Source organism: Hyaena hyaena, unplaced genomic scaffold, assembly GCF_003009895.1.
Source record: "Hyaena hyaena isolate Hyena2069 unplaced genomic scaffold, ASM300989v1 scaffold_261, whole genome shotgun sequence".
In the NCBI taxonomy this organism is placed as follows: Eukaryota; Metazoa; Chordata; class Mammalia; order Carnivora; family Hyaenidae; genus Hyaena; species Hyaena hyaena.
Genome location: NW_024080893.1, coordinates 101623 through 245801, shown reverse-complemented (window position 1 = coordinate 245801; position 144179 = coordinate 101623). Strand labels below are relative to the sequence as shown.

The 144179-nt window shown below is 38.5% G+C and overlaps 1 protein-coding gene and 2 pseudogenes across 3 annotated transcripts; 2 read left to right on the top strand and 1 right to left on the bottom strand.

Moving 5' to 3' along the window:
- Positions 1-39067: 39067 nt before the first annotated feature.
- On the top strand, positions 39068-39988 carry LOC120240749 (annotated as a pseudogene).
- A 1886-nt stretch (positions 39989-41874) lies between these two features.
- Positions 41875-142071, top strand: UTP20 (UTP20 small subunit processome component). 3 transcript variants are annotated; one of them, XM_039245583.1, is made up of 62 exons: positions 41875-42053; positions 42998-43078; positions 46545-46611; positions 46737-46869; positions 47326-47514; positions 51037-51118; positions 51755-51892; positions 52596-52751; positions 53307-53453; positions 53537-53671; positions 54777-54854; positions 56914-57092; positions 62036-62191; positions 62334-62422; positions 64148-64253; positions 68295-68445; positions 69100-69162; positions 70394-70552; positions 71623-71699; positions 75763-75842; positions 76072-76312; positions 80620-80802; positions 84811-84901; positions 85938-86023; positions 86598-86723; positions 89949-90115; positions 92614-92822; positions 98159-98302; positions 99013-99092; positions 103233-103450; positions 103948-104092; positions 105293-105380; positions 106239-106382; positions 106580-106630; positions 106745-106897; positions 108981-109136; positions 109481-109621; positions 110270-110407; positions 113464-113603; positions 113857-113939; positions 115727-116013; positions 117583-117722; positions 118163-118319; positions 121501-121599; positions 122419-122586; positions 123878-124044; positions 125057-125198; positions 126637-126753; positions 128474-128644; positions 128878-129009; positions 129475-129585; positions 131483-131562; positions 131975-132044; positions 132168-132350; positions 133324-133455; positions 133906-134038; positions 136195-136382; positions 137360-137431; positions 139391-139690; positions 139890-140016; positions 141298-141443; positions 141731-142071. In XM_039245583.1, exons 1-62 carry the CDS (start codon positions 42009-42011, stop codon positions 141884-141886), a joined length of 8373 nt encoding a protein of 2790 aa, XP_039101514.1. In that variant the 5' UTR covers positions 41875-42008; the 3' UTR covers positions 141887-142071. The 3 variants fall into 3 exon arrangements, with proteins under 3 accessions (XP_039101514.1, XP_039101513.1, XP_039101515.1); XM_039245582.1 differs by having other exon boundaries at positions 115700-116013; XM_039245584.1 differs by lacking the exons at positions 41875-42053; positions 46545-46611 and having other exon boundaries at positions 43024-43078; positions 115700-116013.
- On the bottom strand, positions 55430-55636 carry LOC120240766 (annotated as a pseudogene).
- Positions 142072-144179: the final 2108 nt, after the last annotated feature.

Below are 144179 nucleotides of genomic sequence, written 5' to 3'. Positions count from 1 at the left end.
TAATCAAAAAAAGTCTAAGGTTTTAAAAAACACTTTCTATTGACAGAACAAGAAAAGATTTGTTATTATTGCCTTTCCTCCTTTCTGGCAAAATTCTTCTATTGATTTCCTTCTGTAGAAAAGGAACTTTTCACTTTAAAAAATAAAACTGGAAACTACCTGAAAGCACAAAGAAATATAATTCAAAGGAATCCATGTTGAGTACAGAAGGCATATTGTGTCAGGAAAACACTGACTATATAAAAGGCATTATTAAAATACTTAAAAGGATACAAAATACCTGAAGGTACGCCTCATACATCACAGCACCAGCCCTCTCATTTCTGTAAGTCTTTTGTGTGCTGGTGGTGTTTTTTTACTGCTTGGGTTATGTAATGACAAGTTGCTAATACTAGGTAATGGTTAAATAAACAAAGCATGAGGTACTAGGGTGCTCCCTTACAAATTCTTGTGCCTCTCCACCACTGAAATCAGAGGACACAAAGTTGAGACCAGGAACTAGTCAAAGTTAAAGTCAATCTTCAGTGGGGAATTCCCCATTTCATTTATTGTCGTACTAGTACAACTTTTCTATTTGTTTTATTCATTATTTCCTACAATATTCTGACAAAACCAGTTGAGTTGCCAAAATTCATTGCTTTGTATACAGTAAATATGTATAGCTTTATACATGTTAATCATACCTCAGTAAAGTGGTTTTTAAAAAAAAACAGTCAATCTGACTCATTAAATAAGCTTAGGTTGACTTCAGAGCAATTACAAGGAACTGTTTATTAATTTAAGAAACTGGTCAAGGTGTAATAAACAACATACACTAATGAAATACACATATTTTTTGTGATTTGTTACCTGCTACTTGCTTTTCTTGGCTATAATGTTATGAAGTCTGATAATAACAGGTGATCCCTTTTTTAAAAAAAAAATCTTATAATTTAGATGTATATTCTCATTCTGTAATGCCACTGTTGTATAAAACAGTTTTAAAAATCCTTTTCTTTGAATTATGTTCAACACCTGGGTAGGGAGAACAGATAAATTACAAGGTTCCCAGTTAAATATGAATTCAGTTTAGTATAAGCATGGAACATACTTACATTAAAAAGTATTTATTTATCTGAAATTCAAATTTAACCAGGCATCCTGTATTTTTACTTCCTAACTCTGACAAGCCTACATCAAGGGCACTGCTATGTAAACAACTGATGACAGTCTTCCATGAAAGGTAATCGTGATTTCAGACACGGTCTAAAGTCTTTCAAAGTGAAGTGATGCCAAGCAGGGTAATGCCACTTTTGGTTTAAAATAACATTAAAAAGTAAGCAGACAAGTTTTCTAATTAGGCCTTGTAAACTGCCTCTATGCTTAGAGTTTTCCAAAATGGCTTTAATCAATGGCAGTCTTTGAAAAAGTACTATGCCTTCCAAAATAATCAATGAGAAAGCCAGATTCTGAGCCGAAGCTAACAAAAGAGAGCCACATGTCTGTATAAGGTATCAAATGTTTATGCCAGATTAAAGATTTCCATTCAACTACTAAACCTCTTCTATATTTGGTTCTATATTTGGCTTAGTTTTATCATTTGCATATAACTCTATAAAGTCTTTTGCTGTTCTTTGGAAAGGAGTATATAAGAAAGATTTCTCTAGAGAGATACAAATGAGTTTACTCCCTGATAAATTAACTTTCTCCTTGAAAAACTGTGATCTTTTTCTTTTTTTTTTCCGAGAAAGCTCTGGGTTGGGGTGCCTGGGCTCAGGTCATGATATCATGGCTCCTAACTTTAAGCCCTACATTAGGCTATAGAATTCTCTGTCTCTCCCTCTCTCTGCCCCTTCCCTGCTCAAGTTTGCTCTCTCTCTCTCTCAAAATAAGTAAACTTAAAGAAAATTTTTTAAAGCCCACGGTTTATTGAAATAGGGAGATTTCAGCAGAAAGCTTCAGCTCAGCAGAATAATGAAGGCTGTTGGCAAGCAAAACAAAACAAAATCACTGACCCTGTTCTCTATATAGTCTTTTCCTGCTTTCTTTTTTTTCTGATATCTTTTTTACTATTGAAGCATAATTTACAATTTTATATTAGTTTTTTTTAATATATTTTTATTTATTTCTAGGGGAGAGAGAGAGAGAGAGCATGAGCAGGGGAGGGTAAGAGAGAGAGGGAGATACAGACTCTGAAACAGGCTCCAGGCTCTGAGCTGGCAGTCAGCACAGAGGCCGACGCGGGGCTCGAACCCACGAACCGCGAGATCATGACCTAAGCGAAAGTCGGATGCTTAACCGACTAAGCCACCCAGGCGCCCCCAATTTTATATTAGTTTCAAGTGTACAATATAATGACTCAACAATTGTATACACTCTGCTCTGTGCTCATCAAGATAGCGTACCCTTAGGAGTTCCAGGGTGGCTTAGTCAGTTAAGCATCTGGCTTCGGCTCAGGTCATGATCTTGTGGTTCATGGGTTCGAGCCCCGCGATGGGCTCTGTGTTGATAGCTAGCTCAGAGCCTGGAGCCTGTTTCAGATTCTGTATCTTTCTCTCTCTCTGACCCTCCCCTGCTCACGCTGTCTCTCTCTCTCTTTGTCTTTCAGAAATAAAACAGTTTAAAAAATTAAAAAAAAAAAAGATAGTGTACTCTTAATCCCCTTGATCTATTTCACCCACCCACCTCCTTTGTGGCAGCCACCAGTTTGTTTTCTGTATTTTAGAGCCTGGTTTTATTTATTTATTTTTTAATGTTTTATTTATTTCTAGGAGAGAGAGAGAGACAGCGTGAGCAGGGGAGGGTCAGAGAGAGAGGGAGTCACAGACTCTGAAACAGGCTCCAGGCTCTGAGCTGGCAGTCAGCACAGAACCCGACNACAGACTCTGAAACAGGCTCCAGGCTCTGAGCTGGCAGTCAGCACAGAACCCGACGCGGGGCTCGAACCCACGAACCGCGAGATCATGACCCAAGCGAAAGTCGGACGCTTAACTGACTAAGCCACCCAGGCGCCCCTAGAGCCTGGTTTTATATTTGTTTTTTTCTTTATTTCTTTTGCTTTTTATTTATTTTTATTTTTCTTAATTCAAAATGTGTGAAATAATATAGAATTTATTTTTCTCTGATTTATTTCACTTAGCATTATGCCCTCTAGATCTATCCATGTCGTTGCAAAGGGTTTCATGCCTTTCCCCCCTCCCCAAGATTTCATACTTTTTTATGGCTGAGTAATATTGCATTCTATATATATACATATATATATACACGTGTGTGTGTGTGTGTGTGCATATATATATATATATACCACATCTCCTTTTCTGTTCATCCACGGATGGACACTTGAGTTGCTTCCATATCTTGACTATTGTAAATGATGTTGAAATAAACATAAGGGTGCATAAATCTTTTCAAAATAGTGTTTTTTATTATCTTTGGGTTAATGTCCAGTATGGAATTACTGGATTGTATGATAATTCTACTTTTACTTTTTTGATGAACCTCCATACTGTTTTGCACAGTGGCTGCACCAATTTACATTCCCACCAATAGTGCATGACAGTTCCTTTTTTTCCACATCCTCACCAACACTTATTTCTTGATTTTTGATAGTAGTTATTCTGACAGGTGTAACGTGATATCTCATTGTGGTTTTGCATTTCCATAATGATTAGTGATGTTGAGTGTCTTTTCATGTGTCTGTTAGAATAGAGAAAGAAGACTTCTAGATCTACTGTTGAGTAGCTTAGAGCAAAGGAGTTTATTTCACCCAAACAGAAAGATAAAAAAGTAAAACCCTATTGGTTTATGACCAAAATAGCATGTCTAGACAGGCTAATGCTGGTACACATTTCCAAATTCACAGGCAATTTTCAGCTTATGAATAGGCAATGTTCCAAAAACTCATTTGTAAGCATTCATTAAATGACAACTGCTATTATTATCAGAGGCACACATGACCTATGATAAATGTGAAACAATCTGAAGATATAGTTAGTAGCAGTTTTCTCTGTCATAGAGAAAGCATGTGTATGTGCTGGAAGGTCTGAATTAACAGCCTAAAGACCTTGGCACTAGGTTCTATGCATTGGGACTCATTAATAGTGTGACTTACCTGAAGTCCCAGTATCTCTGTGGAAGCCTGTGCTTTGAGTCCTATCTCTCTTCCATCTATTGAAAATCTATTAAGACCAGGAGCTGGAGGGGCGCCTGGGTGGCTTAGCCGGTTAAGCGTCCGACTTTTGCTTAGGTCATGATCTCGCGGTTTGTGGGTTTGAGCCCTGCGTCGGGCTCTGTGCTGACTGCCAGCTCAGAGCCTGGAGCCTGTTTCAGAGTCTGTATCTCCCTCTCTCTCTGACCCTCCCCTGTTCACGCTGTCTCTCTTTATCCTAGAAATAAATAAAAATATTAAAAAAAAAAAAAAAAGACCAGGAGCTGGGGAAATAATGGTAGCAGGGAGAGAGGAAGAAGAGCAAAGCATTGCAAAAATCCAGCGTCTCCATTCCCATCATAGTCCGAGTGAATGTGGTCCCTGAGGAAGATGCTGAGTTCTCACACAGAAATATATGAAAACTGGTAGAGTGAGGTCACTCTTTGGAGAACTGTCATGAGCATCGGCTGTTGTGCCTGTTCAGCATCACCTTCTCACTCTTTGGGGAACAGTAGTTTGGTTTTCTTAGGTATCTTCTCTCCCACACTCTCAGTCCATGCAGTTCAGGTAAGCTGACCACAAGGCACCAGGGGTGAACAAATGAGTGACTCAGGCCTAACAAATAAGAGTGATTGTTTTATGACTAAAACAGTGATTGGTTCACGGACAGGCATGTGAGTACATGACCCAATTTGGATCAATGAGAATCAGCCCTGGGACTTTTGCCAGAACAATTACAAAAGAGACATTTATTTTAGGGCTTGTAAAATAGTAGGATGTAGAGCCAGGCTGAGAATTAAACTCTCCTGGGACAGGTTTGAAGCAACATTTGAATAGCAAATCCCAGTGTTGTACAAACTATTGCTAGGAATCAATGAATGCCCTAGGTACTTCAACTTTTTCCCACTTGGGGTAGTTTCCAGTGTCTTTTGGACTTCTGATAGGCTGAGGATAACCTTCCTCTCCCCTGTTGTTATAGAACTTGATTACTGTTCCTGTATCTACTCTCTACTACCCAACCTCCTCTTTAATATTTTTTTCCAGATGGCCACTGTGTCTTCATACTTTAGAATTCCTGACAACCTGCCTTGATATGCCAGTGTCCAAAGAATGTATGTACAGAACAAACTTAATGTAGCAAAGTGCCATTATTAAAGAAAGAACTTTCCCAGAAAACTCCCTAAAATGGAATGAGATGCTTCATAAAGTTCCATGTCACTGGAGATATTCTGTATCACTAAGACTCGTCAAGGTGAATAAAGACAAAGCAAAGCAAGGCAAAGTCAAACAACAACCTAATTGAAAAGCCCATGCTCCTTCCATCATGCAAGCTACGTTATTTTTCCAGTATCTCTGGTATAGGTAGAATTGCAATGGTGTTTTGGCTTTCCTATGTCTCTCACCCCCCTTCAATGATCAGGGGTGTGCATTTTCAAGATGAATACCTAGCATGTGATCACAGAACAATGTGGACTAAATTACACATACAAGGATTAATCTAACATCCTGCCTAATTCAAAACATAATATCATAGAATCACGGTTTCTCTATTGGTAAAATTGGTAATAAACAATCTGACTCCATTTTTTGAAGCTTGACTAATAGCTTTTAAGCCTCACCCCCTCTTCCCCTCTGCCCTACATCTGGGACAACTGGTAACAAAGGCGAGATACTCCCTCTTTTGATGTTGATGGGAAATTCAAAATTCCCTAAACCCTCACCTTGGTCCAACCCCCTAACCACCAAAACAAAAACAACAACAACAACAAAAACCCAAAACACCCAAGCCAGTCTCATTCTTCTGGTCTCTCTCAAGTCGTTTTTAAAATCTCCTTGGAAGCAGCCCTGATTTCCCCCCAGAAAGCCTCATTATGTGAGTAATAAACATTTTTCATATACTCTTGGTATATATGTGCCATCATTAGTCTTAACATGCAAACCTGATTTGGGGTGGAGGTCCCTCCTGTTTCTTAGGAGTGGTAACAACATTGGGAATAATACTAAGTATCTTCAAGGATTATTATGAGAATAAGAATGTAATAACGTATAGTCCTTACAATCACATAGTAAGTGCTCATAAGTTTGTGATAAATTTGAAATGAGTTATTATAAAGCAATTTAGAAAAGAGTCTAGGACATGTAAGTGCTTTCTAAGTGTTTGATAAAGAATTATTATTTCTGCTAGTGTGTAATCTATACCTTAATTTTTGCACATGAAAGGAAATCCATAATTGGTATCTAAAATTGCATCTAGAAAGCATTTAATTACAACATGGTATGTGCCAATGCACTTATAAGCCCATTTAAGAAAAACAAAATTTCTGATTCCTAGATGTCATATTTATGAGGTCAGATATAGATACATATTGATAAGAATGTGCATTTTATGTTCTTTCCTAGTAAGAAACTGGAGAATATGCAGGGTGGTTGGCAATGTCAGCACTGGAAGAGTTCTAGTCCATTCAGGAATGGAGACCTCCCCCAAGATTCTGATGATGATAAACCAATGAAGTTGGAATAAGGTTCAACTAACCCTACTGGAGGAAGAATTCAGTGACAGAGATTCACACACACACACACACACACACACACACACACACACCCCTAACAAACTCTCTATGAAACTTAAGAGGAGAAGGGATCTAATTTATTTATTTTAAAGCTCCCAAAATTTCCAGAGGTAACAGAACTGAGGGCAGCCTCAGAAGAAGACTTGCTAGAGACCAACCATGGCAATTTGGGCATGATTCCAATTTGTACTTTCTTTCAAGCAAGTTAAATATGCATTTAATGCAATTTCACTATTAGCACATAGTTTCTGCTAATCTATAATCCTTTATCAAATGAATTTCTGCATCCCTTCACTCAAAGCATCTGTGAACTGAAGGGAGAGATGAGAGACATGTGTTGTATCAAGAAAAACTACCAAAACCTGTCTGGAGAATGCATTGACAGCTACAGATAATACCTTGGAATACCTCTAGGAAGAAGAACGCTTAAGTCCAGAAATATCATCAGGATTGTGAGCCAATGTTTGGAACAGGTCCGTCAAACCATTCCAATTAGATCATCTCAATTCTGAATCCTGACCCGAAATAGTTAAGACATGTAGAGACAGGTAAAACCTGAGATGCCAATTCACTTTCCTAATGTTGTTATGCCTGGATCGCGATCTCCCCAAAATCCCAAGACCACCAAGGAGTCTGAGTCACGTATGCAAAAGCGAAGGGTTTTATTACGGGCTTAAGCTCAGACTCCCAGACTTCACCAGCGTATGGATCTGTGCTGAGAGCCTCAAACAAGGGCAGAGTAGGGTTTTTATGGGGTTTGAGACGGGGGAGTTACAGAAGTTGTGACATGGGAACAGTGATCCAGTCATAATTATTCAACATCATTGACAGCGGGTTTGACCATACACATTGTCTAAAGTATTCGTTACTTTTGGCGGGATCCAATTACAACATTTAGAGTACCTTTAAATTCAACTAATCACAGAGCGAGCCTAGGGTCTTGTTCGCGACTAACAGGTTAACTTTAACATATCTCCAGGCCTCTCCCTTAACAATGTGGAGGGTGGTCGCTGGCCTTTCTGGATTGGGTGTTGCAAGGGTGGTTACTCCTGCCTTGGGCAATGTGTAACTACCTGGTAGTTTCGGGAAAGCCGAAACTCAGGCCTTCTAGTTTAGAGGGGAAACTTAAAGCCTGTCATGGAGTCAGTTTGGTTTAGATGTTTAGACTTGTGGCCTTACAATGTGACCCCACTTTATCTCTCTACCCATTCAACTTTCCAGTATGTATGCTTCATCTCCAACTGCTCTTCAATGCCCAAATTTTATCATAAGAAGACAGGGGAGTTCTGTTTTACAGATAATGAAAATAAGTTCAATGTTACCATTTTAATTAAAAAGTTATTTTCATCAAACCCACAGATGAATTCAATCTACACTACTGAAGACATCTTCATGTTCAAAGGACTATAATAACAAATTAATTAGCCCTGCAGTTACCACACGGTAGTTAAGTATAAAATCAATTACTTGACCTGGAAATTATGGGATGGTCTTTTACTGAGACCAAGGTAATTACGATTTTAAATGACATGAGCTTTAGTGAAGATTAGGTAAATAGATAGACATGTGCATATGACATGTGTACATGTTCATATCATTCAGCACATGGAGCACCTACTATAGACAAGACAGTGTGTTAGTTGCTGTGGTACATGTATAGATAGGTAAAGATGTGGCCTTGGCCTCACAGACCTTAGTCTAGTCTGAGTTCCTCCAAAGACAACATATATAAACTTTCAGACATAGAGAAAGTACTAAATAAATGTCAGTTCTTTTGCCTCCTCTTCCCCTTCCACATTCTCCTCCTCAATGCAAAGTGAAAAAGCCCTCATCAATTCCTTTTACATAAAATGAAAAGGAAAAAAAATACATAAAAATAAAAATAAAATGAAAAGGAATACACCGCAGGAGCCCCTTGGCCCTTCTAATAATGCAAATGACTTAACAACATACACAAAAGATTTAACTAGGGGGAGGGGCACTGGGTGGCTCAGTTGGTTATGCATCCAACTTCAGCTCAGGTCATGATCTCACAGTTTGTGAGTTCTGGCCCCACATCTAGCTCCACATTGACGGTGTGGGGCCTGCTGAGGAGTCTTTCTCTCTCCGTCTCTCTATCTCTCTCTGCCCCTCCCCCACTTGTGCACACACACACTCTCTCTCTCAAAATAAATAAACTTAAAAAACAAGTTTATTTAGCTGGAGTAGAGTCAGAATTTTCAAAGCAAATAATTGTAGCCTCATGACTCTGGCTTCAGACTAGCTGGAGGAAGATGTTTGGAAAACAGGACAGCAGCCACCCAACGGGAGGCCATCAGGGCAAATTCCAGGAACTATATGTTCCCACACCGAGCCTCATCCTGGTATCACCATACGCTGACAGTGCTGGCAGCTCTGACAGCTGCACATTCAGGAAGAGCTGACACTGGGGAACCTCAGTACACTCCCCGTATTATTTATTCTTTCGAAGTGACAGAGTTCTTGGCAGGTGAGGCACAGAGCATGGTCATGCTCCCAGGATTCCTGCTTTACATAAAGGGATCTCTACAACCCCAGGCACAAAGGTTTTTTAGAAGATGTTTATTTTTGGGTTGTCTTTTTGCTTAAGGAAATGGAAAATGGGCATTTTGGTTTGTTGTTTCCCAGAAGCTAGCATAGTACCTGATATATCCAGGCATCCAGGATTCCATGTGTTGTTTGAGTAATGAGTGAGCTAAACATGGTACTTAGGAAACTGCCAGTCCTGTTTGGAATCTAATAGAATGATAATATTATATGCCAGACCCTGTTCTAAATGCTCTAAGTTATTACATTTAAAAAAATTTTTCTTAACCCTTGCAACAACCCTATGAGGTAGGTAAACTATTAATAGGAACTATTATTATATCCACTCTACAGATGGAACAATAGAGTCTAGTAACAATGAACTAACTTGCCCAAGATTGCTAGTTTACAGTTGGTATAGCTGACTGAGTTAAGCCCAGACAGTCTGGGGCTGGAGTCAGTGCTCCTAACCAGTAAGCAATACTGCCTCACAAGCGTAGCAGAAGCAATGGTCCCACTTATACTGGACTCTTCTTACAAAGAGATGCTTGAACATATTAATAGTCATGTGTGTTTTAGTAAATACACACCTACATCCTATGAAAGTAGCACAATCTGAAATCCTGAACTCTCTTCTATCTAGTGGGGATCCAGAACTTAAATATATATGGTTCCTTTCAATTGGATTAGAAAGAGAAACCTCACAGTTCAAATTAAGCAATAGTTTGCAAATACATGCCTTTATATAATAACCCAGACTTAAAAATTCATGAGCCAGATTTGGTTTGAGACCTTGAAGAATAATCATATTTAAGTTACGGAAGACCCAAAACTGCTTTCCTAAATGCAATCACTGATTCAAACAGATCAGGTATGATGCAGAAACACATAGAAAGAAGTCCAGGCAATCGTTATTTCTGAAAGCTCCCAACTCTATAAGAAAGTAAAGAAATGCAAACACATGGTTACTTGATGTGTAAGTTTTCTTAAATATTTATAAGTTAGTAATTTAACAAGTTAATTTTTAAACAAAGCATAATACGGAGCATAAATTGTACTATTTAAAAAGCAGTTGGGGCGCCTGGGTGGCTTAGTCGGTTGAGCATCCAACTTTCGCTTAGGTCATGATCTCACGGTTCGTGGGTTCGGGCCCCGCGTCGGGCTCTGTGCTGACTGCCAGCTCAGAGCCTGGAGCCTGTTTCAGTCTGTGACTCCCTCTCTCTCTGACCCTCCCCTGTTCGCGCTGTCTCTCTCTCTCCTAGAAATAAATAAAAAACATTTAAAAAATAAAAATTAAAAGCAGTTGAAGCATTTGCAAAAATTTTAATTCAAAATATACTTGATAGGGACACAGGTTTAAAGTTTCTGAGAGATGTAATCTTGGTGAATGTAGGTAAAATTTCACTTGGAGATGTGATCTGAAGACGCTTCCTGAATGTCCTGGGACAAATGGCCTTTTTAATCCCTGTTGTAGACCCTGGTAGAATCTAAACTTGTTCCTTCCCTCTTCCTTCCTTCCTTCCTTTCTTCAATTTATTTAACATTTCAAATAGATTATATATCAGTATAAGTTCACCTAATCAAAGATTCTAAGAGTTTAAAAATGATTACTGTCCAGGGGCACCTGGGCGGCTCAACTGGTTAAGTGACCAACTCTTGCCTCCCTCCCTCCTTCTCTGCCCCCCACCCCGCCCCGTGCTGTCTCTGTCTCTCTCTAAATAAACTCAAAAAACTGATTACAGTCCAAATTCTCTGTCCCACCTCACCCCCCTCATCTAGCCAGTCCCTACCTTCCCCCTCCTAATAAATGGCCACTTTTGCTAGCTCCTTGTAGAGCAATCCAGAGATTGTTTTCCTTTAAATATAAGTGAATGCCAATATGTATCTCCCCTCCTTTATACCTAAATTCACAACAAACTACAGATGCCCCTCTATACTTTTCTTTCTTCATTTAAAAATATGTCTTTGAGGTTCCTCTTTATCAGTACATAGAAGCTTCCTTATTCTTTGCACAGCTGCATAGTATTTCATTGTATGCTTGTTGTAAAATGTTTGTCCAATGCCTTATTTTTTTAATTTTTATTTGTTTTTGAGAGAGAGAGACAGAGCATGAGCAGAGAGAGAAAGAAGGAGACAAAGAACCTGAAGCAGTCTCCAGGCTCTGAGCTGTCAGCACAGAGCCGGACCCGAGGCTTGAACTCACAAGCTATGAGATCATGACCGAAGCCAAAGTTCGACGCTTAACAGACTGAGCCACCCAGGTGCCCCTGGCCAATGCCCTATTAATAAATATTTAGGTTCTATCCCGCGATTTTCTTGTTTCATACAATGTTACAGTACACAAACATCTCTACCCATCTTCTTACTTGGGTAACTCATCTACTTCCTAACCATGTCTGTTTTCTTGCTGGATTTTTTCCACTGTTCATTAAGTATCGGTCTTTCAGGGGATTTTCTTTCCTTCTAACACTATAATTTCTCTTTAGGAAGTCCCAACTACTTTCATATCTCAATTTTCACATCTCAATACATACTTATGGCTCTAAATTTGTATCTTCAGTCCCTGACTCCTTCCTGAGCATTCCACATCCAACCACCAAAGGACACCCCACACCCAACATAACTAAGTACAAAGATATCACCTTACCCCAAACCTAATTTCCTCCTGTATTTATATCTCCATTTGCTGGAGGCGCCGGCTCCGGCAGTTCCAGGGGTCCCTGAAGGATGGACGGTGTCGGCGAGAGAGAGAGTGAGAGAGCCGTGAGATTCTTTCTGATCACCAGGCAGCCATCTCTGTCCTGTCGGTTTTTGTGTCTTTATTTAAAAGTTCAGCAACAAGATGAAGTCAGAGAAAGGAGTTTCTTAAAATGGGAGGCCTTTTGTGATATCAATTGCAGAATTATTCCGACCAAGGAAATAACAGAATGTTCTTAGTGAAAAACAGGATAATATATAGGTCAAATTGTATATAGATAAACTAGGAGTATTTTGTCTGGCTCTCAAGAGGATGAATGTTGCTGAATTGGTTTGTTTGTGGAAACTATCATGGGGGCCCTGAATGGGTCAGTCTTTTGCCCCTGGGTTATGTTTTAGCTACTCTTATCTATCCTCATCCCAGCTGCCAGTGTAAGGGAGGTGTTTGTGGAATGTAGGCCTTGAGGAAGGGACTATTATGTTTCACCAATTAGCAAAGATATATGTAGTAACTATGTTTTGCTCTTAACCCCAATATAGCCCCATAGTCTCAGGGCCAGGCTCAATTGTAATTCTTGTGTTCTTAACCCCCTAAGTCTCGGAACTGCAAGGTCCATAGGAAGAGCCTTTTGACAATTGCCCATAGAGCTTTCATCTGAAATCTCTTTTGTAAAGGCAGGAATATGCTTTTCCTTATGAGGTATCTGTATTCAGAATATGGGTCTGATATGGAATATTGTGAGGCCTGGTCAATACCAGCAGGCTTATATCCAACATGAGCCAGTAGTAGCAGAAGGAGATACCAGTTTTCGTTTCTCATGGCAGGAGTTGCAAACACTGCCATTTCCTTGCTGTGACTGCCATCCAGGGAGGCCGGTGCGGCTCCCGGCATCCATTAACTAACTTTATTTGGTAGCCCACTTGATGAAACCAGAGTCATTCAAAAAGACACCAAATACTATCTTCTGCATCCTAACGGTTCTCAAATCCACCCCTCTCCTCTTCATCTCTATATTTTTGCCTTAGTTCTTTCTCTGGTTATGTTCCACCTGACTTTTGCCGTCTAACTCCAAACTAGGGACTCCAAACTGAAAAGCCAACAGGCAACAGGTAACTTAACTAAATAGAACAAGTCAGGTATAGATATTTTGGTGTGGTGGCATCCTAGAGAACACATGCTTTATCCAGAACACTTACAGTTCTTTAAGTGCAGTACTTGGGTTGTGAGATTTAGCAAATAAAAAGTCAAGACTTCATGCAATACGTGGGACATACTTATACCAAATAATTAGCCATTGTTTAGCTGAAATTCAAATTTAATTGTGTATCCTCTCTTTTATCCAATAACCCTATCTAGACTCTTCTTCAGAAATAAGAGGGAGGACAAAAGAGATGACTCATGAGGTAGCTAACAGACAGTGGGGTTGCAAAGTTAGGCTGTTGGTACAAGAAGGTCTAGTTAGTCCCAGGAGATAGAAAAGTGAAAAAAGGCAGAAACTACTCAAAATGTTAGAAATCTGTGCATTGGATAATGATTGGATCACTCATCTGTTGTAGGATGAATTGCGTTTCCCCCCGTAATATGTTCGAGTCCTAAGCCCCAGTACTTGTGAATGAGACCTTATCTGCAACTAGGGTCTTTGCAAATGTAATTGAGTTAAAATGAGGTTATACTGGATTAGGGTGAGCCCTAATGCAATGACTGGTATCCTTATAAGAGGAAAATTTGAACACAGAGACAGAGGAGAGACCCCCATGGAAAAACGTAGTCAGAGATTGGAGTGATGCTGCTACAAATCAAACAATTCTAAGAATTGCTGGTCATCACCAGCAATTACTCTTCCCTAGGGCCTTCAGAGAGAGCATGGCCCTGCTGACACCTTGATCGATCTTCGACTTCCAGCCTTCAGAACTGTGAGGGAGTAAATTTCTGTTGTAGTAGATTTCTTCCATGTAGTTTGTGGTAATTTGTTACAGCCACCCTAAGAAATGAATCGGCCTACCATTTTCCCTTCATAACCCACACGGTTACAGAGGAAACTTTTGGCAGCAATGTTGGTATGGGACTAGTCTAAAGCAGGGACAACAGGAGTAAAACCAGTGACTACAGTTGAGCTAGTGTCCTTCTCCCTGGTTTGGTACTACGAGATTTTGGTCATTCTATGGTAACTGGACCTCAACTATGTAAACTTGGGAACCTATCTGTCTGTCCTACTACAAAGTCTGGAGACTCAAAGCCAGTCCCTCTGCAGAGATAGAACCAGTCCTGATAATAAGTGAGACACGGGTTCTAGTTTGTCCCCGTGGCCCATACCATAGTTTTGCACTTGGGTTTCTAAGAAGACCATCTGCCCTTATAAAAAATTCCCACTTCTCACTTAAACTAGTTTGAGCTAGCTTCACTGAAGTTCTCTTTGTTACCTGCTACCAGAAGACCTGTCCCATACGGTTTATGATTCTCTGTGAGGAATGGGAAAGAGTCCATTCAGGTACTAGTTTGTTAGGGCTTCTATAACAAAATGTAACAAAATGCCACAAACTGGGAGAGGCTAGAAGTCCAAAATCAAGATGCTGGCAAGGATGATTCCTTCTGAGGGCCCTGAGGGAAGGATCTATTCTAGGCCTTTCTTCTTGGCCTGTAGATGACCACTTTCATGTTCATTTGGCATTCTCTCCACGTGTCTCTCTCCAAATTTCCAAGTTTTTTAATAAGGACATCAGCCATACTGGATTAGAGTCTCCCCTAATGATCCCATTTTAGCTTGCTTGATCACCTCAATTTGACCAGCAATGCAGCAGGAAGCCCATCTGAGACTAGAAGCCCTAAGACATTTGCAAAAACGTATTAAGTTACTATATACCCAGTGGCCAAAGAACAGGTTATTCTTGGCAGTGGCCCCACCTTGTTTTCAGAATATGGCTCAGATTCAGAGTCAAAGAAAACTGTGCCAATTCCAATTTCACTAAAGACTTGTGCACAGAAACTTGGTTTAATCCTCTTTGCTTCTCTCACCAGCCACTGAAACTTCAGTGTTCTCAAACTACCCCTACAGACCTAAGAGGGTGCATTTCCAAATTCACAGTTTCACTTTGCTTTGGTCACCATATTTAATATTTGAGCTTTATCATTCAAATAGAGATATCAATAAAGGAGAATCCAACATGCTGTTCAGGTAGGACTTTGCAAATTACTTTCAGGACCAAGGGTACAAGAGGTTCCCTACTCCAGGATCTATTTTGCATGGGTTGAAACAACAAAATTTACAGTCCCAAGTTTTTTTGTGTGTATTTATTTTAAATGTTCTCACAGATTACTACATTTCTAAGAAATTTCTATTATGTAAGAAATGCCATATTTATAGAACTATAGCTAAATGAAAAGTCTTACAAATGCCTTCAAATGGCTTCCAAATATCTTGGCAGGCTAAGATTCAAAATCTAGTTCTCAAAACTTAGGTCCAGAACCCTACCTAGACAAAACTCATGCTCACTAGCTGATAAAATATTGATGTATAAACCAGAATGTCAAATACTTACCCATGCTGGGGCATAAACGTTTTAGGGAAGAGTGTACACATATTTGCTATTAAAGAAAGGCCCTTTATTGGAAACAGGAGGATTCAAGCAGCACCAGACATGGACTATGACGGACATAGAGTGTATCGTCCCATCGCCCCTCCCCTCACAATCCCTCAGCTGCAGAGGCTATAATGGCTAATAGCCACACTACACTCTAGCTATTAGCTAGAGACTAATAGCTCACACTATCCTCAGCTGAAGACAGCCTCTGCATTTAAGATCATGCCCCTTCTCAGGGAAGCCTGCACATTTTGACTGAAAAGGCTTGGTGAAAAAGCTTGGTCTCTTACTCCAATTTATGACAACTCAGGACAACTCTGCAGGGCCATTTCTGCTCCAAAGGGATTAGCTTAGGCCTTTGTTGTGGCAGCTTTATTTCCCAACTTCTTCTGAAACATTCTTGCTTCATCCATTACTCCATATGTATTGATCTTGACAGTTGTCCCCAATTAATTTCCTCCACATAAAACTCCATTTCAGAGTGTGCTTCCCATTGAACTTGATCTGCAAATATGCATAACTGGAGATGCCTGTACTATCCTTTTTTACCAAATATAAGAAACACAATAAATAAAATAGTCATACAGCAGCTATTTATTTGGCAGGACCTAGACTAGATCCTTGAGATAAAAAGATGAATGAACAAAAGACCCAATGGTAATACCATACTCAATGGGGAAAAACTGAGAGTTTTCCCGCTAAGGTCAAGAACAAGATAGGGATGTCCACACTTGCCATTGTTATTCAACACAGTATTGGCAGTCTTAGCCTGAGCAATCAGACAACACAAAGAAATAAAAGGCATCCAAATCGGCCAGGAGGGGGTCACACTTTCACTGTTCGCAGATGACATGATACTCTCTATGGAAAACCCAAAACATTGCACCAAAATACTGCTAGAACTGATCCACGAATTCAGCAAAGGGGCAGGATATCAAAACAATGCACAGAAATCAGTTGCATTCCAAACACCAGCAATAAGTCAACAGAAAGAGAAATCAAGGAATTGATTTCATTTACAATTGCACCTAAAACCATAAAATACCTAGGAATGAATCTAACCAAAGAGGTGAAAAATCTATACACTGAAAACTATAGAAAGCTTACAAGAGAAATTGAAGAAGACACACACAAAGAAGAAAAAATATTCCATGCTCCTGGATAGGAAGAAGAAATATTGTTAAAATGTCAGTACTACCCAAAGCATTGTACTCAATGCAATCCCAATCAAAATAATGCCAGAATTCTTCACAGAGCTAGAACATACAGCCTTAAAATTTGTATGGAACCAGAAAAGACCCCAAATAGCCAAAGCAATCTTGAAAAAGAAAACCAAAGCTGGAGGCATCACAATCCCATACTTCGAGCTGTATTACAAACCTATAATCATCAAGACAGTATGGTGCTGGCACAAGAACAGACACTAAGATCAGTAGAACAGAATAGAGAACCCAGAAATGGACCCACAAACGTATGGTCAACTAATCTTTGACAAAGCAGGAAAGAATATTCAATGGAATAAAGACAGTCTCTTCAGCAAGTGGTCCTGGGAAAACTGGACAGCAACATGCGGAAAATGAACCTGGACTACTTTACTACACCATACACAAAAATAAACTCAAAATGGATGAAAGACCTAAATGTAAGACAGGAAGTCATCAAAATCCTCAAGAAGAAAGCAGGCAAAAACGTCTTTGATCTTGGCCACAGCAACTTCTTATTCAACATGTCTCCAGAGGCAAGGGAAACAAAAGCAAAAATGAACTACTGGGACCTCATCAAAATAAAAAGCTTCTGCACAGCGAAGAAAACAATCAGCAAAACTAAAAGGCAACTGACGGAATGGGAGAAGATATTTGCAAATGACAGATAAAGGGTTGGTATCCAAAATCTATAAAGAACTTATCAAACTCAACAGGCAAAAAACAAATAATCCAGAGATGAAATGGGCAAAAGACATGAATAGACCCGTCTCCAAAGAAGACATCCAGATGCCCAACCAACACCAAATGCTAAAATGCTCAACATCACTCATCACTGTAAAGTGGAAATCTTAAAGTCATCAGTACTAAGTTTGTCTTACCATGGTTTATGTGAGCAAATAGCAGGATGTAAGTTGCATGAGAAGAGAAACATTGCCTATCTTGTTTACCACAGTATCCCCAGCACATAAAGCAATACTTGGAACATAGTAGGGGTTCAAACAGTACTAGTTGGAATGACAGTAGGAGGTAATCACTGGAATGTAGGCTTTTTATAAATAGGAGGATCATTCTCTTAATCCTCATTTTCATTAGGAACTGAAGAACAATCTTTACAACTGCATACTGTGCAAACATACGTATTGGATGGGAAGGTAAGAGTTGTGTACAACTTTCCCACATTAGGGAAATAACTCCTCTTATAACAGGATTTTATTTTGATTCTTTTTTATTGCCTTCAGTGAGAAGGCATGAGGGCACAAAAGATAACAGAGGAACCGATAGATAATACTCTACCTTGGACATCCAGATGGCCAACAGACACATGAAACGATGCTCAGCATCCCTCCTCATCAGGGAAATACAAATCAAAACCACACTGAGATACCACCTCACGCCAGTCAGAGTGGCTAAAATGAGCAAATCAGAGAACTCTAGATGCTGGCGAGGATGTGGAGAAACGGGCACCCTCCTACACTGTTGGTGGGAATGTAAACTGGTACAGCCCCTCTGGAAAACAGTGTGGAGGTTCCTCAGGAAACTAACAATAGAACTCCCCTATGACCCAGCAATAGCACTGCTAGGAATTTACCCAAGGGATACAGAAATGCTGAGGCATAGGAGCACATGTACCCCAATGTTCATAGCAGCACTCTCCACAATAGCTAAAACATGGAAAGAGCCTAAGTGTCCATCAACAGATGAATGGATCAAGAAGATGTGGTTTATCTATACCATGGAATACTACATGGCAATGAGAAAGAATGAAATCTGGCCATGTGTAGCAACATGGATGGACCCTGAGGGTGTTATGCTGAGCGAAATAAGTCAGGCAGAGAAGGACAAATATCATATGTTTGCACGTATAGGTGGATTAGGAGGAACTTAACGGAGGACCATGGGAGAGAAGAAGGGGGGAAATGGTGGGGGAAAGGGAGAGGCAAACCATGAGAGACTCTTGAATGCTGAGAAACAAACTGAGGACTGATGGATGTGGGGGGGAGGGGAGAGTTGGGCATGGAGGAGGGCACTTGTGGGGATGAGCACTGGGTGTTATATGGAAACCAATTTGACAATAAACTATTTGTTAAAAAAAAAAAAAGATAATACTCTACCGTGGTTCCAAATGAAATGCTTCAATAAGTAATATACCAATGTTACCTGTACTGGTTCCATCTCTCAGTCAGGGATAAGATTCCTCAACCATCCGAACAGTAAACTGGCTGCTTGTTTGTGTCAGTTCAGTAATTTTTTTCTAACAAGATAGATCATAGAGGTATTTTGACTCCCTTTTATTATCTTCTCTATGGCAGAAGTTATGGGTCTATATCATCTGTTATGATCTAAATATTTGTATCCTCCCCCCATTTATATATTGAAATCCTAACCCCCAATAGAGTGGCATTAGAAGGTGAGCCTTTGAAGGTAATTAGGTTGAGCTAAGGTCATGAATATAGAGCCTCCATGGTGGGATTAATGTATTTATAAGAAGAAGAAGAAGAAACCAGAACTCCCTCTTGTTACCATGTAAGAACACATCTAGAAGCTGGCCATGTACAAACAGGAACAGAGTTCTTATCAGGAGCCATATCGGTTAGCATGCCGATCTCAGACTCCAACTCTTCAAATGTGTGAGAAAATAAGTGTCTTGTTTAAGCTACCCAGGCTATGAGATTTTGTTACAGAAGCCCAAGATAAGACAACCTCCAATCATAAATCTCTTTTGCCTTGTTTTAAATACAAAGGGATAGGTTCCTTTCTAGTTTTTATAAAACTGCTGAAAGAAAACAAGCATGATTTCTAGATAAAGGGGCTTCAATATAGGATTTGTAGATGTTACTTGTTTTCTTCCCTTATATTAGCTACACAGCCTTTTTCTGGCAAAGGGGCACCAAAATTTTGGTATAACTTACTTAATAACAATAGACAATTGTCGTAGTGTTAATCTCAACTTCTTCCCCTGACAAAGAAAAACTGTTACCTGGCCTTGTCACAAAAAAAATTTTCCTCAAGGATTTCCCATAATAATGATCTTTTGTATTGAGAAAAGCAGGTTATGAAGTTATATGTATTATATAATTATATTTTTAATAATATATATTTATAAGCATAAAAATGTTCTGGATGGATATATCCAAGCATGTTAATAGAAGTTATAACTACATATTGGAATTGTGTGCAATTTTTAATTTTTGCTTACCTATTATAATTCTTGCTTTGATGTATTGCTTTTGTAATAAGAAAAAAATGTGTCAACTACTAAAATAATACAAGATTCAGAAGAGCTATATAAATAGCTTTGGAGAGTATCAAAATTGCACTCAGATTCTATGGCTTTCAGAAGGAGGTAAGAAAATTAACATTTATTGGGTACTTGCTATGTGTCAGCAATCCTGCAAGGTGAGTGGTATCATTCCCATTTTATAGATGAGAAAACTTGAGGTTCAAGAGGGTTACATAAATAGTTTAAATCACATATTGATACAAAGCAAAGCCAGAATTAAGCCAGATTCATCTAGGGGCACCTGGGTGTCTCAGTCAGTTGAGCGTCCCACGTCGGCTCAGGTCATGATCTCACGGTCTGTGAGTTCAAACCCCGCATCAGGCTCTGTGCTGACAGCTCAGAGCCTGGAGCCAGCTTAGAATTCTGTGTCTCTTTCTCTCTCTCCGACCCTGTCCCACTCCTGCTCTGTCCCTCTCTGTCTCTCAAAACTAAATAAACATTAAAAAAACAGATTCATCTAATCCCAATGGCCACGCTCTCTCCCCTTGACCAAACGGCTTTCAGCACTGCATGGTAGAATTCCCCAGAGACCTGATTGTACTCTTCACCATTCAGGCACCTTGTATAATAGGCTGTAAATAATGGTTGCCCCTAAACTGCACCTGAGTCGTTCCTTTGCTACAGCTCAGGGCAAGAGTGCAATGTGAGCCTCACAGGCATCCACTCACCCCTTTACTCACCCTGAGTAAAGACGAATATCTGTAAGAATCTTGTTACAGCTGCTGTGCAAAGTCCTGCATCTTTTAAGACTAAATGTGGCTTTCATTCTCTCTGCTTGTGGTAAAAGCCCCTTATTAGGGTGACTTACAGCTCTTTGATAATTCTGAGATACACGTGCTCTTAAGGGAAGCGTCTCTACATCATGCTTGACTGACAATTGGCCTCTTAGTTTAACAACTGGCAAAACATCACAGCATTGCCTCAATTGCTCTTTGTTTCCTTGTCCTGTTGGATGTTTTGTTAAGCATTAATATGACTTTGATTCCTCATCACACCAATGAGCTTTGGGCAATTTATTTACTATCTCTCCTTGCCATCACATCACTTCTGTGAAGGCCATAATTGCTAAACATTGTTTTCCCATCATTAAAATGAACATAGTGCCACAGTGAACACTGCATTTCATGGAATAAGTTTGGTAAAGTGACAAACGATTGGAAAAACCAATGTTACAGGTGGAAGAAAGGCAAAGTATGAACAGAATGCAGTTGACTGATGACACTTTAGGAGTGGAGGAAAATCATGTGGGATATGTGGTAATGGAGGGAAAGTTCCTGTCTTATAATAAGGACTATTTATATCTAGTTATGAAGCTCTCATAATGGGCCAGGCCCTGAGCTAAGTGATTTGCATGTGTTATGTGATTTATTTCTTCAAGCGGAAGCTGTGATGTGGTACTCTGAAGATTACACACTCGGGGGGGGGGGGGGCGGTGGATCTTTTAGATTATAAAATTAAAAATACAACATGCCTAAGAGTCCCTATGAGGGGCCCATACAAGTGAAGTACCTCAATGCTTAAACTTTCTTAGCTTCCTGGTAAACCCATAAACCCTCTCAAGCATGTACTGCCCATTCTACATACAAAGAAGCTCAGTACAGTTAAACATAACCCTGTCACAGAGCTCCCAAGTGGCACAGTGAGTATTCTAATCAAGTTTCTGAAATCCTTAAAAAAAAATTATCCAAAGCCATCAGATAAGCAATCACAAGGACAAACTCCCTTGAAACAGCAGCACAACACCTTTGTGGGGTTCTGAGAGTTTCCTGGCAGGGCCAGCCCCTGTCTGAGCCTGCAAAGGCTTGGAGTTGTGGAAACTTGCCTCAACTCTGCAAGAATTTGCATCTTTTAGATTCATAGAATCTGTAAGGAAACCCACTGTTGAGGAGATCGAAAGACAGGTTTTAATGGCTCTGCTCATTGTGTCTACAATCCAAAAAGCAAGAGAGAAAAAAAAATTTTAAGCCACACATATTTAATTCAGCCTGATAAGAAGCTGTCCTAGAGAAGAAGCTGCCAGTGTATTTAGTTAGCATATGTGCTGGTTAACAGCCTGTGGGGTAGAGGGAGCCCCAGTTTGTAGTGTTTTCCAATTTCTACAGTGTCAACATTCCTATCATGGATGGTTTCAAGTTATCCATAGTTGTTTGGCTTGCAAACTTCCTGAATATTCAGCAATCAGCTCCTGCAAATAGGTATTAGCCATTGCAGCACATCACTGGCTGGATGTTTGACTTGGCTGTGACGGTCATGGCCTCAAGTCCTTTATTATAAAGATTTTTTTCAAAATTCAGAAGCGAATATTCTTGGCCCTGAAATCTTGTCCAGTTGGCAATATGGGCAAAGGACTTGAGACTGTTAAATCTCAAGAATGTTAGAGAAATGAGTTAGGGGTTCTGCAAAATCCACAAACTCTTTCCGCATCATGTACTGAACTACTGATATGGGTATGAACTCTCAGCCCTTGTCCCTCCCTTCCACTAGCATTGTTGATCCACCCCCCCCCCCAGCTTCTGCCCTTCCTCCCCACCATGAGTAAGTGCAACAGCCAAGGAGAGGACAACTGGTAAAAGCAAAAAGGATTAGTCCAACCTTCTCATTTTACAGATAGGAAACTTAGGCCCAAGGAGAAGAAAAGTGATGAGTCACACAGGATTTTAATATTCCAAATGGGACTAAAAGCTAAGTCTTCTGTCTGGAGTTCTTTCTAACACGTTGGTGTTGAAGCAATTAAACCTTATAATAAACATTTCACGATAATATCTTCGAGCCACACCATATTTTCCAGATTAATTTTGTAGCAACATCAGGAAAGTGATAATTTGGCTGTTTTGGGCACTGACTCATTTCCTTTGTCTCTGCCTTTTATGTTTTCTAAAGCTGGAAACACCCATCACTGCACAGGTAAGTTCAGGGCTACCCAATTCAAAGGCCAACAGAAAGCAGAGCCTGAGATGGGGCTTTGTAATCTGGGGGATCAGGGAGAATTGAGAAAGGTGTTTAATCAAGCTCCTGCAACCCCAGGAGGAGTTTTAAACAATACCTTTCAGAATTAGGGTGTTCATACGACATGGAACTTTCAGTGCAGAAAACTAGGAAAGTCCTGGGACTATTAGGATGAGATGGCCACCCTCAGAAATCATCTGCCCAAAGCCAGAAGAGGGGAATTTATTCACTAGGTACAGTCCTTCATTGGTTAATTTGCCCTGTGAGACAGATGCCAACTCCCTTGAATGTTTGCATATGTGGAAGTCAAAACATTTCTGCAGGTGCTCAAAGAAGAGGAGTAAGAGCAGCCCCAAGGCAGAAGGAGCTGCAGTGCATCTGAGGTGAGGGACTACAGGCTCACACCTCTGGTGAACGGGTGCTGCAGCAATGGCTGGAGTCAAGCTAGGCTGACAGGATGCCAGGCAGTGTGCAAGGGGCATCAGATGCAAGGCATGAAGGTGATGCAAACGGCCTTGGTCCTGAGCTGGCAGAAGTATTAAGTGACTTTCTGGGGCCTGGGATATGGTGACTGCTAAAGTTGCTCTGCACCTTACCAGGATGACCTCTCATGACTACCCCATGACAAGATGTTGATCTTTACATGGTTTTCCTCCTTTCCTCTCTCTCTTTATTCCTTCATCCCTCCCTCCCCCCACTTTCTTCATTACTTCCTCTTTTCCTCTCCAATAAATATTTAGTGAGTATCCTAGAACAAACAATCCTAAAATTTGCATGGAACCAGAAAACACCCCAAATAGCCAAAGCAATTTTGAAAAAGAAAACTAAAGCAAGGAGGCATCACAATCCTGGACTTCAAGCTCTGTTACAAACCTGTAACCATCAGGACAGTATGGTACTGGTACAAGAACAGACACCCAGATCAATGGAACAGAACAGAGAACCCAGATGGACCCACAAATGTATGGCCAACTAATCCTTGACAAAGCAGGAAAGAACATTCAATGGAATAAAGACAGTCTTTTCTGTAGGTGGTGCTGGGAAAACTGGACATGACATGCAGAAAAATGAACTTGGATCACTTTCTTATACAATACACAATAATAAACTCAAAATGGATGAAAGACCTAAATGTAAAACACGAAGTCATCAAAATCCTCAAGAAGAAAGCAGGCAAAAACCTCTTCGACCTTGGCCGCAGTAATTTCTTACTCAACACGTCTCCAGAGGCAAGGGAAACAAAAGCAAAAATGAACTATTGGGACCTCATCAAAATAAAAACCTTCTGCACAGCGAAGAAAGCAATCAGCAAAACTAAAAGGCAACCGACAGAATGGGAGAAGATATTTGCAAATGACATAAGAGAAAAGGTTAGTATCCAAAATCTATAAAGAACTTATCAAACTCAACAGCCAAAAAACAACTAATCCAGTGAAGAAATGGGCAAAACACATGAATAGACCCATCTCCAAAGAAGACATCCAGATGCCCAACCAACACATGAAAAAATGCTCAAATCAGGGAAATACAAATCAAAACCACAATGAGATACCACCTCACACCTATCAGAATGGCTAACATTAACAACTCAGGCAACAACAGATGTTGGCGAGGATGTGGATGAAGAGGACCTCTTTTGCACTGCTGGTGGGAATGCAAACTGGTGCAGCGACTCTGGAAAACAGTATGGAGGTTCCCCAAAAAATTAAAAATAGAACTACCTTACAACCCAGCGATTGCACTACTAGGTATTTATCCAAGGGATACAGGTATGCTGTTTCAAAGGGACACCTGCACCCTGTTATAGCAGCGCTATCAACAATAGCCAAAGTATGGAAGGAGCCCATATGTCCATCGATGGATGAATGCATAAAAAAGATGTGGTATATATAAACAATGGAATATTACTTGGCAATCAAAAAGAAAGAAATCTTGCCATTTGCAACTACGTGGATGGAACTAAGTATTATGGTAAATGAAATTAGTCAGAGAAAGCCAAGTATCATATGACTTCACTTCTATGAGGAGTTTAAGATATAAAACAGATGAACTTAAGGGAAGGGAAGCAAAAATAATATAAAAACAGGGAGGAGGACAAAAACATAAGAGATTTAAAAAAAAATCTTTAATGTTTTTATTTATTTCTGAGAGAGAGAGAGAGACAGTGTGAGCAGGGGAGGGTCAGTGAGAGAGGGAAACACAGAATCTAAAACAGCCTCTAGGCTCTGAGCTAGTTGTCAGCACAGAGCCTGATGTGGGGCTCAAACCCATGAACTGTGAGATCATGACCTGAGCCGAAGTCGGACTCTCAACCGACTGAGCCACTTAGGTGCCCCAAGAGATTCTTAAATATGGAGAACAAACAGAGAGTTACAAGAGGGGTTGTTGGGGGGGGATGGCCTAAATGGGTAAGGGGCATTAAGGAATCTACTCCTGAAACCATTGTTGCACTATACGCTAAATAACTTGTATGTGAATTTAAAAAATAAATAAAATTAATTAAAAAATAAAAATAAATATTTAGTGAGTACCTATAATATTCCAGGGACTATTAGATACTTGAGATATAAAAAATTAACTAAACACAGCCCTTGCCCTTAGAAGCACATAGAGGAAGAACCACCCATCATAAAACAGATAGTCAGAATAAAATGCAACTCTGGTAGAGAAATGGGCAAAACCAAAATGGGAGAAGAAAAGTTTGACCCAGGAAGTAACATCAATGGTTTATAATAATAGCAGATCATTTTGATGGGATGCTATGTGCCAAACAATGTTATAAAGTCTTTCTAGTACCAACACATTTCACACTTACAACAACGCGAGGAAGGAGGTGCAATCATTACCCTAATTTAGAATGAGAAAACTGAACTATTGAAAAATTAAGTAAGTTTTCCCAGGTTTAAGACACATGGCACAAACTGAGAGCTAGTCATCAAAACGCATTTTCTCTTCTTCCAGGGCACTCAGATCATACTGCTCAACCTCCTTTGCAGTGAGCTGTAGCCATGTGACTGAATTCTAACTAAAAGACATGTACTATTTCCAGGATTGACCCATAAAAACCTTCCATGTATATCCTCCATATGCTTTTCCCCTTCTGGATGTCTAGAAAGGATGACCTTGGAAAGCACATATTGAAAATGGTTGAGTCTCCATCAGTCTGGGTCCCTAAATAGACCTGGGCTTGTCCCACTGATTATTCACCTGCTCAGCACTGTTACCTAAACAAGAAATAAATTCTATTGTGTTTGAGCCATTATAGATCTTTGGGTCTTTTTGTTAACAGCATCAACTCCATCCATTTTTAAGTCTCTTTATTAATGCAGTTAACCTACTGTAATTAATATAAATATATATGAGAAAGTAGCAGAAAATTAGGTTGAAAAGATAAATGAAGGGTATCATGTAACATGTAAAAAAGTCTTACCCTTTTTTTTCTCTCAGAAGTACAGAAGAATTCTCTTAAGACAGAGCAGAAGAAAATAAAAGGGTAGATATAGTTCCAGTTGGGAAGAGAGGATAGTTGATGGAGGTCATGTCTAAAGTGGTCTTTTTTTTGAGCAATAAGAAGCATAGTCATCTTCCTGAGGGCATGCTAGCTATGCTGGCGTGGAGGTGAGTTGTGAGGGAAGAGGATGGGAGCTTGAGAAAAGTGGTGAAGGTTAATAAGGTGAGATGCAGCAGTTAAAGGAGCAGACTCTAGAGCTTGTATCCATCATGATCCTGTACAGAATATAGACATCACTCCAGGTAGGTATTTCAAGTAGAAGAGTACTTAATACAGGAAATTAGGGGCTTGCAGAACTGACAGAAAGACTTGAGGAGCTAAATTCAGGGAGATCTCCACTAGCTTTCAGCTTTCCTGCCTCAGCCAGAGAGCTACTTCATGCAACTCAGAAGTCTGCATGAAACCACTGAAAACTTCATATACCTCCACAGAGCCAGGCACGTGAAATGGTAGAGAAATGTAGCAACTGAAAAAAACCTCACATTTGGGGTGTCCATTTTGGTGTTTTATAAATATAACTGCAAATTCTTTAAACCCTTTTTCACCAAGACATGTGATATATGTCCCTTCCCCAAGAAATAGGGTAGGCTTATGACTGCTTAAACCAGCAGAATAGGGTGGAAATGAAGCTATATGACTTCTAAGATTAGTTTATAAAAGGTCTTGAGGACTTCTGTCTTGCTTCCTGAGAAGAGTCATTCTAGGAGCCCTGAGCTGCCATGTAAGAAGTCTGACTACTCCAGGCCACTCTGCTATATGGAAGCACAAGCCACATAGAGAGGTTTGTGAAAGGAGGCAGGAGGGTCAGAGAAGGCAGTGAGACCATGGAAGCAGAGGGAGAGAAGGAGATGTTATGATAAAAGTAAAGGTTGGAGTGAAATGGGTCATGAGCCAAGGAATGCTGGCAGCCTCAAAAGCTGGAAAAAAGACAAAGAAGTAGGTTGTCCCCTGAAGTCTCCAGAGAGAACACAGCCTGGCTGACCGTTTTAGACTTCTGTCCTCCAAAACATACATTGCTTTAAGGTATTACGTTTAAGGTAATATGTTGCACCAATAGCAAACTAATAATATGCTTGACTCTGAAGACACTCTTAGTAAATATTTCTTAGAAAATAAACAGATGAACGAGGCTATAAGCATCTCGTCTCATAAAACACATGGAATTTTACTCCAACATGATTTTAAAAGAATGATTTACTGTCTGACATCTAAATATTAGGAGGTAGGATATTTTCAATTCCCCTAACTCCTTAACCCAGACTAAATGTAGGCAGAAAAGTGGTGTGTTTTTCAAAAAGAACATTTATTGAACTCTTATTATGTGCTTTATTTACCTTCTTTCACTTAATCCTCACAAGAACCCTATGAGGTATGCACTACTAGGTCATCCACAGGAGCTGAATAATTTGTTCACTTATAGCTCACAAGTGATAAGGCAAGGATTAGAACCAGGCTGACTAACTCCAAAGTTCAGGTATGCAGACTGTATTATATATTGCCATGGTGTGGGAAAAGAATAGCACAAGATGATGGAAAGCCTAGTGTACTGGGAGTCACCAGATTAGGGTCTAGGCTTGCCTTTGTGTGACCCTGGGTGAGAAGGTGAGGTGATGATCGAAACAAAGTTTGGAGTGATGGCGCTAATTCAGGGTCTGGTTTCTTCTTCTGAAAAATGTGGAGGTTGGATCCGATTACCTTTAAAGTCTCTTTTATAACAGGGTTTCTGTATGCATTTCCAAGTTAAAGAAAAATCTCACATGCCAAGTGATATCAGCACAGAGTAGCAGCAGACTCTGCCTGATGGGCTGAAGGAATCTGCTTCCCTTGGTGAGCATCTGGTTAAGACGCGGTATCCATCTGTTTATGTTATCTCCTCACCACCATGGTTTTATAAAGGGAACAAAGATGAGTGTGGTAGACTGATTACAAAAATGGCTCTAATTCTTCACTCCTCCCTGTAGCTATGCCCCTTGCAATGGAAATTTGAATTTTTCCCATCAAGAAGTGGAAACCATTTCCCCATCCCTTGAAGGTGGTCTGCTTCTGTGACTCACTTTGCCCAGCAGAATACAGTGGAAGTGGTGTGACAGCTCTGAGCCTAGGCTTTGCACTCTTCCAGGCTCTCTCAGGCCACCAGCAGCTTCCAGCTTATACTCTGTTGTATTCATTGTTAAGTAGAAAGAGGATTTCTGTTTCCTAATAATTCATGTAAAAGTCTTAGGGACAACTTTCACTGGACTGACTAGATTCACATACCTACCCCTGTTTTTTCAAGGAAATATACTGGGCCTTGGCTTGGGTCATGTATCCAACCTCAGGGAAAGAGGATGGCTGGTATTGAAATCACACAGACCGAGAGGCGGTTCCCTAAAGGAAAACTGAAGTAGTGCTATCAAAAGAATGGGCAGTAAATTAAAATAATACACAATTTCTATACGCTTCAATATTACTAATGAATTAAAGAGAGTGATGACTTCTTAGCATTGATTCTTCTGCAGAACAGTAAGTGGTTCACTCCTACCCAGAAAAACATTTCAACATTAATGTCAAAGTAGTTATTACTGTATGCAGTTCTTCCTCCACCCCAAATTTTTGTCAAAGTTAAAAAAAATCAGATTTTGATCACACCTATCATGTAAGTAGATAATAAGTTCATATGGCCATACACATGAAAGGAAGGTTTTGTGACAGTCCTAGGAGCTATGAAGTATCTGAACTTGATGTCAAAGACTCTTGAAGTGTGTCCATAATCTACCTGAATCATAAAATTGGTTCCAAGTCCTAATTAGGGAGCATAGTGCAGTGCAGTGGCTAAGAGCACAGACTCTGGATATGTTTGGGTCCGTGCTCTTATTGCTTTATGACACTATGTGACTTCAGGGAAGTTCCCTAGTCTTTCTGTTCCTGTTTTCCCAGAAGTATGTGGAGATTATAGAATTTACCTTGTAGGAAGAGTACATGAGTCATTTATACAAAGCACTTGGAACAGTATCTCGTATGTGGTAAGAATTGTAACGTGTCAGTTAATCATCTGGGAGGATGCATGTGGCAACAAGTCCTTTGAACCTGGGGTAAGAAAGTGTGGCACCATAAATCAAAGATGTGTGACCTTAGCTGAGTCACTTATTGTCTCTGGGATTATTTTACTTCTTCACTTATAATATGATGGAAATTATATTTATCCTGTTTACCTCACAGGGCTACCATAGGATCAGAAGGGATGATGAGTTCTAACTACTTTGAAAGCTCCAAGTCCTTTATTAATACTAATCACCCCCATCCAGATTATCTGATTTGTGTGTTAGCAGAGTAGTTTTTCATCTGATGCTGCTTTGAATAAGGAATCATAGGAAAGAAAATGTGTTGTTGAAATAAAATAATGGACTCCTCAACTAAACCCAGTCTAAAAGTCAACAGAATTATTTTTTTATTTGAAACATTCACCACCATCTTGATGCTTAATGTGAAGTAAAGGTGATTGTAATGGAAAGCATATTAAATTGAGGGTAAGGACATCTGGATTTTAGTTCCTGGTTCTGCCGTTAACTTACTGTGTCCTCTTGAGTGAGTTGTTTTGTTTCTTTGAGGTTTCCTAGCCTGTAAAATGAGGCGTGTTTGCTATGCTGTGACTGCATGGTTCTTTTGACTGAGAAGTTCCTGGGCATTAGGGTTCTGATTGCTTGTAGGTGGAAGATTACTCATAATTTGGGTTGAATCCCCACTGAATCTCTGGAAAATACATCTTCCTAGATAGCATTTTATCATAAATATAATATTTGATTAAGAGAATGCATCCAAGAGTATATGTTGAAACCACAGTGTCTTTGTCTCTGGAATTCCATGAATACAAGCACAGACCAAGTTATTAATGCTCCAGAAGAGGACAGCAGTCTTTCTTTCTTCAGTCCTACAAGGCATCTTGGCTCCTGCAATCTGTCCTTCTACCTGAAATTATCTTCACCCAAGTAGCCCCAGGGCTCCTTCCCTCACTTCCTTCCTTCGGGTTTCTGCTTCCCTAACCACCTCATGTAATACGGCAAACCTTTCCCACTTTGCTCTGATGCTCCTTAAATTAGGTACCAGCTAAGATGTGATAGCCAAAAGATCAAAAAATGATGTAGCTCATATTTCCTTTTCATGCAAAGTGAAGAACTGAACAGTCTATGGCTGGGGGCTCTACTATCTTCCACACTTGGCTTACAAGGATGGTTCAGTTAATGCCATTTCTTAGCCAGTGGGGAAAAGAAAGAGAGGTTCCAAGGCAAGTGGCTTTGCCCTTCAGCAAATGACCTGCAAGTTACATGAAACACTTCCACTCATAAGCCACTGGACTGAGCTTGGTCACAAAGCTATACCTAGGTGCAAAATGGGGAGGAAACATATGGCAACATCACTAGCTAAAACTTGAGGCAGATGTCCTTCTAAAAGATGAAAAAGAAAAACTTCCATGAAACAACTGAAAGGTTTCTGCCACACTCCCTATCCACTTACTATATTTATCTCTATACCAGTTATTGCAATCTAATGGTTTATAGATTTGCATGTTTATTTTTCATCTCCCCACACTAGAATATGAGCCCCATAAAGTTAGGGAGTTTTTTTACTGCTGTATCTTCAACCCTTAGATAAGTGCCTAACAGTAGGCACTCAATAAAGACTTACCTAGTGAGTAAATAACTTTTTCTTCTGGTGTTATTAGGCACTCATTTCTCTTTCTGATTTACTTTGGATCTCACAGATCCAAATTTTCCTGGTTTCTGGTATTGACATTCTGGTCCTACTTCCTCTTGCCACTGCTAGCATTTAAGAGTAGGGTGTCATCCTTCTAGACTCCGTATTAGGTAACCATAATGTTTACCAGGGAACTTTTGGTTTAGAAGGAGGAAGAATTAAGATGAAGTGCAATTTTTAAAAATTGGCTTTATTCTTTTTCAAAAAAATTTTTTTAATGTTTGTTTATTACTGAAAGACAGCGAGAGACAGAGCATGAGCATGGGAGGGGCAGAGAGAGGGAGAGACACAGAATCCAAAGCAGGCTCCAGGCTCTGAGCTGTCAGCACAGAGCCCAATCTCCCACATATCCACTTTCTGTCCTCTTACATTTTTTCCCATTATAAGTGCCTTGCATTAGTATGATAAATTTGTTATGATGAATGTCCCAATGGTGATACATCATTATTAACTAAAGTCTGAGTTTACTTTAGGGTTCACTCTTTGAGTTGCATAGTTCTATGGGTATAATGCCATGTATTCACCATTACAGCATCATACAAATAATTTCATTGCCTTAAAAATCCCCTGCACTCCATCCATTTCTTTTCTCCCTATCTTTTCACCCTACCCCCAAGTTCTTGGCAACCACTGATCTTTTTACTGCTTTTATAATTTTGCTTTTTTCCAGAACAGCACACACTTGGAGTCATATAGGATGCTGCCTTTTCAAATAGGTTTCTTTCATTTAGCAATATGCATTTATGCTTCTTCCATGTTTTTTCATAACCTGATAGCTCATTTCTTTTATTGATGAATAATATTGTATTATGTGGATGTACCATGGTTTGTGCATCCATTCACTTATTTAAGGACATTTTAATTCTTCTGAGTTTTGGCAGGTAAGAATAAAGCTGCTATAAACATCCATGTGTTGATTTTTGTGTGGACATGTTTTCAATTCATTAACTTAACTAAGAGAGTGATTACCAGGCCATATGATAAGCCTTAGTTTAGCTTTGTAAGAAATAGGTAACTGTCTTCCAAAATGGCTGTCCCAGGGCACCTGCCTGGCTGAATCCATACACCATGGGACTCCTGATCTCAGGATTGTAGGTTCAAGCCCCATGTTGGGTATAGAGATTACTTTTAAATAAATAAATAAGTAAATAATTAAATTAATAAAATGTTCAAAATAGTTGTCCTATTTTGCATTCCCACAAGCAATGAATGAGAGTTACTGTTCCTTCAGACCCTCTCCAGCATTTGGTGTTGTCACTATTTTGGAACTTAGCCATTCAATAGGTGTGTAGTGGTATGTCACTATTATTTTGATTTGCAATTTTTTAATGACTTATAAGGTTGAACATCTTTTCATATGTTTATTTGCCATCTGTGATTCTTCTTTGGTAAGGTGTCCATTCAATGCTTTTGCTCATTTTTTAATTGGGTTTTTTTAACTGTTGAATTTTAAAAGTTCTTCGCATATTTTGGATACAAGTTTTTATTCAGATATGTGTTTTGCAAATATTTTCCCCCATTCTTTGGCATATCTTTTCATCCTCTTCAGATACATTTTTAAGTGTATCTTTTAAAAGTATTCTATCATAAGGACATGTGGGTGGCTCAGTAGGCTGAACATCCAACTCTTGATTTTGGCTCAGGTCATGATCTCACAGTTCATGGGACCGAGCCCTACATTGAGCTCTGTGCTGATGGATTGGAGCCTACTTGGCATTCTCTCTCTCCCTCTCCCTCTGCCCCTCCCCTGCTTGCACGCACACACTCTCTCTCAAAAATAAATAATCTTTTAAAAAAACTAAGTATTCTATCTTCTAGATCAAAGAGTGGCATATGAAAAACCAAGAAGTGTCTCTTCCTCTGCCTCCCCTTACTAATATTGAAAACTTACCATTATATATGTAAGGAATTCTGGAAGCAACTCTATTAATTCTTCGACTTCACATGATACAACACTTAAATCATGAATATGTACATTACTTCTTTTGACATAGGGTTAATTTTACAATGTCACACAGTGGAGGGAACCTCCCAAGATTAGAACTCAGGTTTTCCGACCCCTGGCCTGATATTCTTTCCAATCTATTACACTGACTCTTGTCATCCAGATTTTTAAAATTTTTATTCCTCATATAAGTATTTGTTTTGAGAGGAAAGCTTAAGTTTCCAGCCTTGTTTATCAGCAAAACAAAAATTTTACATTAGTTGTGCAAGTATTATTTTGATTTCCAGTGACAGAACCCAACTGAAATGGCCTTAGGCATAAAAGGGCAAAATAATCAAGTAAGGTAACTGAAAAATCCAAGGACTGGATGGATCCAGTGGTTCAAAGTAGTTAATCTCTTGATCTCTCTCTCTCCCTCTCCTCTTAACACCCCTCCTTCCCTATTTTTCTCTCATCTCTATTTTCCTTTGCATAAACTTCATTTTCAGGCCAACTTCCCCTAGCAGTGACAATGGCCACCAACAGCTTCAGTCTTCTATTACCTTGACACATCAAAGATAAAGAAGCTCCTCTTTCCCTATAACTCTAGCCAAAGTTCCAGATAGGGCTCTTAGCCCAGCTTGGGACACATGCTCAATTCTGAACCAGTTACTTGGCCAAAGAAATACAGCCTAGGGATACAGGCCCTCCTTGTTACCTAACCTGAAGCCTAGGCACCAAGAATAAGGTATGTGCTAAGGTTCTAGGTGCTTTAAAATACATTAAGTCATGTGATTCCCAAATTTGGGCCTACATCAGAATCATCTGGCAGGCTTGTGATCACAGGAACCACACCTCCAGAGTTTCTAATTCAGAAGTTTTGTGGTGGAGCCTGAGAATTTGCATTTCTAACAAGTTTCCACTGCGTGCTGATGCTCCTGGTAGGGGGACCACACTTTGAAAACCAGATTACTAAGTCACTGAGTCTTCATAACAACCCTATGAGGGACTCAGTAAAGTGAGGCCCACACAGTAGTAGCAGACCAAGAAAGCCTGAAGTCCTGACAGCAGAGTCCAAGCTCATCTCGCCTCTCATTCAAAGATGCAACTATGATGTAAAACAACCAAGACAAAAACCAATTTGATGCAAAGACATAACCCAAAGAGAGAGTGGGCAATGGAAAAGGAGAAATACATCCAAATTATAAGACTCCTGATCCTTCCTAAAGAAGACATCAGTGGTCTAGTTAAGGATAGAAATATAAAGTAGAAATCACGGGGATGCCTGTATGGCTCAGTTGGTTAAATGTCTGGCTCTCGATTTAGGCTCGGGGCATGATCTCACAGTTCGTGAGTTTAAGCCCCATGTCAGCTTTGTGCTGACTATGCAGAGCCTGCTTGGAACTCTCTCTCTCTCTCTCTCTCTCTCTCTGCCCACCCCCCCTGTTCACATACTCTCTCTCAAAATAAATAAGTAAACATTTAAAACTAAAGAGTAGAAATCATGAAAATATGTAAAAATATGCAGATGTTTAAATTGTTCAAAAGGCAGGTTAATTAGGTTATCCTCTGGTATCTTCAAAAAGAAAATAAGGAAATTAACATTGATGACAGAAATGCAAATGGTGAGTGGAAATGAGGAAGGAAAACAAGCTGAACATAGACAGCAATGGTGTGTACACACACATGCGTATGTGCATGTGTATGCGTGTGTGTGTTGTTTCCACGGATGGTGAAGGGTGTCACCCATATTCTAACAGGAAATGAGAACTATTCCAACTCCCCTGTAAAAAGCTGAGTAACTCACTGTATTCAACAAGAAAAGCAGCAGTAGCAGCAACAACCTATCTGCTGCAAGAGGTATGTTTAAAACTGAAGATAATAGCCTTACACTCAGAAGAGTCTAATGCAGGGGCTGCGAACTGAAATGCCCATGGGGTCAGGTGGACACAAAGCAGTTTTGGGCCAGGGGAGGAGGCAAAGGGGCTGCCACTATTCAGTTCCAGTTCACTGTTGCTTTTCTGAATGTGGGTGAGCTTGTGGATTTTTTAAAGAGAAGCTGGAAATCTGGATTTTCACCTAAAATCTCTAGATTTTTGACAAATTAAAATATTTTAAGAATACTGTAAACAAAACATACTTGTGGGCTATGCTGGGCTTGTGAAACCCACTAATCTGTAATTTCTGGTCTGATGTCTCTGATACCTGAGCTTTAAACAAGGGAAAGAGGAATAGACACTCAGGGGTCCCAGTGCCAAAGAGTGGTCACATAATTGAAAAAGAAACAATAACAATAATAATAACTAACGTTTGCATAGCTCTGTATGGGCTACAGGACACTTTGACCTGCTTTACATCAAGGATCTCCTTACCAACCAGGCAGTAAAAAAGCAGATTGGGTTATTATGCTTATTTATTTAATTTTTAGAGAGAGGGGCAAAGAGAGCAAGGGGGAGAGAGAGAGAATTCCTTGGAGCCTGAAGCAGGACTCAAGCTCACTGGATGTGGGACTTGTGCTCATCCAATGGGAAGCCTGAACTCATGAACCATGAGATTATGACCTGAGCTGCAGTCAAATGCTAAACTGAAGGAGCCACCCAGGTGCTCCTATTAAAGATTCACCCAGGTGCTTATTTTAAAGATGAGGAAACTGAAGTTGAGTGATGAAGTCACTAGTCCAATTATCAGCTAATACATGGAAAATCCCACACCTGGGACCCAGCTGTTCCTCTGGGTCCAGCTTCCATGCTCTGGATGCAGCCTGATTGCCACACAACTGTAAACAGTACATAGTCTCTCAAGAATGGAATAATCTTTGACTTTTTTTTTTTTGAGGGAGATGTTGGGGGAGAGGGGCAGAGAAAGAGAAAGAGATAGAGAGAGAATCTCAAGCAGGCTCCACACTCAGTGCAGAGACCTAGGTAGGGCTCGATCCCACAACCCTGGGATCATGACCTGAGCTGAAATCAAGAGTGTGATACTCAACCAACTGAGTCACCCAAGCACCCCTAGAATGGAATGATCTTTGGATTAGCTTATCCTATGGCTTACAAGTCACTAAAAGATCCTCCTTGGTCCAATCCTTCTTCTCTTTCACTTCACTCCTCTTTGTTCATTTGCAATCTCACTTCCTTCGTCCCTTGTTGAGTGAGGATCATCTCTGGTTTGATTTCAGCCATTGAGCCCCCAGGCAGACCCACCCCTTCCAGACCATCACATATAATACCTTATCTAATCTTTCAGCAGCCTATATGACTATTGTCCCTACTTTATAAATCAGGAAGCTGTTATTGGCCCAAGCATGATAGGGATGATGTCAAATGCCCAGTGCTAACTTGACAGGGTGTGGCTTAGGATGAGCAATTAAAAATAAGCAAATTTTACTCAATCATTTTGAATCATTTCATATACTGTTCCCTCCGTTTTATACTGTTCCTCTTACCTACATAACACCATTCATGTCCACACTCCTCCTCTGCCTGGCTAACTTCTATTCATCTTCTGAGTCTCAGCTTAGATGTCACCTCTACCCAGAAACCTTCTCTGGACTCCACTTCCATGTCTAGGCTGGGTGAACTCCTCATGGGATCATATAGTCCCCTGGGCTGGAAACTGCAGTGTGCTAGGCAATAAGGAAACAAAGATTAGAAAGGGAAAGTCCCAAGAGCCCCTGATCAAGCTTAAGAAGGAAGGAATGAAGGAATTATACATTTCCTGCCAGGGATAAATGGATGAAGCAGAACAATAGTAGGAGGGAAAAGAGGATGGCATGGGGTATTCAAGGCCTTAACACAGAGGGGAAAAGCCAGAGGCAAGGAGGTACTCATAAAAACAGAGTTGTTTTGGGGCGCCTGGCTGGCTCAGTCGGTTAAGTGTCTGACTTCAGCTCAGGTCATGATCTCATGGTTCAGACTCCGTGCTGATGGCTAAGAGCCTGGAGCCCGCTTCAGATTCTTTGTCTCTCTCTCTGCCCCTCCCCTGCTCTCACTCTGTCTCTCTCAAAAATAAACATTTTTTTAAAAAGGTGGGTTTTTTTTTTTTGTGTGGCTACTTCAGATATTCCACAGAGCCTAAGAAACTTAGCCTTGGAACTATATTTCTTATTACTTATATATTATATTACTTAGCAGGAGTTATATTACTCCTAAGTTTTCAGGGTTAAATAAAGTGTTGTATGTTTTGTTAATTCAACAGACATTCATTAAACAACTCTTAAGTTCAAGAGACATGCTGGCAATGCAAAGTTGAAAAAGTGCATGGTTTCTGCCCTGAAAAACTTGGTAGGTAGCTACATACTAGAGAATAAATGGTTATTTATTTATCCATTCAGCAAATATTTATTCCATTTCTGTATGCCAATACAGTAGCTTGAAAGACTGGGACTATTGTCATCTCCATTTAATAAATCAGAAAGTTGGGTCTCGAATAGGTTAAGTAATTTATCAAAGGTTGCACATTTATGGTATCTGGCACCATCCTAAGTGCCTCTCATCCATTAGTTTATTTATTCTGCACAACAGCCCCCTATGAAATAAGTGCTTTTGTTAGTTTCATTTCACATTTAAGGAAATTATGCTCAGAGAGGCTAATAGCTCCCCCAAAGTCACACCCCTAATAAACGGCAGAGCTAGGACTCAAGCTCAAGACAATCTGGTTCCAGCATCCATGCTCTTTAACCATCATATTATATACATAAGTTGTCCAATGAGAGGTGTCAATACAGGCACACCTCAGAGATATTGCAGGTTCAGTTTCAGATCACAATAATACAAATATTGCAATAAAGTGAGTCAAATGAGTGAGAAAACGAATCTTGTCATTTGCAACATGGATGGAGCTACAGAGTATTATGCTAAGTGAAATAAGTCAGTCAAAGAAAGACAAATACCATAAGATTTCACTCATATGTGGAAGATATAAAACAAATGAGCTAAGGGAAAAATAATAGAGGTAAACCAAAAAACAAACTCTTAACTCTACGGAGCAAACTGATGGTTACAGAGGGGAGGTGGGAGGAGGGATGAGTTAAATAGGTGATGGGGATTAGGAGTGCACTTGTGATGAGCAGGGGTGATGTAAGGAATTGCTGAATCACCATATTGTACACTTGAAACTAATATAACACTGTATGTTAACTAACTTGAATTGAAATAAAAACTTAAAAAAATTATTGATACAAAATGCTAACCAGCATTTGAAGTTTCAGCAAGTCATAATCTCTGATCACAGATAACTATAAAAATATAAAAGTAATTAAACAGTTTGAAAAATTGCCAGAATTACCCAAATATGGCTCAGAGACATAAAGTGAGTAAATGCTTTTGGGAAAATGGTACTGATAGATTAGCTCTATGTAAGGTTGCCACAAACCTTCAATTGGTAAAAACAAACAAAAAACAATGCAATATTTGTGAAACACAATAAAAAGTGAAGCATGATAAAATAAGGTATGCCAGTACATGAAGATCATATAATGAGTAACAATGCATATGTAACTTGCAAGTGTCCGTTCTTTTAGTGTCCTTGAGTTTTCATTTTTCTCTCCATTCCCTATTGTCTCATTAACTCCAACATCAAATATAAATAACAGAGAAAGAAAAGGGGACATAATTACCTGGGGGTGATTTTAGCAAAATAGATTGGGAATATTGCTTAGAGTGGGGGCTCTTACGTTCAGGTGACTGAAGACTTCTAATTTTCTGAAATCATCTACATACTTGAGTGTGAATGAGTGTATTTGTTTTTTTTTTTTAAGAAGAAAGTCTACAGGTTTCGCAGAATTCCTTAAGAGACATGCGATGCATTAAGGCAAAGGACCACCTAAAGAAAAAAAGTCAGTTAGCTTACTGGAAGCCAGCCAAATATTGGGCACTTCTATGCTTTATTATTTAAAAAATCCAGAAGCCAGGAGTGAGCCCTGAACAGTAGTTTCTAGGTCCATCAGCACTACAGGAATGGCAGATTATGGGATCTCAGCTGGCCAGTTTGTGGCAGTGGCCTGGGATTAGTCATCATCAGTGGAGGCTCTAAAAGATCTGATGGACAAGCTTCAAACATTAACCAGCAATGAGGGCCGAGTGTTGGTGGAAAACGTCAACTAGCTGTTGCAATCTGCCCACAAAGAATCTAGCTTTGACATTATTTTGTTGGGTGTAATTCCTGGAAACACTACTCAGCACAGTGCTGAGATTTTGGCTGAGATGGCCGATCCTTCGGCCTGGTGGATGTCTTTTTCTGAAAGAGCTGGTACAGACAGCTGTAGTTAACAATAGCAAAGGGAGGACAACATCTAAACTGTGTTTGGTCCTGACTCTTTCTGGTCTTGTGGAAGTGAAAGAGCTGTGGCAGGAGCCCTTAAACCCTGAAGAGATACAGTCTGTCCAAGAACACCTGTTACCAAAGTGAAAGCTTGCTTTCTTTACGGATTGTTGGCAAAAACCCAACTTTGAAGTGGATTCTTCTAGTCAGCTGAAGCTTTCTATTGCCAAGAAGTCTTCTCCTCTGATGAAGCCTGCTGTGGACCCTCTCAGCTAATGACACAGAGGATGAGAGCATGGATCTGACTCAGATGAGCAGCTGGATCCAGAAGATTTTATGAAGTCAGATGCAGCTTCCCTGTGGGCTCCTTTGTGTGGAGAAGGGGAAAAAGATGAAGAATTCTACCTGTGGCCTCAGTTACAAGAGAAGTCAAGGGAACAGATGAGCTCCCAACCCAGATTGGCTTATAGAAATTTCTACCTGGGTAAAATGCTTTCTGCTGTGCCAGCTGCCTTTACCTTGGGATGCCAGCCTTCAAACCTAGGGAGCAGGTGCTCCTGAGCAATAGCAATCTCATTGACGCATGGGAAGGAGCTAACATGGTGCACACCTGTTAGGTGTGCTAACTCCTGTTCCTCTAGCTAACTCCTGTCCCTCAAATCCCACCATTGTATTTCCTCCCATCTCCTCTGGATTTGCTCACTCTCTGCTTCAAATCAATCCATCTTTAGGAAGGGCGCTTGGTAAACAGAGTAAAGCTGGCTATAGGGTACAGTGGTGTGTAGGGCTGGTATACATCAAAAGGCCAAGGAATAATGGAGCCTGGTTACTCTGAGTGGAGGGACCTGTTTCTCCATCTAGTGTTAGGAAATAGGAGAGTGTCCTGAAGAGGACAATCTCCTGATGAAACAATGTTGACCTAACACTCAGAGCCCAGACATCCTTAAGTATTAACACCTTGTAACAAAGAGGGCCCCTGCCTCTATCCTAAGCTCAGCATTACTGCCACTACTTATCTTCCAGACTTGGTGGTTTACTAAACTTGCAGTTGTTGTTGACATGAGTCAAGTGTCTCATGACCTCCTTAGGGCACCAAAGGAATCACCCATTAGGAGTTGTGATCATATTCAGTGTCCTTCTGTCCCATCCATCTCTACTCCACCTGTGTTTTGCTGTATTGTACCTTATTATTTCTGTTAATCTATAGTTATTAAAGTTGTGTACCTCTGCAAAAAAAGTCCACAAATGCTATGGAGCTATTAAAAATATTTACAACCCCATGATGACATAGAAAATATTGATGTTGTAATGCCAATAATATGAAAGTGTTAGATCTACTTCACTTGATTCCTTCCACAGTCTATGCATATTTTGCTTCTTTTCTTCAACACTGGACCATACTTGTCAAGGTCACCAGTGACCTTCACCTTGTCAGATTCGACAGCTACTTCCCTAGCCTTAGCTTTCAGTATAGTTCTTCTTCCATGCCAAGACTAGTCCATATCTACCTCACTGGCTCTCTATCCCATCTTCCTTCCAGGCCACTGCTAAATGTTGGAGCACTCCACGGATGAACTGGGTCCTCTTCTTCACCCTCCTTTTCATAGCTCTCTCCCTAAATTATCTCATCCAGTTCCATGGCTGTGTAAATACTCCACATGGTTCAGTAGTTAAAGAGTATTTAAAGTATTTAAGTCACACCTCCAGTCTTGACCTCTACACCAAGCTCTGGGCAGGAATAAACTCAACTGTCTACTTAACATCTTTCCTTGTCTAAGATGTAAGCACCTCAGACTAAATACTTCCAAACAGGATTATTATTATTATTGGTTATTACTATTATTATTGTCTGTTTTGTTCGGCTCACACAACAGTACTTGGCCCAAGTAGATGCTCAAGAAATACTTGTTGAATAAGTGAAAAAAAATACACACACAGCTGCTTGTACAATTATGTTTAAAAACATAGGAGTGGTAAGAAAAAACGCCAAAATTTTAACTGGTTGTGTATGAAATTAAGATTTTTCTTTAAAACTCCTGTTATATTTTTCAATTTTATTCAGACAGTAATGGTTAAGAATATGACTTTGGCGCTCAGAGACTTCTGCTAGACTTCCACTTACCAACTGCATATCCTTGCTTTCTTCGTATGCCAAAGGGTCTTAAAACTATGCACTTCAATTATGTCCATGTAGCGTGCACAATGCACTTTACTGTGAAATTCTACATGTAAGGAGCTTTGCGTGGCATAAGGCGCATAGTAAAGGGTGGTGACTGTTTACCGATAATGCTGACAGGGAGGTTTTCTTTTATAATAAAAATACATATTTTTCTTACAAGTCTTCCCTGAAAGGAGAAAAAGAACTCCACGCCCACTCTGACATCAACTCTCCGCGTCGCAGCCTGCTTCCCAGGAGAGACTGCGACTGCTCAGTCGGCTTTTTCCGCCCACGTGATCCGCCCAGGCTCCTCCCTCCTCCAATATGGCGACGCCCAGGGGCACAAGCCGCACGTGATGGAGTCTGAGCACCTTGGGAATCGGAGCGTACAAGTGTGTGAGCAAGCTTACCTCCGTATCGTCGGTTCTATCCTTTCGACCCTTAACTAGGTCCTCGCGGGCCCCTACGTCTCTGCAGCCATGAAGACAAAGCCCGTCTCCCACAAGACCGAGAACACGCACAGGGTGAGCGAAGGAACTTGGGCCAGGAACTGTGGGTACCTACTGCCTCAGCTTTGGAACTCGGTCTGAGCGGGACCCCGGGTGGCTGAGGTGTTCTGGGCGGAGCGTGAGTCTCTTGCCTAGCAATGGAGAGGGATTTTGCGGGTGTAGTAAACATGGGGTGGTTAAAGACGTCTGAACACCACATTTCGCCCGTGGTTTGTGGGGTCTGGCCTGCCTGGGATTCCCTTTAGTCCAGAGTGAAATTCATTATCACAGACTAATTGCTTAGGAGATGTTCTCCATTGCTCTGGCCAAATTGCAGGGCGGGGGGCGAGCCGGCGGGAGGAGGTGAGTGATTTCCAGCTAATGGCTATGACACCACTTTCAGTTTGTCGTCTGTTTCTTTGTTTTTGTATCAACCGTATGTGTGTATGTGTTTAAAAACACTATTGTTGCATCGACTTAGCCAGATCCCTGTGCTTGTACCGGATTATGAAACCGACAGTAGATCTAGGGAAGCCACATCACCAACTTTCACCTGGATCCACCACAATTTAGCATGAAAATTTTATTTGAAAATTTTATTTTTTTAACTCAAGTTTTGCAAATACATTCATGGAAGTATTTAATTATTTTCATATAGTAGTACATGGCGTTTAAGACTATGTCTTTGAGTTTGTTTTTACATTTATCTTTTATGACTCATCAGTGAAGGCTACTTCTAGTTATAAAACACAATTATATGTTTTATGATTGATTGAAAATACAGGTATGAAATTGCAAAAGAAACATACTGTTATTTGTAATGATAGTACGTGAAAAGTTTAAAGTTATGGAAACTTTAAACTTTACATTTTCACAAGGCAAGTGGAGACATGTAATTATTCTGCAGCACTCAAAACAGATATTCAAGATGTGATAAGTATTGAATGATGACTGTATATTAAATATCTCCCTTTCCGTAGTTTCTTACATTTGCTGAACGATTGGGGAATGTGAATATTGATATTATTCACCGGATTGATAGAACTGCAAGCTATGATGAGGTAAGAGAATGTTTATTATCTGATCTTCAAGTATTCAGTTGGTTTTTTAGTCTCTTCTCTTAGTAGAAGTAAATTGTTTTTCAAGCCATTCCATAATGAACATGAAATGTGTTATACCTGTGTGATTTTTTACAGTAGCTACAGAAGCTACATATGGCAAATTAGATGTCAGTTAAAGCAAGTTAGAAGTTCAAGGGTTCAGTAGCCATATGTGCTACAATATTAGACAAGTTCAGGTATGGAACATTTCCATCATTGTAGAAAGTTCTATCTGGTGATACTGTGTTAGACAGTGGGCTTGATACTTAGGCTTCTGTGGTTCCAGCCTCTCCCTTTTCCATGTACATTCTGATGGCTCGTGCAGATTCACATTCCTGAAGCTACAGTTTTTAAGAGATTTTGAGAACATCACTTTTCTGGGGCTTAGTTTCCTCCTTTATAAGATGAAAGGAGTTAGACTACATAACTTTTCCCAATTCTAATCATGCTGTAACTCAGTCACACCTCTACCTAAAAATCTTGCTTTTGCTGCATCAAGTCATTACTTCTCTTTTATGCTGTTAAGGTCCTCTATAACATGCCTTTAACTTAGGGGTTCAACTTTAGTTCTTACATTGTTCTTGATTTGGCTCTAGTCAGACTTTGCCCACTGCCTCTTTGGATGCCTTATTGCAATGTGTGAATTCAGTGTGTTAAATGATGTGATTTGGGTAAGCACATAATGCTTTGGCAACTTATACTGAAAAAGCCTAACCTAAATTCCATTGGCTGTAGAGTGGGGTGTCGAAAAAGTAATATAGACAATATGATAGCTGAATTGAGTCTCATTGTATGTATAGGTTTTAGCATGGCAAAAAGAATAGGAAATACTGTTTCATGTTGAGAGAGAAACCTATATAAAGGAACAGAGACTAGAAAATTCATGTGACATTTAAAAAACTGCAAAACATTTCTGTGTGGTTATAATTGTATGTATAGTGTTTGTGTGTGTTGATAGTGACTGGAATAGGGGAAGGAGATAGCTGGTGAGAGATAAAGCTGAAGAAATAGTCAAGGAGCATAAAGAACTTTATATGTCAAGCTAAGTTTGGATTTTATCCTAAAGCTACGGGCTGTCATTCTAGGAGTAAGGCAGAGGAGTGAGTGACATGATCAGGTCTCAGTTCTAGATGTCTTTGACTTTAATGTGAAAGTAAGAGCAGGACTGGAGTCAGGATAACCAGTTGTGATTTGGTAGTCATCTAAGTAAAAAATTATTACAGTAGCAGTAGTCAAGATGGAGAGAAGGGAAGGATTCCAGAGATATTAAAGAAGTAGAATGGAGAGGACTTGTGACCTGCTGGTTATGGAGGGAAGGGGGTTAAAGTTTTTGGATCTAACAACTGGGTGGTTGAGGACATCACTTAATTAAGATAGACTTGTAGGAAGAGAAGCATGGGGTTGATTCCATTTGGGGCTACTTGAATTTGATGTACCTGTGGCCATCCAAATGATGTGTACCTGTGGCCATCCAAATGATGGTGTCCAAAAGCTATGGATCTGGAGGAGTACGGGTGACTTTGGAGGTGAATTATAGACTTAGAATTCAGTATATGGTTTATAGTTTAAGCCACAGGAGAGGTAGATGGTTTAAGAGGTAGAATGTCAGAGAAGACGTTAGTAATAGTAAGAGAAGAGAGCCTAGGATCTGATCATGGGCTGGATGGTCCAGAATGGTCTTAATCACATTTTGACTAGGGCTTGTTAGTCTTAGTTATCTTCATGGCCTTTTACTCTCTGATAAGCTAGACTAGGCTTCTTTTCATGATCGCAGAATTTTTTCAAGAGAGAAAAAGCAGAAGCTATATAGAGCCTCTTAAAGCCTAACTTTGGCAGTTGCAAGATTACTTCTGTTGCACATTATGGGTCAAAGCAGTTCAGAAAACCAGGCCAGATTCAAGGAGTGAGGAAATAGGCTCCTTGTGGTAGGGGCTGTGAGTCACATTGCAAAGGGACAGGACATAGTCTACCGCAAAATGGCTGACATGTGCCAGCTGCTATGTTATACTAGGAGTGCCTTCTTCATTTAGGTTTAAACTGCTAGTTGTATTTATTTCTCTTCTGCCTCAAGGGACACAGAACAAAATGTAATGAGATCCTTTTTCTTTCCCTCTCTTCTGCCTATTGATTTTTCTTCATATTTATTTTTTAAAGATTGGTTTGTTCTTTTTTTGGGATTGTAGAAGATTTGGCATGCTGTTTGTGTGTGTACTAATTTGTACTCTCTCATTCCACTCTCACACACACATACACACACACATGGTAATTTATTGATTTTACCTTTCAAAGTACAAAGTAATGTAAACTGGGATAATAAGCTAAACAGTATGACAATGTACTAGTGAACTTAGAAAAACTTGTTATCTCACCCCTCCTCCCCCTTATTGTCAAGGAAACTAATATAGACGATTTGTATATATGTATTCTGTACTTTTCTCTCTTACAAATATATGCAAATGTGTGTATTTAAAGAGGTCTTTTTAAAAAAATAATTGATTCCGGGGCGCCTGGGTGGCTCAATCGGTTAAGCGTCCGGCTTCAGCACAGGTCATGATCTCACAGTTCATGGGTTTAAGCCCCGCATTGGATTCTGTGCTGACAGCTAGCTCAGAGCCTGGAGCCTGCTTCAGATTCTGTGTCTCCCTCTCTCTCTGACCCTCCCCTGCTCATGCTGTCTGTCTGTCTGTCTCTTTCTCTCTCAGAAATAAATAAAACATTAAAAAGAAATCAAAATAATTGATTCCTACTGTATACTTTACTATGTAACTTGCTTTTATCATTTTGGGAGTGTATCCTCAACATCCTTCTAATTCAATATAGATACAACTATTCTTAGTAGCCATATAATATACCTTAGTATTTATGGACCATAAGTTACAGCAAGCACTTTCCTATTGTTGGATATTTATGCTATTTTATGTTTTCCACCCACTACAATAAAGTTGAATCTTTATACTGGTATGTTTGTAATTTTATAAAAGTCATCTCCAAAGTGGGAATTCAGAGGTCAGAGGGCATACCTGTTTTGTTTTGTTTTTCATTTTAATGATTGCTGGAGTACTTCCCCAAAAGGTTGTAACTCATATTTCCAAAAGCAGAATGAAAGAATTGTAAGAGTCAGCACATTTTTCTGGGCCTAAAATTGTAGAAAACAGGAAAAAAAATTTTTTCTTAGTGTGACTATTACGTAGGTTTTAAAGAACCATTTGTTGCAACCAAATCAACAAAATAACTGTTTTTATAAATTCTATGCCTGTATTGTACACCTGATTGCTTTTTGAGTATGTTAGTTAACACTTTTAAAAAAAAAAAACTGCTTTTAAACTCCTGACTGTTATCATTGTCTCAAGGTATCATTATTCTTATTTATTTTGATCATAGTTTTTCTTTGAGTTGCCTCATTAATGGATTGCTTTAATCTTGGCAGGAAGTTGAAACCTACTTTTTTGAGGGTCTGCTGAAATGGAGGGAATTGAACCTTACAGAACACTTTGGTATTTTCTCTTTTGCTTCTATTTTATTCTCCTATCATTTGTACTTTATGTGTTTAAAATAACTGAATAGTGGTATGGTAGAAAAGTAGAACATATTTTCTCTCTCTCTCTTATTTTTCACCCAGGCAAATTTTACAAAGAAGTTATTGACAAGTGCCAGTCCTTCAATCAGTTGGTCTATCATCAAAATGAGATAGTTCAGAGTTTGAAGACTCACCTGCAAATCAAGAACAGTTTTGCTTATCAGCCACTTTTGGAGTAAGTAGCGTGTTGAGAGAAAGCCCAATGACATTTATCTGAATTATAAGAAAGGTTGTGTTTTATACTACATTTGTCTTAGATCTGGTGTTTGTAATTTGGAGACAAGAATTTACTTTTTCTGTTAGATCAGGATATTAGTGCATTGCCAGAAAGCAGAATCTTCGAGTTACCCTCCTTTTGCTTTATACATTTAAGAAAATTCATTTTTCCTTCATGCTACAGGAATGAGCATAACTTGTGAGGGAAAAAAAATGCACCTTTTTGCTCCAGCTGAATTTCTTTGCTGAACTCTTAAAATGTAAAAAATTTTATGCCTTTTTCAAGAAAGTTTGGCAGTTTTAATTAATCCTGTCATCACAGGCAGTCTGCTATCATTTGTGGAATAGATTTGCAGTCTTTTGTCTTTTGCCCTGTATGTCTCAGAATCAGTTACTTTACTTATCTTTAATCCAGTTTGGTTGTACAGTTGGCACGAGATCTGCAGATGGACTTCTATCCACATTTTCAGGATTTTTTTGTGACCATCACTTCAATCCTGGAGACTCAGGACACAGAATTACTAGAATGGGCTTTCACCTCGCTGTCATATCTTTACAAGTACCTATGGAGACTGATGGTGAAGGACATGTCCAATATATACAGGTAACCCTTTTCACTTTCTTATTTGGGTTTGGTTTGATTTTTGTCACTTCTAAATTTTATCTTATGTACAATACAGTGCTTTTTCGTAAATTTATAAAATTATGCAAATATCACCATAATCTAGTTTAGAAACATTTCCATCGTCCCCAAAAGATTTCTTATGTCTGTCTACAAGTCATTCCTGCTTCCCATCTGCATCAGTTTTGAGAGCAAAAGCAATATAAATACGTATTAAATTTTCATGATTGTCTCTTTGAAAACAAGTGTGTACTTGAGGCTCCTAAATAGAACAGTCCTCCTCAGTAAAGAAACATTTTAACATCTGAATTTTGCAAGTTTTTATTTTTGTTCAAGCAGTCTTTATCAGTACTGGAAACCAGGATTGCTCACTCTCACCCTGTATTCAGTTAAAACATGCACACTGCCAATCACGCGTACCTGCTGACATGGCCGCCTGACTCTGGGAGTATTTTTTTGATTGTTTTTTCCTTAAGTTCTGTCTGACTCCAGACTGGCTTTCCAGCTCAGTCTCTAATACGAAGTTGGTTCAACAGCCAAAGTGGTCCACAGTCTATTCTACCAGTCTGCATTGACCTGATCTTGTCTTACTTCCAGCCATTGAAATCCTGCCTCTCGCCATCAAAGTCAGGCTTGGTTTCCATAACCTCCACAGATATTCTTAGCTGAAAGTGAATGCTTTGTACTCTGAATCCCTCTGGTTTTTTATACATTTAATATTACACAACGTCTGTTATAATTGTTTGTTCATGGTAATGATGTCCTTTACAAACGTCTGAACTCTTCAAGAGTCCAGTCTTAAATGTCTGCATTTACCCAGCCCCTAACATATTTAGTAAGCCCAAAGAGACACTTAGGGAGCATTGTAAGCAAATGTGGATAGGGAAAGAGGATGAATTCCATCGTTACTTTTTGTGTAAGAAAAAGATTGTTTATAATCAATTTCAGTCTGGAACTTGATGGAACTTTCCGTTTGGTGTACTATTTCTGCGTACTTTAATTGCCTCAGGGGTATGTAAGATGACTGCCCTTCTCCCAAATATAGGTGTGGCTTTGGGATAGGGCTATAGATTTTGTTTTTGTACCACCCCCCTTCACCCTACCCTTTGTTAAACCACCCTTCCCTCTATCCTGCTTTGAATAATGAATGAGAAAGAAATATTTTTCAAGCCTCCCCTAGTTCTCTGTGGAGCTTTTGGTAAAATGTATTAGAAACCAAGATTACTTCATCAAAACCAGCAAAGTCTTGGGGCAGTATTCAGTAGTGCCCCCGTTATGTGTGGGGTTTGTGTTCTGAGACCCCCCAGTAGACACCCAAAAGCACAGATAGTACTGAACTCTGTGGTTTGTGCTACTTTTTTCCCTATGCCTACATACCTGTGATAAAGTGTAATTTATAAACTCATGGGGATTAATAGCAATAACTAATAATAGAATAACAGCATACTGTAACAGAAGTTGAAAGTACCTTATTGTACTGTACTCACACTTCTTGTGATGATCTGAGATGATAAAAGGCTTATGTGATGAGATGAAGTGAGATGAATGACAAGGTAGACGTCGTGACATTAGTGCTATGCTTTTAGTGAGCTGACAGTGGTCAGTAGGAGGAGCACCTGATCTCAGGCCACAGTTGACCGCGGGTAACTGAGACCATTGAGTGAAACACAAGATAAGGCAGAACCACTGGATAGCTTATTTAGTTTCATGACTTTTCTTTGTTACTTTTATATCTCCTAAGCCAGGATTTCCACTTCTAAATTTATTTGCTGTTGGTATGACATCTTCAACAGCTTGGATATTGTCACATAAGTATTACTAAAATCAAAGTCAGCACATTCCCACTCAAACTATCTCTTCGTTCATTCATATGTTCAGTAAATATGTACTCTGTGTCAGGCCCTATTTGGTTGCCCATTTTCCAACAATGATATTGTATTGTTGGGTATTTCCAAGAAATACCATATTTCTTCTCGTCAACTGAGGTTTGGTGTCTTAGAGTCATTTTTGACGCAGTTGTCTTCAGGGACTCCAAATCCTCTTGATTCTGTTATTCATGTACTAGAATAAGTGAGTATTTATTGAACACTATGTGTTGATACACTTGAAATACAATTGCAAGTAAAACAGTAAAAACCTCTCTTCTTGCAAAGTTTACAGTTTATCAGGGGAACATCTTGGGTGCATTCCTGGCTTGTGTGAGGAACAGCAAGGAATCCTGGGTGGCGGGGCTATGTGTATAAGCAGAGACTCATTAGACAGTGCCACACGGTGTTAATAGGGTCCAGGCCTTGTGGGCACTACAGTGCCCTTACAAGTTCTTTGCTTCCACTGCAGGGACTCTTGAAATGTCTCTTGGGTCCAACTTTTGCCATTTCACTCTATCATCAGCCTCTTTCATGCCCTCGTTTGCCCAAGCTTGCATGACTTGAGCAGATTTCTAGCTGGATGGCCAGCCTCTTCTTTCTTCATTTATTTCATCCTGTATCCTGCTACTAAGTTGGTCTTCCTGAAATATTCATTTCTTATTCAGCCAGTATTTATGAGCACCTGCTATGGGCAAGGAAGTGCTAGTTACTGAGGGTACAGCAAAAATAGAGATAAATTCCATGATTTCTTGTCATTAGGGAGACCAGTTATTCAGTGTGATTATTCAGATAATTATTTAGTTATAGCTACATGGCTGTATGACCTTGAGCAGGTTGCTTGACCTTTCTGTCTCAGTTTCATTATCTGTGGAACCGGGATAACAGTACCCATCCCGTAGAGTTGTGTTGTTTAGAGGAAGTAACAGAGAAAGTGCTTACAGAGATGAAAGCTGAAGTCTAGACTCCTCTGTTTGGTGTTCACAGTGACCAGTTTACCTGAGCAGCTTTGTCTGCAGCAGCCCACCCCAGCCACATCGCCCTTTTTCTTTCACACAGACCACCCTCCTTGTTCCTTGCCTGTGATCATTTCTGCTCGCTCCATCTTTGCTCTTGCTTTTATCTCTAGTCATACACACTACAGCCCCACCTTAATTCTTCCCATCATTCAGGATTCAGCTCTTCGTGGAGTCTTCTCTGTAAGACCTGTACCACCTCTCCTAGGATTTTTCTTGTCTGTGACCTTCTTCTGTCTTGGTAATTGAACAAAGTTTTAAAGCTCCTTCTTTATACTTGAAATGTATTCCTAGGGTGCCTAGGTGGCTCTGTCAGTTAAGCGTCCAACTTCAGCTCAGGTCATGATTTCACAGCTTGTGAGTTCAAGTCCTGCATCGGGCTCTGTGCTAATAGCTCAGATCGTGGAGCCCCACTTTAGATTCTGTGTCTTCCTCTCTCTGTGCCCCTCCTCAGCTCACACTCTGTCTGTCTGTCTCCTTCAAAAATAAATAAATGTTAAAAAAAAAAAAAAAAAAAAGTAAAGCAGTGTCTTCCTTGTATACCTAGCACAGTGTTGGACATAGAGTTGACATGGAGTGTATATTAAAATGTGATTAAACATCTCTTATTTTCTCGTTTGTAGCATGTATAGTACACTCCTGGCTCATAAAAAGCTACATATAAGAAATTTTGCTGCTGAAAGTTTTACTTTTTTGATGAGAAAGGTCAGTCTGATATCTTATATGTTTATTGCTTATTAAGCCTCAGAAATCTGATGAACAGAAATAGGTATCTTTATAATGTGGTTTTTATACATATGTAAGAAGAAACCTTTTACCATTTTGAGTGTATCATAAGATTGTCTGCTCACTAATGTGAAATAATTTGAGTAACTTGTTTATTGTTACTTAGGTTTTTTCTGTGTGTGTATATCAGAAGTGCCTTATAATTCAAGTCAGTAAATATATGAATGGTGAGAGTAATAGAAACTTTAATAATAATTTCCTGGAAAGAACTGATCGCATAGTGTCACTTGTGTGTTTTCATAGTAAGTTTTAAAGGGTTACACTGGTATTAATTTCTCTTATAAGTATATGATTTGCTTTCAAAAACAGAATGTTGCCTTATGTAGTTTTTCTTGGCATAGACCTTCATCTTATTTCACCGAATCACTGTTTGTATGTGAAATGAGAAGTGGTATACTATTATTATAGTAGTTTGAAATCATTACAAGTGCCTCTTCCTGATAGAATTTTATCCTAATTACACTTAACTGAACCTGTGGAACAGTAAATAATATGTATTCATTTGGATTTGTTTATTTTGTAAATACAGCTTTCCATTTGCATTTTGTGTTTTAGGTTTCTGATAAAAACTCACTTTTCAATTTAATGTTTCTTGATCTTGACGAACATCCAGAAAAGGCAGAAGGAGTTGGACAGTTGCTCTTTGAAATGTGCAAAGGAGTTAGAAATATGTTTCATTCCTGTACAGGGAAGGTAAATAACTGGAAGATACTTTGTGTGAAAGAGATTGAAAAGAAAATAGATAATGTTTATGTAAATGGTGTGGAGAGAAGATAGCCTAGAATAAATGAAAAGCACTAAATGGAATGGGGCGCCTGGGTGGCTCAGTCGGTTGAACGCCTGCTTCAGCTCAGGTCATGATTTCATGGTTTGTGAGTTCGAGCCCCACGTCGGGCTCTATGCTGACAGCTTAAAGCCTGGAGACTGCTTTGCATCCTCTTTCTCCTTCTCTCTCTGCTCCTCCTCCTCTGATGCTCTCTCTCTCTCTCTCTCAAAAATATAAAAATAAAAATAAAAAACATTAATAAAAAGTACTAAATGGGCAGCATTAGGTCTTTAATAACAGTGCTTACCTAACCTAGACTCTAGGTGATTAGGTATAGTATTTACTTACAAAATCATTGCTATCTTCTCCATCTGTATCCTAGAAGGTAATGTAAACTGATTAATGAATGAGGAGTGGGCAGTTGGATGACAAAATTATTTCCCTAGTTTGGAAATTCCTTTTGGGATGTGTAATTAACTTAACCACCAAAGCTACCCTATCTTTGATTATTCCAGATCAGATTTTAAGATAGTTTAATCAGAGTGGGGAATAATCAGACTGGGAAATAAAAGTGTAATACTTAAACTTAAGAGTGTACTTGTTTATATTAATATTATTGGATTCCCATAGGCAGTGAAGCTAATTTTGCAAAAGCTAGGACCAGTTACTGAAACAGAAACTCGGCTACCATGGATTTTAGTTGGAGAAACACTGAAAAGCATGGTCAAATCCACTGTGTCCTACATCTACAAGGAACATTTTGGGACACTTTTTGAATGTTTGCAAGTAAGTTTCTAAATTTTAAGGATTTGTTTGTAATAAGCCCAAGAGTTGATTGTTCTTGCTGTTTACCAAACCACTCCTGGAGATTGCATTTTTGTAGCTGTTGTCTTTATACCCTTGTTTACATACTAGGATATTTTCCCCCTCTATCCCCTGGTCTTTGTTTGTTTGTTTTGTGTTATGGATATTTTGACACCTTTAGAGCCAGACTGCCCCTTTTCAAATCTTGGCTTTGTCACTTACTGCTAGCATGACTTGGGAAAGTTACTTAAATCTCTGTTCCAGTGTTTTCACCCGGTGGGACCATGGGACACTAATATTCTCTACCTGATGGTTGCTATCAGGATTGTGAGTAAATACTTATAAAGCACTTTATGACCACGCACTCAAAAAAAGTTAGCTGTTCTTATCCTTAGTGACTTTTGGTAGATGTGTCTTTCTTTCCAAACAAAGGAATGTGAAAATTTGAATTGCTTCAACGAATATTTTCATTATTGGATTAACAGATGAGTTTCATATGTGATAGTTCTTCCTTTCTGTTAAATTCTTTTTTGGCAGGAATCACTCCTGGATCTACATAGTAAAGTAACCACAACTAACTGTGGGGAAAGTTCTGAACAGATAAGAAGGTTGTTAGAAACATATCTGATACTTGTGAAATACGGGAATGGATCAAAGATAACCAAACCTGTCAATGTTTGTGAGGTGAGTTCCCAACTTCATTTGTTTAGAGTCTGTTCATTAAAAGCTATTGCTGAGTGTACATTGTTTTTTCTTTTATTTTACAGGTGTTGTGTCAAACAATACAAATAGCCAATCTTTCCACAACTTGCCGGGAGACCCTCTTGGCTGTAATTTCTGCTTTGATCTTGGGTGAAAATGTTTGCTTGCCAGAGACCTTTATCAAAGAAACCATACAAAAAGTAATTTATTTAAACAAATACTAATTGAGTACTTAATAAGACGTTTAGCATTGAGTAAGCCTCCTGGGGAATACAAATGAAGCATGGCAAAGGCTCTGCCTTCAGGGAATTTATGATCTTATTAAGGAGATGTCAGTTGCATGCTGTAATAGAGACAAAACAAAATGAGATAAAATAAGTGTTTGGCAAATATTCAGCAGACACATAAAGCTTACCATGTGCTGAGTACGGACTAGATATTCCAGGGCTGACAGTATGGTGCCTGCAGTTTTTGATTGTTCAGGAAGTGGGGCCCTGGGAATGAGTTATTATAATCTGTTGAATTAATCTATTGATGTCATATTGAAACATAATTATTAATTCTGCCTAGGGTTGAGGGACAGAGAATGCTTTTCAAAGAATTTTTATTTGGGATAGTCCTTGAAGGTTAAATTGCATCTGCCAGTCAGAGAAGGTTTTAAAATGCCAGGGAACAACACAAGATATATTCAGGAAGTACAAAAATGTGTGCCGACTGGGCACATGTACTCAGGAAGTGTGATGTATGTCAGCGAGGCTCTGCTTGGCTTTGAAAAGTTAGGTTTGGTTTTACCCTGCATATAGAGGAAGACCCTGGAAAATTTTTAAGCAGAGTCATGATCTGATGATTTGAGATTTGCATTTTAATGAGTTTAGAAGAGGTTTTGTAGGAAATGGGATTGAAAATAGAAAGAACAGTTAGGTTCCTCCTAGCTTCATGCAGTACAGCAGTAAAAAGTATGGAGAAAGATGTAAAACAGTGCTGTTTGCCCTTTCTTGATTCTCTGTAGCAAAGAATTGAGCAGCTCTTATGCAGAGCACTGTGTTATCACTGGAAACCCCAGCAGTGCCTGCTGCCTTCCCAAGGAAAAGGGCTCAGTGCCTGTGTCTCACAGCTAGGGAGGTCCCCGACTCAGCAATCAAGTTCCTTTTGCCTCTGTGACTCTGTTAACTTGTATCAGGCACCCCACCACTTCCTGCTTGCAAGTTGGAGGACCTTGAAAATTTGGGGTGTTCTTTATTTTCAGAAATGGGGAAAGTACTCTCGTATATTTAATGTTTTTGTTTTTTTACCTGTGGTCCACAGATTTTTGAGAGTGGATTTGAAAGACGTCTAATTTTGGATTTTTCTGAAGTTATGTTTGTTATGAAGCAGTTTGAGCAGGTGAGCAACTAATGTTTTGGATTTGTTTTGTTATGGATCTGTCATGATGAAATAATCAAACTTAAGATTCTGTGATTTTTGTTTGAGAGGAATAAAATAAATACTTGATATTAGTCCATATTTTTAAATGCAATTATATTCCAATTTTAGTTTACAAGTAAAACTTTATTCCATATACCAAGGATTTTAAAATGGCATTAGATAACCAACTTCTTTTTAATAATCCTTGAGGAAGTTATAGAAGCATGTGGTAAAATTGAAAAAAGAGTTTAAGGAACTTTTATGTGAATTTGGAGCAATAGAAAAAATAGTTTCTGAAACATTTTGGGGTGCAGGAAGGTTACAAATACACTTTATTGCTACAAAGTAAATACAATACCTGATTTAATGATGTAGAAATCTTTCCTATTAAATCCTGAGTTTATTTTATCCCTTTCCCCCTCCCTTCCATCAAACATTTGCCGCCCCTTATAACCGGTCATCCATAGCATGCTTCACGGAAGCCTGTCTTTGTGTTTGTTTCCTGATTTCCCCTTTAGTCATTAATATATTATCATTTGCCTCCAAAATAATAATAATAATAATAATAATAATAATAATAAAAATAATAAAACCTTTGTACATTTCCTAGCTCCGTTCCTTCCTGTCCCGTGAGAGCCCTTTACCTTGCTCTGGTTTTTGTAGCAACCACATTGTTTCCTTCTCCCTTGTGCCCTTTGGTCTTTTTAAACTGATAAGAACAGATACTACACTGGATCCTACCCAAAAGGCCGAGAAGCCATATCTTTGGTCTTTTTATAAACACCTTATTTTTATCAGAGGACTCCTTGTGTATAGTTCAAAAAGTCAAGCAAGGCTAAAAGACAGTCATTTGATTCCACTCACATTTCCCTCACCAGGAGCTGTCACATCTTTTGGGTTTTATCTGTCTTTTGCTGTTACTTCATATTTTCTAATCATTTGAATACACTGCTTTTCCTTAATTCATTAGTTTTAGTCCTCAGCTGTAGACTTTTCTTCTTATGGTGGATGGATTCTGGTTCTTTTATGCCTCTCATTTTCTCAGTAGAGTTACAGCACTAATTTTGATTGGATTCCTATTCACCATATAATTAATCCTTCCAAACAGGGAGTGTTTTATAATTACGTTTCTTTTTTTTTTTTTGTATACCTTTTCATTTTTCCTAAAGTTATAGATTACCTAATTCTAGAAAAACTGGAAATTATTTTCCTTGAATTGCTGGTCAGGGAGTCTGTTTTCCAATGGCATTCTAAAATGCCTTTCAGAGGCAGTTGGGTGGCTCAGTCAGTTAAGCGTCCAGCTTTGGCTCAGGTCATGATCTTGTAGTTTGTGGGTTCGAGCCCCACGTCGGGTTCTGTGCTGATAGCTAGCTCAGAGCTTGGAGCCTGTCTTTGGATTCTGTGTCTCCCTCTCTTTCTGTCCATCTCCTGCTCACACTGTCTCTCTCTCTCTCTCAAAAATAAATAAAACATAAAAATAAATAAATAAATAAATAAAATGACTTTCACTGGTACTGTCAGAAAACTTAGCAGTTTGAGGTTTGTTTGTTTTTCCTTTCCTGGACACACTCCTCCTGGAGCAGTGCAAGTCTGAATGGGTTGCTTTCTCAGCCCTCTGCACAGATGTCATACTAGAACTTCCTTTTGCTTTTCTTCTGTTTCCTGGGTCCCACATCTTTCTCTTGTTACACTTTACTCTCTTATTTTGATGGTACACGTTTTCCAGAGGTTCTTGAGAAAGGGCGAGTAGAAGTAAAATTTTGAGATTTAGTATACTGGAGAATGTCTTTATTCATATTGCTAGTGGGCTTCCTGTAGAATTCTAGATTTTGCCATTTTCCCTCAGTTTTTCAGGCTTTGCTCAAGGTCTTCTAGCTTTCATTGTTTCTGTGAAGAGGTCTGATGCCATTATGATATGTGATCCTATGTTTATGATCTGTTTTTTTTTTTTTTCTGTGTAAGTGTGAGAATCCTCTCTTCCTTAGGTGTTCTGAAATGTCTATCTGTTAATAAATGTGATTTCCTTTCTTATTTTTAGCTTTTTCTACCGAGCTTTCTCTTATACATTGAAAACTCCTTCTTGATTGATGATGCTGCTGTCAAAGATGAAGCCCTGGCCATTTTGGCCAAGCTCATTCTGAACAAAGCAGCGCCTCCTACTGCTGGCTCGATGGCAATTGAGAAGTACCCTCTGGTTTTCTCACAGCAGACAATGGGGTGAGTTCTATGTCTTTATTCTTTGTAATGTTAGTAGGATTATTCATTTTATAATGCATCAAGAATACTGTAAAAATTAAGATCTCTGTATTTTAACTGGAAGATCTCCATGATACATTGTTCTGTGAAAAAAAAAAACAGATGTAGAACAGTTGTTTAGTATGGTCCCATTTTGCAGAGTTAAAACAGAAAGTATATATAAGCATCAGAAAAGACATGGAAGGATACACAAACAGGTTAAATTGGTTAACTACAGGAAGATGGAATGTGAAAGAAAGAAATGACTATTGATTTTTTTTAACCTTTTATTTTTTATTTTATTATTTAAAAAAAATTTTTTTAACCTTTATTTATTATTGACAGACAGTGAGAGACAGAGCACGAGCAGGGAAGGGGCAGAGAGAGAGGGAGACACAGAAATTGAAGCAGGCTCCAGGCTCTGAGCTGTCAGCACAGAGCCCAGTGCGGGGCTCAAACTCATAAACCGCGAGATCATGACCTGAACCGAAGTGGGACGCTTAACTGACTGAGACACCCAGGCGCTAACCTTTTATTTTTTAAAATAAGTGTACATTCATGTGCAGTTGAAAGAAATAGCATGGGGCACCTGGGTGGCAAAGTTGGTTAAGTTGGCTAAGTTGATCTTAGCTCAAGTGTTCATCTCAGAATTCTGAGTTCAAGCCCCATGATGGCCTCCATGTTGGGTGTGGAGCCTACTTTAAAAAACAGAAAAGAAAAGAAATAGTACAGAGAGGTTCTCTGTATTCTTCCCTCAGCTTCCTCCAGTGGTAACATCTTGCATAAGTTAACTGAGATGTCACAGCTATACAATTGACATTTTTCAGATTATATCAGTTTTACAGGCAGTCATCTCTGGGTATGTGTGTATGTGGCCGTATGGTTCAGTTCTGTCACACGTAGATTCATAACCTCTGCCAGAGTCCAGATGCAGAGCTCTTCCATCAGACCACAAGGTTCTCTTGCCTGACCTTTCAACAGCCCCACTCACCCTGACTCTGCTCTCCATTCCTAACCCCTGGCAACCATCAATCTGTTCCCCATTTTTAGGATTGTGTCATTTCAAGAATATTACAGAAATGGAGTTAAAGAGTACAGCTTTTGAGATTGTGTTTTGGTCATGCAGTTCCCGTGAGGCTCGTCTAAGTTGTGTGTGTCAGTAGCCCATCCCTTTGTTAAACTTCTTGTCATGTGCTTACTGCTGAGTAGCAGCCCGTGGTGTGGATGGATGTGGCATACTCCATTCAGTGATTCACTTGTTGAAAGACATTTAGGTCACTTCTAGTTTGGGGCCGTTATGAATAAAACTGTTAACGAAAATTCACGTACGTAACTTTTTGTTGCTCTGAGATAAATGACCAAAAGTGGAATTGTTGAGTTACATCATAAGTACACATCTCATTTAATGAGAAACTGTCAGTAGTTGTCCAGTGTGATCGTGCCATGTTACATTCCCACCAGCAGTCTGAGTGATCTGGTTTCTTTGCATCGTCTCCAGCATTTGGTATCATCACTGTTTTTTATTTTTTGCCAGTCTAGTAGGATATGGTGAAATCTCATTATGATTTTAAATTGCATTTCCTTAATGGTTTATGATGTTGACCATCTTTTCATGGGTTTATTTTCTATCTATATATCCTCTTTAGTGGAAGATCTGTTACTTTTCTTGGCTCATTTTCTTTTTTGTTTTTTTAAGTTTGTTTATTTTTAGCGAGAGCAAGTGCAGGAGCAGGGGAGGGGCAGAGAGAGAGGGTGAGAGAGAACCCCAAGCAGACACTACACTGTCAGTACAGAGCCCAGCACAGGGGTTGATCTCACAAACCTTGAGATCATGACCTGAACTGAAATCAAGAGTCAGACACTTAACCAACTGAGCCACCCAGGTGCCCGTCTTTGGCCCATTTTCTAACTGGATTGTTTGTTTCCTTACTGTTGAGTTTTGAGAATATATTCTAGTTAAAGGTTTTATTGTCAGATGAATGGTTTGTACATATATTCTAGTCTGTAGCCTGTCTTTGTTCCCTTAAGATTTTTCGCGGAGCACAGTTTTAGATTTTGATGAGGTTCAATTGACCAGCATTCCTTTTATGGGTAATGCTTTTGATGTCAAGTCCAAGAATTCTTTGCCTAGCTCCAAGTCCTAGATATTTTCTCCTACTTCTCTAAAAGTTTCATAGTTTTGTTTTACATTTAAGTTCCTGATCCATTTTGAGTTAATTTTTATATAAGGTATGAGGTTTAGGTCAAGTTTCTTTTTTTGCTTGTGGATGCCCACTATTCTGGCAACATTTGTTGAAAAGGCTATTCTTCCTCATTGAACTGCTTTGCACCTTTGTCAGATCAGTTGGGCATATATGTGTGGCTCTATTTCTGGGTTCTTTATTCTCTTCCATCAACCCATGAATCTCTCCTCTAATACCACACTGTCTTATTGCACTAGCTCTAAAATAAGTCTTTTTAAAAAAATTTTTGTTTTATGTTTTATTTATTTCTGAGAGAGAGAGAGAGAGAGAGAGAGTGTGAGCAGGGGAGGGTCAGAGAGGAAGATACAGAATCTGAAGCAGGCTCCAGGCTCTGAGCTAGCTGTCAGCACAGAGCCCGACGTGGGGCTCGATTCCATGAACCGTGAGATCATGACCTGAGCCAAAGTCGGACACTTAACTCACTGAGCCATCCAGGCGCCCCAAAAATAACTCTTAATCTTAAAAAAAAAGTACTCCCATTCTATTCTTTTACAGATTGTTTCAGCTATTCCTTGTCCTTTGCTGTTCTATATAAATTTTAGAAGAATCTTGTCTATGTCTACAAAAAAACTTTGCTGGGATATTGTTTGGAATTGCCTTAAATCTATAGATCAATTTGGGGAGAATCAACATTTCCCTAAGGGTACATAAAACTGTTAACCTTGTTTATGTCAGGAGGACAGTAATAGGAGGAAAGAAGTGACTGTTAACTTTTAGATTATATAACTTTGAATCTTTTGACTTGTTAAAAGAGCCTCAAAAGATTATTTTCATAATTTCATTAAAAATAATGCATACCTTTTAGAAGCATAAAAGGAGATTTATATAAATACGTGAGAGGATTTTGCTTATATTTTTCAAGTAGTTGTGGGTGTGGTGTATTTTTAGATTAGGGAGCCAGTTCCCTTATCATTCCTATGTGTTTATACTTAAATTTCTTATATCTCTGGAATTCATGAGACTTGCTGCATTTATGTTTTGCTTTGGGACAGTAGAAATAGATGAACATTTCTTGAGTTTTTGTGAGTACTCAGCTTTGGAGCATCACAGAATCCCTGGAGATGGGTGTCATTGTCCCCATGGTCACACAGCAGAGTGAGTTGATTCTGGATCAGTTTGAGCTTCTGGAGGAACTCTTCTTCTTCACATGTTGCTCTTCTGCTGATCTTAAAAGTATCTTCTCTCTAGCAAAACATGCTAACAGAATCTTGTTGGTTTTTCAACATACTGGGCTGATTCCTGTCCAGGATCCTCTGCAATAAGTCTTCCCTCTGCCTAGTATGGGTACAGAGCATCAGGCAAGGAGGAAGGCAGAATGGGGGGACTTGAGAGGCAGGCCAGGGTGGGGCCTTGTAGGATGAAGTAGGGAGTATGGATTTTATTGAGGAGCTCATCGGCAGGTGTGACCAAGCGGGAGAATGACTTGGCAAGGAATGACCCACCTTTTCCTCAAGTAGTTCAATGTTTTCTTGTAAGATTTTTGCAGATCGTTGATTCATGGTTACTACTAGAAAAGACTGTATGTCAAGATGCAGTGACTTTCAGCAGTTGCCAATGAAATTAAATTATCTATTATAATTTCCAAATATTCAATATCCTGGTAAAAGTGAAACAAAAAAGAGTACAACTTTTCAGTTAATTTTAATAATAACAGGGCACAGGAATAAAAACCTGATATTTCGCTTCTGTTGTGTAACAAGCTAATCCAAACTGGACATGGAGGCTAAATTATCAAAACAAATCTATTTACTTACTGTTTCTATGACTTTTCTTTCAATTAGATTTCTGTTTTTCAAATAGGACTGAGGTATAGTTCATTGGCAACAAGGAAAAGAGGCAAACAAGAATAGTGCCAAAGCAGCAGACACCTAAATCTCAATGTCATGTCAGAAAACATCATCAAGGAAGAATTTATCAGATTAAAGAAGCAGAGCAAGTTACTTGTAAATCATAATCACTTCAGTGCCATTTGCCAAATTCACCACTATGTGCAACATCATTCTACATTTATAAAGTCAGAAAATTCGTGTCAGAAAGGAAGGGGGGAATAGAGGAAGTCCGTTCATTGTAATTAATTATCTCTCTCGTTTTTAAAAGCATATCCATTAGCAGAATGTACAGAAAAGAATGAATCAGAATGATTCAGAAAATTCAGAAATAATACCTAGAACTAGAAGAGACTTGCTTTAAGTTATGAAGTAAATTAAAATAGAGAATAGAAGGGGCACCTGGGTGGCTCAGTTGGTTATGTGTCCAACTCCTGATATTGGTTCAGGTATTAATCTTGTAGTTCGTGAGATCGAGCCCTACATTGGCCGATGTGCTGACAGTGCAGAGCCTACTTGAGATTCTCTCCTTCTCCCTCTGTTCCTTCTCCATACTTTGGCACCCGTGTGCCTGTGCTTGCTCTCTCTCCTTCTCTCTCAAAAAAAAAAAAAAAGCTTTAAAAAAGGTAGAGAGTAGAAGAAAGTAGAACCAAAGGAGTTGAAAAAGCCTCTCCCTGAAAGCCCGGAAACATCTCATATTTGTTTACTTACTTACATTCAACCTCTGCCACCATTGTGCGCTTCCCCACAAATGTTCTGCGCATGGAGAAGAGCCAGTTTTATTTCAGACTTCAGAGGGCAAGAGCAATTATATTCCCTCCTCTTTTCAACATTTGTTTTTCTTCTCTTCCTTCAGATCCTGTGTAAGGCAGAGGAAGACTAGATCCAAGGGAGGAAAAGAACAGATCCCAGTGCTGGACCACCTCTTATCTCTAATTCAGTTACCCACAAACAAAGAGTCTGTTTACCTTTCACATTCCTGGGCATCCCTTGTCGTGTTACCTCATGTTAGGTGAGAAAATAAACTGTGGGTAATTTTGAAAGAGATGCTTAGTATGTTGATTTAAACACATATTAGCCATTCCTTCCTATTCCCTGAAAAAGCCATTGACTGAGTTTGAACCTTACCCTTTTTCTCCCTACTTTTTGGATAGACCTCTTGAGAAAGAGATGGTGATACCACTCGTCACATGCTTCATAGAATCACTCTTCATGACTGTTGACACAGGGAGCTCTGCAAAAGGTCAGTTACAATCCCCATTTGTTCTCTTCTTTCTTTTCTGGCACACCCAAAGTAACTATAAACACACAGAATACCTGAGAATAGTGCTGGCATTGTGCTCTGACATAACCCCCTATGTGGTAAATATAGAAAAAAGAAGATAAGATGGATGCGTTGTGCTTATATCTCAGAAGGTGGTGACTGGCTCAGGAAGGCTTGAACACAAGCTGAATCTGAAGAGGAAGGGTGCCATGGTATATGGCTCCTCATTTTCAAGCCCCAGCTTCTATCTTGTTCTCTGTCTCCCATGTGTACTCTATTCCTGGCATACACCTTATACTCCATTTGCTTCCATTTGCTCACTCTGAGCAAGATACTATGTTTTACAGTTCTCTGGCTACCCTTGTACATGTATTCCTTCTACAGAATCCTTTCTAGCCTTTGTCGCTTGGTGAACTCTTTTTAATTTTTTTCAAAACTCAGTTCAAGTACAGCACCTCCAGGAATGCCTACATGACTTCCTGGCAGAGTTAGGCTGCCCTGCGCAGAACAGCCTTTCCTGTTGTATACTTGAACATCTCCTCCCACTAGTATGAGGACGGCAGTTTGAAAGTAGACGTTTTATTTTATTTTAGTACAGTATTTTCTAATATAATGTATAGTAGTTCACTCAGTTACATATTAATTTGTTAGGTTCTCTGTTTGATACCAAGCAGACAGCTTATAGAGGAAGGTAGATTCACCACACTTGAAGGGCTCAGTAGCCGCTTGTGGCTAGTGGCTGCCATATTGGATTGCAGCCCAAGTATAGAACATTTCTGTCATTGCAGAAAGTTTTATCGGACAGCATCGTTTTAGTATCTAGAGAAGGGGTTGGCAAAATTTTTATGTAAAGGACCAGATAGTAAATATTTTAGGTTTTGTAAATCATATTCAGTCTTTGTGATGTATTCCTTATTGTTTGCTTGTTTGTTGTTTTAAACAACTCTTTAAAAATATAAAAAACATTCATACCCAACAGGCCATATAAAAACAGGCTACCTACAAATCTGACTTATGGGCCAAAATTTGCCAACCTCTAATCTAAGATTACATGAATGCCTAATTAAAAAAATAATAAATTAGCTTTTGAAAAGTACAAGTGTATCTCCTCAAAAATTCTGATTTCGCTAATGCCAGTGAGTAGAACCATTGAACTTTCTCCTATCTTAATTAATGGAACATACTTTTTGATTCTCTATTTTTGAATATATTTTTTTCTTAAGAAAGCTACAAGATAAGACTTGGAAACCTTTTCTTTTCAGTTTCTGCCTGCTATATTTTGACATTTGATAGATGATTCTTTAGGAAGTACAACTTCACTTTTTTTTTATTATTTATTTATTTTTTAATATATATATTTTTTAATTTATTTCTAGGAGAGAGAGAGAGAGAGAGAGAGACAGCGAGACAGCGTGAGCAGGGGAGGGTCAGAGAGAGAGGGAGACACAGACTCATTTTGAAATAGGCTCCAGGCTCTGAGCTGGCAGTCAGCACAGAGCCCGACGCGGGCCTCGAACCCACAAACCGCGAGATCATGACCTAAACGAAAGTCGGACGCTTAACCGACTAAGCCACCCAGGCGCCCCTACAACTTCACTTTCATTTAGGAACTCCTAGAAATAGCAAGTGTTCGATAAATGAGATGCCTGGTAGTTATTATGTCAGAGGATAAGTTATGTGGCTCTCCTGTTTTTCTGCCCTTAGGAAACTTATTTGTTCTTTGTCAAGCTGTAAATACTCTGCTAAGTTTGGAAGAATCTTCTGAAATTTTGCGTTTGGTTCCTGTGGAACGTGTGAAGAATTTAGTATTGTAAGTAAACATATCTCCCATTTATCTTAATCACGAATAAAATATAAAAGCTTCTGTTTTTGTGAAATCTTGAGCATAATAAAAGTCCTTATTTTGATCTATTTTATACCCAAGCTGTATTCATATTAGAAATTTATTATTGATTGAAATCCTTAAAATGAGTACATTTTTTACACAGTCTTTAAATGCAGATTCATCTTTGTAGAAAGAGATTTTACCCTGTGGGTAAACTAGCATTATAGAGTGTAAGGGCATATAATGCTCATTATTCCCAACCATAACTTGCACAGTGTTGACCTTTTGTGACTCCTTGAGTGGTTCCAGCACACACAGTTCCACTACACTCATTCTGTTTCATCCTGATACGATCACCATTTCAGAAAGCTTTCCTGTGGTCCTTTTACTACATACCAAAGCAACCCAGATTTTTTGTTTTTGTAAGTTTATGTCAGTCAGCTCTTGAATTTGGTAGTAGTATAAGGCTGTTCTTAGAAGAGCCATGTTCTTATCACCTTAGTACCCTTTCTAAAGATCATGCCTTTTGAAAACCTGGTAAAGTTGACTTCTTTTTCTAGAGTGTAATCCATTTTAGTCCCATGCCTTTTTTTTTTTTTTTTTTAAAGCTAGAGAGTGTGTGCAAGCCAGAGAGAGAGGGGAGGAACTAAGGGAGAAAGAGAATCTTAAGCAGGCTCCACAGCATGGAGCCTGATGTGGGGCTCAAAATAGATTTATTCATTTACTTCATTCAGTAAATATTTGTTGTTTTGGGTACCAGGCCCTATTCTAGGCAGTGGGAGACATAGTGAATGAAACACAACACCCTGCCTTCATGGAACTACCATTCTAGCAAGAAGAAACACTGAGCACGATAAATAAGAGATTTATAGCACGTTAGACAGTGGCAAAAAAAACTGAAGGAGAGTCAGGATAGGGAGAGTTTAGAGGTCGGAGATAACAACAGTTTTAAGTAGAGAAGGCCTCACCAAGAAGGAGACCTCTGAGCAGAAACCCAGAAGCAGAAGGGAGTAAATCACAAGGGTATCTGGGATCCGGGGCCCTCTGCATTCCTGAGCTGGGAGACTTGAGTGCCACTGCTGTACCGGGAAGGGGGGTGGGTGCCCTGCAAGAAGCCATTGGCAACTATGCAGAGGGAGGGAGTAGGAGAAGATGAAAACAAGGTGGTGGCCATGACCGACCGTGTGTGACATGTGGCCGTTGTGGAGCCTTGGCTTCTACTCTGAAAGGGAAGGAAGCCACAGGAGGAATTTCGGCAGGAGAATGACTAGGTCTAAGCAGGACCACCCTGGCTGCTCCTGAGAACAAAGTTAGGAGACTTACTGCAATAATCCAGAGTCTTTCCATTTCCAAATCTGGACAAAGCTGGCAATTCTCCATGGTTCCTTGAATTGGTTTACATTCCTTTAAGGATTTTTTCTTTGATATTTTCTTATATTTCACATAATATGTTCCCTTTTTCACATTATCTGTTTAAACTTCTCATGCTATATTCTTTGGTATAAACAATTTAAGGTGTCTGTAGAGGTTTTGAAATAAAAAGGTACACATAACACAGGGATTAGTATGTCCCCTGCAGAAGGCCAGCCAGCCTCCCAACCAGGTGGCATTTAGCCTTGGAGGCCTGGAAACCTCTAACAGGAGTAGATCCAGCTTTGAAAGTGGAGGTGTAAACTTGCAGTCGTGAAAGCTTTAGACGCAAGCCTGTGGGCTTTGTGCCGTGCTAGCTACTGGTTAAGCACATAGGTTTCACAGCCAAGACAACTTGGATTAGAATCTTGTCTCTACCACCTACTAGTCCTGCAGCCTTGGATGGGTTTATTAACCTCAACTTCATTTTCTCTCGAAAGGGAATAGCAAGCACTTCCCTTGTGGACATTAAATTGAATACCACATCCTGTCATGGTGTCATACAAATTGCATTTATTGTGTCCTTACGTGCCAGTCTCTGTTCTGAGTACTTTATTTAATCCTCACAGCAGCTCCATGAGGTGTAGGGACTGCTGTCATTACAGATGGGAGCACTAAAGTTCTAAAATAACTTCAGAATATTCACTGCTCAGCACCCACCCCCACCCTAGTCTAAACCACCATCTCTTTCCTGGCTTATTGCATTAGCCTCCGAACAAGCCCCCTTGTGTCTATCCTTGTCCCGCTGCTCTGTTTTGTGTCTCCCAACCGTACGATACTATTAAATGAAGGACCCATGCTTTTGCCGACAGTGATTGTCAACTGGCGGTGATTCTGGAGACAGTTTTGGTTGTCACAAAGGGGGCTGCTACTGGAGTCTAGTATGTGGAGGCCCTGGATGTTGCTCAGCACCTTACAAAGCACAGGATGGCTTCCACAGAGAAAAGTCATCTGGCCCAAGATGTCAGTCGTGCCGCCATGAGAAATCCATCTTACTCAGCATAAAGTCTGGTCCTTATCCTGTTCCTCGGGGCTCTGTGAGATCCAGCCCCTGGCTACTTCTGACCTTGCCCCTAGCCTCTCTTCCTTGTTAGCTCCCTTCCAGCTGGGCTGGTCTGCTTGGTGCTCCTCTTTCAGATAAGCACACCTATCTGGGACTTGGCATTGCTATTCCCTCTGCCTAAATTGCTTTTCTTCCAGGTAATCCAGTGGCTCACTCATTCATCTCCTTCAGGCCCGCCTCCCATGACCACCCCTGTATCAAGTATATTCCCTTTCAACCCTTCTCCCGCCCTGCACAACCAGTCTCTCAGTCCTGACTTTCCAGGTTTACTTTTCTCCACTTCAGTCATCACTGTCATACATACTTTATTAGTTTATTTATTATGTTGGCTACCTTCTCTTGTTAGAATATAAGCTCCAGGAGAATAGGGACTTTGTTTTTTGTTTACTGCTCTATCCATTGTCTAGAAAGGTCACTGGCATATACTAGATACTCACTAATATTTGTTGAAGGAGGATGACAGAAGTTAAGCAGCCTTGTCCAGGGGGACATTGCTGATGGATTGCAGAGCTGGCTTCAAACTTGGGCTTCTCTACCCCAGAGTCTGTGCTGGACCCTCCTCCTCTGTACCATGTCCCTCATTAGTTCAGTGCCTGGTACATGGAAAACACATAGTAAATATTCTCTATCTCCTTTTATGTCCTTGTCATTTATAACTGTGGAATGAAAAAACACCCATTATGGGCACCTGGGAGGCTCAGCTGGATAAGTGTCTGACCTCAGCTCAGGTCATGCTCTCAACGTTTGGGAGTTTGAGCCCTATATCAGGCTCTGTGCTGACAGCTTGGAGCCTGGAGCCTGCTTCAGATTCTGTGTCTCCCCCTCTTGGCCCCTCCTCCACTCATGCTCTGTTTCTCTCTCTCTCAAAAATAAATTAACATTAAAAAAAAAACCAACATTGGATTTTAGTTAGAATAGCTTATTCTATGAAAGCTTGCCATTTGCAACAACGTAGATGGAACTAGAGTGTATTATGCTAAGGAAAATAAGTCAGAGAAAGACAAATATATGATTTCATTCATGTGGAATTTAAGCAACAAAACAGATGAACATAGGGGAACGGAAGGAAAAATAAGGTAAAAACACAGAGGAAGGCAAACCACAAGAGACTCTTCTATTCAGAAAACAAACTGAGGATTGCTGATGGGGTGCTGGGTGGGAGAATGGGCTAAATGGGCAATGTGCATTAAGGAGGACACTTGTTGGGATGAACACTGGGTGTTCTATGTAAATGATAAGTCACTAAATTCTACTCCTGAAACCATTATTACATTGTATGATAACTAACTTGGATTTAAATTAAAAAAATTTATAAAAATCTAAAAAATAGCATATGCAAATCCCATCTCTGCCTCCATCTCACTGTGTCCTTGAGCTCATTACTCACTGTTGCAAGGCCTCAGATTCTTTATCTCTAAAATGGTGCCCAATGTCTGTATAAAACTTTCACCTCGGTCTCTTCTACAATTCCTTCACCAGTGATAATTTTCTGTAGTTTCTGTTACATCCAGCTGTATGGTGCGATTTGGTTCTAATAAATAATCTTGTTGCAGAACATTTCCCATGGAGCCATCTGTGTTGCTGTTAGCTGATCTCTATTATCAGAGATTATCTTTATGTGGCTGCAGAGAACCACTTTCTGAGGAAGCTTTAATGGAATTATTTCCCAAGTTACAAGCAAACATTTCAACTGGCATATCCAAGGTAATGGTGATTTGTGGTGTGTTCTCAGTCTCTCATCTTTTGATTCTGTATGTATTGCCAGTGGTTGTCAGAATTCCTTGATCAGAAAATGCTGCTAGGGGGTGATTTCTGTTTGAAGCAGTGATTCCTAAATTGATCTACTAACTGATTGCAGCAGGATTACTCAGGGAGCTTAATGAAAATACAAATTCTAGGTCCTTGCAGGCCGGAGTTCTGATAAGAAGGGCTGAAACTGAAAAAAAGTCTGCATAGTTTTTAAAGCCCTCTAGGTGATTCTGCTTCATGCTCAGGTGTATAGAAATACTTGAATACGTTTATTACATAGGGATAACAATCACTAATTGCAACAGGATTGTAAATTTAATCAGTTCCTTTGCCCTTATTTACAGAGATACTTATGGCGTCATAGTTGAAGTAAAAACACGGTTCAGTGGGCAACCTTATCTTCTCCGCCTACTCTGGTCATTACTTGTTCCATGTACTCTTTGAACAAGGTCTTGTTTGGTATCTAATATAAAATAATGTATAGCATAACATGTATCTGACAAGTTTTACATACTTCCTTACTGCTATAAAACTTAGATCTCACTGGCTTTTAATTAGTTTCTTCTGTGTAAACTTTGAAGTTTGAAACATGACTTTTACTTTCTCTAGATTCGGCTTTTGACAATAAGGATCCTAAACCATTTTGAGGTTCGACTTCCAGAACTGATGGAGGTACTTTAACTGTTCAATTTGGATAACTTTTTAAAAGCGTAACTCATTTTTTAATTTCCAAAATGATACTTTTGCAGAAAACTCAAACACTGTTATGAAAATAATCTATCCTAAAAACTGAAATTATTGTTGTAATTCTTACACCTGCCCACACTGAAAATTCACAGGTAATTGGTGAATATTCTTGCAGACCTTTTGTATCCACATGTATAATTTATTTATTTATTTTTTTTTGTTTTGTTTTTTTGTTTTTTTTTTTTTTTACAAATAGTTTATTGTCAAATTAGTTTCTACATAACACTCAGTGCTCATCCCCAAAGTGCCCTCCTCCATGCCCANTTTTTGTCAGCATTCAAGAGTCTCTCATGGTTTGCCTCTCTCCCTTTCCCCCACCATTTCCGCCCTTCTTCTCCCCCTCGTTCCTCCATCAAGTTCCTCCTAATCCTCCTATACGTGCAAACATATGATATTTGTCCTTCTCTGCCTGACTTATTTCGCTCAGCATAACCCCCTCAAGGTCCATCCATGTTGCTACACATGGCCAGATTTCATTGTTTCTCATTGCCATGTAGTATTCCATGGTATAGATAAACTACATCTTCTTGATCCATTCATCTGTTGATGGACACTTAGGCTCCTTCCATCCACATGTATAATTTAAACGGCATCAGGGAGGTTTTACCATATCAATACCTGTAGGCTTTCCTCATTCTTCTGTGTTTAAAAAGATATGACAGTTTAAAATATCTTGTATAACCGTTCTTTGTTGATGGATTCTTAGGTGGGTTGTTTGAAGTTTTGCAGCATTTTCAGTAAAATAGTAGTGAATATCCTTATGCTGATATATTTGAACAGGGAAATATTCCCATAATGCACGTTACTATTTCTAGAAGTAGAAATTATAGAAGTTGAATTGGATAGTGGAAGTGTATATATACATTTTTATTTCAACAAATGTTGCCAATCGATTTAAGTCATTCTGGAAATGAGTTTCCTATTTTTTCTTGTCATTTCTGTGCTAGACATTATTCTTAAATTAGATTCTAACAAAAAGTAACTCGCATGAGGAAAAATGAATCATTTACCAAAAAAAAAAAAATGTTGCTTATTTAAGTTACAACATGATCATATTCCAGTTTTTCTTTTTTTAGAACTTTGGCCACATTTTGTGGGGTTTTTTTTGGGAAATCAAAGTACTGACCTGCCTCCTTGGTTTTCTCCATTCACTCAGGATGATGGGCTCTCAGAGCGTCAGTCTGCCTTTGCTATACTGCGCCAGGCAGAACTTGTTCCAGCAACTGTGAGCGATTACAGAGAGAAGCTTCTTCATTTGAGAAAACTAAGACATGATGTGGTACAGGCTGCAGTCCCTGGCGGGCCGTTACAAGAGGTATAGAACTGTGGCCATGGTTTTTAAACCTAATTTATGCTTTTTGATCTATGTAGCTCTTTTGGAAAGAGAAGCATACCAAGTTGTAAAAAAACAAATGTTTTTTATTTAAACTAGATAAATCTCCATTTTCTTAGCTACTTTGAATTAAATGGCTCTGCCAGCCTTTCCCACAGTGGAAATAACTTACTGTCCTCCCTCTGAATACGTGCAGAATATGTGAAGTTAGGTGCAACAGGAGTGCTCAGCAGCAAGTTTAAGGCCTGACAGTCTTCTCCAGGTGTGTTCACTGCTGTGGGAAGTCAGGCGTCTAACTTTTGTATTGGGGATTTCTCGGGCATGCCCCTTGAGGATGGATCACAGATCCTTTGGGAGTAAGGCCAGGTGGAGGTGCTCCCTTTAGATCAGAGCAGTTCTGCTCTTTACCTGTCTTATATATTAGTGTCCTGTGTTAATGTTTTGTTTGGAAAAAGGGCTCTGCTGCTAAAATAGTAATAAACACCTCACCCCCAAATGATGTTAAAACTACCATTCTATACGATGCTTCCCCAGCACGTGGAGATGTGAGTGATGACAGTCATTCTCAAAGGTGACTGAGAAAACTTTAGACCCTCTGAACTGAATGCCTCTAATGGATAGTTTTGAAAACTCAGCCATGTGCTCGTAGAGTTGCAGCTGCCATTCACAGTGTATACCGTCTTGGGCTCTTTGGTATCTGTATTTTACTGCCTGCTGTTCAAGTTTTGTCTTACAAAGTGATGGTAATAGCAGTATCTGTTAGGTGGGAATTTAACTATGAAGTCAGATCTGTTTATTCAAATGCTGTATCCTTGGTGAACATCTGGAGTGAGTTTGAGTACTTTTGCATTAGTGATTCTCCTCTGTTAAATAGTGAGTGACATATTGGGGAGAATTGGAAAATTATTCTCCGTCTAATTTTGGATTGGTACCTATAACTTGTTCCTTAAAGCACAAGCTTCTTTCCAACCTCTGATTGTCTAAGTTGGGATATTTATATTTCATGTTCTGTAGTTTATAACCCATTTACTAAACTAGTGTCATAATCGTAGGTGCCGCTTCGTTATTTATTAGGCATGTTATATGTTAACTTCAGTGCCCTCTGGGATCCTGTTATTGAACTCATAAGGTAAGAATGGGTTAAATGGGTGAAGCTGTTATGTATTAACTACTGTGGAGTGGTATTATACTCCTAGTAGTTGTGATTTAAATGAATGGGTGTGTATAGTATTTGTAGCTGTCTTAAATCCTTTGTGGGACAAGGTGAAGAAACAATACACATCAGTTATTCTCTCTAATACCAAGTTTTTCCATAGTTCAAATGTTATATGTATGTATCTTTGTGCATTGAAATACCTTTGGAGGATTTCCTCTGTTTACTTGGTATGATGTATCTGTATTGTTAATTTTTTTTTTTTTTTTACCGTGACAAGATATTGTATAATAATTGCAAAATTTTATTTATATATATTGAGTCAGTGAGCCAAGCTTTAATTTAAAAATAATGACTTTTTAATACTCTAGATGTCTAGTATCCAAAATTCCCTTAGTTCTAAAAAGGACCTTAGTAATCATATAGAAAATACATATGTGGTGCTTCATATGTAGTCTGTCCTTTTTCAGGCCTTTGTCTTCAGATGGTCAGATTAGAAATATATCATGTGTGACCTCTCAAAACCATAACCATCAGTTCTTATTTGACAGAAGTAGAATAAACAAATCTCTTTCCAATTTGGAACCAATTTGCCTTTTACTGTCCTTCAGAACCATTGAACCATTCTGAAAACAAGGCCTTCTAACATCAACTTCATAATTTCATTTATTGCACTTAAGGAAAAATCTGATATATGTGTTACTAATAGTCCACTATCAAAAACGTTGACTTCTCAATTGGTACATGCCTTTCATGGTTCTGCATGGCTGGTTAAGCCATCTTCCTGTTGGATACATATGTCTGTCTGAAAACTGATTTATTTTTCATGGATAGTCAGCAGCATATACAGGTCATGTTTTGTGTAATGGTTATCCACCTTTGCCTAGCAGTCTGTACTTTGCCCAGCACCATCCCTATAGACAGAGGGGCGGTGATGACTAAGAACTAGAGACTGAACTTTGCTAAGAAGCCCTTTAATCTGGGCTGGCAGGCACGGGCCTCACACATGCCCTTGGAATGCTGAAAAGTGGCCCAGGAGAAAGGGAGGCAGAAGTCCAGCCTGTGTCACTGCCTTCTGCTCAGTAGAGCCGTTGGCTGAGACCTGCTTAAGAGTTTCTACTGGCCCCCTATCTGTTTAGGAACACACACACACACACACACACACACACACTCAGTCACAACCTGCTGTGGCAGCAAAATGGGTTGGGCTGTGGCATTAGTAAAGATGATATCCAGTCTCCAAATGTAAGAGAAAAAAAAAAGGGTCTTGGCCCTCACCAGTGCCTCTGGTTGGCCACCCCGTGCTGATCAGGAAGGACCAAACCTGCTCCTTCAAACTTCATAGTCTATGACCACAGAGAGCTAGGCCAGGCCTCCTCATGTTCCCAGCAGGATGCTGGTGAATGTTTACCCCCTCCCTGCAGCCCACCTGGTCAGGCACAGGTGAAAGTAAAGTGTTGGGAGCAGGAAAAAAACATTATATTCTTAGAAAAATAATGACAGAAAAAAACAAAGATTTTGAGACTTTTGTTGCTAAGATTTTATATAAACGTGATTCGTCTAATTTCTCCTCAGATTCTGAAAGGTATGTTTCATGTATTTATTTACTTTGCCTTTATGTTAATGATATGCATATTTTAATTTGGTGGAGGAAAATCGAAACTAAAAAGAATTTTTTTTAACCTTTTATTTTTGAGAGACAGAGCACAATGAGAGGAGGGGTAGAGAGAGAGGAGACATAGAATCCAAAGCAAGCTCCAGGCTCTGAGCTGTCAGCACATTCTCTGATGTGGGGCTTGAACCCACAAATGCGAGATTATGACCAGAGCCAAAGTCAGACATTTAACTGACTGAACCACCCAGGTGCCCCTGAAAACTAACACTTTAAAGTTAGCCAAGTTACTTTCCAGAGTCCTCTACTTTCTTTCACGTGCCATACCTCATACCTGATGCCCCATTCCCATTATAGTGCCTTTAAATATAGTCTTCTTGGGGCTCCTGGGTGGCTCAGTCGGTTAAGCGTCCAACTTCAGCTCAGGTCATGATCTCACAGTTCATGGGTTTGAGCCCCACATCAGTCTCTGTGCTGACAGCTAGCTCAGAGTGTGGAGCCTGCTCCAGATTCGGTATCTCCCTCTTTCTCTGACCCTCCCTTGCTCATGCTGTCTCTCTCTCTCTCTCTCTCTCTCTCAGAAATAAATAAAACCTTAAAAAAAATAGTCTTCTTAGGGCACCTGGGTGGTTCCGTCATTTAAGCATTTGATTCTTGATTTTGGCTCAGATCATGATGTCACAGTTTAGTGAGTTTGAGCCCCACATCAGGCTCTGCACTAACAGCACAGAGCCTGGTTGAGATCCTCTATCCCTCTCTCTGCTCCTTCCCTACTTGTGCTGTTTCTGTCTCTCTTGAAATAAATATACTTAAAAAAAAAAAAAAGGCCTTATAGGGGTCTACTTAGGTTTTAATTAATATTCTCTAGTACTTTCTGACTATAAAACCAATTCCTTCTCAAAAAATTAAAACTGAAAATACCATAGGATTCAATAATTCCACTACTGGGAGCACCTGGGTAGCTCAGTTAAGTGTCCAACTCTTTTTTTTTTTTTTTTTTTTTTTTTTTTTAATTTTTTTTTTTTTTTAATATTTTTATTTCTAGGAGAGAGAGAGAGAGAGAGAGACAGCGTGAGCTGGGGAGGGTCAGAGAGAGAGGGTGTCACAGACTGAAACAGGCTCCAGGTTCTGAGCTGGCAGTCAGCACAGAGCCCGACGCGGGGCTCGAACCCACAAACCGCGAGATCATGACCTAAGCGAAAGTCGGACGCTTAACCGACTAAGCCACCCAGGCGCCCCCTTTTTTTTTTTTTTTTTATGTTTATTTTTGAGAGAGAGAGAGAGAGAGAATAAGCAGGGGAGTGACAGAGAGACAGGTAGACACAGAAGCTGAAGCAGGCTCCAGGTTCTGAGCTGTCAGCACAGAGCCCGATGCAGGGCTTGAACTCGTGATCCATGAGATCATAACCTGAGCCGAAGTCAACTGCTTAACAAACTGAGCCACCCCAGGTGCCCCAAGTGTCCGACTCTTGATTTTAGCTCAAGTCATGATCTCACGGTTCTTGAGATTGAGCTGCATGTTGGGCTCTGCATTAACAACATGGAGCCTGCTTGGGATTCTCTCTCCCTCTTTCTCTGCCCCTACCTCTCTCTCTTTCAAAATAAATAAATATTTAAAGAGTAATAATCCCACTACTGGATGTTTACCCAAAGACAACATAAACATTATTTCAAAAAGATTGATGTTCATTGCAGCGTTATTTACAATAGCCAAGATATGGAGGCAACCTAAGTGTCCATCAGTAGGTGAGTGGATAAGGAAAATGTAGTATATGTACACAGTGGAATATTACACAGCCATAAAAAGGATGAGATCGTGCCATTTGAGACAACATGGGTGGACCTAGAGGGTATTATGCTAAGTGAAATCAGTCAGACTGAGAAAAACAAATATATGATTCCACTTATAAGTGGAATCTTTTTTAAAAATGAATAAACAAACAAAAAGCAGAATCAGACCTACAGTACAAAGAAAAAACTGGTGGTTATCAGAGGGGAGGGGATGGGGGGACGGATGGGCAACATGGGTGAAGGGGAATGAGAGATACAGGTTTCCAGTTATGGAATCAATAAGTTACGTGAATGAAAGGCAGAGCTTAAGGAATACAGTCAATGGTAATAATAACGATGTAATGGGGCAGGTGGTAGCTACACTTAGGAGCACAGCACAGTGTATAAACTTGTTAAATCACTAAGTTATACACCTGAAACTAATGTAACATTGTGTGTCAACTACATTGGAATTAATAAAAATTCCTGCTCAGTGCAGACATTTTGAAAAACATAAAAAAGGTACAAAAGCTGTTTAAGCCCTATATTCAAGGATAACCTAATTAAATTTTAGTCATAGCCTTTCACTTTTTTTCTTTCTATGAGAGAGCTTTAAAAGAAGATTATTACCATTTATTTTATGATCTTTTCTCTTAGTTCTCATGCACAGGAAATGGACAATAAGCAATTTTGGAAAGTCTACTATGAACATCTAGAGAAAGCAGCTTTTCATGCTGGTATGTAATGGGAAGGGAAGGGGAGGATAGGGAAAAAGGTTGTTAGCTATTTAACTTTTTACTGCTTAATTGTGTATGATTGGGGAAACAAATGAGTAGTGTACTATCTTGGTAACCTTTGGATATATTTTATTTCCCTCATGTTACTAAAAAATACCCTCACAAGAGGAAACCCATAGGACAAATGTTAACACTTTTCTAGTGGTTCTGATGGCTTTTTTTCTTGCAGAGAAAGAACTGCAGAATGATGCAAGAGATGAGAAGTCCATTGGAGATGAAAGTTGGAAGCAGCCTCAGGAAGGAGATGTTGGAGTCCTTTATCATGAGCAGTTAGAGTCGAAAACTGACTGTCAGGAAAGACTGGACCACACCAACTTTCGATTTTTACTCTGGCGAGCTCTGGCAAAATTCCCCGAGAGGGTAGAGCCACGGTCCAGGGAGCTTTCCCCACTTTTTTTGAGATTTATCAAGTAAGTATTCCTTTTGAGAAATATGTTCCCAATAGAGTATGAGGAAGACAAGATGCAAAGTCTTAAACTCCCAAGTAGGCTGAGTTTTTTTTAATATGTCCATCACTTTTTCAAACCATTGGCTCATCAGTAAAGCACTGGCTCAGATAACAGCTCGTTTTTTTGCCACTTAATTTTACATAAGTCAAAAATTAACCAGCCCACAAAATGTAGTAATAAAAATTCCAGGGTAAAAAAAAAAAAAAAGCTAAAAGGATACCTGGGTGACTCAGTCGGTTGAGCGTCCAACTTTGGCTCAGGTCACAATGTCATGGTTCGTTGGTTCAAGGCCCGCATCAGGCTCTGTGCTGACAGCTCAGAGCCTGGAGCCTGCTTAGAATTCTGTGTCTCCCTCTCTCTCTGCCCCTCCCCTCTTCCCGCTGTGTCTCTTTCTGTCTCTGACTCTCAAAAATAAACATCAAAAAGGTTTTTTTACATTAGAAAATATAAAAATAACAATTCCAGGTTACAAAATAAGAAAGGCTCATTGAATTAGATCAACGTACAAAAGCCTTGTTATTTTTTGCCTTGTTTGTTGTTTCATTGCCTGCCTGGGGCTTTAATGTGTTTTCCAGTAACCCAAGCCCAGACACTGTGTTGTTAGCCTCCTTATGTTTCCCAGGATGCAGAGGGGGAATGTTCTCTCAAAGAATAACAACTTTCTGGAGCATTGTTTTATTTTGAGTTGATAGGCTGTGTGCAAGTCGGATTACTTTAAAACTCTAAAGATAAGGGATATGATGTACAGAACAGGACTAATCATTAAGTAAAGAGTATGTTTTCTAGTAGTCTTTCATTATATGGGAAAGTGCCATAGGTATAGCTTAACAGGCTACAAACCACTGCATGCTTGGCTTGTTCAGGTAACATCAAGAAAGTCTGAGTGGATATAGCAGTGATCCTGGGAGAAAGTAGTTCGAGACAAGGCCAAAAACTTAACAGGAGACCAAATTGTGTAGGGCTTATAAGTGACAGTAAAGGACTTGTTTTTTTCTGTTAGTGAAATGGAGAGCCATCAGAAGGTTTAAACAGAGGGGTGACATGACTTAAGTTTTCTTAGGGATTTTTCTAGGTGTCATGTAGAGAATAGACTGTGTTGGTCAGAGCAGAGAGGCCAGATTCAGAGATTATAAAAGTCCAGGCAAGAAATGTTGGTGACTTGACCAAGGTTGTAGTAGTACAGCTGATGAGGGGTGGTTGAATTCTGCATATTCTAGGAAGGATTTCAGTTCAGTAAAATACATTTTTGGAGGATTACACCTAGAACAGCCTGTGCAGTTTGGTCAGCCAGTAGCAGATCAGATGTAGAGGTGTTTTGGGAGGGAGGAGGGGAATGTTGGTATAAGAAGGTGAAAAGGGAGGAATTGGGGGTGTCCCTAAGGTTTTGAGCTGAACAACTGGAAGGAGAGAGTCACCATTTACTGAGATTGGGAGGAATGCATGGGTTTGCATGTTTGTGGGGAAGATTAGGAGTTCATCTTTCTATGTGTTGTTAAGTTTGGGATACTGAATAGCCATCTCAGTGGGGATGTTGAATAGGCAATTGAATTTGGAGTTTAAAGTTGGAGGGAAAGGTTTGGCCTAAAGGTTATAAATTTGAGAGTCATCAGTAGGCACATGATTTTTACGTCATGAGACCACAAATGAGGCTACAACTATGGTGTAAACATAGAAAGAGACTTCCAAGGACTGACAACTGAGATTTAGAGGTTGGTAGATAAGGAACCAGCAAAGGAAGCCAGGAAAGGGTGACAGAAGAACCAAGACCATGTAGCATCCCAGGTGCCACATGAAGAAAGCATTTTGAAGAAGGAATAATTAGTTGGATCAGACATATCTGAGCCATCAGTCAGATGAAGCATAAGACTTGACCCTTGGCTTTCGAAGCGATCTTAACAAGAGTTGTTTTGGTCAACCTGGTAGGGATGAAAGCCTGGTTAAAAGCTTAAAAGGAAACAGATGAAAAATGAAAACAGCAAGTGTGGATAGTTCTTGTAAAAAAGAAGTATTTGGGTGGAGGGAGATGTGGGAGCCGAGAGAGCTGCTGTTAGTAGGTTGTTGTTTAAGATTTAAACAGCCGACCTCTGTAGTTCGGGTGTTGTGAATGATCCAGCAGGGAGGGAAAATTTGTGATATGATAGAGGGAATAAAATTGCTAAAGTCAAGTCTTTGAATAGTTAAGGTAGGATCCAGTGCAGAAGTAGAAAAGTTTACATGAATAATTCATTCTGGCAAAGGTTATAAACAAAGGCTCAGGCAGGTCAGTAGGTACCATGATGGAAAAGTAATGATTTTTTTCACCTAATTCTTCATTCTGCAATTTATTTTTGGCATGGAAATGATATTTAGCTTCTCTGCTTTGTTTTGAAGATCATATAAAATAATGTTTATCAGTTGTTTTATGCATTGCAAAGAGCTATATATATGCAAGCTAGTAATGATGGTGGTAATAGGGAATAAATTTCCTACCATGTTGATTTTCCAAATTTTTCCCTAAAGAAAGAAAGAGAATACTAATAGATTCCTGGGGATAGAGAGAGGAGCCTGTAACAAGACGTTATTTGTCAGTTTAAGAAAACAGTATTTTTTTTTTTAATATTTTTTATTTATTTCTAGGAGAGAGAGAGAGAGAGACAGTGTGAGCAGGGGAGGGTCAGAGAGAGAGGGAGTCACAGACTCCGAAATAGGCTCCAGGCTCTGAGCTGGCAGTCAGCACAGAGCCCGACGAGGGGCTTGAACCCACGAACCACGAGATCGTGACCTAAGCGAAAGTCAGATGCTTAACCGACTAAGCCACCCAGGCGCCCCGAAAACAGTATTTTTTAAAAGATACATAATTTTAAAAAATATTTAACGTTAGTTGGCAGTGATTACCTATGGGAAATACTTTTATCGATGATCCAGACTACTGGAAAACTCAAATGTCACCTTTCATTTTGACTTTGAAATATTTTATGGGCTCTTTATATATTTTTTACCGGAAATTTACATTTCTAAATATGTTTCAAACAATTCAGTGTTAGAACTAATTTGTGAATTCCTTGTAAACATTCTTTGAGAAGAACCAAACCAGGGGCAGGAATGACTAACAATGACAACGGCACCTTGATAGTAGGTGACATCCAAGGGTATGTGCTCTGTACTAGAAGCACGCTTGTGAGTGCTCTGTGTGAGTGATCTTACTTAACAAACACTAGTGAACATGCCGTGCTTGGAGATAAAGTTTAAGAGTATGTTCTATATGGTTAACTGAGTGTTGGGAACATAACAGGGGTGCTGTTCAGTAGATGATGGTCTGGTTTGTAACTGACACAGCAACTTTGTTCATTTTATTTATTCGTCCATTTGGTACGTATTAAGTGCTAGGCCCTCCTGGGTGAAAATACAGAGTTCAATCTAGTATAGCGTCCCAGCTCTCCAGGGCTAGTTTTGTGTATTAACCTGGAGTTTAGCATGCATTAACCTGGAGTGTCTTCCAGGTATGTTGGTAGGGTGCTACCCTCACATTATTTTATTAGTGTATTTTTGAGTGCAGATTTTTAAAGTCTGTCTGATCAATTTCCTTACGTCCATAGCCCAGTGCCATCCACTGACAACAGACAACAGAAGCATAATTGTTGGATGATGGAATTAAAATGACACAAAACCAATGCACTCTGTGACGGCTTTCAGGATAATATTAGTTACTTCAAACAGCAGACCGAAATTAAAGGGATGTGATCTAATAAAAACAAACTTGAATAGCAGCAGCTGTACAAGCTTAGAGAGGCAAAACACAAAGACTTAATGGATTTTCATTGCCTAGACATGCAGTAGTTTGAGTCTGTGCCCCCAAAAGCAATGGAGTTGACAGTCCATCTTAGACCACGTCCAGAGGACTGAATTTTGTGGTGGCACTGTATTTACAAAAAAGGACATTGGCAAAGTACAGGGGATCTGGGGAAAAGTGACTGGCATGGTCTTAATGTTATGCTCTCATTATTTGATAGAATCTACACCGATGCCCACCTCTCCCAGTTACAGTTCCAAGACAAGGAGACTGATTTGAGCTCAGGCCAAAGGAGACTTCAAATATTTTAACTGTGTAACAGTGGTGTTTTAAAAATGTAACTAAAATTAGTGGTGGGTTTGCCCAGTTGGGGACTTAAGAGGGGCTGAATAAGAAAGAATAACGTGAGGAGGTTTGGCGAAGGTGGTCCTGGTGACTCGATCGTGTGACTCTGAACCATGGACGTACATACATCTCAGCTTATCTCTTTCCACTGTAGCAACGAGTATTACCCAGCAGACCTGCAGGTCGCTCCCACTCAGGATCTGCGCCGGAAAGGCAGAGGGGTGGCCGCGGAGGAGATTGAAGAGGAGCCCCCTACTGGAGATGATGAGCTGGAGGAAGAGGCAGTGCCCGTGGATGAACCCTCACAGAAGAAAAAGACTAGAAGAGCTGCAGCAAAGTAAGTTCATCATTCCTGGAAGATCACAGATCTGGGAGAAACGGGAAGAGGCCTCTGATGGCCTAAGCGTGACATAGCCTTGGGTAAGATGAACCACTCAGATAATTACTCAGGGAAGGGTTGCATCTCCTTCGGATTTTCTTTTGTGGCCCAAAGACACCCACCAGTCCTCCGAGATTTTTGGTTGCTTTTTATTACTTATTTTGCCTCCAACTTTAGAGTTGTTGGGATTTTGGGAGTTATCTAATCATAAGTGCTTTTTATAGACAAGAGCCTTGGTCCTGCAGTGGTTGAATGCTCTTTGATCTTTGCCCTTCACTCTCATGGCACAAGGGTGTTATTTTGTGTGCTAGGGGAACTCGTAATAGAACATCTCTTATAAATAAACACGTCAGCACTTTTGCTTTGCCTTTTGACTTGTCTCCTGGTTGCTTCCCCCATCCCTCCCCCTTACATTCTCTTTCCTGTCATCTGGGGTGTTCACTTACCTAAACTGTTAAACCTCAGAAAAAGTAAAAGTGATCAGGCTTTCAGAAGTTCCTGCAGCTTCCTTAAAGACTGCGTTGGGGCTGCAAGGATCCAGTGTATTGGTGCTGCCGTGTTATTTCAGCACTTAGTTCTCAAACGGATCTCCCTATTTGTTGAGTCTTTCCATGAGGCTGTTACTGGTTCATCCGTTCATCAGCTGTTCTGAGTGCGCTTTGCTAAGTATTGGGCTTCAAAGATGAAGGGTACTTAGCCTCTGCTACAAAGGAAGTGCAGTCTAATGCCTGGTCAAATTTTTTTATAGAAGTATTTTTAAAGGAGTTCTAGGACAGGACAAATCCAACAACAACAACAAAACAACGAGTTCTAGGAGCATAGTTAAAAATGACTTAATTCTACCACAAAGACAAGACTGTTAGAACGAGAGAACCCCACTGAAGCTGAAAGATGAAAGAAAGCCTGCCAGGCAGCTAGGGCAGGGGAGGGCTTGGCAGCTAATGGGAATAGTGTGAGAGTGCCTGGGTGGCTCAGTCAGTTAAGTGTCTGACTCTTGATTTCCACGCACGTCATGATCTCACCTGAGTTAGTGAGTTCGAGCCCTGCATCTGGCTCTTTGCAGACAGCCCAGAGCCTGCTTGGGATTCTGTCTCTCTCTCTCTGTCTTCTCTCTCTCCACCCCTTCCGCCCCCACTCACCTTCTCTCTCTCTGTCTGTCTCTCTCAAGATGAAGGAAGAAAAGAAAGAAAAAGAAAGAAAGGAAAGAATGGAAGAAAGAAAAGGAAGGAAGGAAAGAAGAAAGAAAGAAATAGCGTGTAAAGCATAGGGGCAAGAAAGAGCATGGCCACACTTCCTGAAACTAGTTCCTTCTGTTTCTACCTTCTCATAACTGAGCATTTTGTCCCCTACTACTTCCTCCAAGACCAAGATTACTGTCTTCTTCGAATTCTCAGCACACAGCTAGCAAAAGCTTAGTCCTTCTGTTTCTTTGTTGAATAAATGAATAAGCTACTTGTCCAGTTGTACCTCTTCCTTTCTCACTCCTGGACCTTTGCTGTGTCCTCCCTTCTCTTTGCTGTGCCCTCACCTCATGCCTGCCAACTGAAATTCTTCTCATGCTTCCAGAAACTGTACCTGTGCTGCTTCTTCACGGAAGCTTGTCCTGTCTTTTATTTTTTTTATTTTTTTTTTAAGTGTTTTATTTATTTCTAGGAGAGAGAGAGAGAGAGAGAGACAGCGTGAGCAGGGGAGGGTCAGAGAGAGAGGGAATGAGGGAGATACAGAATCTGAAACCAGGCTCCAGGCTCTGAGCTGGCAGTCAGCACAGAGCCCGACGCGGGGCTCAAACCCACGAACCGCGAGATCATGACCTAAGCGAAAGTCGGATGCTTAACCGACTAAGCCACCCAGGTGCCCCAATTTTTTTTTTTTAAATGTTTTATTTAGCTTGTCCTGTCTTTTAAACTGAAAGTTCTCTTAACTCGGCTTCAGACTTTCAGAACAGCCATTTCATGCCTCTGTCATGGTGCTTCTCCTTGCCTTGGATATTAGTGAATTTTTTATAGATCTGCTGTGTAAATCAGAAAGTCCTTAAAGATAAGGTCCATGTCTTAATTTTTCTGCCTCTTGTAACCAAACTTAGAATACTGCTATCATATACCAGTGAAAATGTGAGGAGCGATGCCTAGGTGGCTGAGTCAGTTAAGCGTCCAACTCCCAATCTCAGTTCAAGTCTTGATCTCAGTGTTGTGAGTTCAAGCCCTGCACTGGGGTCCACGCCGGGTATGGAGCCTACATAAAAAAGAAAGAAAAAAAGAAAATATGAGTAAATTGGTACTCATATATTTATTTATTCAAGTATTATTATTCAAGTATATATTAAGAACATATAAATTAGTTCCTGTTTTCTTTGGTTCTTTATGGCCACATGGCGCATAAAAAAAATAATACATGTTGGCGGGAAGGAGTGGATATTTTCAAAGAAAATTTTAAAAGTTTATCTGTAAAACTGCAAGGGCTCAGTGATAAGTTTATAGGGACATTGTATCAGTCAGAGCTCTGTAGAGAAGCAGACAAATAGGTTGAATGTGTGTGTGCGTGTGTGTAAAGATTTATTTTAACAAATTGGCTCATGTGATTAGGGGACCCAGTAGGTCCAGAATTTGTAGGGCAAGACAGCAGGCTAGAAACATAGGCACGATTTGGTGCTGTAGTCTTCAGCACAAAATTCATAGACTGGAATTTCTATGTCATGGTCTTGTGGCAGAATTCCTTCTCTGGGAAATACCTATTTTTGCCCTTACGTCCTCATTGAATGAATGAGTCCAATCCACATTATTGAGTGTAATCTCCTTTATTTAAAGCCAACCAATTTTGTCAACATCTACAAAATACTTTAATTGCAACACCTAGATTAGAGTAGCCTTTCATTACATAACTGACCACTGTAATTTAGACGGGATGACACATAAGACTAACCATCACAAATAGGTAAGCAGAATGTAAGCACAAGTGCTACCTGTACCCCTGTTTCTCCATAATATGTAAAGAGGTCATAACTTGCAGATCATTTTCTCTGTATTAACCAGTAGGACTTTTACAGTTGTGCAGTCTTTTGCCTGGGAGCAAAGTAGTGCATTGTTTACTAAACGGTTAGGAGCAGAGTCCCCACAAGTTGTGTCCTTTGGTTTAATCCTTGCAGAAAATCCGGGGGTGGTGTCTTTGTCATGATGAGGAAACTGAGACTCAAATGTTCAGTCGTATGTGGCTTGGTTTCTATCTCCCTTTACTTCTCCCTGCTTTTAGTCTTGAAATAGGCAAATACAACCTATTCAAATTATAAAGTTTGTTCATTCAGGGTTTTTTTAAAGCCCTAATACAAACTTACAAATTATATACAGAGAGAAAACAGTTTATTTCCCAAGTACTATTTTAAAGCCTCATGAAGCCCATGGTGGATTAGGAAGTTGAGTGAATAACTGAAGGTTTCTTCTCAGCCTCTTTTAGTGGATGTAGTGGATGATATAGGTGGCTTGGAGGTATTCCCATCTCCAAATTTAACTTTTGACCACAGAATATTTTTCTTTCTTATTCCTTCTCGGTAATCAGGAGCCATGGTTACACAAACATGGACCTCTGTTTCCTGACATCAGTGTTTATGTTATATGAAAGTGAGGAAGAATATATTTCACCACCTTCCTGTCTGCTGCATCGAAACTAGACAAGGAATCATTCCAGAAATTACCTGTGTTTAACTTTGCAATGTATTGCTGTTTGATTACTTCCCATGTTTGATTAATTTAAGCCATTCTAAGCACACCCTGAATGATTTTCTGGGGTAGAGAGCCTGGATTTCAAAGGAAGGCCTGCCTGAGATTGAGAATTTCTGTGGAATAATTTCCTAAATGCAAATAATTAAAACGTGTTTGTGAGTTAACAGTGAAATTGGTGGGCACTGTCGTCTTAAGAAAATCTCTGTTCTTTAATTCTGTGTTGCCTGTGGTTTTTGTTTTTTTGTGTTTTTAGGCAGTTAATTGCTCATTTGCAAGTTTTCTCAAAATTTTCAAATCCACGAGCCTTATATCTAGAATCCAGATTATATGAGCTGTATCTTCAAGTAAGTAAAATAGATTTCTTGCTGCTATAATTCCTTGAGAAGTTTTCTCTTGCCATTTACTTTATCAAAATAACTTTTAGGTTTTTAATAATTGTTAATGAATAGGGCCCATGTCTGCCTTCCCAATACAGTGTTTTAAAAATTTATAATTATTTTCTGTATCTTGAGAAGCAGTTTTAGACAGTACTGATTTTGTTGATTTTACAGGCTTCTTGGGTAACACTCATCGACTGTATTAACAATGGGGGTTATGCCAAAAGAAGCTAGCTATTTTTCCCTCTATGTAAGTTAGTCCTATGGAGTGCTGGGGTTTCAGGCTCTGTTAGAGTGAGTGAAAGCTGTTAGTTGGGATAAGAATCTGTTGAAGTCACAATATGATCTCCAGTTACAGAAAATTTAATGAAATTTAAATGTTGGAAGCCGAGTAAGCATTGGTTGTCATTCTAAGCTATCTGGGGAAACAAAATTTCCTTTTTTCATTTGGATGAAAATGAAAGTTCCCTTTAGGGGGAACTTATATGATTTCAGCAGAATTTATCTTCGTTCTGCCCATATTTCAGATATAACTCGTTATAAAGCCAGGGCTCAAACTCTCAGATGTCCACAGGGAGTAAGGTTCTTAACTGACTGACCTGACTTGGCCTGTGTGCCAGGTCGTCTTTCCTGGCATCTTACTGACCGCCATTACTCTCACAGCATTGTAGGAGCTTTTCCTCCTCATGCGACCAGCCCAGCTGGTATAGACCCAAATTTATGTAGTGATCTGGCCTTGACCAAAAAACTGACAGGCCCGAGGGCTTGGCATGTTGGATTCAGGGGTCAGGGTTTTGTTTCCACTTTGCTCATTGCATGTATCTATTCACCCTCCTTTACCTCCAGGAAAAGGTAAGGCTGTTGTCAGAAATCAGCTCTTACCCATATCTGAAAACTTAGATTCTAAGAAATCTACTTTAGCAGATTGACATAAGTAAATTACTATCCCATGGTATGTATATGTGTGACTTCATTAATTTCTCCTATAAAATATCATTCTTAGCTCTTGCTACATCAGGATCAAATGGTGCAGAAAATAACCCTGGATTGTATAATGACATATAAGCATCCACATATCCTCCCTTACAAGTAAGTTATTTGAAGCTAAAGAAATGCTGTTTCTTTGGCTGATCTGTATCTTTCTACCTGAGAGCCTCTTCTAAAATAATTTTCTGAAGGCCTAGGAAATTTCCCTCTTCTCTGCCATAATCATAATGCTATCTTCAGGTAAGAAATGAAAACTGAAAGTATATTTGTGTGTTAAGAGTGATTCTTCATAGTAAGAAGGTAGGAAGGAGAATATTAATTGATAAGTATGTGTTGAGAAGGTTCTATCATTTCTTGTTGCTTGAGTAATGTCAGAATCTTGGTGATTACCTAGGGAATCACAATGATCACTCTTTGTAAGAACTGAGGAAAGCTTTTGTATGAATCTCTTTTAAACAGCTGAATTATTGACTAAGTCTTGCTTCATTATAATCACTTTGACCTTTTAAAGTTTGAAAACCTGTCATTTTGTGAAAATTTTCCTTTATGGATATCAACCAAAATATAAGTATTCTTAATACCTATTTCAGTTATTCAGATGACTGTACTATATTGCATTTTTTAAAAGTACCATTGATTATTAAGTAATGATTTATGCTATATTCTATTTTTAAAGGGAAAACTTACAGAGATTGCTTGAAGACAGAAGCTTTAAGGAAGAGATAGTGCATTTTAGCATTTCTGAAGACAATGCAGTAGTGAAAACAGCCCACCGAGCAGATCTGTTTCCCATTCTGATGAGGTATTTACACTATTTAAAACTGATTTTTTAAGTTGATCACAAAAACACTTGTGAATAGAGTATTATGATTCTTTCATTTATAATTATATGATTATGTATTATGATTCTTTCAGTTATAATTCTTTCAATTGTAATGGAATATTTCACTTTATATTTTATTTTGATTTTTTTAAATTGGACCTTTTGGGGAAATCACATGGTTATAGAGACTTGTTTTAAAATAATTTGTCCCTGGGGCACCAGAGTGGCTCAGTTGGTTAAGAGTCCCAATTCTTGGTCTCGGTCTCACAGTTTGTGAGTTCAAGCCCCGCGATAGGCTCAGACAGTGGTGGTGTGCAGCCTGCTTGGGATTCCCTCTCTTTGTCTCTCCCCTGCTTGCATTCTCTCTCAAAATAAATAAACTTTAAGATAAGATATAAATTTTGTCCGTAATTTAAAGAAAGATCTTGCCATGGAGGTATTTTAATAATGTTAAAATTAAATCCAGTATTCGTCTAAATTTTATTGAGAAATAATAAAAATAATTCATTTGTTTATTCTGTAACTTATTATGACTTATAAAGCTATAGATTTTTGGTGTTGATAATATAACCATACCTTTGTTATATTTGTTTTAATAATTTTCATTGGATTTTCTTGGTTGAAAAATCATTAACAATCATCAAATTATTAGTCTCCTGTTTAAAAAAAAAACCCTTTGAGGTTCTGTTTTACTGGAAATAAAATAGAAGCTCCTCATTCCTCCTTCAAGGGCCTGGTATGACCTCACTGCACCCTGCCTGTCCAAGCACACCATTTCTGTTTACCGCTCGGCTCAGAGCCCACTTCCAGGTTGGACCTGCTCATCTCTGTGCTCACAATACAGGACCAGAGCTTTTCTTCTTCACTCAGTCTCCTCTCAGATGTCATGTTGTCGGAACACCTTCCTTGACCACTTTGTGTAAAATCGCACCTTCCCCTAATCACCCTTTAGTCCCTTACCTCGCTTTATTTTTCCTCACGATTGTCTGACATAGCCTTTCTTATCACTTGTCTCCCCTGACAGAAGGTACTCCATGGCCTGGAGTAAATGTTAGTCAAATGAATTTGGTGTTCCTTTATAGTAAAAAAAAAAAAAAAATCATTTTTTCTGTTTTTTTAATTTACATACCTTACCCACACACCATAGAAGAATGAGCTGTGGTGGTAGTGGTTGTGGTTATCCTGGCCTTGCTGCTAGATTTAACAGTAATGCTTCTAGAGCAGCCCTTCTTGAAGTGTGGTCTGCCCCTTGGCGGAGGCTGTCGCTGAGATGCCTTCAGGAGGCCCATGAGGTTAAGACTTTTTTCATAGTACTACTAAGACATTACTTTTTCCCAGTGTGCCGACATTTGTGCTGATGAGGCAGGAGCAGCAGCAGGTAAAACTCCTAGTGCCCTGCCACTGGTCAGGACAGTGGCTCCAAACTGTACAAGGCATGCTTCATTACCACACACCTGGCATTTTTTTAAAAATGCTGGCTTCATTTAATGTTCTTGGTGAATCTTAAGCCTTGAATACTTGTCTTTTTACTGTTTTATATGACAAAGTGGGAAGTGTGCATAAAGCACTTATGCTGAATACTGGTTGTCTCGTCGAATGCCCTATTTTCCAAATAACCGATGTGTGTTACAGAATCATTTGTGGGTAAAGATCCATTCAAAGCGCAATATGATAGATGGAGATTAATATAACATCACAAAGTTTATGAATGTGATTTCAGATTGCGCATTACAACTAGCCTTTAAGAAACCACCACTCGATGAAGTTCGGTGTAGTATCAAAAGAGCAATATCCACAGTTATCACAGAAGACTTATCTGAAAGTTTACAAAATATATTTCCTTTCCCCACCGGCATATCTGTTTAAAGGCTAGATTTTCTTCAACTGTAATACATTACAATTGATTGAATGCAGAAGCTGATAGGAAAACCCAGTTGTCACCTAATAAGCAAGACAATAAAGAAATGTGAAAAGAAAAAGTAAAAAACATGCCTCTAGCCTCACTAAATTTTGGTAGGGAGAGGTTTGGAAAATAAAATTGTTTTTCATTAAAAAATGTTATTTATGGTAACTTATTTTACTATGATGATAAAACTCATATACACGAAAGCTCTTTGGAGACCTCAAAAATATTTAAGAGTATAAAGCACCCCAATCTTGTAAGTTTACTAGTGATTCTATCTTGCATCCTAGGATAATCCGTATTTAGCTTTAATATTGTTTTAATCCAGCACTAGATACTGTATTTAGAGGTGAGTATTATGAGGCACCTGAGTGGCTCAGCCGGTTAAGTGTCCAACTTCTGTTCAGGTCATGATCTCACAATTCGTGAGTTCAAGCTCCACATCAGGCTCTGTGCTGACAGCTCAGAGCCTGGAGCCTGCTTCGGATTCTGTGTCTCCCGTTCTCTCTGTCCCTCCCTACTCACGCATGTACGTGTGCGCATGTGCTTGGTCTCTCTCTCTCATTCTCTCTCTCTCTCTCTCTCTCAAAAATAAACATTTAAAAAATTTAAAAAGAAATGAGTTTTATGTTTATAAGCAAGAGTGGTATATAATTTTATTTTTATTCTTAACCCAACTCAATATCATAGTTATACCACCTTCATAAATGGAAAAGCACTCTTCTTTCTCTCAGCTCTAAAACTTTATAGCATGGGAATTATTTCCCCTTGAAAGTTTAAAAAATTCATCTGAAAACTATATGGGTTCCATGTTACTCACGATTACTGTTTTATTCAGGTTTTCTTCTTAAGTTCCTTTCACTTACTTATGTGTTTTGGTTTTTTCTTTCCCAGAAAATTCCCCATCTACTTGAAATCTTGCCAGTTTCCTTATTTTACTTAGAGCCGTATTCACGTATTTCCTTTTAATCTATATACTCTTGTTTTTATTTTTCCTTGATTAGACTTACCTTTGGCTTGCCTGTTTTACTGCTTTTTTTCCTCCTACAAAGAACCACCTTGTAACCTCTTATCTTTATTATTTCCTTCTTCCTGCTTCCCTCAGCCTTGATTTTTGTTGTTGTTTTCCTAAATTTTATATGTTAAATAACAAGTTTCTGTTTTCATCCTTCCTTGTTTATAATATATCCTTTTAAGACCGTTGATTTGCTATTCTCGGCTTTTCGGAAAACAAAATGACTAGTATTATGTTTCAGGATTAATGTGCAAACAAAATAATATTCTTTGAATTAACTTTTTAGAATTTTGTATGGCCGAATGAAGAATAAGACTGGGAGTAAAACTCAGGGGAAGTCGGCTTCAGGCACCCGCATGTCCATTGTTCTGAGGTTCCTCGCTGGGACCCAGCCGGAGGAGATCCAGACCTTCTTGGACCTGCTGTTTGAACCCGTGAAGCACTTCAAGAACGGTAGCTCTCCAGTCTCTTATACTCTGAATGTGTGTTGTCTGCTGTAGATTTCTGCTGTCTCAGGCTAAGTCTCTGTGCTCTTGGACACCTTTCTCAAGGGAGCGTTCCTCCCAATCTCAGTGGTGGACTTTTGACTGAAGTGTAATTCATTTGAAATGTGGATTTAATTGGGCAGAGGGTCATCAGCATCCGTGTGTCAGTAAGCCCCTGATTAGAAAATGCCCAGGCAGGGCAGCCTGGCTGGTGCAGTCAGTGACTCTTTGCAGGGTTGTAAGTTCAAGCCCCACGTTGGGTGTAGAGGTTACTTAGAAAAAATAAAATCTTGGGGCACCTGGGTGGCTTAGTCGGTTAAGCATCCGACTTTCGCTTAGGTCATGATCTCGCGGTTCGTGGGTTTGAGCCCCGCGTCGGGCGCTGTGCTGACTAGCCAGCTCAGAGTCTGGAGCCTGTTTCAGAGTCTGTGACTCCCTCTCTCTCTCTGACCCCCCCCTGCTCACGCTGTCTCTCTCTCTCTCCTAGAAATAAATGAAACATTTAAAAAAAAGAGAAAAGAAAATCTTTAAATAAAAAAAAAAGGAAAGAAAGAAAAATATGTATTTTTGTTGTGCATTTAGGCCATTTGAAAAATGATACTTACCCATATACAATGAATACGTTTCTCCTTAGAGACTTAGAGCATGCTGATAAATTAATTTTAATTGTCTTGGTATTTAGTCATTCACTAAGTCATTCATCTATTGAGGAATGATTAATTGAATGCCTTCTGTACCCTGAACACTTCAGTAATCTCTACTCAACCTCACCATCTGAGTAAAGTGGATATAATAAGAATATCAGAATTGGTTGAAATGCTCTGTGGTCTGTTCTCTGGTATGCATTGTTACTAATTAATATTAATAATAGCTAACATTGAGTGCTTACTCCATGCCAGACATTATGTTGACCCCCTTTACATACAACTCAGTTGATCCTTAAAATAACCACATGAGGTATCATTACTTGACTAGTCCCATTTTACAAATGAGGAAACTGAGGCTTAGAGAGTTTAGTATTTTGCTTACGGCCACTCAGGTAGAGAATGGTATTGTTTTTTTGTTTTTGGTTTTTGGTTTTTTTTTTTTAAGCTTATTTTGAGAGTGAAAGTGAGAGTGAGCATGTGAGCAGGGTAGGGACAGAGAGAGAGAGGGTGAGAGAGTATCTCAAGCATCTGTGCTGTTAGCACAGAGCCCAACATGGGGCTCAGTCTCACCAACTGTGAGATACGTGACCTGAGCTGAAATCAAGAGTTGGAAGCTCAACCAATTGAGCCACTCAGGTGCCCTGAAAATGGTAGATCTTAAAAGAAAAAATAAGAGGGGCGCCTGGGTGGCTTAGTCGGTTAAGCATCCGACTTTCGCTTAGGCCAGGATCTCGCGGTTCGTGGGTTCGAGCCCCGTGTCGGGCTCTGTGCTGACTGCCAGCTCAGAGCCCGGAGCCTGTTTCAGTCTGTGTCTCCCTCTCTCTCTGACCCTCCTCTGCTCAGCTGTCTCTCTCTCTCTCTCTCCTAGAAATAAATAAAAAAAAAAAAAAATAAGAAAGAGAGAGGAAGGAAGGAAGGAAGAAGGATAGACGAATAGGAAAGAAGAAAAAGAAAAAAAGAAAGGGAGAAAATGGTAGATCTTTCTGATTACAGAGCTTCTGCTGTGATCCCATAATCACTTTGCTTTAGGCAAACATAGGTATTTATATGTAGGGTAATATATTGCATTAAGTTTTATATTTTTTCTATGATAATGGACTCAACTGTTAAAATGTTTTCATTCAGTATATTGCCTCACAAAATAATATAAAGACTTTTGTTCAGTGAAAAAGCCTCCTTTGTAAGAGGGCAGCTATAAATGATACTTTTATAGGTGTACTATTTAGGTGTATGAATTAGTAAGCTCATGATTTCATGCCAGTTGGTTTGAAGTAAAGCTCAAACCGTAACAATTCAAGTCTTCTAAGTAAATTATGAAATCAATTTTGATGCCTGCTTTAAAACTTTTGTTTTATTTATTCACTAGAGGCTACAAGAGGAAACATTTAATTCTCAGCATTCAAGAACTTCTAAATAGTGGGACATTTTCTGTGAAACAGCTCAAATTGACATAGACAGTGAAAGCTGAGAGTGAGGAAAGTGTCTGGAAAGTTGCTAGGGGGAATGAAGACTTAGTAACTCAGGTTTTGAGGAATAGTCTAAGTAGTATGAGAATTGGGCTTAGAGACTTAGTTCTGGCACAGGTTTCTCTCTCCTTTATTCTCAGTTTCCTCATCTATAAAGTGATAATAGTAAAATCTGCCATGTCTGGCTCATTGAATATTTGATAAGAGAATCAGGAGAAAATATGTTAGGAAAGTACATAATCATCTATAAATAGTTATAACAGTATAAAATATTGTATCATTGAGGGAAATTGAAAGGAAGCTGTAATTGGAGAGTAACATAAATCTTTTACTGGATATCTCTGTTTCTCTAGGAGAATGCCATTCTGCAGTCATTCAAGCAGTAGAAGATTTGGATTTGTCTAAAATCCTTCCTTTAGGTCGCCAGCATGGTATTTTAAATAGCCTCGAAATAGTATTGAAGAACATTAGTCATCTGATCAGTGCCTACTTACCAAAGATTCTGCAGATACTGCTGTGCATGACAGCAACAGTCTCACACATCCTTGACCAACGAGAAAAGGTGGGAGAGAATCACTGTAGATGTTTTTCTTCCTGGGTTTGAACTGTATGGATACATTTGCAAATGAGATTTTTTTTTTCCTGATAAATACAGTACAGTACTATAAAATGTACTTTCTCTTCCTAATGACCTTCTTAATCTTTTCTCTAACTGATGTTATTATAAAGTAAGAATACAGAATTACAAAGTATAACACATACACATATATGTTAATTGACTGTTTACAGTATTGGTCAGTCTTCCGGTCAACAGTAAGCTATTAGTAGTTAAGTTTTTGGGGAGTCAGAAGTTACAGACGGACTTGTGACTGCTCAGGAGATTGATACCCCAACCCCCACATTTTTCAAGGATCAGCTGTATGTCACTTGTATATTAAAAAGAGATTTAAGAGAGAGGGTGTGAATTAGCTCTATATACATCTCAGAAACTAAAGTCAGGGTAGTTGAGCTGATGTTTCTCACATTTTAATTTCAAGAGCCTGGAGGCTTAGAACTACATCTTCCAAATCTCATTTACCCAAAATGATTGTAGAATGAACAGAATACCGGTAGCATCATCCTTGTTATTTTGAGATAAGAATTGCCCAGAGATCTTTTAAAGGTACATGCTTGCCTACTATGAGTACAGTGTTTTGAATGAAGATAAGCAGCAACATCACTCTAGCTCAGTGCCAGAGGCTTCACAAGATGGTGCTCAGTAAATATTTTCTGAATTGTATTAAAGACAGTATATTTATGTTCTGTTGAAACAAGTATATGGGCATAAGTATACTCTCTGGGAAGTTTAGGGAAACTTAATCTTTATGGACTGAAAGCTTCCTAGAGAAAATGAGACTTGAAGATCTAGACTCCCATTTCTGTTGATTCTCAGTTAGTGATGAACAGGCAGTTTTAATTGGGTTAAAATCTGTTTCATTCACTTTATGGATATGCATGGTGAACTGTTTCTCAGATATGGTCATGATCACTGAAAATTCACAGCCAAAATTTTATGCTATTTGGGGGGCTATGCATGGATATAAATCTGCTTTAGTAATGAAATAATAGTCTCTGATTACCAAGCCCCAGGGATTTAGAACATACCTTATATTTTGTTAGGCACCATTTTGTTTTCTTTCATTCATTCCTTCAACAAATATTAATTGAGCCCCTGCTGTGTGACAGGCACTGTTCTGAGCACTGGAGATGGAACAGTGAACAAAGCAAACAAAAATTCCCATCCATTCATTTATTCAGTAAATACTTATTTCACATCTACCTACTGTCTATCAGACATCATTCTGAGTGGAGAATGAGCCGGGTAAGGACTCAGTGTCATGGAGAGAAAAAGAACAAATAAATACACAGATAATTAGAATAATATCAGTTGGTAGGGAGTCTGGAGAGGGAAATAAATGAGACCCTGTGCAGATCTGTGACTCATTCTCTGTGGAGCTCTCTCCTCCCCAGTACTCTGCCTGTGAATTCTCACTGCTGTGCCTGGGCTCTGCCTTCTAAATCCTGAAACTTCAAGCAGGAAGCTGGGGTATGTGGAAGACTCAACCTCATCTGTCCTAGGGCTTACTGTCCTTTACTGTCTGCAGTCCAGTATCATTTCATATTTTCTGTTCCATGTTTTAGTTATTTGAGAAGGAAGGCTGCCAAATCTAGTCCTTATTGACCGTCTTGAACAGACGCGGAAAAACCGCAAGCAGGCAGAGAACAGTCCTCTGACTAATGCAAGGCTAGGAGCATCTCAAATTCCCAGCGGCCAGAGCAGAAAGCTCATAATCCCTGAGGCACCAGGAAGAGTCCTAGGCAGGGATTGCCTCAGTGCCGGAACTAGATTAGCTCTGGAATAAAGGCTGCCCTGGCAACACCTACCAAAGCCTACCAAGATTAAATTTCCCAAGTAAATTAACTGCATCTGAGAACAAAACTCAAGAGCTTTCTAATGATTTAAATGAAAATAAAATTCACAGTATCTGACATCCAGTCAAGTTTTGCCACCAAGAAGGATGAAAACTTTACTCATAATAGGAAAAAAAAAAAACTAAACAGTCGAAGCAGACCTGGCAGTGGTACAGATGACAGAATTAGCCCAAAACTTAAAACAGCTGTTAGAAAGGAATACACTCCATACAGTCACAAAAGTAAAGGAACACATGAGCACGTTGAGAGACATGAAGATGTGAAAAATTTAAAATCGGGGGCTGTGATGGGAAGCGACAAATGGAGTGGATGGTGCTGCTTTTATTAGGGTGGTCAGTGTCTTCTCTAAGGAGGTGCTATTTCAACTCCTGTCTCCCCCGCTACGGGAAAAACACTTCAGGCAGATAAAGTGACCGGTAGTCCCTGAGGTAGAAAAGCCTCGGCACGTTCTAAGAGCAGACACGATGGCGAAAGCACGAGGAGCGACAGGAACTGTGTCGGGTAATGTCAGGAGCTAGGTAGGGCCTCTGGGCTCTGAGCTGGATTTACTGCTAAGTGTACTGGGAAACCTCAAAGAGGTTTGAAGCCAGGGAGTGATAAGTTCTGTTTGATGTTATTAAAATTTCACTTTGATTGCTTTGAGGGAAACGGCTTTGGGGGTGGTGGGGCAGGGGCCACAGTGGAAGCTGAAAAGAGGTCTGGGAAAATTCTTTTCTTTGGATTATTTGAGAGCTTCGGGGCCATTAGGAAGAATTCTGTGCAAGTTTTCATTTATGCCTTATAGGGAATGATAGTGACTTTATGTATACATGGATATATTAAATCGTGAAAGGTTAGAGATTTTATAAACTCTGTATAAGTTCTCTGACTTTTTGGTTAACTTAGAAGCAGTTACTCAGTAATGCAGCCTTACTTTTGAGTCAACAGTCAGTAACTCCAAAGACCAACTATGCAATTTTATAGATCATTAGTTAGTGAAGTGCTAAGCTTTTTGACAGCTTGGAGCTAAATTTTTATTACAGTTCTTGGACAAGTTGAAAGAATTCCTTGAGGTGCTATAATGAATTAGCACAGTAGTACTGCTTAAGTGAGTTAAACTTCTACATTTGTGTGTTTGAACTAAGTTATACACTTTTTTAAAATTTTTATTTATTTGTGTATGTGTGTGTCTTTTAGTTCCTCCAAAGCACTGATTGACACTGAAGTATGTATCATGAGGGTTTTGGGTTTGGTTTTATTATTTTGGAACATTTAAACAATGTAGTAAACTTTAAATGTATATAAACTCAGTCATAGTGACTATTCGTTTTGGAACCAGAGTCTACAATTGCTTTCTTTCAGGGCTTTTCTCAAGTTTACTAAAGTTATTACTCAATAATACTAAAATTTTCTAAATACTAATTTACTAATACTAATTTACTAAAATTAAACTGGGCAGCTGACACTGTAGAAACCAAGCAAGTGGAACATGTAGATCCTACCCGATATGGAGGGTGCCTGTTGGGAAGAAGGACAAGGTGGGGATGTCTGATTTGACATATTTGCTAAGGTTAGCTTCTTACTTGCTCCAGGGGATCATGATACCATATTTTTTCAAATGTAAGTAATAGGTTTTTATCTTCTTGCAAACATGATAGAGCTCATAATGAAAATACTGCCAGCAGAACTGAAGCAAAGCAGAATGACCTGTAACTGTATCGCCTTGTGCTTGCCTGTTATTTACTGGCATTGAAATTTGTACAAAGAGATAATCAGCCACAAGTAGATGGTAGAAACCTGGTGGGTGTGTGAAATATGATGATTCCTCAGACTTGCATGGCAAAGTAATAATATTTTTGTTCCTATTCACTTGAATTTAAAATGTGTTGTTTTAGATTCAAATACTTCTCTTGTTCAGAGTGTCCAATTTCCATGACACATAGCCCCCTATTACTTTTCTTCATAATATCATGGCCATAAAGCTTGATAATTCATTATATTAGGGTGTTGTTATCTTCATAAATTTCAGAGTGGTTTTTACATTTCGATGTAGGTGATTAAGGTCACTTGTAAAAATAAGTTGCCACTGTTTATCCAGGGCTCACAGTATATTAATGAAATGGAAAAATAATTAGGGGTTGCAGCTTACCCATTTGTTTGATTTTTAATAACATTCCATGCTTGGGAGAAAACTCACTATATCTCTCTGCCTGGCCTAACCCTCTTCATCCTTTAAGATCTCCTAGAAATTCTGCCTCTCCCATGAAGCATTTATTTATCTTTTCAAATTTATAGTTCTTCCCCTATTGGCTGACTTTGGCATTTTCAGTCTGTCACATAATTTAATATGTTTTCCTTTAGTGAGATTTTAAGCTGAGGTCAGAACTATTGATGTCATGCCATTGGACTCATTGGTGAGGGCTCAATAAATTATTCTACTCTGAGCCTGAACAAACTGGCCACGTAATTGTGATTTTGTAACTCATAAGGAAGGAGATGCCGGTAAAAGTAGTAGTATTTCTTATGAAAGAAGTTTGCTGTTAATTCAAACATCCACCCACTCTAGCCTCTTGTGCCTCTAATGATAAATTTTGATTTTTTTTCAATATTGTATTTTTCTTTGAACTGTATATTTTCAGATCATCCCATCCCTTAACTTATACTGTGTGAAGTATTCTACTATATAGAGAGACCATACAGTCTTAAACTAGTCCCATAGACTAATTTTTTAACAAGAATTTTGTTATGAAAACAAAAAAAAAAGTGACTTTCATTTGAAATAAAGGTTTAGTTTATTCCCCCCTTAATCTAAGGCATTGTGATGGCAAAGAAAGTTTTGTTTAGAATGTTTTGTTCATAGGAAGAAATCGGCGTTTTATTTGAGACAATTACTGGGATAAAGAAATAAAATGATGTAGGACACAAAACAGCTGTTCCACTTTTTCCCCTTAAGGACACTTTAACATGATTTTACTGGGCAGTGATAATGGAGCACACCTCACCATTTGATTTTAAGTCTCTGCTTTCCCATCTTGTTCAATGAAAAAAGCCATATGATATACTCAGTTGACATTTCCATGTGTTATCAGAGCCATAGTCAACAGACTTAAGAACAGGATTTCCAGTTTGATTATTAGCCATCTGAGCAAGAGTGCCTCCCTGAGGAGTCAAGGATACAAAAGAAATATGTTGTTTTGTTTTGTTTTTAAAATTTTTTATGTTTATTTTTGAGAGAGAGACACAGATCACAAGTGGGGGAGGGGCAGAGAGATGGAGACACAGTTTGAAGCAGGCTCCAGGCTTTGAGCTGTGAGCACAGAGCCTGCTGCAGGGCTTGAACTCACGAACCAGGAGATCAAGACCTGAGCCAAAGTCAGATGCTTAACTGACCGAACCACGCAGGTGCCCTGAAATACGTTTTTTTAAGAGAAGATCTTTCTTTTACAGATACAGTTCAGGTTTATTAACCCACTGAAGAATTTAAGACGTCTTGGAATCAAAATGGTAACTGACATCTTTTTAGATTGGGAGTCTTACCAATTCAGAACAGAAGAAATTGATGCTGTATTTCATGGTGCTATTTGGCCCCAGGTAAACTTGATTACTACATTCTGCCTAGATATCTTCTGCTTCTTCCCTTGTTTTTACTTTCACCAGCATAGTCTACACTCAGATATGAATGCCTGTCCTGGTCTTTTCTTTTACACCAAGTCTTCCTTTGTTACTGGAGCTTTAGAATACTTTTCTTTGTGCCCACTACCACCTAAAGCTCAGGAGCTAGTTTCTGTAATACCATGACATTTATACTTAAGGTTAATGAGAAAATGACGTGTCTCTCAAGCAAATGGAATATAACTTATAGCACCTCAGTGATGCACCTTTGGATTTTGACAAGTGTAAGGGAAAATGCAAAGGTATTCTTGTTACATATTTCCTTGTATGTAACTATTCTGTGACCATACCTGCTATAACTGTAGCTAAAAAGACTATAAACTAGACTTGATTTTAGGAAAGAATTTTAGCTGCTAGAGATCTGTCATTTCTACCCAACTGGAACCTAAAGTACCTCTTTCCTTTCAAGAGTCTAGCACTTCCTTGCACCACCTTTGCCGTTTTCCCTGTGTAGATGTTATTTTGGATTCCTTTGGTTTTTTTCTTCCATCTGTTCTTTAAATGTTAATCTCTGTCCTTTGGCTCTTTATCCTTGGGTGTGGTTTCTGTACTTGTTCTGCTCTTTAGTTATTTTTTTTCGCAATTTTGTATGTGATTTTATTTTGTATTGTTTTCATTTTGTGTCCTAGATCAGAAGGCTTGGATCTGAGAGTCAGTATTCTCCCACTCCTCTGCTGAAACTAATTAGTATCTGGAGCAGAAATGCAAGGTATGACCCTTCCTCCCCTCCTTTAAAAAGGACAGTGTTTTAGACCAGTCTAGTCAAAATGGGTCAAGGGGATTAATAATGTAATTTATGGTCTTTCCATACAATGAAATAGGATAGGTGTGGTTAAAGAGAATAAGGTCACTGAATTTCAAAATACATAGTTTAAAGAAAAATAACAAGTTGCTGAACAATATAATCAAGAAAGATAACTGTGGGTGTGTATAAATATAAAGTGAAGTAGAAAATGTCTAGTAGGAGGGGCACCTGGGTGGCTCAGCCAGTTAAGCATCCGACTCTTGATTTTGGCTCAGGTCATGATCTCACTTCATTGTTCACGGGATTAGGCCCTGTGTCAGGCTCTATGCTTACCACTCAGGCCCTGCTTGGGATTCTCTCTCTCTCCTTCTCTCTGCCACTCGCCTGCTTGCTGCTCTGTGTGTGTATCTCTCTAAAAAATAAATAAAAAGTTAAAAGAAAGAAAAAAATGTCTAAAAGGATACATGGGAATCTGTTAATGTTACTGTAGCATGTGGAGGTTTGGGTGCCTCAGAACTAGGAAGAGATACTTTGTATGATATATCTTTGGAGTGTTCATTTGTAATTTTTTAAAAAGGGGAATAGATAAATAGGCAAAATGACATTTTGCAATTTAAGTTAAAGTTGTAGAGCATAATTATAGCAAAAGTTGCTCATTTTTGCTAGCTTTACAGTTTCATTAAAACTTAAAAATGAAAAGTAATGGATTCGATAGAGATCTTCTTCCATTGTGTTGTAATTATTTCAATAGTTTGATTTGATCTGGGAAAGGGAAAAACAGAATATGAAACATGGCAGATACAGGTTTCACTAGCTCTCTGAAAGTAGAGTGTCCTATGAAACTTTTCATTAGCCAAAATGGCATAAAGCACAGAAGTAATTACTATTAACTTACACGGAAAGAATTTTTAGCATTCCTGGATCCAAAAAATAACTTCTCATAGGCTTTTCTGATACCTTGGGTCACATCTAACAAGGGATGCACAAAATAAATTGAGATAAAGCCCAGATGCTCACAGACGCAATTCATAGCTACGGCAGCTTGATGCTGAGATGCTGAGTTTGGTTCCCAGGGAAGGAGCCTGGTGGGGCCCCTCTCGCTGCTTGGGGTGCATTCCGCTTCCATAATGGCTCCCTGCAAAACAAATTTGCGAAGGCTGTTTTCACGTATCGCCTTTTTTCATAAAAGCCAGTGGCATAACATGAACTTTCAAAAAGCCAGGGATACCTGTAGTTATACCAGCATATAAACATGACTGTTTTTTGCATGCTTGCTTAACAATAAAAGCTGAGTTGTAATTGGCATTCTTTGTCTTTTTCTCAGTTCCCACTTAAAATCAGAAAAATTTCACAGGCTTCTAATATTTTCTAGATGTCCTGTATTCTTTATAGAACTACATCTAAGTATGCATACAGCTCTCATGGTCATAAATCAACATTCTTTTGAGGACATTATGAGCCATTTACAGGACCTTCATCTACAAATGCTTCAGATACACTTGTGTTACAGACCAACTGCATATTTACTGAGGAGTTTAGAAACCTATGTTGTTTATCTCAACGATGGAAACAGACTTGAGTTTGCCCTGATCTGTTGTGAAGAATGAAAGGTAGAAATTAAAAAAAGAAAAAAAATTATTATTGATTGTGTGATACTAGGAGCTTGGCATCAGTTTTTACAAAATTGGTATCCTGTATAACCAACTTTTGATTTTTTTTCATGTACCGTTATTATAATGAACATTTCCCCATGTATTAAATAGTCATTATAAACAAACCAAAGACCTTGACATTGTCTTCCTCAGGAAAACCTGTTTAAAATATTTTTACTGGTAGTAAGGGCTCTTTTCATTTATTTCCCAACTTGAGAAAGCAGCTTCATGTCTTGTCTTATAACTGGACATTTATAAGCAGCACTTCATAGGCATACTTGAGAAATGTCTTACAGTTGTGTAATTATTATGCAAATGAACTGTGGGGGACTTTTCATCTAAGAAGACTTGGTGATAGTGACTGCCTTTTTTATTAGTTGGGTTCTTTTTTAAGGTATAGATCCACATCACTGGATGCCACTGTAACCTGTGTTCTGCAGTTTTTCTCACTGTGGGTTGGAGAAAAAGAGAAGGCACAGAGTAATGTGGCTTATTTTCTATGTAGTACTTAACCTGAAAGAAATCTTTTGAAGGACTGACTTCCCTTGAAATCTCCCTGACAGTAAATACGCACTTGTTGCTGTGTGTGGAAGAATTAAAGGAGTATTTCAGAACCAACTGATGGGAAGGTTTATTCTTCAGTAAAAAAAAAAAAAATTTTTTTTTCAAAGTGTGGTTACAGTTTACATAGTGTCAGTTAGACATTTAAGCAGGTTTTCATCTGCAGAGAAGTCTAGCATTTTAGTTTGCTTTGTATTTAGACAGATGCAGGTAGAGCTGAACTACAGCCAGTATCTTTAAGCTTACAATTAAGGTTAAATTGTCTCAGAAATTAAGTGAATTAGAAACAACAGAAACTTACTCATTAACTAGAAAGGTCATATAATCCCAACTATATTCCTGAGGGTGAAGAGATGCTATAAATAATTAAGCCAAAGCAACCAAAATAAACTGGGACTGTCCCTGGCCACTCTTTCTAATGGTGACTCTGGTTAGGACAACCATGACCCCTACATGGCTCCACTTCTTCCTCCTCTGAGCTTCCCACTCCTGGGCCTGTGACCATATGCTGCCTTTTTACACTCCTCTCTTAACAGCTGACCTGCCTAAAGAACATTTCACATTATTACTGTTACTACCCCTCATGATTCATGGTTCGTCAATATTCATTACATGTTGAAAGAGTGACTGCAATTTCTGACAGAGCCGTACACTTAAGCATGAGCCATGCCCAGTACACTGTGGCATCAAATTACATTGCTGTTCAAGAAACGCAGTTTGGTCACTTACAAGTTGCTTTGGATTTTAATGGGTTCTTGCGAGGACCTTGCCAGCAATTGAAAGCAGTTCCTTCACCTTTGGTACTTGAAAAAAATGTCAAGACACCATAGAGTAGTGGTTAAGAGAACAGTCTCCAAAACCACACAGACGTAGCTCCAGATCCTAGCATGACTGTGTGTTGACGAGTTGGCCTCTCTGAGCCACATAGATTCCACCTATAGAATGGAAATAATAAAGTTCCTACCTCATGGATAATAGAGGTGATAATGTGTAAAGTGTCTTGCTTGGTGCCTGTCCGTACTATGCCCAATATATTTGAGACAAAGATGTATGGATATAGGCTTTTAGAGCTTTTCCTCAGTTTGTTAATATGCTAAAAGTGCTTGAGCTCTTTTTCCAATGACGATTAATCAGTAAAGCCAAACTGTCTGCATTTTTTTTTTGTTTTACCTTCCTGCTGATTGTTAGGACTATATCTCTGACGTAAAACACTTGCTGGTTTGCCATTGGTTGGAAAGCCTTTGTGCTCTCTACTCTTGTTGGTGTGTTTCCTCTAGGTGGGATGCTCTTATCCTTTGTGTGAGTCTTTCATAGTTGGGAATGGATTCATCCACCTCCTCCCCAAAAGGGATCCTAATCTCTGAATATTGAATATCCTGATACAGCAAACGTTTGTTTGGTCTGTACTCTTTAATTCCGTGTTGTAGTGTGTTGGTTTTTATGTGGGTGCATAAACATTCACATTCTAGAAGGCTTTTAACTGAAAAACAGCTTGTCTTCAATACATTTCTTGTAGAAAAGGCTTAGACTTTGGAGTTAGACTGTGGTTCAGCTCTACCACTAAGCACAGTGGCTTTAGGCAAGTCTCAGGGTTTTGTTTTGGTTTTTTTTTTTTTTTACCTGTAATGTGGCAACAGTGTTACAACATGACAGAGATGTTATGAGGGTTAAATGAGAGATGTACATAAAGTGCATAAATAACATTTCATTGGTGAGGTGCCTGGAATTACCCATCATATTTTAGATTTTAAAGTAATTTCCCTTTTAAGTAATCTTATTAATGTTCCTTCACATATATATTTAAACTCGATATGAAAATTTATATAGAACATGTTTTCAGAAATAAACATATTGAGAAATATGATGACTGTTTCAATGTTTTTCCTTGTAGGTATTTCCCTTTACTGGCTAAACAGAAACCTGGGCACCCAGAGTATGATATCCTGACCAATGTCTTTGCAATTCTGTCAGCGAAGAATCTCTCTGAAGCCACAGCTTCTATCGTGATGGATATAGCTGATGACCTTCTTAACCTTCCAGATTTTGAACCCACAGAAACACTTTTGAGCTTGCCGGTAACTGGATGTGAATACACTGAAAGTGCAGATGGTATGTGTTCTCTGCAAAGCAAATGATTTCTTAGATATGTGAGCTAGCATTTATACCCTCACAAAGGAAAAAGTCCATACAATTTGACCCTTTTAATCTTTTTTTCTGTAGAAATTAATGCCAATTTATAAAAACTGAATTGTCTTTGCAGTTATAGAAATTCAGATTATTTATGCTCCAAGAAAGTTCACCTGTCCACCAAGAAATTACCAAATGACTTCCACTGTCATGTTTCTGAATTCTTCCTATCTTGTACAAGTTCTTTTACTACTTCCCAAAATGGGTTAAATAAAGCTTCATGGGTTTCTTATGTAAACTTAAATTTAGCTAATGATACAGCTATTATGACTAAGAAGAAAGTTATTTCATCTTAAAATTTGAAATTTATTAAATATTCATGTTAATTGAGTGGTCTCCTTGTCTGTCATTACAAACATAGTATACGATTATCCTGTAAGAGAATAATTCATTAAAATCAAAACATCACTTTTTTTCAGAGTCCATCACAATGGGAGGAAGATTAATTCTACCTCATGTACCTGCAATTCTCCAGTATCTCAGCAAAACCACAATAAGTGCAGAAAAGGTGAAAAAGAAAAAGAATAGGGCACAAGTCAGTAAGGAACTTGGCATTATGTCAAAGTAAGTGATATATAGGTCCTTAAAAGGCAACATTACTATCCATGGTTTTAATTTCTGTTAAGTTATATCTAGTTTTTCAATTATTTAAATGTGATAATAAGCTAAAAAGGTTTTCAATATTTTAAATGCGCTCCATTTTTAAGTTAATGTAAAATTTATTCTCTTCTGGAATATTCATTAGAAAACTTTTATGTAAAGCATCTGTCTTCATTTTATTATAAGAAAAGTCTTCAAAATTCTAAAGTAGACTAATAGATTTTCTTATTTAGCCTTTGCATATTTTGTTCAATTAGAATTTTGAGTTATGTGAGATCACATACTTTTGTTGTTTGTTTAATTGATAAAAATAATTAAAAGAACGGGTTGTTGTTTTGTTTTCTAAGGGTCAAGAATATCTTGCAAGGATTTCTAAAGATTCTTTTTGCCAAAAAACCTAATAATATGTAATTGTGATTTCTATAGCAAAGTTGGTAAACCAGAGTGCAAAAAATGTTTCTATTTTAAACTCTAAAATGTTCACGCCTTAGCTGTGAAAAGTTTATCTGTTAACCTCAGCAACAATAGCAAAAAATGATATATTAGAGAACCTTTCAGGAACTTCTTTGAAATGTTTTATACTATTGTACTTCTAAGTTATGCAGAATGGGAAACCACACAAAATACACTTGTTAAATCTTATCACAGGCTGTGTGGTGTGAAAAGGTGAGGAGAGATCAGGCACCAGAAGGACCAGAGTTTGAAAGGCCCTCTCTACCACTTCTTAGCAATGTGACACCAGTTTCTCAGAGTCTCCCATTTTCTTTGGGCAAAATGGAGCTAAAAATAATGCCTACATTGAAGGCTATTGTGGGAATTAAAGTGAAAACTAGATAGAAAGTCTTATAAGTCTTGGCACTTAAAATGTTATTTCTTTGTAAAATAAGAAATTACTGATTTGTCAGATCATAGCATCATCTACATAATCAGATGCTACAAGAGAATAGTAGCAATGTGCCTTAAATTGGAGAGAACTAAGAGTGGACACTGCTAAGTAAGTCACTTGAACTTTTTATAGATGAACACATGAAAACCACCTGTGTCTGTCACGTGTCTTTTTCCTACAAAGAGTTGAACTTCTTAGAGAAGTACTCTTAAGTTGTCGATCTTCCTTATGTATCCGTTTTTTTTTTTTGTTTGTTTTTTTGTTTTTACCATCTCTAGGATCAGCAAGTTCATGAAAGACAAAGAACAAAGTTCTCTACTCATCACACTCCTCCTTCCTTTCCTCCACCGTGGCAATATTGCTCAGGTACAGATTCACAGGACTTGTATTTTGTCTTTGAAATAGCACTTTATTATTAGATTTATTTGTGAGCAATAATTTTGTTGCTTAGATTTTGTGATGTATTTGTGAAAAGACTTTATATAGAAATATAAAAATAAAAATAGAGAAGAAAAATTGGGACGGAAGTAGGAATGAGGGCGAGCCAGAAGGTGGAAGCACCATCATCAGTCATAACAGAAAAAGTGTTATTAACCCCTCATTTCCCTTTCTTTAGCTTCTAATCCATTTCAAGACTTTTTTTTCCTGAGTTTGACCAGTAACAAATCTGGAACCCAAAAAGTACTTTGTATAATCTTAAATATAGATCACAGTTGCAGGACTGAAGGAAAAGTCAGATTATAATAATATTAGGCATAGCTAAGAATTTTCTGATATGATTTTCAAACCTTACTTCAATCTCAAGTTAAAAAGTCTTCCCATGCTCAAACTCCTGCATGAGGCTGAAGCCATTACACGTACATCTCTTACCATATAGTAATTCAGTGTAGAAGACCACAGATCTATAGACAGCCAGAAATGTGTATTTTTTTTTCAGCAAGCTCATTTTCTTTTTGGCTCTTTTTGGACCTAATAGTAGGAGAAATTATGTTCCAAAGCCATGCGTGTTTTCTGTTAGAATTAAGGAAGAAACTGTCCACAGACATTGTTGTGGAATTTATGTCAAGTTAAAATGTTAAGAACTTTTAAAAGACTATGAAATAACTTTTCCAGTTGCTACTTTTGCTTCTTATTCATAGTCATATGTTTTTGAGCTGTAATATATTAAAGCCAAGTTGATCAGTTTCATAAATTACTGAAATGTGATTTCTCTTTCTTCTTAAGGATACAGAGATTGATATTTTGGTGACAGTACAAAACCTATTAAGACATTGTCTGGAGCCTACAAGCTTCCTCAAGCCTCTGGCAAAACTCTTCTCGGTTATTAAGAATAAATCGTCAAGACAGTTGCTTTGTACAGTTTTCCAGGTCTGTGATACCCCAACCCCTTTGCCCCAACAACCCCTTTTTAAAAAGATAACTATGATACGTAACATATTTAACAGATTCCTTGGTGCCAGTATGATGTTTCATATACATTTGAGTGGAAGGAGGGAGTTATAGAGAGAAGGGAAGAAAAATTAAGGTTTTATTCAATAATAATAAACCGTTTTCATTCCATTTAGACTCTTTCTGATTTTGAGAGTGGATTAAAATATATTACTGATGTTGTCAAGGTAAGAGAAAGTCTTATTTCTTTTATGCTTCAAAAGTATTACCAGTTTTGTTTATTTAAGGTTTATATACTTTCCTCTGTGTTTTCAGTGTTCCAATGTTTTTATTTCTCGTAGCTTAACGCCTTTGATCAAAGGCATCTTGATGATATCAACTTTGATGTTCGCTTCTCAGCATTCCAGACCATTGCCTCTTATATTAAAGAGATGCAGACTGTGGATGTTAACTACCTAATTCCAGTTATGCATAATTGTTTCTATAATCTGGAGGTAGGTTTTTATAGCAAAAGTTTACGAATTGTTTTTCACTGTTCTGATAATACATCTGCATGACCAAATTTTTTAATTTGTGTTTTGAGGACAAAGGCTTTTGTGTAAAATTTCTTTTAGTTGCAGAATACGTTGTAATATGGTAAAGACCATATCGTTATTCTCATGATTTAAAAGATAAGTACTTTGAATAAAATATGTGGGAGCACTTTGAAAAATCCAAAAGCTGTGTATTAGAGTAGGGAAGTTCATAAAGACAGAAATTAGTGACTAGGTTATGAAAGGCTTCTGGGGTAAGGAGGAATGGGAACAGAGAGGGAGGAGCTCGTATTGGCCCAGGGTTTAATTTGAGGGTAATGAAAATGTTCTGAAGTGAGATAGTGGTGATAGTTGAACAACCTTGTGAATATGTTTGCAAAAAAGACTTTATACTAAAAACCATTGAACTGTACACTTTAAAAGGATGAATTTTAGGGGCACCTGGGTGGTTCAGTTGGTTAAGCGTCCAGCTTCGGCTCAGGTCATGATCTCATGGTCCCTGAATTCAAGCCCCTCATTGGGCTCTGTGCTGACAGCTCACAGCCTGGAGTCTGCGTCAGATTCTGTGTCTCCCTCTCTTTCTGTCTCTCAAAAACAAACAGTAAACATTTTTTTTCTAAATAAATAAAAGTAAAAGGGTGAATTTTAGGGGCACCTGGGTGGCTCAGTTCGTTGAGCATCTGACTTCATTCAGCTCAGGTCTCAGTTTGTGGGTTTGAGCCATGCACTGGGCTCTGTACTGACAGCTCAGAGCCTAGAGGCTGCTTTGGACTCTGTGTCTCTCTGTCCCTCCTCTGCTCATTCTTTCTCAAAATAAATAGACACTTTTTTAAAAAGCGAATTGTATAGTATTTCTATTATATCTCAGTTTTTTGAAGTTTTGTAACATTATTTGACCGTTTGTCCTCTTTTATTGATATAGAAATATAAAGGGTTTGGACTATAATTAAGTGCATGTTGCTGAACTGAATTAAAACCCAAAAATGGGGAAAATGGAACCCTTGATTTATAGTTGACCATGAAATCAGTAATAATCTTTGTGGCATTTTATAGTTATTCAACAGATATCAACAATTATGTAATACATGAAAAAGTAATATCTCTGTTTGGAGCTAATTCTTCATATATTATGTCAAGTTCCAACACAGAGGATTCCAAGTATTGTCTGGTTGGCTGAGTTGGAAATACTTTCTCCGCATCCACTGTCTGTATTGCTCAGAGCAGGAACTGGAGCACAGCTAACCAGGATTATACCAGCCAACTTTGTCATTTTCAGTGGTCACATTACACTGAATATTGAAAACTGGTTATTCTGTTTGTTTTGAGAAATAAAACTAATCAAAAGCTCAATTTCATCATATTTTCCAAATGGGAGTGACACTTCTCAGTAAGCATAATTTTTTAAAGTTGTACAACAGGCATACCTCATTTTATCGCACTTTGCAGATGCTGTTTTTTACAGATTGAAGTTTTGTGGCAACTCTGCTTCAAACAAGTCTGTCAGCAACATTTTTCCAACAGCATTTGCTTACTTTGTGTCTTTGTGTCATATCTGGTAATTCTCACAATATTTCAAACTTTTTCATTATGATTATATTTGTCATGGTGATCTAAGATCAGTGATTCTGACTCACTGAAATCATAGATCATGGTAAATGTTTTTTAATGAAGGTATGTACCTTTGTTTTTTAGACATAATGCTAATGCACACTTAATAGACTACAGTATAGTGTAAACATAACTTTACATGCCCTAGGAAACATTCACATTCATCTCACCCACTTTATTGTGATTTTCACTTTGCTGTGGTGGTGTGGAACCAGACTCACAGTATCTCTGAAGCGTGCCTGCATGCTCCTCACAACCCTACATTTGGCTCTTCCTTAGGTATGATGTACTTGTGGGATATTTCTTAGGAGGGAGTTTTACATAGAGGAGTGGCAACATTTTCACTGAGTGGTAAACTCTTTCATTGGGAAATAATATCCCATATTACAGATATTACACAGAATAATTTGGGAGTTTTTTTTTTTCCTGTTTCCAGTTAGGAGACATGTCTTTAAGTGATAATGCCAGCATATGCCTGATGAATATCATCAAAAAGCTAGCTGCCTTGAATGTCACAGAGAAAGAATATAGGGAAATCATTCATCGTTCACTCCTGGAGAAACTGAGGAAAGGATTGAAGAGCCAGACAGAGGTATTGGTGTTTGCCTTTGTATTTTTGTCTTTTACGAGCTACTGTTTGTGAGTTTGGGTTTTGTTTTTGTTTTTCCCTACTTATGCTGTTGTTGAAAAGCAGTTGCTCTTGTTAGTACATTTAATTAAAATACTTGATTGTATAAATATTCACCAAGCATTTAGTGGGGAGTGGGAATAGAAAGGAGAGCAATCACTTCTGATTTTACAGTTTGTGTCTACAGTGGGAATGGTTTACTTAAAAAAAAAAAAAAGTTTGTAGTAGCTTTGTTGTGTGTTTCTTTGTATTATCTAGAAAACAAATTCTTAAAAAAAATCTTTTTTCCTTCAATTTGGCATTTGCAGAATATTCAACAGGATTATACAACAGTGCTTTCCTGTTTAATTCAAACTTTTCCAAATCAACCAGAATTTAAAGAGTTAGTACAGCTTACTGATTGCCATGATCCAGAAATGGACTTCTTTGAGAATATGAAACACATTCAGGTAAAAGACAGTTCTGTGCTGTTCTTTTTTTCCTTGCCTATAAAATAAGCATTTCAAACTGTTCTGTCTCATTTGAAAAGACATATTTTAATTTCCCAAAAAGTTTTGAGTCTCTCATTCCTTGGTCTTCTTGATTGTCAATCAAATTAACAGGAAATGACCATTTTCCTGGGGTCTATTTTCTTTCATGGTATCATAAATCACAATAATAGTGTCACCTTTCTCTGCCATTTGCTAAGAAGTTTAAATGCTCCAGGATCCATTGTTAAAGAGATGCTATGGATTATATCTCTGGAAACAAATCAAGGCACAGGTGTTTGCTCATGTAACACATGGGCTTTCACTCCTTTAATCTCTACATGCAAAAGGAACATGATACTGGGGCACCTGGGTGGCTCAGTCAGTTGAGCATCCAACTCTTGGTTTCGGCTCAGGTCATGATCTCATAGTTTCATGGATTCGAGCCCCACATCAGGCTCAGCGCTGGCAGCATGAAGCCTGCCTGAGATTCTCTCTCTCTCCCTCTGTCTCTCTCTCCCCTTCCCCTATTTGAACTGTCTCTGTCTCTCAAAATAAATAAACTTTAAAAAAAAATGATACAGAAATGGAGCTGGTCATAGGTGAGTTCTTATTTTATCTAACTCATAGATACACAGAAGAGCAAGAGCCTTGAAGAAACTGGCCAAACAACTAATGGAAGGCAAAGTTGTGCTATCTTCTAAATCTCTCCAGAATTACATCATGCCTTATGCCATGACTCCAATTTTTGATGAGAAAATGCTCAAGGTAAGACATTAGATATAGAAACCATTAAACCTCTGCCCATACCAGGACACACTTTTCCAAAATGCATATGGGGCTGGTGACATCCATATTGATGTTGTCACCATAATTAGAGGCTTAGAATAGCTCTGAAGCCTTTAGAATAGTACTTGCTCTATAAATGGTAGCTATTATCTTTATTTTCATTATTATTAGCTCGCAAAGGCCAACCACAAAGTATTTCCCCTCTTAGAAATGATCACATTACTAACAGCATACTTTTATTTTTGTATCATAGGATTTAATTCTGGTAAATGCCATTAATCAGCAGAATCGGTGTTTTCCCAAATGTCCCATAAGAAGTGAAGTTACACAGTAGCTACCTTTTCTTTAGCACTGTGCCAGATACAGAAGCTATTCTAAGTACTTTACATAATCTTACTTCATCCTTACCACAGCTCAGCCCTACGGGGAAGGATTGTTGTCACTATATTACAGGAAAGTAAACTAGGAATATGTGAGGTATTTTTCTTTCTCAAAGATATACAGAATGAGAATCAGAATTTGAACTTAGGCCTGTCTTCACTGTTAGACTACACAGGTGCCAAAAGAACAGTGCCTGGCACATTGTAAGATAAATGATAGTTATTGATTATATTAGTGAAAGAGTGAAATGTAAGTCCAGTTTGAGGTGAGATCAGGAGCTGTGACTTGAATTTATTCTGTGTTGATCCCATGGCCTTGTGTAAGTTTACGGTTTCCCCTATTGTTTTCAAAAATTTTTAAAGAATTACCTACATAAATAAAAGAATACTCCCCCCCACCCAAAATTCTGTCTTGAAGAGCCAGAAAGCACAACCAATTTAGTTTGATGGCAATAAAATAGGAAAGAGATGTGGATGGAAAAAATAAATTATATTTAGTATTGGTTGATATTAACATGATATATCTCTTTAAATGTTTATTTGTTTTAAGAGAGGGAGAGAAAAAAAAAAATAAAAAAAAAAAAAAAAAAAAAAAAAAAAAAAAAAAGAGAGGGAGAGAGAGACCATGCATGAGCAGGGGAGGGGCAGAGAGAGAGGGAGACAGAGAGAATCCCAAACAGTTTCCACACTGTTAGTGCAGAGCCCAAGGGGGGGACTCAGTCCCATGAACCATGAGCTCATGACCTGAGCTGAAACCAAGAGTCAGACACTTAACCGACTGAGCAACCCAGTTGCTCCTACCTATACATTAGCTGTTTTTTTTTTGTTTTTGTTTTTTGTTTTTGTTTTTTGTTTTTTCTTTACAAATAGTTTATTGTCAAATTAGTTTCCACATAACACTCAGTGCTCATCCCCACAAGGGCATGGAGGAGGACACCTATACATTAGGTTTAACCATATGTTGTTATTTTTGCTTTAAACAATTATCTTTTAAAGACATCTTTCAAAATAAGGAAGGATCTTTTATATTTCCTTACATATTTATAATTTCTGGTCACTTCCAATTACTTACAATTTTTCAGTCATTCCTTTGGATAGATCCAGATATATTGCTGTATTATTTTATTCCTGACAGGAAGACCTCCTTTAAATTTTTTGTAGCGCAGGTCTACTGGTGATGAATTCTTTCAGTTTTTCTCTTTTCTCATCTTTACTTTTGAAAGATGTTTCTAGAAGTTGTGGAATTCTGGATTGACAAGTTTTTTTTCTTTCTACTTTTTAAAGATAATTGCTCTATTGTCGTCTGGTTTATATCATTTCCAACAAGAAGTCATTCTTATCTTTGTTCCTCTGAGTGTAATGTATGTTTTTCTAGAGGGTGCCTTGAAAATGTTCTCTTTATCACTGGTTTTAAGCCATTTGATTATGATCTGCCTTAGTGTAATTTCCTTCATGTTTCTTGTGCTTGGGGTTTGTTGAGCTTTTTGGATCTACTGATTTGTATTGTTCTTCAGACTTGGAATTTTTGGCCATTATTTCTTCAAAGATACTTTTGGGCTCCGTTCTTGCCTTTTGAGACCCCAGTGTATATTAGACCACTCAAAATTGACCCAAACTCACTGAGGCTCTTTTGTTTTCATTAGTTTTTTCCTCCCCTGAGTCTCATTTTTGTTTCCATTTTGTATCGCTGTGTCTTCAAGTTCATTAATCTTTTCTTCTGCAGAGTCTAATCTGCTTTTAATCCCATCCAGTATGTCTCCCTATTTCTGAATGTTCAGTTTGGGCCTTTTTTATATCTTGCCTCTCCTTAACATACTTATGCTTTCCTTTCCCTTTTTGATCTTTTGGAATGTAATTTCATCAGTTGTCTTTCTTTGTCTACTATAAGTCTTTTATCTGTGTCACTTTGGGGTCTGTTTCTACTGGTTGGTTTTTCTTGTCATGAGAGGTATTTTTCTGCTTCTTGGTGTGCCTGTGCAGCTTTCTTCTTTGAGTAGCTCTGTCCTCTCTGGTTCTTTGCCCTGTGAACTCTGGCTGCCACAGCCTTCTCTCTGCCTTCTTACGTCAGGCAGACCACCAGGCCCTTTTTTGGGTTTCTCCTCCTCTGCTGTGACCTGACAGTTCTCTTCACACAGTGAGTTAGGATAATTATAAGACATGCTTTATTTGTTGCCTTTCTCTCAGAGTGCTGTACTGCACTGTTTGATGTCCAGAGTCTGAAAACTGCTGTTTCATGTATTTTTGTCTATTTTTCTAGTTTAAAATATGAGGGTAAATCCAGTCCCTGTTCTCTATGATGGTATGAAACAGACATCTCCAAGGCAGTGTACTGTTGAATGCTGAGCTGTGCATTAAAGTTGACTTTAGTGTTTAACTTCTACACACTGAATTTACTTCATTCACAGTCTATAGGCTTGAACCCATCAGGGAGGTCTGAGTGGAAAAAAGTACATTAATATCCTTTAGTTAAAGATGGTCCTTCCTTTAATTGATAGCATCTTTTCCTAGAGCTGGCCGGGGAGTGGAATATAGTTTGGGCATTCTTTCCCTTCGATAAATTGCTCATCACCTACTGTATAAGCTTTTTAATGTAAGAAATTAGCTTTTTATTAGCAAATACTTATTCTGTGTTGATGCTCTTGATTTGTTTTACAGCATGAAAATATAACCATTGCTGCCACAGAGCTTATTGGAGCTATTTGCAAACATCTCTCTTGGTCAGCATATATATATTACTTGAAACATTTCATTCATGTCCTACAAACAGGACAGATCAATCAAAAGTTGGGTGTCAGGTGTGTATGGTCAAACTTATTTTTGCTTTGTTTTTAAAATGTAAATTCTGGATTATTTCCTGAAGTGGTCTCTCTAATCTCAGTTTACTTTTATCTTGTATTAATGAGGTTATGCTAATGTTTGTTAAGGTCAAAAATACCTAAAACTGGTAAAAATAATTTTACTGTTTATAAGTCTTTAAATCCTTCACTTTAATCATCAAATGATGTTGTGAATCAGACGTTTCTGTGTACCTTCTCTTTTTTTTAACAGTTTGCTAGTAATAGTGTTGGAAGCATTCCACTTTGATCACAAAACTCTTGAAGAACAAATGAGAAAAATTCAGAATGAAGAAAGTAAGTTTTTAAAACTTTCTTAAACTAGATTTCCACTCTATTCTTGGATAATTGATGATAATGAATTAAAGATGGCAAAATTCAACTTATCACCTTTTTCTGCTTATAGCAGTGACCAGTGAAAGAGTCAGGAAGAACTTAAAGCAAGTGATTTGAGCATTTGTGTAAAAAATTTTTTAACAACATTATGATCTTTGAACTTAATTTGAATACTTGAGTGAGATGTAAAAACTCTTAGAAAAGTAAAATACAAAAGCTGGCTTTAGAAGAAATAGAAAATCTGAATGTATCTCTAACTACAAAAACATTGACTTTGTAGTAAAAAATCTTCTAATGAAAATACCAGGTTCACAAAGCTTTATACGCAAGTTCTACAAATATTTAAGGAATGGGTAATTTCAACCTTATATCAGCTTTTTCAGATGATTAATGAGAAGGAAGCTTCCACTAACTTATGAAATTGGTATAATTGGTTAATAGAATTTAACATTAGCATGCAAAAAACACGTGGTCCTCTAAAGAGGCACAAGGGAAACATTTGGTTAAATTCAGTATCTATTCATGATACAAAATAAGGAACAAATAGAAATTTCCTCAGCCTGTTAGAGGATGAACACTTAAATAGGCCAGTAAGCTAATTGTTTTTGCTAAAAGACATTGAAATATTCTGTCACTCAGTTTGCACTTGTCCAACATTCCTTTCTACTCAGAATTTTCTAATTCTTTGATTTACAGTAAAATCACTACAGAGCCACACTGATAAATAGCAAAGATTGGCTTGAATTTGTAGGAACCATGTGTGTTTTAAACCATTAATGTACTAAAGTCCCTCAATGGTTTATCTTCAGGCAGTTGAATCTGCACTTTGCAATTTTGCATAAATAAAAACATTAAAAATTAAAATAATCTCCTTAACTATTTTATTAGATATGACTAAAGTTTGAAACATTTTTTGAACACCTGCTATGAGCTGGCCCTTTCTAGACATTATCTCCTTTTTTTTTCATAAGAACTTTACAAGAACCTTAGTTGTTAGTTACCCCATTATTTTTGATATGAGAGATTACAGTTCAGAAATGTAAAGTAACTTTACCAAAGCTAACAGGGCCAGTAATTAAAATAAAGACTAATGGCTACCATTTTTTGAAAGTCAGTGAAGTATCAGAAGCATATTTTAAGTGCATTACAGAGGTTCTTTCATTGAATCCTGACAACAGCCTTGCCATTTGGTGCCATCTCCATCTTACTGGTAAAGAGAACCCAAAGCCCACTAGGCTTAGGTTAACTAACTTTGGTCACATGGCTTGTTAGCAGAGCTATGCCTGGACTTGCCCCACAGTACTATACTGCCTAAATTTCTTTAATAAACTTAACCCTGTAGTAAGGGACATTTCTGCATGAGAACTGATGGCTGCCATTATGGTGTTCATGCTCACGAGTATAAGTTTTTGTTTTTGGAAACCTCCAATCACAGTCCTTTGGAAGCTTTCTTCTGATTAAGCCCCTCCTCCCTGCCTAGCCTCCAAGTGTATTCCCAAAGGAACCTGCACTTGCTCTCCCACACTCATAACTGTCAGTTTACTTGTCTCTTGTTCCTCATTAGACTCCAAACAGTAAGACAGCAAAAAATCACAACCCTCTCATATAGTCCTGTTTCCTTAGTACTTTATCTTACCTATCCGTAACTGGTGACTAGATCATTTTTATTAGATGTTGGTGGGAAAGGCTTATAACAACTGTGTTTCCTTATTTGATTTAAGGTGACTTTTGTTGTTTGCTAAACATAGACACAATAGAAGTGATTGAATTGCCAGAGAATGAAACCATGGAATTAGAGCATGTGAATGAGGAAAAGAAGGAAAACAAATGTAAGAGTTTGTCAGACAACAAAGAACTGGAAAACCCCAATCCAGCTGATTGTAAAGGGACATCAGCTAAAGAACCTGAGTGTATCACTGAGTCCATGTCTTCCCTTCCTCGGAATAAGGAAGAATTGGAGAGAACAATTAAAAATATCCAAGGAACCATAACTGGGGATATCCTGCCCAGGCTACATAAATGCCTGGCATCTACGGTAATCATTCTGTTTCGGACCCAGGAGGGCTGTGTGAAGCTAAGTGTTTGTGGGGCTCTGTCAGACTGAGGCTTCTAACTATTATTGATTGATGTCAGCTTTTGGATATTTTTTCACCTCAGCATTTCACAATTCACTTCCCTTGTTTTGTCTCATCTTTAGGTTCATCTCAGGTTTTTAAAAATTAGAGTATGTTTCCATTTTCTACTTCTTGGCCACTTCTCTGCTGTTCTGAATTCGTCTTCTTGCTGGTTAGCTCTCATAAACCAGCCTTTTCCCCTCAGTGTAAATCATGGTTTGGCAAACTGTGGTCCACAGGCTGGATCCAGCCAGCAGCCTCTTGTAGTAAAGTTTTTGTTGGAACATAATTACACTCATTTATTTGCATATTGTCTAATTCTGCTTTTGTGTTACCACAGCAGAGTTAAGTAGCTTCAATAGAGACCATGAAGCCAAAAATACTATCTGCTCTCTACAAAAGTTTTCCAGCCCCTGGTGTAAAATATTGACTTGGTCGTATTTTGTATATTTGTAAATATACCTTCTTACTTGAGGCACTACATTTTTTATGTACCAACAGTATCACTCAAACTCTTGAAAATCCCAATTGATAAAAAGTTTTTATGATTTTTAGATATTTCACAGCACTCTTAATCAACATTAGTGAAAACTTGACTATTTTTTTCTAATTGTTCCTTTAAAAAAAGCTCTTTCTTTTTCTTTCTTTCTTTCTTTCTTTCTAAAAAAAGCTTTTTCTTTCTTTCTTTCTTTCTTTCTTTCTCTCTCTCTCTCTCTCTCTCTTTCTTTCTCTCTTTCTCTCTCTCTCCCTCTCCCTCCCTTCCTTCCTTCCTCCTTCCTTCCTTCCTTCCTTCCTTCCTTCCTTCCTTCCTTCCTTCCTTCCTTCCTTCCTTCCTTCCGTAATTTATTGTCAAGTTAGCTAACATACAGTGTGCTCTTGGCTTCAGGAGTAGATTCCCGTGCTTCATCACTTACATGCAACATCTAGTATTCATCCCAACAAGTGCCCTCCTCAGTGCCCTTCACCCATTTTCCCCTCTCCTCCAACCCCCTATCCACCCTCAGTTCTCTGTATTTAAGAGTCTCTTATGTTTGCCTCCTTCTGTTTGAAATTACTTTTTCACCTTTCCTTTTCCCCTTGGTCTTCACAAATTCCACATATGAGTGAAAACATGTGATACCTGTCTTTCTCTGACTGACTTATTTCGCTTTGCTTAATACCCTCTAGTTCTATCCATATTGTTGGCAAATGGCAACATTTCATTCTTTCTCATTGCCAAGTACTATTCCATTGTATATACAAACCACATCTTCTTTATCCATTCATCAGTTGATGGTCATTTGGGGTCTTCTTGGGGAAAAAATTATTCCTATTATTTTTACAATTCTTAGACAGTTATTCTCAATTTGCATAATTTAGTTTGTTTTGTAAGACTGTAAACTTAGAAGTGTCATATCAAAAGAGCGTATCTTTCATATGAAAGATTTCAGTGTTGATAGGTCTCTGATCCATTTATTTTTGTTTCAGTTTAACCTAACTTTTTCTTACAGACTAAAAGGGAAGAAGAACACAAGCTCATAAAATCCAAGGTTGTGAATGATGAGGAAGTAGTTCGAGTTCCTTTAGCTTTTGCCATGGTTAAACTAATGCAGTCCCTTCCACAAGAAGTTATGGAAGCTAATCTACCAAGGTATATTCTAATGATAAATTAGAAAAGCTAAGTGAAACTCAAAAATTGGTTCTTTCTTCCTGACTCTTGAATCTCTTTTATGAGGAAGAGAAGTGCTATCACAATTTGCTGTGATTTAGAATCCTAACTGGGGGTGCCTGGGTGGCTCAGTCAGTTAGCTCAGATCATGATCTCATGTATCATGGGTTTGGACCCCACATTGGGCTCTGTGCTGACCGCTTGGAGCCTGGAGCCTGCTTTGGATTCTGTGTCTCCCTCTCTCTCTGCTCCCCCCCTTCTCTGTGTCTCTCTCTCAAAAATAAATATAGATGGGAAAAAAAATTTTTTTTTAGTAGAATCTCTATTGGGAAATTTGGGTAATGAGTAGTTAAAAGACCAAAGGATGTCTATATTTTTATTTCCTTCTGTTGATTAGCCCTTTTTAATTTTTCACTTTCTAGTATTTTGCTGAAAGTGTGTGCCCTCCTCAAGAACAGAGCACAGGAAATCAGAGACATTGCACGCAGCACTCTAGCAAAAATAATAGAAGATCTGGGTGTGCACTACTTACAGTATATTTTAAAAGAATTACAGAGTACCCTTGTCCGTGGATATCAGGTAAATTGCATTGTGTGCCTTATATTCATTCAAATTGGATTGAAATTCAAATATTTTGCAATTTGAAAACTACAAGTGACGGTGCCTTCAGTCTATATTCGGTAAAGTTGATCCACTGAGGTAGCAATCAAGAATATTCATAAGTTTTGGGGCAACTGGGTGGCTCAGTCAGTTAAGCATCTGACACTTGATTTTGGCTCAGGTCATGATCTCTCTTCCCCTCCCTCTCTCTCTCTTTCTGCCTATCCCTTGCTCACTCTCTTCGTCAAAAATAAATAAACTTAAAAAAAAAAAAGAATATTCAAAAGTTTCTAATCAGCATTTAAAAATCTATTTTTTAAAAAATTCATGTATTTGATGTTTATAAAGTATAAAGATACTTATAGGCCTGGGTTATATAACTTGCCTATTTTTCTCAAATCATTTGATATCAAGTTTTGTATCTTGAGAGTTCTTAAAAATATTCTTATAGAATGCATATTGAATTTATTACCACAAATGTGAATAATAAGGAGCATACACATTTGTTTAAGGGTTGAAACATACAAGTAATAAAAATAATAGGATCTCCAGGTGGAATAGAAAGCTCTTTGGGTAGTGATTTGGCCGGCCAGCTCCTTACTTTTTCAACTGTGGAACCTAGACACATTCCATCAGCAACACCTGGGAGCTTATGAGACGTGCACAATGTAGGGTCCTATGCCTGACCTATACTGTCTGCATTTCAGTAAGGTCCCTGAATGATCTCAAGTTTAAGAAACACCGTTGCTTGTTCTTTTCACGTACCCAGTCAAGATTTTGGGTAGTTAGCTTTACCTTCTGTATCAAAACTTGCTCAAAGGTAGGCTTCCTATTCTGTGGATTATAAATCTAACACAGTAAAAATACCAGTATTCATTTTCACTGTCTCTCTTGGAAGTATTTAAAAAAATTTTTTAATGTTGTTTTTTGAGAGAGACAGAACACAAACAGGAGGGACAGAGAGAGAGGAAAACACAGAATCTAAAGCAAGCTCCAGGCTCTGAGCTGACAGCAAAGAGCCCAACATGGGGCACAAATCCACAAACCCTGAGATCATGGCCTGAGCTAAAGTCAGATGCTTAATAGACTGAGCCACCCAGGCGCCCCTTCTAGTGTAGTTTTTTAATGGTTGCTCTAGGAATTACCATATACATCCTTACTTTTAATAATCTACTTAGAAACAATATTTTACAACTTCAAGTGGAATATGGAAACCTACCACCATAGATGGATCCCTTCACCCTTCTTTTCTTTTATAGTTGTTTGTATATTACATCTCTATATATTGAAAGTTTATTGGGCAATGTTAGAGTTTTTGCTTGTAGTCATCAAACATATTTTAAAGAACTCAAGAGGCACCTGGGTGGCTCAGTCGATTAAGCGTCTGACTACGGCTCAGGTACTGATCTTGTGGTCCGTGAGTTCGGGCCCCGCATCGGGCTCTGTGCTGACAGCTCAGAGCCTGGAGCCTGTTTCAGATTCTGTGTCACCCTCTCACTCTGCCCCTCCCCCACTCGTGCTCTGTCCCTCTGTGTCTCAGAAATTAAAAAAAAAAAAAAGAACTCAAGAGGATAGTCTATTAGTTTGCCCAAATAGCCATCATTTTGACTTCCCTTCTTTCATTTCTGAATTTCCAAGTTTCTTTCTGGTATCATCTCCCTTTGGTCTAAACAATTTCCATCAGCAGTCTTGTACAGCATGTGTGGGTGGCAGCAAATGCTCTTAGTTTTCTGTCATCTCTGAATGTCCTTTCACCTTATTCCTGAAGGATACTGTCATTGGATATCTAATTCTGTGTTGACAGTTAATACTCTTCCTTCAGCTTCTTAAAAATGTTGTATCACATCCTTCTGGCCTTTCTGATGAATAATCTAGTTATTCAGTCAGTTTTCCCCTCTACATAATGCACTGTTTTCCTCTTGCTGCTTTAAGAACTTTTTCTTGGCCTTTATCTTTTAGTAGTTTGATTATATGTGTCCAAGTTGGGTTGTTTTTGGTTAAGTATATAAAAGTATATAAAGATCAACAGTAGATATATATGAAATTATGCCTTTAAAATCCATTGTGGGGTGCCTGGCTGGCTAAGTCATTGGAGTGTACAATTCTTGATCTTGGAGCTGTGAGTTTGAGCCCCACGTTCAGTGTAGAGATTACTTAAAAAGTAAAATCCAATCTATGTATTGATAGCCAATTATGTTTCCTTAGCCTTTGATCATAATCTGATGTTCCCTGTGATCATTTGTAACTAGAAGTGCAGAGGTGCAGTATAAAGAATGCAGAAAGCTTGAGAGGCAGCATAGTGTAGTGATACAGAGCTGCGGCACCAGCCCATATGGTTTCAAATCCTGATTCTGCTACTGTCTACCCATGCAACTTGGGGCGAGTTAATTGATCTCTGTGTGCCTCAGCTTCCTCATCTGAAAAGTGCTGATAATACAGCACCTTACACCATGGATACAGTGAGCAGAGATTAAATGATTTAATACATGTGAGGTATTAATACAATAGTATTAATAAGCCACAGTAATTCTTAGGAATGTTAGCTGTGGTTACTATGAAGAGCAAAAACTTGTCTGTTTCCTTCATGGCTTTGATTGCACCTAACATTGGCAAGCTCCTTAATTCAAAGGTTGGGTTTTTAAAGTTCAAGACTCTTGTGCCTTTTCTTTATAAATCAGAGGCTTGGGGGTGCCTAGGTGGCTCTTTTGGTTAAGCGGCCGACGTCAGCTCAGATTATGATTTCATGGTTCTTGAGTTTGAGCCTTGCATCAAACTCTGCACTGACAGTGTGGGGTCTGTTTGGGATTCTCTCTTTCTCCATCTCTCTTGGCCCCTCCCCAACTTGTTCTCTCTCTCCCTCTTCTTCCCCCCCTCAAAATAAATAAACTTTAAATAAAAAAAATAAAAAAATCAGTGGCCTGGTTTAGTCACAGTAGTAGACCCTAAGCATGGTGATGAGTTTCTGAGTATCTTGTACAAAGTGATCATTTGGCTAAAGTCTTTTAGATGGTGATAAAAGTATGTGTCATTTGGTTAAACATCTCCCTAGAGTTGTATGGAAGCTCTGAGTGCTCTCTGCAGTACTTCTTGGATCTTATTTTTTTTTTTTCTACTATGGTATTCTTAACCATTGATATTCTTACTACACATTTCATTTTAGGTCCATGTGCTGACTTTCACTGTTTATATGTTGCTGCAAGGTCTCACCAACAAGCTACAAGTTGGGGATTTGGACTCCTGTTTAGATATAATGATTGAGGTAAGATTTAGAAAAAGGGAAGGTACTGTCGTTTTTTTAACTAGGCAAAGGACACAGAGAACCAGTTCACAAAATAAGAAAAAAACTATTGCCTTTAAAAATGAATATGATGTACTATCTCATCTCTTAGATTAGCAGAAGGTTAAAAAGCTGACTCAGGTGAAGTGAGATGGACTAGATCATGAGTTTTGGTATAACCTTTGATGTTGTGTATCAAGAGCTTTAAAATAAGCAAAAATTTCAAATACTTCTAGGAATCTGAGATGTGTTTAGTCTGGGGATTAAATAAAAGTATGTGCACCAGAGCTTTTTAGTAAAGTAGTGAAAAATTTAATAACAATCAAGTTTTAAAATCAATAATGTGATAATTTGGGAGGTGGTATTATGAAGAGACTAAACTTGCCCTACTACCTTTGTTCACTCATAAAAAAAATGTAGACATTTAAACATTTCAAATTAAACACATCAATTTTGATAATTGTTACAAATATCATTAGTTTCTTAAGGAGAAATGAAGCTACTCTTTGGCAGTATTGAAGAAATACGTGTTTCTATATTATATAATCATATAGGTAAATCTTATAATATTCTTCTTTTATTTCCCCTTAGTAAAAACCTTCAGGTGTTTCTCTGTTTGCTTGTCTTTCAGTAATTGGTCCCTGAACTGCCTTGAAAAAGTGAAATCTAATAGAAATTCTTACCATCTAATTTCAATCCTGTCCAGCTTGCTTGTCTCTGATCTGGATGTATCAGAGACTGCTTATGTTGACATATCTTCCTGTTTGCACATAATTGCCATTTGGCTTTTCTCTTTCAAAGATCTTTAACCACGAGTTGTTTGGTGCCATTGCTGAAGAGAAGGAAGTGAAGCAGATCCTCTCCAAAGTCATGGAGGCACGAAGAAGCAAGAGTTACGATTCTTACGAAATCCTGGGCAAGTTTGTAGGGAAAGATCAGGTTACAAAACTTATCCTTCCATTAAAAGAGGTAAGGATTTGAATGCAATACAGGAGATCACATTACAGCATCATGAGTTCTTTAAACAACCCATGCAGTAATGCTGCACTTGACCACTAGGGTTTCATTTGGTGCTAATGCCACTGGTACCATGTGGCCACTAGCTAGCTGGCAGCCTTAGGTGGGCATTCTAAACCAAGAGCCAGATTTCTGATGTAAACCGTGTGATGCAGAAGCAAAAAATTGAAATTCAAGTGAATTTTATAGCTGGCTAAAGATAGCAGCTTAAGAACATAGCTTTTGAAGACAGATTGCTGCTCTCAGATTGCCAAGAGGGAGAAAAGTGACATCTGTTGAACATGTATTATGTGCTAAGCATCATGTTTCATTATCTCTTCTAATCTGCACAACCAGTCTGTGAGATCAATGGTACTTTCGTCTTACAGATAAGAACATGGAGGCTCAATGAAAGGTAGAAGGGTCATGGTTAAGGAGGAAAGTAAGGTATTAGTTATAGATCTTTTTGATTCAGAGCTCACATTCTTTGCAGCGTTTTCATTCTGCCTTCTATTGGGCAGGGACCATAGCTTACTTTTACTTTCATGTACTGAAACTAGAACAAAAGCACTATTTAATGATGTGAATTAACCATAATTTGAAATGTGTCAAATTAACTCTGATTTTTTATACACTGCATTAATCTTCTCTAAACCTGAGAATGTTAGCTATGTTTTGAGGATGAAAAAGAATTAACAGAGCACATGTATTTTCCATGTATATTATCAAGTCCCTCCAAGGTAATTAAAGTTATTAATACCATGTCCTGTGCAAAGGAATATTTATAAAGTGCTAAGGGTTGATGTTGATGGTCCTGGATTCCCATTAAGTTCTTATGACTCAGCCCAATAACTAATATCAAACCCTGAGGCTTGGCTGTCACAGCACTTTATTAGCATGGTTTCAGATGAGTACTGGCTGTGTTTTGTTAATTTTGTGTGTGTGTGCTTGCCTATAATGCACTTGGGTTCATGTCTTCCAAGTGTCACATGATATCTCCAGTCCTGTGCCCTGAGATCTCACCAGCAAGGAGCACAGAGAAATCCAGAGGCATACATAATGCTGATAGTGGTTGTCTCTGGGATTGAGGTTATGTGTAAATATTACTTTGTATGCTCTGTTTGAAGCTTTATTAAAGATGTTTCTTTTTTAATTAGAAAAAACCCTATATTAAAAAGGAAACGTATTTTGTAAAAACTACCATCACAACAAATGAAAATGCAGTTCTGTGTTACCTCAACATAACATTTGTATTTGCCTTTAGATCTTACAAAATACCACAAGTTTAAAACTGGCCCGGAAAGTTCATGAAACCTTGCGCCGAATCATAGCAGGATTAATTGTAAATCAGGAAATGACGGCAGAATCCATTCTATTGCTCAGTTATGGTTTGATCAGTGAAAATCTCCCCCTGTTAACAGAGAAAGAAAAGTAAGTTTGACAGAAAAAAGCTATCCTTAGGTGCTTGCTTCTGATAAGCTATTCAGTTTTCATTTACTGCTACATGGATTAATTTATAATTTACCTTAGTAAAAACAATTTATACTAAAACCTTGGATTGTGAGTAACTTGTTCTGCAAGTGTTCTGCAAGAGAAGCAAACATTTCTAATAAGTTTTAACTTGATAAGGAGTGATATGTTGCAATATAAGTAGTATCTGATGCCAAATGTCACATGATCACAATGGTTCTTGAAGTTCACTTTGATATACAAATGCTTTGGATTATAAGCATGTTTTTCAGAACGAATTATGCTCACAAACCAAAGTTTTACTTCACATGCATATTAACATGTATTATACAACTATATAATTTATAATACATATACAATTATATGTATAATTATATACATAATTAATACAGATATGATCATATAATTGTATTATATATACTTGTTTGAGTTATGAGATGGTTCTCCTTTGTGGTGTTTGGGCTAATGTCCTTCCAGGTGATAAATCTCAGTATGAGATTATTTTTTTGATAAATGAGTAAGTTAGCTGTGACAGCAGCCAGTTATTTTGACATTTCTCTGACATCATTTTTGTTTTATTCATTGAATCAAAGTTTGGATAGATTTTAAATACATAGCTTTTTTTCTGATAAACAGATGTCTAGACCTGAAAAGTTTTTAAAATACCTTCCTTTAGATTTTGCTTTTGGATTCTAAACAAACTTCTTAGTGTTTGTTTTCAAACATCAAGGGGAGTGTCCCTTTACTGTTCATCTTAATTTAAATGTGTGCTCATCAATCTGAGTTTTGTTTCTAGGGTTTTTCTACAGCCTTAATCAACAACCTAATAATCTGTTTCTCATGGTTAAAGGGGAGAAAAAAGCCCTCAGTGAACTGCATATCACTTAGTGCTGGACAGTCACCAGACGGGGTCACATAACTTAGAGTACAGCATACAGTGTTCTTTCCTCTGTTTTTCCTTTGTGATTGACAGAAATCCCACAGCCCCTGCACTGGACCCACGTCTGCCACCCCAGAGCTGTCTTCTGCTCCCGCCAGCTCCAGTTCGAGGTGGGCAGAAAGCTGTTGTGAGCAGGAAAACCAACATGCACATATTTATTGAGTCTGGGCTTCAGGTAAGAATTAACCCTTAAAGTGTGATTTGCTGTCCACGGTTAGTTTGCCTTTTAGTCCTCTGCTGAATTTCCAGTACTGCTCATTCCCACTGTAAATAGCTTACTAGAAATAAATTATGGGCTATTTTTTTTTTTTAATGTTTATTTATTTAGTCTGAGAGGGAGAGAGAGTGTGAGCAGGGGAGGGGTAGAGAGGGAGAGGGAGAGAGAGAATCCTAAGCAGGCTCCACACTGTCAGCATAGAGCCCGACGGGCTCAATCCCATAAAACATGACATCATGACCTGAGCTGAGATCAAGAGTTGGATGGTGAGCGAAATAAGTCAGGCAGAGAAAGACAGATACCATATGTTTTCACTTATAAATGGATCAGGAGAAACTTAACAGAGGACCATGGGGGAGGAGAAGGGGAAAAAATAGTTTAGGAGAAGGAGGGAGGCAAACCATGAGAGACTCTTAAATATTGAGAACAAACTGAGGGCTGATGGGCATGGTGGGGGGGAGCGAAAGGGAGGGGTGATGGGCATGGAGGAGGGCACTTGTTGGGATGAGCCGCTGGGTGTTATATTGAAACCAATTTGACAATAAACTATTAAATTAAATAAATAAATAAATAATAAGGGGGAAAAAAGCTGGATGCTTAACCAACTGAACCACCCAGGTGTCCCGTGGGCTATTTTTTTTTTGAGGTGCATTGGTCCATTTACCATTTTTCTCTTCTAGTACTTACTTTGATGATATAATGGTTTTAGGATTAATGATTCGGACCTAACAGTTATTATGGGTTCACTGTTGATTTGCCTGTGGGCATCTCTAAATTATTTTGAATTTTTAAAAAAGATGTGAGCTTCTAAAAACACAAATCTGATCATTTTATTTCCTTTTTAAAACCTTCATTGGCTCCTATTTTTCTTGAGAGCCTGATCCTTCATCTGGGCTATAGGAGTCTAGCCTTATATTGTGCCATTCCTAACACAGCTCAGCCACACTGACTTCCCTTCAGTTTTGTATTCCCCACACTCTTCTCAGTCCAGGACCTCACCACCAGCTTCTCCCTTTGCCAGGGTCCCCACAAAACTCCCAAAGCACACTGCATGTACAGTTAATTATTTGCTAGAGTCTGTCTTCCTGGTTAAGATCCATCAGGCAGGAACCGTGTTCATCTTGATCATTGCTGTGCCCTGTGCACCAAGCCAGTGCTTCCAATCAAAGTAAATGCTGAGGAATCATTTGGTAAATGAACTCAGCATCTCAGCTGCACAGTTAGCTCTCCCCTTCCTGACTTACTGAGAGTCTCCCAAGCCCTTTCCCATGCCTTTTGTCACTTCAGACAGAAGCATCTTAATGTTTCATGCTTGTCTCTTAAAATCATTATACCTTTACCTAACTCATTTGGTCTTATGGGCAACTGGTGTGGAATATCTTTTTGAATCTTTTAGCTGCTACATCTGAGTCTGAAGACTTCCAAGATCAAGTCTTCAAGTGAACATGTTCTGGAAATGTTGGATCCTTTTGTTGCTGTCCTCATAGACTGCCTGGTTTCCATGGATGTAAAGGTGAGCTTCTGTTCCTTCACAAGAGCTGTGTTGCACAAAATATGCAGAATTTCTAGGCTTCTGCTTAATAAGATGATGTATTTAAGTGGCTTTTTGATATTGTGAACTACCTCTGTTCCTTACATTACATTGCTTTTCAATTTAATAATCCCATCTATTTGGATAGCCTTTAACAGTTTTACAAGTCTTGGCGCACCTGGGTGGTTCAGTTGGATAAGCTTCAGCTTCAGCTTGGGTCATGATCTCATGGTTCATGAGTTCGAGCCCTGCATCGGGCTCTGTGCTGACAGCTCAGGGCCCAGAGCCTGCTTTGGATTCTGTGTCTCCTTCTCTCTGCCCCTCTCCTGCTCACACTCTGTCTCCGTCTCAAAAATGAGTGTTAAAAAAATAAATTTAAAAAAGAAAAAAACAGTTTTACAAGTCCTGGTAGATACATTATACTACTTATTTCCTTGGATCCTTGCAACGTCACGAAGCTGAGTAAGGGTGTCACCATGTCAGTGCTAATCATCATCATCTTTATTACTACTACCCCTACTGGTATGAATCCTCATAACAACCTATGAAGCACAGATTATTAATGCTTCTGTTCTGTCAGTGAGAAAACTAGGGCATCGGCTGACTTGGCCTAGATCACAGATCTTGAATATGATCACAGTCCCTCAGACTCCAGAGCTGACACATCTCCTATTTCCTGACTGCCTTACAGTGAAGGTGCCAGGAGGTTAAGTAACATCTCTGTAGTTGAATAGGTAATAAACTGCAGAGCTGGGATTTAAGCTCTGGCCTTTATGACTCCGAAGGCCTTTCCTCTATGGCTTCATTTAATCCAGCCCAAGAAGACCATTTACAGCAACCAGAGGAGTGTGGGTCTATAAGGCAGAGCTGAACTAGGTGAAGGAACTGATCTCAGCAATCTCCTAAGGTTTGATCTAGAGGTTCAGGGATTCTCATGTAATCACTTACTCCCAGCACACGTTTTTCATATCCTTTGCACAGCACTTAACTGTATTATAGTGTATTGTTTCCATGCTTAATTTCTGAGCCAGCTATCTTCTCCTTAAATAGAGGGACGATGTTCTCTTTATCTTTGCATTTTTTATTTTTAGAGCGCCTTGTATACAATCACTTAGAATAGATTAAAGTACCATTCTAGAAAATAGAAAAGTCATTTATAATGTACTTTTCCAGACAAAAAAATAGTTGCTAAAACTGGCCAATTCAGGATGCCTGCTTGGCTCCGTCAGTTAAGCATCCAACTCTTGATTTCAGCTCAGGTCATGATCTCACAGTTTATGAGTTTGAGCCCCACGTTGGGCTCTGTGCTGACAGTGCAGAGCCTGCTTGGGCTTCTATCTCTCTCCCTTTCTGCCTCTCCCCTGCTCTCCCTCTCAAAAATAAATAAAAAATTAAAACATTAAAAAAATGAATAAAATTGGCCAACTCATCCAGTCATTTACTCATATAGGTTAAGAATGTGGTACGCTCTTTCTTACTTACTTGTGTTATCTTTATGTGCCTTGAAGAAGCAGTAAGTTCTACCGCAGGGAACAGGAAACCTCCCTGTCTTCTTACACTTTTGGTCTAGTTCTCCCAGAGTGGGATGAGCATAGTATTTCATTTTTTCAACCTGATTGCTTATAGAGTCTACACAGCCTCAGGTGCTTGACTCTTGGGTTTGTTCATTACCTAAATTGGTTGGTTTCTTTTTTTTTTTTAGGTGATCACAGGTGCTCTACAATGCCTGATCTGGGTTTTGAGGTTCCCTCTGCCTTCCATAGAAACAAAAGTGGAACAGCTAACAAAACACCTCTTCCTGTTACTGAAGGACTATGCAAAACTTGGAGCTGCCAGGGGCCAGAACTTCCACTTGGTAGTAAATTGTTTCAAGGTGAGGTATTTTCAGTTATACTTAGAAAGAGCCAGGACCAGGTTTAACATCAAAGTTAGGTTTCCCCATTGTCCTTTGGTCCTGTTCAGAATTTTTTCCAGATTAATTTGCTTAGGCCAGAGGGTTGGTATCCTGTGTGAAAAAGCATTGATGTTGTATTAACGCCTTACCATTTCACTGGTTCTTCACTCGTGGGATGTCCTGGCTATTAACCTCACTAGTGTAATTTACAGTGTGTGACCATAGTTGTGAAGAAAGTGAAGTCTTACCAGATAACCGAAAAGCAGCTTCAAGTTCTCCTAGCATATGCTGAAGAAGACATTTATGATACTTCAAGACAGGCCACTGCATTTGGTCTTCTGAAGGTATGATGTCACCAGAATGTTGGATTTTACAATTTATGTGCCTCAGATTAGATACTTAGAATAATGTGGAACAAAGTGTTTTGACTAGCTGTAGATTTCCAAAATTAATTTGTAAGCATTGTGATGATTTTGATGGATTAATTATAAGCCAACACATCTTATGTATTAAAATGTTTGAACACGAACTCTTAACACTTTCAGAGCCTTCTATAAAAATAGAGGAAAATAAATAAAGGTTTAAAAAAATGTTTGTATTTACTGTATTGGACTTTGTGGGGTTTTTTTAATTGTAAAATATATAAAACATAAAGTCACCATTTTAACCATTTTTAAGTGTATGTTCTTTTTGTCTTGAAGGTTACTTTTATTATTTTTGAAAATTGTCTATGACTCCTTTAACAGTAGGTCAGCTTACAACCATCTCCAGGAGAACATGAAACGAGATGTCTTTTCCTTTTATTTTAGGCCATTTTATCAAGGAAGTTGTTAGTCCCAGAAATTGACGATGTCATGCGGAAAGTATCCAAGTTGGCAATTTCTGCACAAAGTGAACCTGTCAGAGTCCAGTGCAGACAGGTTTGTAGAGAAATAGGCCTTATTCTGATAACAAAGGCTGGGTCCTGTCTTCTCTGTTCCATGTTTAGACAGACAAATGTCAACATTGACTGAATTCTGATGATTTTGTGTCACATTGCTGCTTTATTCTGAGAATCAGGAACCCATTTACTTAGCACATATAAGAAGCATCTCTGCTTTGCCTTAAGGGCATTTTCAGTTAACAAAGAACATTTTGAGTATAACCCATCGTATGTGGAATATTTCATATGGGTAGAGATGTACATTTTCCTTCTGTAGCATGATAACCTACACCAGAGGTTTCCATCCATTGGCCCAGTCATCACCTACTTGTTCATATCACTATGTGCCAGGTGCTGCTGGAAAAGCAGTCAAGGAAATTTTTATAGTCCCTATCAATGAAATTTTTACCGTAGACAGGCACAAAGCAAAAATTCCAGTTAATTACAGAACCTTAAGTGCCTGGAGAGAGAAAGCACTGTCATATTTCATCATTTATAAGACATACCTTTATTTATATACCTCAAAGAAAGAAAATACCATGACACAGTGGCAAGATGCCATCAATTTTAAGACACATCCCAATTTCAGATCTGTTAAAACGTGAAAAACTGTGTTTCTTAGAATTGACAAAATATAGAAGAGTATATGATAAGAGCATATGATCAGGTTGAGGACCACCTTAGTGTTAGAATCAAGAAGGGCTTTCCTGAGGATTAGCTTATCAGGAGAAATGTGAAGGAAGAATAAGGTTTAGCTTTCCAGGTGAAGGGAACAGCCAGTGCCTGAGGCCTCACTTCTTGGAGGAGATAAATGAAGGTTAGGTGAGGTGGGGAAGGGAGCCAGGTCAGGCGAGACCTCATGTGCTTGTTAAAGATTTAGGGCTTTATTCCAATAGTAGAAGTCTATTGAAATCAAGGGAAGAGAGTGACAAAAGTAGATTTGTGTTTTACATATTTGTTCATCCTGGATTATATGAGTGCCTTCACACCCAGGAGGTAGAGGGGTCTGAACTGGAAAATGAACTCAGGGTTGAAGGAAGGTGTGGGTGCTGAGGAGGCCAGAGTGGAAAAGAAGAAGCATGTCTCTAGAAGAAGGAAGAAGGGGAAGAGGGAAGGCCAGCTATTATGAAGTACTAGCTGTGTGTCCAGCATTTTACATGCATGACTTCTATTTGTAATTACCTGTCAAAAGAAATAGTTACTCCATTGTATGACTAAGAAAAAACAGGTCTTAAAAAGTTTCATGATGTGCCTTAGTTCTTGCAGGTTATGTTATCAATAGAGGAGGCTGCCTAGTATAATGGTTTGACAGCAGAGCCTTTGGATGCAGATAGACCAAGCATGGAATTCTGGCATTGTCACCTGAACAAGTTATTTACCTCTCTGTGCCAGCTTCATTTTCCTCATCTGTAAAATGGGAATAATATCCCCTACCTCCCAAGAAAGTGATGATAGTTCACTAAGAAACACTTAGCTCAGTGCTTGGCATATAGAATTAATTGGCATATAATTAATAAATGAATTAGTTACTATTATCAGTATTAATATCAATCGCCATCGTCATTCAAGGGGAAATACAGGGTTGGCCACAGTCCACGCTCAGTCCCCCGTACCACACTGCCTGTGGAAGAGAGGAGCTTCCAACATATGAGCTGAGATCTGGAGCCCAAACCAACCATGCCAGTGGTAGGCTAGGACTTGACTCTTAATCAGGCAGTTGGGGCAGGACCTGAATAAGTGAAGTCGGACAAGAAAGGAAAGTGCACAGTTGACTCGGCAGGATTGATCACTCTTCTGAAAGGTCTTTGTAACTTATCAATATCTTGGCAGGTTAGGAAGCAGAAAGCCTGAAGAGATAGGACCCAAATAATCATCTGTGTGACTTCTGTTCCTAGGTTTTTCTGAAATACATTCTTGACTATCCCCTGGGTGACAAACTGAGACCAAACTTGGAATTCATGCTTGCTCAACTGAAGTAAGTTTAAGCCAGAAACTGCATAGGGGCAGAGGAATAGTTTCCTCTCATTTCAGTGTGGCAGCTGTCTTGAAAATGACAAAAGCTAAACATCTTAGGGTGTTATCATATGAATCATTGACTTGATTATCAGACAGTGTGCTTGGTTTCATATGACAGTTGTGTAACATGCTTTTTGAATTCAGTCTGACCATTGATTTTCATTAGAGTCTATTTAAGGAGAATGGTAAAAATCTAACAAAATTACATTTAAAGCTGAATAGTAACATGATAAATTTGTATTTAAGATTAGGAAAATGGATACTTTTTCCACTTTTTAAGAAATAGACTAACACCTTATAACAGTGTTTAAAAATTTTAAAGGCAGTTATTGGTAATCCAAAAGATACTAACCACTCTGTTCTTGCCTTAGTTATGAACATGAGACCGGGAGAGAATCTGCTTTGGAAATGATCTCCTATCTCTTTGACACATTCCCTCAGGTACCTTGAATCACAGACCGTAGCTATGTTCCCATGAGCCCTGGGAACCCACAGTCCTCCCTTGTTTGGGCATTTGTAAAAATTGCAGTCTGAGTGTGCTCTTAACTGCCTGTTTTCTTTTAGGGACTGCTCCATGAGAATTGTGGAATGTTCTTTATTCCTCTTTGTCTAATGATGGTGAACGATGATTCTGCCACGTGCAAGAAGATGGCGTCCATGACAATCAAATCCTTACTCAGTAAAATCAACCTTGAGAAAAAAGATTGGCTCTTTGATATGGTTACCACCTGGTTTGGAGCAAAAAAGGTTAAGGTTGCTTTTAGTCAAATTTCAAAGAAAAGTCTTAGCTTTTGGTATTCACTTTAAATGAGAATATATATTAAACATTGTTGAATTTTTCCCAAATAATTTTATTTTTTTAATAGATTATGTTAATGTATTCTTGCTGTGTGTGGGGGGGGTAAAATAGGTGATGAGGATTAGAGTATACTTATGATGAGCACTGAGTAATATATAGAATTGTTGAATCACTATATTGTTCACTTGAAACTAACACTGTATGTTAACTATATTGGAAATAAAATTAAAAATATATATATTCTTATAGTAAAATTTCAGGAAATATAAGAAGTTATAGAGAGTAACTTAAAAATCCTCTGTAGTCCCAATACATGATTGTCAGCCAGTTTCACTGCTACCTGAATGTATTGAATGTATCTAACCATTCTCCAATGATGAATATCTTTGTTTTCAGTTTTGCTTATTCAGTTAATGAAATGTAATGTTTATCAGTGACTGTATCCACTTGCTGACTTTACCACTATCAATAGTGACCCATGTTTGTGGAATATAAACATGTGTCATATCTTAATACTGACTGTAACATGTATTAAAAGTCAGAATTGGGGGGGTACTGTATGAAACTTATTTCTATTTTTAATTAAAATTTTTTTTTATTGAAATATAATTGACATACATTGTTATATTAGCTTCAGGTATATGACATTGATACTCAACAATTCTGTGCTCATCTTGATTTTTTTTTTAATTAAAAATGGGGGAATGTGAGTAATGATGAGTTCCATTTCTTTTTATAATATGTTATTCTTGGGTGTGAAGATTCTCCATATTTTTCATTTTAAGCCACCAAAGACCCATATTCTATTGATTTCTGGCTTATAAAGAAATCTTGAGGACAGAGTCATGCCCATTTTATGAATTTAGAAACAGCATACCAAGTTGTGTTATTAACATTGTTTTTTGTGGTTACTTTTGGTAGAGTTTAAATAGACAGCTAGCTGCCCTCATCTGTGGCTTGTTTGTGGAAAGTGAAGGAGTCTCTTTTGAAAGAAGACTTGGAACTGTTCTTCCTGTGATTGAGAAGGAAATCAATCCCGAAAACTTTCAAGATGTAAGTAATTTGCCAGAGAATAAAACTTCTGCTAATTTTTGTAGTTTTACTTAAGGTGGTTTAGATAATAGCTTAAATATTATTTGTGTTCAAAAATGTTTATTAATGAAAGCAAGAATTCATTGTAGCTGGATCTTCTTTTTAAAGTGAGATTTAAAGTAAGTTGTCTTCCTTAGTATGTAAAGATGGAAGTTTCTCTAGCAGGGTGATTCACCACCCCACCACCAGCCCCTCTGGACATTTAGCAACATCTGGAGACACTTTTGGTTGTCACAGCTATAGCGTGAAGGGTGCTACTGGCATCTAGTGGGCAGAGACCATGAATGCTACAGATCATCTAGTAGTGCAGAGGGCAGCACCCACAACAAAAAATTGCTGACCCCAAATGACAGTAGTACTGATAGAAATCCTGAAATTGTCTTAATCGGTTTATTTCCATCCTGTTTTTAGATCATGGAAGAGACTGAAGAAAAAGCTGCAGATCGCCTTCTGTTTAGTTTTCTTACACTGATTAGTAAACTCATCAAGGAATGTAATATTATTCAGTTTACCAAGCCCTCCGAGACGCTAAATAAAATCTGGAGTAAGTGTTTTTCCTTTTTATTTAAATCTAAAAACAAATACATTAGTTGTGACAGAATAACTGAAAACATATTTGGGTGATTGGAATATGAATACTTGGAAAGTCTATAATGTCAGGGGAATAGTCCATGAGAAAAAAATTTAAAAGTCCTTTTCAAACTGATTATAGTGAATATGTTTCTAGGAAAAACAATATGTATTTATGATTTCACAAGTAATATATTTCATTTGTAAAGAAGGAATATTAATTATGGGAAAGTAAAAGAAAGGAAAAAAGTTTTTCAACGCCTTCCTTACTGCTTGGTGATAATTTGGTATATATTTCCATCCAGTCTGTCTTATTGTTAAATAGACATGTTTTTTTAGAGAGATTGCATAATTCCATATAAACTTTTATATCTTGTTTATACCTAAATAAGAATATTATTATACGATAACACACTCAGTAGAAAGCTTTTTAAAACAGTTACAAGTAACCATGCAAATGTGCCATGATTTAGTAAACCATTTAACCCTAGTGAGACATTTAAGTTATTGTATATCACTCTTTTTCTTTATATATTTATTTTTGAGAGAGCACGCATGAGTTGAGGTGGAGCAGAGAGAAAGGGGGACATGAAATCCAAAGCAGGCTTCAGGCTCTAAGCTGTCAGCACAGAGCTCAACATGGGGCTTGAACTCACAAACCATGAGATCATGACCTGAACCAAAGTTGGACATTTAACAGGCTGAGCCACCCAGGCACCCCTGTATATCACTCTTTAAATAACAAATAAGATCCTAGAATTTTTAATTTAACATACTCAGTTTTGAATCAGTCAATAGGAAATAGACATTTCATTAGCATGGAATGAATACCCACTTGTTTTAAGAGAACTCATGATCCTATGAGACATTACTAAATTACTATATGGTCTACTCTGGTATGGTTTCTATTATTAGAAAATAGAAGATATATAGAACAAAAGTAAAACCATGTTTATGAATTACATAGCAGCATAGACTAAAACTCAGATATGATATGGTTCATCCAGAATTTTAATCTTGTTCCCTACAACACACAAGGCTTTTCCACTGTATTTTCCAAGTGTAGTGTATGGCGAGTGGCCATGTAACATGGGAGTATAAGGTTGGGGGCCAGATCAAGCTGAGGCCCAGGCCTGGTCTTGCCTGTTACAACTTGGTGCCTCACCTGGCCCCTCTGAAACATTTCCTCATCTGTAAAACACAAATGACAGTTCTAAGGTCACAGAACTGTTGTGAGGTCTAAATAAAATATATGTAAGTACTTAGCCCTGTGCCTGGCACACAGAAAGCCTCAATAAATGATAACTCTCCAGGGCACCTGGGTAGCTCAGTTTGTTGAGCATCTGACTTCACCTCAGGTCATGATCTCACAGTTGTGAGTTGGAGCCTCACATTGGGCTCTGTGCTGACAGCTCAGAGCCTGGAGCCTGCTTCAGATTCTGTGTCTCCTCTCTCTGTCCCTCCCTTGCTCATGCTCTGTCTCTCTCTCAAAAATAAACAAACATTTGGGGCGCCTGGGTGGCTTAGTTGGTTAAGCGTCTGACTTTCGCTTAGGTCATGATCTCGCGGTTCGTGGGTTCGAGCCCCGCGTCGGGCTCTGTGCTGACTGCCAGCTCAGAGCCTGGAGCCTGTTTCAGTCTGTGACTCCCTCTCTCTCTGACCCTCCCCTGCTCACGCTGTCTCTCTCTCTCTCCTAGAAATAAATAAAACATTTTAAAAAAATAAAATAAACATTTAAAAAAACTTAATGATAACTCTCCACCAACTACAATAATTACAAATAATTATTAGAAATTGTATTACCTAATTTAGAAATTGTAAATGTTACAGCCACCTTATCTCCTTTGAACCTGAAATTGATTCTAATGGAACTGATCTGTCTTTAGGCTTACTCATACCCCTTGTGTCATTCACTATGTTAGGAGTTGGTTTCCTGGTTGTTTACAGTGTCTCACCATCTCATTTCTCTCCAGCTTCTTGAGAGCTTCTGGAAAGCGGGGACTATTTTATTCATCTTTGGTTCCTAAATCCAAGCACATAATCGATAGTGAATGCCTAACCTAATCATATTTACCACCAAAGAGTTAGGAAAGCCATGAGACATCTGAAAATGCATTCTGGTTCCCTTAGGTTATGTACATTGTCACCTAAGGCATCCACACAGCTGGGTATGGCTCACTGCAGCCCAGATTTTTGGATTGCTCTTTGCCTCTTGCCAACCAGAGGAACTTACTAGAAAGTGGAAGTCCAAAACAACGAAAAAGAAGTTACCAGAACCTGTAGCAATAAGATTTCTAACAAATGACCTTGAACAAAAGGTAAGGTTTCTCAAAACCTTTTCTTTTGTGATCTACATGGGATGTTCATTCTGGTTCATTATAATGGGGTTGGCCCTTGGGAGAAACTCTTACAGCTGACTTGTTGCACGTGTGATTCTAAAGGTGTGTTGGGAGCTAGAAAGGGTCAACCTCAAGGCCAGGGTTTTTCAAAGATAATTTTTAGACTATCAGTCTAGCCAATTTTTGCTTATTTAGCATGTTCATCTATTATTCAAGTTCTTTATCAACATTGGAAAATAAGTTTTATTAAAATGAGATCAGGGCGCCCGGGTGGCTTAGTTGGTTAAGCGACCGACTTTCGCTTAGGTCATGATTTCGCGGTTCGTGGGTTCGAGCCCCGCGTCGGGCTCTGTGCTGACTGCCAGCTCAGAGCCTGGAGCCTGTTTCATTCTGTGATTCCCTCTCTCTCTGACCCTCCCCTGCTCACACTGTCTGTCTCTCTCTCTCCTAAAAATAAATAAAACATTTAAAAAATAAATAAAATAAAATGAGATCAATACTATCTGTCCTGCCTCCTTCATAACCTGTTGATCACTGAGATGATGTTCATGAAAATCTTAGGTAGAAACATTATCTCCATCTCTGATTTCCTAGGGCCTAACACAATGCCTGACTCCTAGTGGGAACTCCATAAATACTGAACGAGTAGAAGATGGAGGGGAAGAAAATGACCAAAAAAATACTGGAATGTTGTAAAGTTTTCTGCTAATCATCTGAGGGAATATTAATCTCCCCAAAGCTTGAAAATATTCCCTTTATTTGGGCTAAAATGTTTGGGGCAGGTAGAAGTTAATTAACAGTGACACAATTTCTGGTCTTGGACCTTCCTTCTCCAGACCTATTCAGAGCAACATCTAGCCTTACATTTCTATTATTACAGTTGGTTACTTGGACTTGTTAAAAATAGTTAGAAATATCCTGCATAGTGTCTGCCAATGTCCATTTTCTTTTCACAGATGAAAAATATCTCCCTAGCCTCTTGCCATCAATTGCATTCCAAATTCTTAGACCAATCTCTAGGAGAACAGGTAAGTATTGTCATCCTGCTGGTTTAATAGAAGGGATCTATTCTACCAAGTCTAGGAATAGGCTTACATTTGGTATTTGTGGGGGTTTTTTGTTGTTGCTGTTTTCCTATTTTAATGCTTGGGGAATTAAATGCAATATAGACATACATTGAAATATATGTTCAGTTATAACATAAATCTAATCAACTCTGGAGTCCATGTTGGGGTTACTCTTGGCTTCATTTAAAATGCCCAATAAAGATGATGCAGTGAGAAGCTGACTTAATCTTTTCATGTTCAGTTTTAACATCTACTCAAAGATGTGACCACAGCTTTGCAGGGCTTTGGTTGGCTGACTGATTTTGATTGTTCCTGTAATGTAGGACTGAATCCTGTAGTACTGAATTTCTTTCCCTTGCCCCTGGAAATTGAAGAAAAGGCAATAATAGTCATGTGACAGTGTGGGCTGAGATTTATCTATCCTTAACAGAGGCAGATAAATCACTAAGAAGTTTTATGTTTTCATACTAGAAAATGTAACTATAAATGTTGTAAATATAGAAAAGCATTTATAAATATGCAGTAAATGTAAATTGCTTTTGAGTAGGGTCTAGTATTCCCTTTATTTTTTCCTTTGATAAAGCCATTGGGCTGGTAGATGATGAGATACGCAGATGTGGTGTCTGGGTATGAGCAAGGCACTTATTCATGACTTGTCATTACGGACACGATGCAGCAACAATACAGATTAAGTGATGGGACACACGACACTAGGTGGACAGTGTACCCAAAGAGTAATCTCAAGTAGGATACCATAAGCCCTGATATACTTCCATCACTTTTTACATGAAAATATAGCACACTTCATTATATTGCAAGACCAGAGAAAGAATGGATAGCTATTCAGTGGATAGCAGAGTGAAGCCAAAGAAATCCTACCAGGGTAGGTAGCAGGTGGTGTCTCAAACAGTATCAGTCTTAATAGAGGCTGACAGATACAATCATAGAAACTAGGGACAGGAAGGGATTTATTAGTACTAACCCAAGATGAAAGAAATTAATGGAATTTAGTTGACTATGATCTTATGGTAAGTTAACAATGTGAAGTAGCTGCAACAAGGGGAAAAGGCCTCCAAAACTGGGACTGTCTTTAAGGAGACCAAGCTTCCAGAAGGAAATTATAATCTTGGAATGAATTCTTGATGTCCAGGCTAGCCTTGGACAGTGTGTGGGGTGCTGAGTACTACATTTGGAGGAAACTTTTGGCACACAGCACTCCTAAAAGAGTAGCCAGGACAGTAAAGGAACTCAAAACCAACTTGATTTCCTCCTTCACATAATCAATGTGAAGTATCTATGTCAGAAATTTCATGGATATCAGAATTAGGGACTCAATATATGGATCCATTATTATAAGACTAAAATTGGTCCCTGGCTATTTAACTGGATCAGATGGGATTTGAGGAAAGAAGAGCTCAGTGTTAAGAACTTAGGCTTGACTTCTAAAGACCTTTCAATCCTGGTTGACCACTTGCATTGTCTTTGGGTAAGTCATTTAGTATCTCTGAGCCTTGATTTTCTCTCCTGATAATAGGTAACCGAATAGTGATATTTTAAAGTTGAATTAGAATGCTGTATATAGTCAGTGCTCAATAAATAGAAACTGTTAATTCTATGAAGGAATTTAATGGAGGAGGGATGAAAGTTCTCTCAAAAATGTCAACGAATAGTCTGGAATGAAATTGTTTACTTATTCTTTGTGACCTTAAAGGGTAGCACTAGGCCAAGTAGATAAGTTACATGGAAATGAGTAGAACTGAAGAATTATCAAAAAAATGAAACAATCATCAGTTTAATAGTGCAATACCAGTTGTTTGGGGTTTTTTTTCCCCTGATTGTAGAATACCTGTATTTTACTGAGCCACATCTGTTTCAGAATCAAAGTCCAATTCCTTCCTTTCTCTCTCTCCCTTTTTAAAGGTTGTTAAGAATTTGTTATTTGTAGCCAAAGTCTTATATTTACTGGAACCTGATTCTGAGGATAAGCAAGGTGAGATAAAAGAAGACACGGAAGAACAATTAGCTTTAGGAGATGGTGTAGCCAGAGAGAAAATAAAAAAACGCAAGTCCTGTGCAGATGAGAAGATGGACTCTGACAAAGAAGAGAACGAGGAGGCAAAGGAAGAGCACAGCAAGCCAGCCACACTGCTGTGGTTGATCCAAAAGTTGTCCCGGATCGCAAAACTAGAAGCAGCCTACTCACCTAGAAACCCCTTAAAGGTGCGATGAATGTACACTAATCCCTGAAAGTAGTCATTTTTGTTTTTTAAGTATTTCAGTAGTATTAGTAATTCCTCCAGGTTTCTAGAAACTTCAACCCAAAACTGCAGCAAGAATATCTGCCCCCAAAGACACCTTGTTTTCTGAATTAACTAATAAAGAAACACTTCAAATAACAATGAATGATCTGTACTTTCAGAGAACATGCATCTTTAAGTTTCTTGGAGCTGTAGCAATGGATCTTGGAATAGACAAGGTGAAGCCGTATCTCCCAGTGATCATAGCTCCTTTGTTCCGAGAACTGAACAGCACCTATTCAGACCAGGGTAATTGCAGCCTGTTTTCTGAATACTTGTACATTAGCAGTCCTCACTTCTCTCCTGAATGCTTCCTTTTTTTCTATCCTCATTCCCTGCCAGAGTTTAGGAAAACTTGCTAGGTATCAAAACAATAGCAAACAAATAACACATATTTCTGTTATACGTGACTGCCTTCTGTGTGCTTTCTCATATCTAAGAATGAATGTTTCTCTCCTAAAATATGGTTTACTCCTAAGCATAGATTAAATATTCAAAGAAAACTATAAATGAGGTTGTTCTAAACCCCATAGTGCTATGGACAATAACGAACAATAAAATGTCATGATATTCTCTTATTGTAAACTATAAGGCAAAAGTATGAAATAATTTTAAGAATATGTTTATTTTTACCATTTTTCATTTTCCTTGCCTGGGCATTTATTTGTACATTTCCCTCACTGATCCTAAAGTCTCTTTTGATAATAGTAAAAGAGGGAATGGGGGTTGGAAAGAGAGAAGGTAAAGTAGATATTAAGTTTTAAAATAAATCAAAGTGATTATCAAGGCAGGAACTGTTTTAGTATTACAACTTTGAGAACATTTCCTTCCTCTCAGAGAAGGCAATGGTTAAGGCCAGGTCTGCTTTGGTTCTCATTCTCGGCATTTATTGAGCATTTGATATTTGCCAGGTACTGGGGGTTCAGCAGTGGAAAAGACCTAGTCCCTATCTTCAAGAAATTTGTAATCTAGAACAGCTGTCCTGAAATTGAATGCAAAAATATGTGGGTTTCTGGATTTGGGAGACAGAAGGCAGGGAAGAGTGGGAAAGCAAAGATTTTTTTCAATTTTTCAGGAATCTTAACCTCCAACCCCTCCCCCCCCAAAAAAAAAGCTGTGGCCAGAGCTAAGCATCTGTGACCCATGAATTAGAGAGGGCCTAGAGAAATACACTTACCTTTCCTGTCTGCAGAGTTGAGCAGGTTCATAAAGTAAGCCAAAATGTTTCTGTTAGCTTCTCAAATTAGTGTCTTCTGAGCCAAGATTCCACTGGAAAGTGAGCTTCGTGATCTGTGATCTCTTGGTGCGCGCCCCCCCCCCCCCCAATGAATGGTGGTGGCTGGGAGTGTCACGCCCAACACTTCCATTTTTACCCTCTCAAAACCGTAGAGGCTTGTTTTAGATCAGTGTTTAATGTTCAGGTAATAAAAGTGATAATGCCACAGGAGTTCTGTTTTGCATGATCTTGATTTTATAGATGTTAAATGTGTCCTTTCCTACATGACTAATTATTACTCTGTGTGTGATTAGATCCTCTGCTGAAGAATCTATCCCAGGAAATCATAGAATTACTCAAAAAGCTGGTTGGGCTTGAGAGCTTCTCCTTAGCCTTTGCCTCTGTACAGAAACAGGCTAATGAGAAAAGGGCACTCCGGAAAAAGAGGAAGGCTTTGGAGGTATGTTTGGTATTTGAAAATATAGTGTGTTCCTTTAGACTTAATAGATATTTTTAACTAGGGGTGTGTGCATGCATATGTGTCACATTTATCCAGGGAGGAAAGAGGAATTGGCTGTGTCTGAGAAGTGGGGAATTTATAGCTGGGGCTCCAGATTTTCTTTACTGGGAATGTGTTGCATGTGTGATATTTAAAGGTGAACAAAAGTGGCCCATTTCTGCATTTGGTTTTTATTTGTTTAATATTTACTTTTAAAGTAATATAAAATTTTCTTTTCTTTTTTCAAGTTCGTAACTAATCCTGATATTGCTGCCAAGAAAAAGCTGAAGAAACACAAAAATAAAAGTGAAGCCAAGAAGAGAAAGATCGAGTTCCTGCGTCCAGGCTATAAGGCCAAGAGACAAAAGAGCCACAGCCTGAAAGATTTAGCAATATTGGAGTGATGTGCTCCTCTGCTGATAAAGTATCTCCATTTACCCCAAAGCCTGAACTTCCCAATATATCTGCTGGTTCGAAATCACAGCAGATTTTATTAACTTAAATTAAAACGGCATAGATTGTGTATTATACAGTATAATATAATCATGCTCATATTTTTTTAATTAAAACATTTCATAATATTACTATATCTTCCATGTCTAAAACAAAAAAAGCTTACAATTTTTTTTAAAAAAACACACTTTAAAATAAGACAGAATACAGAAGTTACAAATAAATCAAATAATTTGCAATACTTTTATGGAGAAAAATGACAAAATCTTATCAAAAGGCACTAAAAGAAAGATATGCACAAATGGAGGAATAACCATGTTCATGGATAGGAAGATTGAGTATCATAAGATGCTAGTTCTTCCCAAGTTGGATCCCATTGGTTAAAGGTATATTTGTGTAAAATCCCAAGAGTTCTTCATATTATCATAACAAGCAGATTTTAAAATTTATATAGAAGATGTGCTGAACATAGCCATGATGCTCTTAAAAGGGATAATATGGTGAAGACTTTTCCCTGTCAGAAATCAAAAAAAGTGCTGTCTGTAGTGAATGTGATAAATTCTACAAAATTTAGGAATTTTCTGCTTGACAAGATAGAACTGGGATATGGTATGTAGCATATACTGATAGTGGATTTAGTAGAACCCAGGATGTAATGAGTAACTATGAATCAACAAAGATAATCCAGTAGAAAAAGTGTCAGGACAGAAATAGTCATTGCACAGAAGAGAAATATTAGCTGTACCAGTTCTTAAATATTAAACATACTTATGTCTCAAATTAATAATTAGGAAATGCAAATTAACATCAGAAGTAAAATTCCATTGAGCCCTTTAGATTGATAAAGTTGATAGTACCAAATGTTGGCAAGCTTCGTGGAGCAAAGGGAACTCTTATAAACTACTTTGGAAAACAGTCTGGCATCGTCTTGTTCACCCATATGGTATTAATGGTATCTCTGTCTCACTCTACACTTGATGTGGAAATAATATTCTTTAGTAATATTTGGAAGGGAGCAGAGGGAAGAAGAATCCATCCTATGTGCCAGGCACTTTGTTAACATTTTATTTAGTCTTCATAGTGTTGCTGAAAGCTTCCTAAAAATTGGTTCCTATTTTACAGATGAAAAAACTGAGAGGTTAAATAATTTACCTAAGGGTAATACAGGTTGCAGGATTCATACCCAGGATTGAAAGCCTCTGATCTTTATCATTTCTAAAGTCAGAATATAGCATAAGGCACAGAAATCAAATGTTCAAACATTCTTGAACTTGAGCATCTGTGTTTTGATGTGGTTTGTCTCAAACAGGAGTTCTCAACGGGTTTGTAATGTGCCAAAAGCATAAACATGGTGCATCACAGAAGGCTGATTTCAATTAATTCTAAGTGATTTAGAATGCATGTACTGCTTTCATAAAAAAAAAATTTTTTTTAAATCATAAGTTAACACTAAGGCAGAAATCAGAACAAACACCTCATGGATACTGAGCACAATTTAGTATTTATTCAGTGCCTACTATGTGTCAATGCACCACACTACATGCAAGGGATACTAACAGTAAATAAGATATGGTCCCTTGGGGGCGCCTGGGTGGCTCAGTCAGTTAAGCGTCCAACTTTGGCTCAGGTCATGATCTCACGGTTCGTGGGTTTGAGCCCCGCATTGGGCTCTGTGCTGACAGCTAGCTCAGAGCCTGGATCTTGTCTTCAGATTCTGTGTCTCCCTCTCTCTCTGACCCTACCCTGCTCATGCTGTCTCTGTATCTCTCAAAAATAAATAAAACACTAAAAAACATTAAAAAAAAAAAAAAGATATGGTCCCTTGGAGCACCTGGGTGGCACAGTTGATTAAGTCTGACTTCAGTTCAGGTGATGATTTCACGTTTCATGAGTCCAAGTCCTACATCAGGCTCTGCTGTCAGTGCAGAGCCTGCATCGGATCCTGTCTCCCTCTCTCTCTGTCCCTCCTTGTTCATTCTCTCTCAAAACTAAACATTAAAATATTAAAAAGATACAGTCCAGTCCCTACCCTCAACTTAAAGTACATCTCAGGTATTCTAATAACAAAATTCACCACTCTCAATTTTTTTTTTAATGTGAACACATGACACAGCATAACTACCAACCATAGTTATAAAATAGAATATTAGAGCTAAAAGAAACCTTTGATATGGTTTGTCCAAGTCTCTTGTTTTTTAAGAAAAAAACTAAAGGAATGGCCATTTGTGCCTAGAATTCATGTGT

What these genes read in the sequence shown, in the direction of transcription:
- UTP20 (XM_039245582.1), top strand. Translation starts at nt 42,009, where the DNA reads ATGAAGACAAAGCCCGTCTCCCACAAGACCGAGAACACGCACAGG. An exon ending in TCTTTGACACATTCCCTCAG is followed by an intron (nt 132,045 to 132,167) that starts GTACCTTGAATC and finishes GTTTTCTTTTAG; the next exon opens with GGACTGCTCCATGAGAATTG. An exon ending in GACGCTAAATAAAATCTGGA is followed by an intron (nt 134,039 to 136,194) that starts GTAAGTGTTTTT and finishes TGGTTCCCTTAG; the next exon opens with GTTATGTACATTGTCACCTA.